The sequence below is a fragment of the Elaeis guineensis genome, chromosome 8 (assembly GCF_000442705.2).
Source record: "Elaeis guineensis isolate ETL-2024a chromosome 8, EG11, whole genome shotgun sequence".
NCBI lineage: Eukaryota > Viridiplantae > Streptophyta > Magnoliopsida > Arecales > Arecaceae > Elaeis > Elaeis guineensis.
The window spans coordinates 10371910-10516088 of NC_026000.2; the positions used below are offsets into that span (position 1 = coordinate 10371910).

Below are 144179 nucleotides of genomic sequence, written 5' to 3' on the forward strand. Positions count from 1 at the left end.
ATACGAGCAGCGGACCGTCACGGATGCGGAGGCGAAATCTGAGATCCTGAGAAAGAGGCATCGAGAGGCAGAGGCCGAAAGCCAGCGACTTCGTCGGGCGCTCCAGGACGCGCTGCTGAAAAAGGGAGAGCTAGAGGAAGAAGTTGAGAATCTGAGGCAGTCCTGGATAGAGGGTGGAGTAGGTAATTCTAGATCGGAAGGAGCAGAGCTTCCCTAGGACTCTTCTTGGCCTTCCGTCTTTTCATGTATACATTTTTCCTTTTGTTGTTTTGTCCCGCTTTTATCGCTTTGTTTTTCTTCCTTTGGCCTTCCGAGCTTCGTGGTGTATTTCGCAAAAAGAAAAGGGAGTTTTGTGTTACCTCGTCTGCATATCGTATTAAATTATCGCCCGTCGGACTTCTCTTGTCGTTCGACTTGTCTGACGTTGGCGTCGCTTGGAGGTGCCCAATTGTCGATGCGATGGTTTGCTTTCCCTGGTGGTCCGAATTCCGCAGTACTTCGGAGGTACCGCCATCTTCTTGATTTGTGTCGAGAGCCTTCTTGGAGGCTGGGGGTGTTAGGTAGGAACTCTCCGTCTTTGTTGAGACGAGGTTCCTTAGGTCTTTGGTATGGTTCGTTCTTCATCTGTTTTCGTCGTAGCTCGTCGCTCTTCCTCTTTAATTTCTCTCCTCTTTTCAGAGTGAGGGCCCTCCCCTCGCTTCTTGCGGGGGTGAATAGGAGTGTGGAGGTGCCGCTGGGGGGCCTTTTTCCTTCATCCGATCTTGTCGGGTGGTCAGGTTTCGTCACCATCAGGATGAGGTTCTTCTCCCGTTTCCAATGGGGCTGCGGGGGCACGTAAGGGCCATTGCCAGGGTCTCTCCCCCCAATCCGGTCTAAAAGAACCGGACCTTCGACTTTGCTCATGTCAGGACAAGGTTCTCCTCCTGTTCCTGACATGGCCGTGGGGGTGTGTTAGGGCGTTGTAAGGCCTCTCCCCCCATCCGGTCTAAAAGAATCGGGCCTTCAACTTTGCTCATGTCAGGATGAGGTTCTCCTCCTATTCCTGATATGGCTGTGGGGGCACATTAGGGCGCTGTAAGGCTTCTCCCCCCCTCCGATCTAAAAGAACCGGGCCTTTGACTTTGCTCATGCCAGGACGAGGTTCTCCTCCTGTTCCTGACATGGCTGTGGGGGCACATTAGGGTGCTGTAAGGCCTCTCCCCCCATCCGGTCTAAAAAAATCGGGCCTTTGACTTTGCTCATGCCAGGACGAGATTCTCCTCCTGTTCCTGACATGGCTGTAGGGGCACATTAGGGCGCTGTAAGGCCTCTCTCCCCATCCGATCTAAAAGAATCGGACCTTTGACTTTGCTCATGCCAGGACGAGGTTCTCCTCCTGTTCCTGACATGGCTTTGTTTTAGGCATTTGGAGGGGTTATACCCAGTCGTGACGAATCCATGCCAAATGGGAAGAGCGTGTTAAGTCGAAAGGAATTTAGATGCAAGGCAAAATCGTAGGCGATACATTTATAGGTTTCTCGAGTCCCATGGTTGTGGGAGGTCTGCTCCTCCTTGAGGCCCTCCGGCGATGGAGTCGATGGTCTCGATGGGAGGCTGATCTCCGGGCTGCTCCTCCCTTCTTGGCGGTTCAGGTTGCGGCAGGGCCCTTGGCCGATCTCCTCTACCCTCAGGCCGACGTCGTATGAACCTATCGAGTCGACCTCGCCGGATGAGCTCCTCGATCTCGTCTCGGAGCTGGATGCATTCCTCCGTGTCATGGCCGTGATCGCGGTGGTAGAGACAGAACTTGTTGGGGTTGCGCTTCTCGAGGTATGTGCGCATCCTCTCCGGCCTAGGGAGCTGCTCCCTGACCTCCATCAGTACCTGGGTCTTCGAGGCATTGAGGGGGGCGTAGTTGCGGAACCTTTTCGGTGGAGAACCCCACCGAACCCCGTGATCCGGATTCCTCTGCCTGCGCACTCGGGGTGGAGTATGGGCACGCTTGTGCCCAGGAGGGGATCGGGAACGCGGCCGAGCTTCTCTCGACCTTTTTTCGACCGCGGGCTTATTCGAGTCTCCCGCCTGCCGCTCTCTCGCGGTCTCCTCGTCCTTCACTTTGAAGGCTTCTTTCGCTCGGGCGTATCCTTCAGCCCGAGCCAACAAATCAGCAAAATCTCTAGGGTACTTCTTCTCCAGGGAGAACAAAAGGTCATTCTTCTGAAGGCCGCCCTTCAGAGCAGCCATTGCGACTGATTGGTCCAAGTTTCGGACCTCCAGCGCCGCGACGTTGAAACGGTTGATGTAGGCCCGGATGGACTCCCCTTCCCTCTGCTTGATATTGATGAGGGACTCCGAACCCTTCCGGGGGCACCGGCTGCTGACAAAATGGGCCACAAATTGATGGCTCATTTGATCGAAGGAAAAGATGGTACCCGGTTTCAGAGCCGAGTACCAGTTTCTCGCCGCTCCCTTCAATGTGGATGGGAAGGCCCGGCAGAGAATGGCATCGAGAGCGTCGTGAAGCAGCATCATCATCCGGAAGGCTTCCAGATGATCAATCGGGTCCGAGATCCCGTCGTAGCTTTCAAACTGGGGGAGCTTGAAGTTTGGCGGGATCGGTTCCTGCATGATCATTTGAGAGAAGGGAGGGTTAGTGCAAATATCCTCACCATAAGCGGGGGGAGCATAGCGGAGTTCTTCGACCCGTCAGTTCATCTCTTGGAGTCTCCGATCTAGGAAATCCTCTCAACTTCGAGTCTCGAGGGTCCTCTGGTAGAATGGGGGCAGGGATCTTCCAGGGGTGGAGTCGTGGTCCGATTGAGGGCTCTCCACCCTCGGGTTCATTTTCCCAGGAAGGATGGGGCGGCTGGCCCAAGTGGCCTGCCCCACCGCCGAATTCTGGTGTTTCGACGACACCCTTTCCAGGCGCACTGATGCCACGGCTGCTGCTGCTGTATAGCCTGCACAGCTTCTATGAGGCCTCTGACCTGCTGCGCTAGCAGATCAAACTGCTCCGCGCCGACCGCCATCGTCGGAGGAGGAGGAGGAGGTTGAGAAACAGGAGGGGTGGCCGGAGCCTGGGATCTGGCCGCGGAGGTCGTGGATCGTCGCGTGGATGTCTTGCGGGGAGGCATCGAGCAAAGACCAAGTGGAGGAAGGAGGAGAGGACACCGGAAAAGATGCCCGGGGCCGGTCCCGTTGAGCGCTCCTTTAAGAACAAGGGTACCGCGAAGGTTCAAGACCCTTCCTCTAGCGTCAATCTTGTTGGTGCAAAAATCCACTTGCGTCGGAGAAGCTGGAGTCGAGGGAGTCACGGTCGCCGCCGGGACCTGCAAAAGAAGTCTAAACCAGAGGTGGGGTTACTCCGACAAGACCCTCCGACGCTCAAGTCAGTTCTCTGCCTCAACAAGAATGGAGTGCTCGAACGAAAATTTTAGCAGAGTTTTTAGGTAAAAACAAGAGCTTATAGAATAACGTATCTGGGGTCCCCCTTTTTATAGGCGGAGGGCTCAACAGATTGATAGCGACGTTCATAACCGTCTGGTAGTGGGCCGCCCACAGTCAAGAGGAATTTGTTGCGAGGAGTAGTGGAGTGGACCCGTGGCCCTCACTGTAGCGCGCCACGTGGAGTCTGCCACAGGGAGTGGAGCGGCGTCCGTTGTCGCAACTTGCTAGAGGATGGAAGAATCGCGTAGTATCCATTACAGAAGGTGGAGCAGGATCGTGGGCATCATAGCGGTCTGCCAGGGAATAGTGGAGCCGTGCGGGATCCGTCGCAGGAGGTGGAGCAAAGTCGTGGCCGTCATAGCGGCCTGTCAGGGAATGATGGAGCTGCGCGGAATCCGTCGCAGGAAGTGGAGCAGGATCGTGGTGGTTGCTGTGTCGCGCCAGGGAGTGCAGATCCGTCGGCTGAAGTTCGGCAGCGGTCGGAGTTGGTGACGGAGTCTGGCTCCCGTAGGAGTCCGGGCGGAGTCCTCCTTGCGGTTGAAGTCGTGGGCGGAGCCCGGATCCCGTAGGAGTCCGCGGAGTCCCCCTTAGAGTTATGGACGGAGCCCGACTCCCGTAGGAGTCCGGGCGGAGTCTCCCTTGGAGTCGTGGACAGAGCCCGGCTCCCGTAGGAGTCCGGGCGGAGTCCTCCAGCAATTAAAGTCAAGTGCGAAGTCCGGCTCCCGTAGGAGTCCGTACGGAGCTTACCGGCAGTTGAAGTTGGCGACGGAGCCCGGCTCCCGTAGGAGTCCCCGTTGGAGTTATGGCCGGAGTCCGACTCCCGTAGGAGTCCGGGCGGAGTCCCCCTTGGAGTCGTGGATGGAGCCCGGTTCCCGTAGGAGTCCGGGCGGAGTCCTCCTGCAATTAAAGTCAGGTGCGAAGTCCGACTCCCGTAGGAATCCGGACGGAGCTTACCGGCAGTTGAAGTTGGCGACGGAGCCCGACTCCCGTAGGAGTCCGGGCGGAGTCCTCCTTGCAGTTGAAGTCATGGGCAGAGCCCGGCTCCCGTAGGAGTCCGGGCGGAGTCCCCCTTGGAGTTGTGGACGGAGCCCGGCTCCCGTAGGAGTCCGGGCGGAGTCCTCCTGCAATTAAAGTCAGGTGCGAAGTCTGGCTCCCGTAGGAGTCCGGACGGAGCTTACCGGCAGTTGAAGTTGGCGACGGAGCCCGGCTCCCGTAGGAGTCCGGACGGAGTCCTCCTGCAATTAAAGTCAGGTGCAAAGTCCGGCTCCCGTAGGAGTCCGGACGGAGCTTACCGGCAGTTGAAGTTGGCGACGGAGCCCGGCTCCCATAGGAGTCCGGACGGAGTCCTCCTTGCGGTTGAAGTTGTGGGCGGAGCCCGGCTCCCGTAGGAGTCCGGGCGGAGTCTCCCTTGGAGTTGTGGCCGGAGCCCGGCTCCCGTAGGAGTCCGGATGAAGTCCCCCTTGGAGTCGTGGACGGAGCCCGGCTCCCATAGGAGTCCGGGCGGAGTCCTCCTGCAATTAAAGTCAGGTGCGAAGTCTGGCTCCCGTAGGAGTTCGGACGGAGCTTACCGGCTGTTGAAGTTGGCGACGGAGCCCGGCTCCCGTAGGAGTCCGGGCGGAGTCCTCCTTGCGGTTGAAGTCGTGGGCGGAGCCCGGCTCCCGTAGGAGTCCGGGCGAAGTCTCCCTTGGAGTTGTGGCCGGAGCCCGGCTCCCGTAGGAGTCCGGGCGGAGTCCCCCTTGGAGTCGTGGACGGAGCCCAGCTGCCGTAGGAGTCCGGGCAGAGTCCTCCTGCAATTAAAGTCAGGTGCGAAGTCCGGCTCCTGTAGGAGTCCAAACGGAGCTTACCGGCAGTTGACGTTGACGACGGAGCCCGGCTCTCGTAGGAGTCCGGATGGAGTCCTTCTTGCGGTTGAAGTTGTGGGCGAAGCCCGGCTCTCGTAGGAGTCCGGGCGGAGTCCCCCTTGGAGTTGTGGACGGAGCTCGGCTCCCGTAGGAGTCCGGGCGGGGTCCTCCTGCAATTAAAGTTAGGTGCGAAGTCTGGCTCCCGTAGGAGTCCGGACGGAGCTTACCGGCAGTTGAAGTTGGCGAAGGAGCCCGGCTCCCGTAGGAGTCCGGGCGGAGTCCTCCTTGCGGTTGAAGTCGTGGGCGGAGCCCGGCTCCCGTAGGAGTCCGGGCGGAGTCCCCCTTGGAGGTGTGGCCGGAGCCCGGCTCCCGTAGGAGTCCGGGCGGAGTAAAGGTGGTAAGGCAAGTCTATAAGTCATCTCACCAATTTTTTCCAAAATCTCGAATGGACCCACATATCTAGGATTCAATTTGCCACGAATACCAAATTTTGAGATTCTTTTTGAAGAAGACACTTTGAGAAATACATGGTCACCAATTTGAAATTCTAATTTTCGTCTCTTGTTATCTGCATAACTTTTCTGTCTGCTTTGTGTTGTCCGAAATCGTTCTTTAATTAATTGAATCTTCTCGACTACTTGTTGAATAAGTTCGGGACCCAATATTCTCTGCTCACCAACATCATCCCAGTGAATCAGTGATCGACATCTTCTACCATATAATGCTTCATAAAGTGCCATACCAATGCTAGCCTGATAACTATTATTATAAGTGAACTCAATCAAAGGTAGATGCTCATCCTATGAATTTTTTATATCTAAAATATAAGTTCTCAACATATCTTCTAAGATCTGAATAGTTTTCTCTGACTGGCCATCAGTCTGTGGATGAAAGGCTGTACTAAAATTCAACTTTGTTCCTAATGCCTTGTGTAAGCTTTTCCAAAACTGTGATACAAATCTGATGTCTTGATCCGATACAATGGTCACTAAAATTTTATGTAGCCTTACAATTTCTTTCATATATAATTTTGCTAGTCTTTTCAAAGTGAATCTAACTCTAATTGATAGAAAGTGTGCAGACTTTGTCAATCGATCCATAATCATCCAGGCTACATCAGTTTTACTTGAAGTCTTAGGTAGTCCAGTTACAAAATCTATAGTGATATATTCCCACTTCTATACTAGAATATCAAGAGGTTGAAGTAATCCTGCAGGTCTCTGATGTTCAGCTTTAACTTGTTGACACACCAAACATTGAGCTACAAATTGAGCGATCTCTCTCTTCATATTATTCCACCAGTATATTTTTTTAAGTCTCTCTACATCTTAGTACCTCCTGAATGAACTGTATAACCAGTCTGATGGGTTTTCTGAAGTATTTCTTGTTTGAGTATCGAATCATTGGATATGCAAATTCTGTTTTCGAACCTCAACGAACCATCATCATGTATCTTGAATTCAAATTGAACACCAGCTTCCACTGAATCCCTTATTTTCATTAATTATGGATCACCATTCTGGGCGACTATAATTCTTTCAATGAGTATTAGCTGAACCCTCATATTGGCTAATTGTACTGTTGAGTCATATACTTGAATATCTAATTTCAGTTTTTTTATATCCTTCAATAATTGACTTTGATATGTGATTAAAATAGTCAAATTTTTCATAGATTTTTTACTAAAGACATCAGCGACAACATTAGCTTTTTCAGGATAATAATGAATTATTAAATCATAATCTTTCAACAGTTCTAACCACCTTCTCTGTCTCATGTTTAATTTCTTCTGCATAAAAATATACTTCAAACTCTTATAATCAGTAAATACTTCACACTGCACACCGTATAAATAATGTCTCCAAGTTTTCAGGCAAAAATTACTGCAGCTAACTTCAAATCATGTGTCGGATAATTTTGTTCATATGGTTTCAATTGTCTCGAGGCGTAAGCTACTACCTTACCATGTTGCATCAATACACAGTCGAGTCTCTTTTTAGATGTATCACTATATATTGTGAATCCTTCATTTTTTATTGGTATAGTAAGGATAGGGGCTGAACTAATCGTTATTTTAACTCTTGAAAGCTTTGTTCACAATCCTTGGTCCACTCGAATTTAACCCCTTTCTGAGTAAGATGAGTCAAAGGTGTAGTTATGCGGGAGAATCCTTCTACAAATCATCTGTAATAACCTGTCATTCCTAGAAAGCTCTGAATCTCGAAAATATTTGTAGGTCTGTTCCACTGCATCACAGCTTCCACTTTTGTTGGATCCACAGAAATTCTATCTTTAGATACAATGTGTTCTAAAAAGACTATTTTGTCCAATCAAAATTCACACTTCTTTAATTTGGCATAAAATTTTTTTTCCTCAATATTTGTAGTACACACCGTAAATGTTCTTCATGCTCTAATTTGCTTTTTGAATATATCAAGATATCATTAATAAATACGACAACAAACTTATCTAGATAGAATTTGAATATTCTGTTCATTAAATCCATGAAGGCTGCTGGAGCATTGGTTAACCCAAATGAAATCACTAAAAATTCATAATATTCATAACGAGTTCTAAATGCAGTCTTTGGTATGTCATCTGCTTTGATTTTTAACTAATGATATCCTGAACGAAGATCAATTTTAGAAAAAACTTGTGCACCTTGCAGCTGATCAAACAAATCATCGATTCGAGGTAGAGGATACTTATTTTTGATAGTATTCATATTCAACTCTCTATAATCGATACAAGCCTCATACTACTATCTTTCTTTTTCACAAATAAGATTGGAGCTCCCCAAAAATACATTCTAGGTCTTATAAAATCTTTATCCAATAAATTCTGTAATTGATCTTTTAACTCCTTCAACTCCATAGGGGCCATTCGATAAGGAGCTTTAGAAATCGGACCGGTATTGGGTGCCAACTCAATGGTAAATTTAATTTTTCTGTCCGGTGGTAGTCTGGGTAAATCATCAATGAATACATCCAAAAATTTATTTACGATAGAAATATTCTGTAACCTCAATTCATCATATTCTGTATTCTTTATTGATACTAGATAACCTCTACATCCTTTTCTTAGCATCTGTCTAACTTGTACAAATGAAATAATACGTGGAGGGGTGGTTCCTGTACTTCCATCAAAACTGAATGTTAATTCTCCCGGTATTTGAAAGTTCACTTTCTTTCCACGACAATCCATAAAGGCATGATAAATAGCAAGCCAATCAATTCCTAGAATGACATCAAAATCATGCATATCTAGGACCATCAAATCTGTCGGTAATTCTCTTTCTCCTATTCTGATACTACATGACTTGCACATACTTTCGGTACTCAAAATATCACCTACTGGTATCTCAACATATAATTTAGTTTTCATAGGTTCACATACTATATCATATTGTCTAATAAAAATAGTGGATATAAAGGAGTGTGTAGCACCAGAATCAAATAAAATTGAAGCATAAATATCAGATACAGTAATGATACCTGTCACCACAGTATTAGAGGCCTGAGCATCCTGTTGTGTGAGTGCATAGATCCTTCCTTGAGTTTTCAATTTTTGACTTCCATCCTTTGTTTGTGTGGATCTATTCTCATTCCTTTGGGGGCAATCTGCAATTTTGTGTCCCTTCTGTCCACAGCTAAAACAAGAACCAGTATTCCATGGGCAATTAGAAGACTCATCCTCTCTTCGGCCACATCTCTAACATCTAGTCGTCTCATTCTCACGATTCTTATCATTTGCTGATTTCTTTGCTGGACCTTTATTGTTCTGATTTCGTCCTTGAGTTTCACCAAACCTATTTCTCTTCTTCTGATTCTGTTCTCTCTCTGCATGTACTTCATTAACTTTTCTCTCAATTATTAGAGCTTTATTCACAACTGAGACATAAGTAGTTAACTCATAGGGTATAACTTATTTTTTAATTTTCATCTTCAATCCCATTTCAAATTTATATACTCTATCTTGCTCAATTTCAACTAATCTTGGAACGAACTTAGCTAACTCCGTGAATTTGGCTTCATACTCTGCAACAGATCTATTTTCCTGTTTCAGATGAATAAACTCTTGCTCTTTCTGTATTCTAACACTTCGAGAAAAGTAATTGTCAAAGAATTCATCTCGAAATCTCTCTCAAGTGAGTGGTATCCTATCGTGTTCATATTTTTATTCAAGTATACTTCACCAGTTGTATGTCTCACTTTGTAACAGATATGCTGTGTAGCGGATCCTCTCATCATCGTGGTATTTTTGCATGGCGAATGCCTTCTCCATCTTCATAATCCAGTTGTCAGCTTCCAGTGGCTCAATGGTCCTTTTGAAGGCTAGAGGAGCTAGCTTTTTAAACTCGACGATATTGTTTCTCTGCATCAGATATTCTCCATGTCCAGATGTCGATGGAGGATGCTGACGTGGCTGTGCATATTGTTGTTGAAGTAACTGTTGCTATGTTTGAACTACTCCGATCAGAGTTTGCATTAGTTGAATCATGCTCGGCTCTTCCTATACTGTCAGAGTATTTTCAGTAGGGTCAATGATTCTCTCCTGCTGAGATGTGCCGCTATTCAAATGGGGAGTGTTATCACCAAGTGGATTTGATGTCCCTCCTACCGCTCCTTGAGTATTCTTCATTCGTCGTGGAGGCATATTGACCTATGACAAATTTGAGATGATAAATTATCCTTAATAAAGTTATAAACTTACTTAAGATAGGTCAGATCATAATCATCATAACTAACCTCTCAAATTTCCTAATATCTACCCATCACTCGCTCATTCTATTCTACATGTCTTTATCTATCTACTTATGCTCTGATACCATATAAATTGTCACACCTCCGATCCGAAATTGTGAGTCGAAGGTCATGGCAATCGCCGCATACTCATAAGAAAATTTTTCCATAAGCATGCAAGACATCTCATCATGATATCATACACATAAAGTTAAATAAATTTTTAATTTTAATGATCAAACCTTAGATCAAATAACAAATCAAAACTCAGTGTCAAAAGAAAAAATAATTGTCTGACAAAGTTAATACTTAAAATAAAAATTTTGCATCAATTCTGAGAAAATTCTAAATCAAATGAGCTAACTTCATCTCTAATCACTCTCCCAACCGAAATCCTGCATCATGCTAATTTTCTGGATCTATAAAGAAAAAATATAAAACTCATCATGAGCTAAATAGTCCAGTAAGTAGTGTATACCTTTAACTGAATAAATCATGCAATAATACTATACATATCGATTTATTGATAATAACAAAATCAATATGTAAATTCATGAATTCATAATTTAATTCATCACACTACTAATCATATATAAAATTTTGATTCATCATAATTTTAAATTATGCTTATCATCTTAAATTCATGAAATTTTTTAAGTTCTTCTTATCAACCATGAACTATGATCATATTTTTCTTGTGGCAGGGTTATAATACCGCGTATCTTCTTGCGGTAGGCTGCAAATCATCTAGCAACAAAGTCTTTCGGAATCGCTGGTCTCTCTGATGATTTGTCGCTAGTCTCTTTGGTGACATGTCGCTGGTCTCGCTGGCGACATAAACCCTCAGGATAAATCAATTGCCAACGTATATGCCTCCATTGGCGAGTTCCTTTACATAGTCAGGTTGTCAATTCATATTATCTTCTAATTTATATATTATTTCAAAAATAATATAAATAAGTGATATTCGAGTCAAATCAATCATATCATTCTTTATGATCATACATCATCATAATAATTTTTAACAAATATCTTCTATTGGTGCAGAATTCCACCGAAGTCGGAGTTGCTGGAGTTGAGATGACCGCGGCCACCGCAGGGACCTACAAAGAAAGTCTAAACTGGAGTTGGGGGTGCTCTGGTAAGACTCTCCGACGCTCAAGTCAGTACTCTGCTTCAACAGAAATGGAGTGCTCGAGTGAGAATTTTAGCAGAGTTTTGAGACAGAGTTTAGAGCTTAGAGAAGAACGTATCTAGGGATCCCTTTTTATAGACGGAGAGCGTAACTGATTGACAGCGACGTCTGTAACTGCCTGGTAGTGGGCCGTTTGTGGCCGCGCAGAGTTTGTTGCGAAGAGTAGTGGCGTCAGGGACCGTTCAGGGCCACGTGGAGTTTGTTACAGAGAGTGGAGTGATGTCCGTTGTCGCGACTTGCCAGAGAGTGGTGGAGCCTGGAGAGTGGAGTGGTGTCCATTGTCATGACTTGTCAGAGAGTGGTGGAACCACATGAAATCCATTGCGGAGAGTGGAGTAGGGTAGTGGCCATTATCGTGACTTGCCAGAGAGTTCGGATCTGTCGGTTGGAGCTCGGCTGGGATGTCTGATGGAGTGGAATGGCTCTCTATCCCGTCGATCTAGGAGAAGCTCGGATGTTTTCGAGGTTGCTGACGAGTCTACTATTGTCGGATGCCTCGGATGCTGATGCTATAGACGGGAGTCATCTACTGTAGAAGTTCAGATGGAGACTTTCTGTTGGTAAAGTCCGGTAGGAGTTCGATTGCTAGAGAAGTCCGTCTGGGATTTGCCTGATGTGGTAGCTTGTCTGAAGATTATCCGCCGGAGAAGTCCGATTTCATGAAGAATCTGGTGGAGGGTCGGCCGGCGGTGGACTTCGGATGGCATTGGGGAGGTTTGTCCGCTGGAGGAGTCTGGGGATCCTGTGGAAGTCTGGATGGCGTTGTGGAAGTCCGGCTGACGCTATTGAAGGCTGATGGCTGGGGAGATTCGGCAGACATCGAAGGCGATCGGCCATTGTAGAAATCCAGCTGCTGGAGCCCGTCTGTTGTAGAAGCTCGTTTGAAATCCATCCGCTGTGGAGGTTCGGACGGAGTCCGGTTCTTGCAGAAGGCTGAAAGGAGGCCGCTTGTTGTAGAGGCTTGGTCGAAGATCGATTGTCGTGGAAGCTCAGAGTGGTGACCTGATCGGTGGGGCCTGTCCCGTTGTAGAAGCTTGTCTGGGATCCGTCCATTGTAGGAGCTCGACTGGGATCCGGCTATGAAGAAGCTCGGCTGAAGTCCGCAGTAGAGATTCAGAGTAGACCGTTTGTAGTAGAAGTTCGGAGTAGAGATCTGGCTGGCGAAGCCCTTTTGTTGTCGACATTCGTCTGGGATCTCTCCACTGTAGGAGCTCGGCTGAAGTCTGCCTGTAATAGAAGTTTGGAAAAAATTTATTTACAGTAGAAGCTCGGATGGAATTCGCTTACAGTAGAGATCCGGAGTAGACCGCTCGTAGTAGAAGTTTGCTGAAATCCGATTCTCGTAGGAGCTCGGATGAAATCCGGAAGGCGATCGACCGTCGTAGAAATTTGGATGGAGTCTGGTTACTATAGAAATCTTGCCGTCGGAGAAGCTCGGATATTGATGAAGTCCGGAAGAAGTTCGGAGTAGGGTCGTTTGCGGTTGGAAGAAGTCTGGAAGGGATTCGGAGAATAGTTGATCACTGTAGAAGGTCAGCTGATAGTGAGCCTAGAGAGCCTTTGGAGCGGCCCGATAGATGAATGGAGAAGCTCATTGTCGGAGAAGTCCGAAAACTCGGACGGTCGAAGGGGGTTCAGAGAGACGCCACACAAGGTCGGAAGCCGGAAAAATCCTGGAAGGGTCGATCTTTTACAAACTTCGATCGGAGGGTATTTTATACCCAACATCTTCAATCATAAATAATTTTCAACAATTATTTTCAATCACAATTAATTTCAACAAATATTTTCAATCACAAGTATGTCATGAATTTATATAATTCAAATTTATAATTTATCAGATAAATTCAATAAAAGTAAAACACTACTTACCTCAAAAGAAAATCCAAACTAGGGATCCTAGAAATCTTGAAAATTCTTCTCTGAACCTGATACGCCAAATATCATATTTTTTATCAAAATTTCATCAAATAAAAATAAAATAAAAATTCATAAAATCCAATATCCTCACATGGATCGACTAGATGATAGCGTCCAGGATTTTTTTGGATTGATCCATGAAAACTCTTCTTATATTATTATTATTATTTTAAAAAAAATTCATCAATCCTAAAAAAGATTCAAGAGAGAGAGAGCAGAGAGAGAAAGTCTCTCTCTCCTTCTCTTTCTCTCTCTCCCTTTTTTTTTCTTTTTCCTTCTTTTTTTTTCTTCTTTTTCTTTTCTTTTTCTCTTCTTTTTCTTTTTCCTTCTTTTTTTTCTTTTCTTTTCTTCTCGTGTTCTTCCCTGACCGAAACAGGGGACCGACTGTTCCCTCCCCTTGATCGGTTATCCGGACCGCAGCCAGCACGGTGAAGGCCAACGGCAGAGGGCAACTCTCTTGAGTTCGGAGAGGCCAAGGCTGGTGGTCGACAGTGATCGTCAGCGTCAGAAAATCAAAGAGAAAAAGAGACCAAACAGGGGGGTCCCTTCTCCGATGAAATTCGACGACATCCGTCACCGACAGTCGTGCACAGAGTTATGGAAAGAAGGAGAGAGAAGAGAGGAAGAGGAAGAAGGCTTACCTCAGCCTCCGATGATCCCGCCGGCGAGAAATCGCGGTGAGCACGAATCAAGGGGTCGTGGCTTCAATCGAAGAAATCAGGGAGGAAGAGAGAGAGGAAAATCGATGGGGGGTTCTTAGGAAGGGGGAAGATCTTTTTATAGAGAGCCCTAGGACCTCTAGTGGTTCTAAAACTCCCGATCCACGGTGGCTCATTGGAGAAGAAGACTCCTACAGGAGTCTTCTTTTCGATTTCTCTATTTTTTTTTTTTTTTTCAATTAGGTTTAGATTTGGATCTTCTTAATAGGTTTTGGGCTTGGATCACGATATTTTTTAAATTTTTATGTAAAATTAATAAAAAAAAAATCTGTTTGCGCCACTCAACTGCTCAAGCTAACTTAGGTTGCGCGCAAAAGAAAAGGAGGAGAGAGGAGAAGACTACTGGATTGCATTTTGTCGATATGTGGTATATAAAGGTAGCAAAGAAGATTCGCACTTGAAGCAAAGCACGGATTACAGTTACTTAGGAAAAATAAAAATAATATAGATGCAGTGAACCCTTAAAGAAATGCACAAGTACAAGCAATAGGCCTCACTGCCTCCCTGTGAGAGCTTGTCCTAGTACTGAATGAGTCAGCCTGCAATCACAAGGTCGAGTAGCTGCTGTGGCAGTAACCCGTGCCAAGGCCGGGCCGGGCCGGGCTGCCAAAAGTGATGCCATGCGCAATAGCATATCTACATGCTACAGTACACCTATCATTCTAGGGTTGATACATTGGTCAGATATGTTTCCGGTACAAAGTATTATATATCAAGATCCATCCATTGTCCCTTCTCCCAAAATTTCACTCTATTGGGCACCAACGTCTAACCTTATAATGTATGCCATGTTTTAATCAACCTAAAGACCATGTCTTGATCAACATAAATATCCTGCTTTAGTCGACCTAAATGTCGATCTTGTTGTCTATAATTAGATATCTAAACCTAGATAGCTTCAGCTAAAGAGGAGCTAAAGTGACTTTAATAAAGTAGGCTCCTACTCAATTCACTAGACGTAGCCATACAAACGCTAGGCTAGAATGCCTACAAGTTAAGTTATATACTCTAATGTTTTTTAGATTTTTAAAAAATAAAATCTAAACTAGAATAAATATAAAACTGCTTTCACAACAAACTACCAAATAAAAAAAATCATTTCAAATTAATTAAAAAAAATTAAAAGAAAATTTTATTTTATTTTCATTTTCAAGAATTTATTTTTTTTCAAAAAATATCTATTTTGAACTTCATTCAACCATTATATTATTGGCCCCATCGATATTATATGATCATTTTTAGGTGTATTTGTATTTATTATGTGTATATCAATTATCAACATCAGAGATGCATGCATATGTTGGACTCTCTAGGTTTTAGATGCACATGCACTCATGGGAGGTCTCGTGCTAGAGGGCACTTGTGGGACATACATGGAGTCTCACAAGCATGCAGGACACCACAGCTTTTCCATTATATACACACACAGTAGATATGTGCATTGCGTGTATATTTTTATTAGTTTGAGGATGAATTATAGCGTTTCTATAAAATTTAAAATAGATTACTTTTTACAAAAATCATACTCATTTCTGCAAAATAAAAAAAAATACAAAATACCCACAACCTATATGTATTAGGTTTCTCTACCGGCAATCACAGTTGTATATAAATTGATTGCCGCTTTAATGAAAAAACTAAATCATCTACGGCATTGCAGTTACTTCAAATAAGTTTTAAAATAAGAACTACTATAACAATTCAAATCAAGGTTTAACTAACAACTATTATAACAATTTCAAAGGGGTTGATCACAGTTGGCAATTAATGAAAATAACAACCGTTATTTAAAGTATGCAATGTGTACTTGAATAAATTATGCTTTTAAAATATGCATAGTTAGAGAAATTAACTTTTGTTCAATAACAGGTGATTTGCACAAATCCTACCATCTTTCCTTTTTTTTTTTTTTTGATAAATATCATTTTATTTCTGAAATCTAGATCACTAAACCATCGCAACGTTAATAAATGATTTGATTCATTGGAACAAGAGACCGTTATTACGGAACGATGATGCTACGGAAACCTAAACCTTGGTTCCTCGGCGCCGGCGCGCGGGGTGCTTACCGTGCGCCTCGCGTGCGTTTGGTGCGTACGCCGGCCCCGCGGCTGCGTCACCTCCTCGTTGGCCCCTGGCTGGTGCAGCCCACGGGGCCCAGGCGAGCGCACCAATCGCGCGCTGCCACGGGGGATCCGGACTCGTTTAAGCCTAGGAGGCGAAGCAGCAGCTGGCGGGAATATTTCACCTCAACTTGGACCACTCTCTGCAGGGCACGCTCACCCATGCTCCTTCCCTGGCCCTCCATCTCATCAGGTGGAGACAACTCCGCTGTGGGCCCCTGGTGAGCCGTAGACCAGTCATCCCTGGACCTCCTGCCACCGATCTATTTGTTTATGATGCCCAATCCTAACGCCCACAACTCCAACCAAATTTTTAGCTGTGATAGCTTAAATTTTATAATAATCATAATAATAATAATGTTTGCTTAACAATAGATCCATATAACAAAGATAGAAAAAACCGGAGCATGGTATGATGCCATAGTTTATTAAATACTATATATAAATCACTAACGGCCAACTCGAGCAGCTGGAGATTGACGCACTAAAGAAATAAAGTGTCAGTTAGGCTTGAGGTTGAGAGGATTAACACACTAAAGACACTTCGCTCCGAGCATCTACTCCTAGTGGAAGGAACATTGTAGGCAGAAGAAAAGCAGCTGGAGGCGTGGCATCCCTCCATTGCCGACACCAGACCAAAAATCACATGCAATTATAGGAAGCGGCGAAAGAGAAAAAGAAGGCCTCGAAGGAATATATCAACAGCAACCCACAGGAAAGAACAAAGAAAGAATGGTGGATATTAGAGATCACCACCTTGAGACAGAAGCCAAAAGGTGATCCAGTCCCCACCTTGAGACTTGTGATCAAAAGTCGCCAAGTGGTAGATAAATAGAAGAAAAAAATAAATAAATTAATGTAAAGAAGAAATTCCACCCATTCTCCTGCACTACCTCCTTTAGACTTTTTTTTTTTTTCCTTTTTTTTTTTATAAAAGGAGGAGCAATGCTTCATTAAAATATAATAGAAAAGATAATAAAGAGTCTTAAATACACTGCATTCAAGTCATTAAATAGAAAGCTTCAGTTTCATATAATTGTTATAGCAAAAAGTATTCGGTAACATATAGATTTTTCCTCTGATTAGGTGTGCGAATGAAGTATATTTCTGCGGAAAAAGCCTCTCATTGTGGGTCTTCCAAATTGTCCAAGCTGTATAAGCTCCAAGATATCTCAAATTCTTCTCTACCGGGGGCCCGGGTGTCTGAGAATCCAATTTTCCAGACCCAGCAAAGGATTAGCATGGCAAGAGACCGCGGTCATGACAGTTTAGACTGCTAATTTAGTAACCAAGTTTTAAACTACGTAACCCCAGCATCACGTGATTTCCTCACTCCCTGTCTACAAGCTCCCTTCCAAATCTTCCTACATTCCCATTTTCTCTCTCTATCCCAGAACTCTAAAAAAAAATTAGATCAAGAGAGAGGAGAGGGAGCAAGAACTGCATGAGCCACGCCAGGCACAACTCTCTCTCTTGTCTTTTTCGCTTTCCTTTTCCCGTTGAGGGGGTCCACTTCGGAGCGCCACGAGAATAAGAGAAAAAAGGAAATCAAGGACAAAGGTGAAAGCTTTGATGGTTTGTTCTTCTTCTTGCTTCCCATCATCTTGAGGGCCATATCAAATCACTTCACTCGGATGGGTTGGACCCTCTGAGCTCTCTTTATCTCTTTCTAATCCTCTTTGATTCCTTTTTTTGGAGTCCTCAGTCCTCTGGAGAAGAGGAGGAGGGAATGGAGGAGACGAAGAAAGGAGTTGCTGGGCTCCTTCTCCTGATGGTTTTTCTCCATGGGTTTTGCCCTGTTTCTGCTGCTTCTCCAGCAAGTGAATATCCCTTTCTTGCTCTGTTTCACCCTTCCACTCTTGTCTCGCTCTCAAATCTTTGTTTGCTTCTTTTGTAGAGATGGTGAGTGGGGTTATGTCCAATGCGGCGTCTGTTCTCTTGAAGCGGCTGTGGTCGCTTAAGTCCACCCCAAAAACAGGTACGTTTCTTTGATTTCTAGGAGTTCCTTTTTCCTTTTTCGCTTTCTTCGGTGCAATGTGAGGGTCGGGGTTGATTTTGATCGGATCTTGCAGCGATTGCTGGCCGTCCGACGATGAAGTTTGAGAGTGGCTACACCGTTGAGACGGTGTTCGACGGGAGCAAGCTTGGGATCGAGCCCTACTCTGTGGAGGTGACCCAGGGTGGGGAGCTTCTGGTTTTGGATTCTGTGAACAGTAACATCTACAAGATTTCGTTGCCACTGTCGAGATGTGAGTGGGTCTCAACTCTCAAATTGTCTGGAATGCTGTCCTGATCTGAGTAATTTCTGTTGGAGTGTTTGTTATGTGGTGAATTTTGGTCTGTCCTTTCGAATTTTATGGAAGAATCTTTTTAGCTTAATGTAGTGATGTTGATTTGTTGGTGACTTTTGGACTCAACATTACGTCATTCTGTCTTATAGCGGTATGTAATATGTTTCTGTGCAAACCCCATTGGATTTGGCTGAGATTTTCTGGTTCTTTTTTGTTATTTTTTCCCCCTTTGCCTTATGCTTCTTTTTTTTTTCTTTTCCCAGTTTATGGATCTTAATTCCAATTTTACGCCTGAAATGACCTAATAAATGCTTCAATCTCACTTTCACATTGTATTCTGGTTAAGTTTGTTATTAGAAATTCAAAAATTTCAGAGATAGTTGCAGTTTTTTCCCCCTCTATTATTCATTATTTAAACGCTTTATCTTCTCATCTGCTAAATGGTCAAGATTTTAAGTATATTGTCTGTTGTTTATGTTTCCTTTTTTATTTAAAAGAAAATTCTCATAGCACTTCTGGATATATCTACTGTAGCTGATAATGTGGATTTTCCTTTTCTGCTAGGCATTCTTTTCCTTTTTTTTTTTTTTTGTGACTATTTTAAAGCTCAAATTGGATGACATCTAATGATGCATAGTGTTGCAAAGAACATTGTCTATCTACTGAGCTATGGGTTGGAACCTTGGTCAAATTAAACACATTCAAATAAATGTTTTATCTTAAAACTTTTCTTAAAATATGGTGCTTCTGTTAATGCATAGTTTTATGCTGGAAAGAAAACTCTCTGAACTCCACATTCTTGTTTGACTCCAATTTTTTGGTCAAGTTTCCGAAATTCTTGTTTTTTTTTTTTGATTTCTCATTTACAAGTTTCTGTTGTGACCCTATTAATTTCCTGTTTAATAATTTGGGGAACTGCAGACAGCAGACCAAAACTCATTGCTGGTTCACCGGAAGGGTATGCTGGTCATGTTGATGGGAAGCCACGTGAAGCTAAGATGAACCATCCAATGGGATTTACAGTGGATGATAGAGGGAATATATATGTTGCAGACACCATGAACATGGTAATCAGGAAAATTAGTGATACAGGTAGGTTGAAGTACTTGAAAGTTAAATCATGTCCCATTAAAATTGTTTTTAGTTTTTACAAGTTCTGTTTTCTTTCTGTCCTGAAATCCAGCTTGTATTTTTAGTTATGAATATCTGTAAATATGCACTCATTTGCTCTACTCCTATCTTCTAAAAAAAAAAAAATCTTAAGCTGAAAGTGTTGATTAGCTAACAGCTTTATCCATAGCTTTACCATTGTAGGTTTTGGTTCGGGCATAGAGTAGGCATAAAGCTTGGAATAAGCCTTATGCTTGCCGAGCAGCATTTGGGAAGGAGGCATAACCAAGGAATAATTATGCTGGTCAAACTTGCTTGTGAGTTATGACGGTCATAACTATTCCAAGAGAGAGCTGTGATAAGCTATTCATTGTCACAAAGGCTCCTTTATGCCTACTGTTTACTTTTTTATGGATACAAAATCATCATTCAAAAGTTACTCTAGAATGGTGCCTTTTGCTATTCAAAAGTGGAGCCAAACAAAATTGGCATAATTCATCGCATAACTATTCCCATAGGCATGACTTCTACTATTCCTATTTTTCTTATCCTCCAACAAGATGCAGCCTATATTTCTGTATCTATGGGATACTCCCCATTTATTAGGATAAGATAGTTGCATAAGTACACCTTGCTGCATGCTAGAACTAACAACTGTGCTAATATAAGGGAGTTAGGATATGTGTGCACACGCATATCGCCGACGGGGAACCCCATTTGAGAAATTATATTGATTTATCTTGTTAGCAACTCTGTGACCTGTCCAGTGATTTGTTGTAATCACATTAGGTATTCTTAACATTCTTGAAGAATAAGTCTGTCAGGGTTAATAAAAATGCCTGCCAGCATATGCAATAGGGCAACCCATGGACACTGTAATGCCTTACCAGCACACATGTTAGCATGGGATCGACTGTGTGACAATGGCATGCAGCCATGCCAGTGCATGTCAAGTATGCTGAGGAATGGCAAGGTATGATGTGGTATATACCATGGCAATGCTAGGCTGGCATGCCATGGTCATATGATACCTCAATTCTTGATGCTGAGACTTAGCATTATAGAATCAAACTACATCGAACCAATTTTCTCTTTGTATTTTATGGACAGAATCGAAAAGGCTCCCCCTGGGAGGCATCCTTTGCTATAACAATAGAGGATTATGCAGATAATTCATTAAGGAGAGCTTGTTTTCACTCAACTGATCATGAAAGGACCAAAAAGATTCCCATTAAGATTACCTGATTTGAAGTGCCAAGGGAATCATAAACTTGTGCATAAGAATCATAATCCTTTCTACATCATGCTCTTTTCTGATCAACTACCTTATAAAATTCTGAAGAAGGGTTAGGAGACTAATTTGAAAAATAAGCATGTAGGATAGATAATCAATCATGTGACATGTATGCTTGGGCAACGCATAAGGCCAGTCTTATCTCATGATTCTTTGTTTCTTCATTGTGTTGCTTATTGTGGACTTCCTGAGTTGCAAATGCTACTAATTCATGTAGAGCATAAGATTGGCTCACTATATGAGGCGAACAAGTAGATGCTTTGCCTCGATTTAGTCTTCTAGGACAACTAAGTTTCTAGTTTGATACATTAGTTTAAGCTTAATGGATTCCACCAAGGCATTAATGGATGGAGACTCACCTTAACAAGTCACCAATAGAACAAAGTATGATGACCATAAAGGGAAATCACCCATGCAGCATTTAGCAGCGTCAAGCAAAATTAATATGTACAAGAAGTTTTAAGAGACAGGTAGAGAAGCGGCTTTAACTTTCCATCAAAATTCTGGAAAATAAAGGGGGCAAATTAGCTGACCAAATTGTGATAGTGGTGACAATGTTCACATGGATATGTTGTGAAAGGAGGAAGTACAAAGTTTTAAAAGCAATCTTCTAAGATGACCTAGTGAAAGGGTATGGTGGATTTAGTTTGAAATTACAGTGTATGTATATATATGTGCATATATGGATGGAGAAATTTACATTTTGGCAGAGTTGGCCTCAGATAGGAAGCAAGGCTGAAGCAGGTTCCATGGAGCTGAACTAAAAAAAAAAGGGATAAAGTTTGCATATATTTATGTTTATCATAAAGACATAAGGTTTATAATTACAATGTGTTTGTTGAAAATGTATTGAGTTGTTTCCTTAGATATGTGTTGTTGCAAGGCTCCGAAGGAAGAACAGCGAGATTGGTCCTGGACCGAGCTAGAGAGCTGTAAAGGATTGAGTTGGTGAAGACCACGAAGGATCCTGCAAAAGAAGTCCTAAAACTGTGGGATACCCTCCAGTTTAGGACCCTCCGATACTTAAGTCAGCCGGGGCCTCGAGAACAAATAGTGAAAATAGAGAATTGAAAGAGTAATTTTGAATGGAGAGGAGTCAGATTCCCTTCGGTGGGGAATTGGAAAGAGTTCAGTAAAGTCTGGGCTCTATGAGTTATTACTTACCTTGTGGAAAGTATTCTGTCCCTCTTTATATAGAAGGGATTTGTTTAGATCATTAGGCCATTAGGAGAGTTTGTTAGGTCGTTAGAAATCTATTAGGCCGTTAGTTTGTTATAATGGAATAGCTAGCTGTATAGAGATCGTAGGTTGTTCATCCATGTGGTGATTAACTGTAGTATAGCTAGAAGACAGTTATTGTAGAGTTGGACGACAGCTGTAATAGAGCTGTAGAGTAACTGTCTTTGTTCTGAATCAGATCGGTCCTGAACCGATGTCCATTATGGCAAAAGCTGAGTTGATCACAATACTCAATTAATGATTAAATCAGATCAATTTAGGTCGGTGCATAACCGATCTGTGGGTTGACCAGATCGGCATTCCATCGATCTAACCAAAAAGCTGACTCGATTAATATGATTTTCAAATGATTATTTCTGATTTTGCCACGTGGCCAGAGGTCGGTTAACTGTACCAACAATACGAAATTAGTTAAAGTACTAAATAGATCTTTTATAAGAATTCATGGATCATTGGGTAGTCTTGCAAGAACAGGCATTCATGAGGTAATGTTCTTTTGGAAATGTAAGAACCAAGCAGTCAGAGCATTTTGTGTTTTTCATTAACAGTGATATAACCATCTTTGATTGTATATCGCAAATTTTGTATCTTTAGGGTGCTTGCTGTTATTGTGTCAAACTTAACCTTCTTTTGTTGTGTTTTTGAAACATACAGGACTGAGACATGTTTGTTTTTACTGGTAAAGAAAATCACATTAATCTTTTTAGTTAAGGTTTTCAATCCCATGGGACAAAAATGTCCTGATTTCTCCATGGAACAGGTGCCCCAATGTCCCATTTTGTCCTAGCAACAGTCCCAGTCATACATCCCGATGGATATCTTCTATCTTTCTTCCTTTCTTCCTTTCTTTTTTTCTTTTTTCTTTTTTTCCTTTCTTCCTTCCTTTTCTTTCTTTTTCTCCATCTTCTTTTCTTTTCTTTCTTTTTTTCTTTCCTTTTTTTCTCCCTTTCTTTTTTTCATATTTCTTCATATTTCTTTTTATTTTTTTTCTTTTCTTCATCTTTCCTTCCTTTCTTTCTTGCTTCTTTCTTTATTCTTTTTCTCTCCTTGTATGGATGGATTTCGGAGTCCTAAGCTCGTCCAGGTCCCGTTTTCTCATAGGAATAGGATGGGACGGCTTGGACGCTCTCTGTTTTGTTAGGATGTAAAATCTTGTCTTGAGTCCTTTAAGAATGAGAATAGAGATATCTCGATTAAAGTCCAAGTGAGGGCAAGCCTCGAATTTAGGTCATGGTACCAACCTCCAAAGCAAGATTTGCGATACTAGTTGATATTGTGCCATACTGGGCATACGGCACCATATCGGTATGCAGTCTTGTGCCGTACCGATGCTTGATACGTCTCATCATCTTGTACCATATCATATACCGACATTATAATAAGATGGTACCAGTATGGAGTCTGGTATCGAGACAGCAGACCTTGCTTTACAAAGTTTTACCAACTGCATTAGTTGGCACCCTCGCTTGAAAGTTAATACTTCACTTCTGTATGGTCAGAAGAGCTGGTTTTTATTGTGCATATGATTAGGGTGCATTTCAAGAAAATTCATATACAAGATTTTTGCCGTTTTCCTTTGGTTGTATAAAAACCACAGAAAATTTCACAGCTAGGATGAAGTTTAGTGCTTGTACTTTGCCATGACTGACATCCATATGATCATGTCATTTTGAATGTATCGTTGCTTTGCTTTTATGTATACATACAAGCTCACTCATGTGTCCATATCTGTTCAATATGGGTGCCTGAATCACATTACATGCACATGATGCATTGTAATACAGCATACTTCTAAATCAAGGCGACCTGGTATTTCAAGTTTATCTTTAATTGGTGGGTCCATTTTCTTGATATTCAAGCAGTCATTAAGGTTCCTGTATTATTCATCTAGTCCTTGTTTTATTATTTCTATGTTATAATAATTTTTTTTGGTAAATGGTAATACATTCTTCCATGCACTTCATTGAAACTATTTCCTAAATTGAACATCACTTTGTTTCTATAAATCAAAAAAAAAAAAGGATCACATTCTAACTATGGGTTGCATTTTCGTTATTGTTAGGTGTTACAACCATTGCCGGGGGGAAGTGGAATAGAGGAGGGCATATTGATGGGCCAAGTGAAGATGCAAAATTTTCTACTGATTTTGAAGTGGTTTACGTTGGTAGTAGCTGCTCTCTTCTGGTCATAGACAGGGGAAACCAGGCAATTCGGGAGATACAGCTCAATTTTGATGACTGTGCCTACCAATATGAAACTGGCTTTCCTTTAGGTACATGATATGATCATATTATCAATTGTTTTATTTTTGTTCTACTTTCTTCAGAGTATGTTATTTATTTACTTATTATTTTGTTTTTTAAACTGGATCTTTGACTACCAGATCTGAATTTCCATTGCAGGAATTGCAGTCCTTCTTGCTGCTGGTTTCTTTGGTTACATGCTTGCGTTGCTTCAACGTCAAGTAGGAGCTATTGTCTCTTCCAAAGATGTGAGTACATGATAATGATTTGCCTTGTACTGTGAATGAGTTTTTTTTTGATAGAATACTTAAGAGTCAATCTGTGTAGTTAGTCTTTCTAAAAGGTAAAACTACATAGTTATTTAAAGCCAAAGCCAGTACCTTCCTTGCAGCCAGTTTGCTTCATCTTGAAAACAGCCCAGTCTTGATTAAAGCAAAACCTACCTATTGGACCATGTTGCGTAAATTATCCATACTAAGCTAAACAAATTTTTGCAATAAAAAAGAATTCTCAACATAAAACTGTTCAAATTCTGAATTTTGGGACTTTTCTTGTTGTATCCTTCTTGTTACTCTCATTGTTCATTTTTATTTGCATTCTTTCCTGTGCGCTGTTTTGCTGAAAATGTCTATTATACATATTTCCGTGTCTGAATAAATTTATCAATTTTTGAAACTTATTATTGAAAACAAAATGTAAAACATTGTTCATCGCTCTATTTGTATGTTGAAGAGTGGTGGATGACTGACCTTTGCGAAACTTATAGAATATAATCAAAGACAGCTTTGGAGCCACCTTGGATGCTCAAACCAAAGAAGGTGATTCATTTAATGTCCTCTTGGGCAAGCTGGTCCTGGAGCTTTCAACAATCTTGTGGTTTTCTAAATGTCCATTTCAATTTCTAGTGAGATGGCAGATCACTTATTCTGGATCAATAAAACTAGGCTAAAACATCTAGCTTACTGGTGCTTATTATCTATTATCAAGTCTTTTTGCTGTACCTGCAACAGTTTTTGTCTTATTGAAAGTATGATTATCTTCCAGGAACCTCAAATGCCGATGAAGAAAGCAATGATGCCTCCATACCAGAAGCCGTTTAGACCATCAGTCAGACCACCACTTATCCCACCTGAGGATGAGTCAGACAAGCAAGAAGATGTGGAAGAAGGCCTCTTCACCTCAGTTGGAAAGTTCCTTTCTGGAGCCAAGTCATCTATAACATTGATCTTTGGGGCAATGTTCTCAAGTTTCAGAAGAAAAAAACCAGCCAACCAATATCAAGAGCAGCAGCAGCAGCAGCAACGAAGGCCAAACAGTTGGCCGGTGCAGGAGAGCTTTGTGATCCGAGATGAAGATGGGCCGCCTCCTCCAGTGGAGACAAGGACACCCACCCCCCGTAAAACCTATGCTTTCATGTCAAAAGAACCAGAAAAGATCCACCATCTCCGGCAGGGAAGAGCTTATTTTAGTGGCTGGGATGGGGAGCTCCAAAAGCAGCAGCAGATGCAGCAGCAGCAGCACCTTCAACAGCACAGGCAATACTCTTTGGGCCCGCAAACTTACTATGAGCAGAGCTGTGAAACAACCAATGAAATTGTGTTTGGAGCTGTCCAGGAGTCAGATAGCAAGCGCAGGACGGTCGAGATTAAGGCTCTGAATTATGGGGATTCTATCTATGATCAGTTTGGCATGCGCAGCTGGAATAATTACATGCGTTACAGAAATAACTATTAGATGACCTGAGACTTTTCTTCTTGCAGGTTGAATTTTCTCTACCTGTGGTGTCAGTTGGCCTTGCCTGCTATATTTCATTTCTATAAAAGTGCATAGGTCAAGATTTGTGAAATGAATGATCAAATGGAAGTTTGGAAGAGCTTTATGCTGAGGTTGTCAAGGGAACTTAAGTCCTAAATATATCTTGTTTATATTTGTTGTTCAACACTCCGCCCTTTCTAATCATATTAGTTGTACTTTGGGTTCCGTCTGTATGATTTACTCAAACTGTTGACGATTGTCATTATCTATGCAATCTTCGTTATTAAATTTTGATATACATGACTGTTGTGGATGGGGTTGTTGCATTCTATATTTGATAGTTTTTGTTTAGGGGTTTGGGGGCCGGTGGACATGCCCTCTGGTTTTTAAATGTGCATCATGAGCATCGGTGGCAAAAGCATGGGGTTTTCTTTACAGTTCGTGTTTAGTATCTTGGCTTGACAAGTATCATGGTTCCATATTGATTAATAAAAAAGGTGCCACATGGGTTTATTAACTTGGGCCGCTCCTCTGTCTAACAACTTTAAGCTTTTAGGCTGCAAGTGCATGATAAGTGATATTAAAGCTAGATCCATTATAACCTTCACTACTCATTAGTCATGTGGATCTCTTATCGGGGGTTATTAGGGTCGTGGAGGGTCCGGTAGGATTGAGTAGGACCCAGGATATGGATGGGTTCCCTGGGTACCCCCATCTTGAGTAGGAGTCAATCATGTGATTGGGTGGGAGGGATTGTCATGGTTTTATAATTAATGAAAAAAATGTTGTATGGATTTATTGGTTTGAGTCAGTCTTTTGTCCAAAAGGTTAAGATTTTGGGCTAGGAGTTTATGACACCAGGCAGCCCCATCTCATGAACAGTTCTTCTTCTATAGATTTTTATGGGAAGCCAAACTTCTTGGTAATTCTGATGCAGATGTTATAGTTTTGGCCCTCCTTGGATTCTTCTGCAACTCAACCTGTTGGAAAGTAGGTTGTATTTTCTTAATTAGATACTCTAATTAGGAATGGTAAAGATGGCTATGGGCTATAACATTTTCTTGTAAAAGAAAAAATTATTATATATAATGTGGACTACTCTATCCCATATATCAATGAAATAAAAAAAAATCCTATTTTATTTTTTTCCTCCCATATATTCCTTCTCCTTTTTCAATTTAGTATCAGAGCTATGTTCTGATCCAATCCATCATCTCTTCATCATCCCGCCATCCACATGATCACCCCGTTTCTCCTCTTCCCTCCTTCACCCAGTCTCCTCTTCCCGATCTCCTCTTCTCCCGCATGATCACCCCGTTTCCCCTTTTCCCATTTTCTTTTCTTCTTCTCCGCTAACATTCTTTATCTCCGCAACACCACCGCCCTCCTCTTTTCTGGCTTCGTCGTCCGTGCCACAACTCTTCTGATCCGTGCCGCATCTGTTTTCTACTCGGCCATCGCCGTCCACCATTCCGTTCGATTCGCACTCGATGTCTGCACGACCACCATCGTTCGTCGTCCTGTTCGATTCGTGCCCGCTATTTGCAAGGCCACTGCCATCCACTGTCTTGTTCGATTCATGCGACACCCACTGTCTGCACGATCCCGCCTCCTATCCTCTCTGGCCCTCCCACCGTTGCAGCCCTCTTGGTCAGCCGATGGATTTCCGACGCCTAACCCCCTGCGCCTCCTACCCTCTCTGGCCCTCCCGTCGCTGTAGCCCTGTCGGTCAGCCGATGGACTTCATCCGTGAGCCACGGTCAGCCCCTTCTTTCCTTTTATAGTTGCTTTTCTTTTCCAAATAAAAAGAGGAGGAAAAAAAAAGAAAAAAGTGAGGTGGTGATTCTTTTTTGAGTTCATTTGAAGATGTCATTCAGTTTCACTATGGAGGAGTTGGAGAAGGCAATAAGTGAGGTAGTGACTCGTGTCTCTACCTCTTGATCTGGGATGGATAATCCTTCTCTTCAAATCTATTCTGTTCGATTGGACGGACCCCTCACTTATCTTTTGTGGGCCAGAAATGTGCGGTTGTTCATCAAAACCCACAGTTTGGAGGGTTTTCTCACCGGGGCTAAACCGTAGCCACCAATGGGAGACACTGTTTTTGTGCAATGGGAGTCAGAGAATTCACTTGTGATGGTCTGGCTAATCAACTCCATAGTGTCCTCAGTTGCTCAGGGCATGTCGTTCTTTGAAAGTGCTCAAAAAATTTGAGAGGCTGCTGTCCAAACTTATTCCCAGCAGGATAACACAACCCAAGCTTTTGAGCTCAAACGTAAGATGCGTGCACTCAGGCAGGGTGAACTTTCTATCATCGCTTATATGATAAAACTTCAACGTTTATGGTCAGAGCTGAATTTTTATTACCCCTTCAAGGCCAGTTGTGCTAATGATGCTACTGAGTTCAAAAAATTTACAGATGAGGAGCGAATCTTTGATTTTCTTGCCGGCCTCAATGAAGAATTCGACCCCATTGGAGTTCAAATTTTGGGTTGAAGTTTTGATCTACCTTCTCTCAATCAGATCTTCTCATTAATTCTAAGTGAGAAAACTCATCGACGTGTGATGATTGCCTCCTCTGCTGATACAGCCCGTTCTGCGATGGTCGTTCAGCTACAATCACAACCACACGATAGAGATGATCGAGATATGCGGATATGCTCTTATTGCAATAAATTGGAGCACATCCGTGATACATGCTAGTAGTTACATAGTCGTCCTTCATCTGGCCAGGATCGTGGTAGAAGAGGTCGGCGAGGTGGTGGGCACTCTGGAGGAGCAATCGACCGTGGTCAGGCCAATTTTTCTGAGGTCCACGATGCTACTTCATCTATTTCAGCTTCTCTGTCTATCATGATTTCATTTGTTTTTACTACTCCATCTACTAATACTAAAGGTTCTTTGTCTATGGAGGAATTGCAGACCCTACGTCACATTCTGACCAGGCTGAACACTTCTTCTAGTAATACCTCTTCATCTGCTATGGGTTTGCTTAGTGATTCTTCCAGTCTTTCTTTCATTTTTCATTTTCGTTTTGCATAAACTAATTCTTATACTTCTGATAGTGATAGTACACTTACTGCCTTAGATACTTCTCAATATTGGATCCTAGACTCAAAAGCTACTAGTCACATGACTAGGGCTGGCAAAATATGACCCGACCCGCCAATCCGACCCATATTCGACCCACCATAAATAGGTTTGAATTTAGGCTAAACGGATTCGGATCATAAACGGATCGATCCATTTAACCCGTTTAATAATTGGATCGGATATGGATTTTAGATATCTGACTTATTTAACTTGTTTAATCCATTTAATATTTAGGTTGGGTTGAATCAGATAACTTATTTAACTTGTTTAACCTGTTTAATCTATTTCTGACCCATTTAACCCAATCTGTTTCATCTGTTTAACCTATTTAAGATCCGTTTAATCTGTTTAAAATCTGTTTAACCTGTTTCTGATCTATTTAACTTGATTCATTTAACATGTTTAGCCCGTTTAATCTGTTTAACATGTTTAACCTAATTTGATCTATTTAATAAACGGGTTAAACGGATTGGATCGGGTTACCTGTTTAATAAACATGTTAGGTTTAGGTTTAAATTTTTGACCCGTTTAATAAACAGGTCGGGTTTGGATTGACCATTTTCTAATCCGACCAGTTTATGACCCAACCCGTTTATGACCGACCCGATCCGTTTGCCACCCCTACACATGACAGGACAATCCAAATCATTCGTGTCATATTCACCTTGCTTTGGTCCGGATAAAGTACATATAGCTGATGGATTATTCTCCACTGTGTCAGGAAAAGGTTTTGTCAACTGTACACCGACCATGATATTGTCCTCAATTTTATATGTTTCTAATTTTTTTTACTAATCTCCTCTCTATAACCTCCATTACGACTGCTTAAAATTGTAAAGTAATATTTTTTTCTACCTATTGTATTCTCCAGGAGCTGACAATGGGAAAGACGATTGGGTATGGTAGAATGCATGACGGACTTTATTATTTGACTGGAAGAGGATAGAAAGATAATCTGATGACTGGCTTGGTTGTATCTTCTTTCGAGAATGTTGTGCATGAACTCCAATTACAATATTGTAGGTTTGGTCATCTTTCTTTCTCTGTGTTAGCAAGACTCATTCCTAGTTTATATAATATCTGTGACAAGTATAAATTGATTTGTGATGCATGTGAGTTTGCTAAACACACACAAACTATTTATCATATTTCTGGCACTCGAAGTATTAAGATCTTTGATGTTATTCACTCTGATGTATGGGGGCCATGTAGTACTGTTTCTTTTTTTGGACATTGATACTTCGTTATATTTATTGACTGTCATAGTAGAGTGACCTGGGTTTATCTACTACAAATGAAAGATAAGGTTCTCAGGTGCTTCAAGGAGTTCCGCAAGTTTGTAAATACTCAGTTTAATACCACAATCAAAACTTTAAGATCTGATAATGACACTGAGTACATGAATAGAGAGTTCCATGAGTATTTAGCTGCTCATAGTATTGTCCATCAAAACTATATGTGTCGATATACCTGCTCAGAATGATATTGCAGAATGTAAAAATCGATACTTATTGGAAGTAGCTCGATTTTTATCTTTCACTATGAGGGTTTCTAAGTTCTTTTGGGGTGAGGCGGTTCTTACTGTAGCCTATCTTATTAACCGGATGCCTCTTCGAGCTTTAGACTATCGTACGCCACTTGAGTGCCTATAAAGAGTATCTTCTTTTGTTATACCTCCTCGGATATTTGGATGTGTGTGCTTTATCCGAGATCATCAATCTATGATTGGTAAACTTGATCCTCGAGCTCTCAAGTGTATTTTTGTTGGCTATTCTGCTGCTCAGAAGGGATACAAATGCTATTATCCTTCCAAGCGGCGCATGTTGGTTAGTATGGATGTTACATTCCAAGAGTCTGAGGCATTCTTTAGCAGTGATCCTGTGGATGTACCCACCAATCAACCTACTATTGTATCTGACTTTCTCTTTTCTCTCGATATTTTGTCTGATTTCACCGATCGTGAGGGAGAGTCTGAGGAGCAGGAGTCTAGAGAGCAAGAACAATCAGATAGTAATTCTGCAGATAGTAATTCTGATCGACAGAGGGAGCAGCAGTCTTCTCCACATGTTACAGAGCCTGTTATAGAGACTGGTATGCATTCTCCTACTACTCAACAGTCTTCTTTAGAGTTCGCTCCGATATCTTCCTCCCCCAATAATAATGACGATAACATTCATTTAACTGATTTACATCTTCCTATTGCTCATAGAAAAGCTTCTCGTCTACATATTATTTCTCCTCGTTACCGTCATGATATTGCTGATTTTGCTTCCTATGAGTCTCTTTCACCTTCATATAGATCTTTTATTGCATCTCTGGTTTCATCTCTATTCCCTCGTACTGGAAGGATACTATGGCAGATCTAAAATGGAAGGAGGCAATGCTTGAGGAGATGAAGGCCTTGGCCAAGAACAATATATGGAAGCTTGTTTCATTACTTGCTGGAAAACAAGTTGTTGGCTGCAGATGGATTTTTATAATGAAACAAACTCCAGAAGAGACTGTTGATCGCTATAAAGCGTGATTGGTAGCAAAAGGTTATACTCAGACATATAGAATAGATTGTGATGAAACTTTTGCTCCAGTTGTAAAAATCAACTCTATGAGGACTCTTATTTCTTGTGCTGCTAATCTTGGCTGGAGCCTTTCTCAATTAGATATTAAGAACGCTTTTTTACATGAGGATATTCAGGAGGAGGTGTACATGAAAATTTCTCTAGGTATCTTTAGTGCTGCAACTGCTGGAAAGGTGTGTCAGCTGCATCGCTCATTTTATAGCTTGAAACAGTTATCTTGAGCTTGGTTTGATCGGTTTCAATGCACAGTATTAGAAATGGTTTATCAGCAAAGTAATACCGATCATACTATATTTTTTCAGCATAACAATGGGAAGGTTACAGTTTTAATAGTGTACGTTGATGATATAATTCTGATAGGTGATGATCTTCCAGAGATTGATCGTCTAAAGACTAATTTAGCTCAGTCATTTGAAGTCAAGGATCTTGGTCCTTTGAAATATTTTTTTAGGATTAAAGTTGCTAGATCATCTCATGGCATTTTTCTTTCTCAGCGAAGGTATGTGCTTGACTTACTGACAGAAACAGGTATATTGTATTGTAGACCTGCAGCTACTTCCATCGAGCAGAACCATCATCTCATGAAAAATGATGGTACTCCAGTTGATCGGGAAAGATATCAATGCCTAGTGGGATGACTGATTTATTTTTCTCATGCTCGTCCTGACATCACTTTTGTTGTTAGTATCGTGAGTCAGTATATACACAGTCCTCGTGAGAGATATCAGGAAGCTGCCTATCGGATTGTGCGTTATCTTAAAAGGTGTTTTGGATGTAGTCCTCTGTTTTCTCGTCATGGACACTTTAAGATCGAGGGGTATATTGATGCTGACTGAGCTGGAGCTCTGGATGATAGAAAGTCTATCTCAAATTATTGTACTTTCTTGGATGGTAATCTTATGACATGGCGCAGTAAGAAGCAGAATGTGGTTGCTCGTTCCAGTGCACAGGCTGAATATTGAGCCTTAGCTCAAGATGTCTGTGAAGTTATATGGTTAAAACAACTTCTGACTTAGTTGCATCTTTTTCGGTCTTCTCCTATATCTCTCTTCTGTGACAATAAGGCAGCCATTAATATTGCTAATAATCCTGTTCAGCATGATCGGACGAAACATATTGAGGTTGATCGATATTTTATTAAAGAAAAGCTAGATCAGCATGTTATCTGCCTTTCTTTTATCAAATTCTCTGAACAGCTAGCTGATATTTATACGAAAGGGTTTAGCACTTCAGTTTTTATATTTACCTGTAACAAGATGGGATTTCATGATATCTTCGCCCCATCTTGAGGGGGAGTGTTGGAAAGTAGGTTGCATTTTCCTAATTAGCTACTCTAACTAGGAATGATAAACGTGGCTATGGGCTATGATGTTTTCTTGTAAAAGAAAAGGTTATTGTATATAATGGGGACTACTCCACCCCATACATCCTTGAAATAAAAAAAATCTTATTCTATTTTTTTTTCTCCCGTATATCCCTTCTCTTTTTTCAACTCAACTTTTGTTAAATATTTAAATTTGAGACTGCGCATCATGTAGCCTAATATTCAAAGGAGTTACATCTCGTGCAGCCCGGGCACGACAAAGCGGTGCCAGTTTTGTTGGGTGAACTGCACATGAGTTTCACAGTGTCCAACATTCAATGAACCTCGCTTAAAATTGAGTTTCATGATCCCATGAAATCATGCAATTGAAGAGCACATATCCCAGCTCGATGCAAATAATACAGGATGAAGCTCACCTGAAAAATGAGTTCATAACATCTTGTATCCATAGAAAGAAAAGTTTGTTCTAGAGAGAGAAGCGAGACATTCAACAAGATATATTGGGAGAAAGAAAGACCATAAAAAAATATGGTGCACTGCAGGGAAAAAAAAAAAAAAAATCATATCATCGACAAAGGTAAGCCACAAGGAGACAAGGATTATTCCTAAGGTTCTGCTAATAACATTGCCCACATGTTAAGGAGTAACTGCAATGTCTGTCAAATCCAAAGCAGCAAGGTGTATGGAAATAAAATTTCCAAACCACAATCGCATCACTCCTAGTTCGGCAATCCACATGGTGACCAAAGCATAACGGTTCATATTCTTTAGATAAGTACCGTTGTGCAACTTTAAATCTAGGCAATAGTTGAAACACCGATGAACATAATCTATACGGACCGCCCATCAATTCCCCTTGGCCTCCTTTTAACCAGAGCACAACTGCAGAGTGAGGAACCCTCCATCTGCCCTTGTTCTTTGGCTCCAGAAGCAAAATCTGTTGAGTTGGTTCTTATCATGTCTTCTGTTTTCCCATGGCTCCCTTTTCAAGCATCTTTCATCTCATCTTCCTTTCTAGAGCAACCATTGACCTCCAAAACATCCATAGCCCTATAAAAACTGATCATATCCTTCAACTGATTAGCAAGAACTAGTGATTTTGTAATACCACTGCAGTTCCTCCCGTCTGATTCAAGCAATGGAACAGTTTCCCCAAACCAAACTCGAATTCCCAGACTCACATCATGAAACCAAGTAGACGGATAGCAGAGACTCAAATTAACAAGTTTAATCAAGAGCACATAGAGTATAGAGTTAGCAACTGCATTTTTGATACAGTGGCTGCCGGAGATGCGTTGCGATTCACTAATGCTTGGTTAAGAACTGAGCCTGTTGATCTCTGACTGGTTCAGTAATGCATCCATGTCCTGTTGATACTGTGGCTGTTTAATATTAGATACAAAGAGTGACACATTGCAGGTGAAAAACGGCCAAGTTATAAGCCCAAGAACTGAGCCTAAGAGCGCACACATGCAATCACATATACAGAGGTCACTCCCACCCTTTTAAATTAAGGATTATGGGCATTAACTGCTTCAGTTAAGAATTAAGACAACAAATTTATATCAATCAATAATTCCAAGGATTCTGAAGGATAGGCAATAACTCATCATCAGAGAAGCATGCAATCATGTGCATCCTGTAATTAAGTAGCATTATCATGGCCTCTCACTCTTGTATCACATAAATATTAGCGTGGTACATTTTCCTTTGTTAAAAGCAATGATGGTAAAAGAAGCATTAGAAACAATAAATTTCAGACTTTAACACTTATCGGCATAGTTTCTGTTGGTAACAGCCATAGATTCACTAATGAACATTACACAGATTGGTATTCATGTACAGAATCCTTTGGTTTTATTTCTATTGATCGAACCACACGATTTCCTTTATCAGAATCAGCAAGGCACATAATTTGGGAACATACACCAACTCAAAATCATCGGAAAAATATGCATTCTTAGCAGGCCCATCAGTATGCCCTGTTTCATTGGAGTAGCCTCCAGTAACTATGGTGGTCAAGCCTAAATTGGAACCATCAAGAAAAGGAGCTACGTATCAAGAATTTAGCATAATAGAAAAAGAGGCAACTATGTGACCTAGATAAACCTTCCTTCATTTCAACTCATACTCCATCTACGTACTCATCCCATTTATTTTATATAAACTTATACCCATCCATCAATTTTTTATAAATATCTGTATATAAATAAAAAATAAAACATAATATGATATTCAAATATCATAAACGATAAAATCAAATGTGACTTCAAATATATTATCATAATTCATAAATAAATTTAAAAATTATAAAATAGTTATAAAGTAATTAGATATAAAATTAGTTGAAATTTAACTGATAAGATGCTATAAGAACTACGCCACAGCTCAACACAAGCCTCCAAGAGTCCAAGTAAAGGCTTGGGCCTGGTCCAGGTCCAAGGTCTGGTCCGAATGCAGGAAAGGTCCAAGATGAATAACAAACCTGAGGTCGCATAGAAAACTCTATGCGATCATCAGCAAGATAGCTTTGTCCAAAATCGCCCACATGGCTACATCCGGCCGTGCCAACATTTCCAATGGACTGACTACTCAGACACCCGCATTGGCACCTCTCACGATCCGCTGGGACCCACAAGGGGATTTTGCCCTCGTGTCGGCGAATACGTGCGTTTTAGCCGTTTCAAGAACTGGCGTATCAAAGTATTTCTCCTCCTTTAGTCGCACCCCCTTCGGAGGACTCACGAGTTCACGACACCGCACTCTCGCGCAGATCCAATACACCGTTGTATTCCCCTTCCCCGCTCTCTCCCCGGTCTCAGATCCCTCGGCTCCCTTGCTCGGATCTCGAACGCTCACCTTGCGCCTCCTATCGAGACCTAGGTCTTCTGCTGCCCTTTCGATCGAGAACCGAGGGGACTCGCAGGAGACCTCAAGACGGACCTCGCCATGAATCCCTTCTCTTCCGGGACCCGGCTCAGGTAACCTCCGATCTTCCACTCCATTTCGATCGAACGTTTAGAAGCTCTTCTATTCGTGCTCTTTTTCTTGATTTCTTGCTTCTGCTTCGTTTGAAAGTAATTGCTTCGACTCGGATCACCCGCCTTTCGTTTCATTCAGCTGAATTTTATCTGTTTAAACGGAGAATCAAGAAATCCGTTCTGGTATAAAATTCTGACCAGGTGATCTGGCTCTTGCAGCCACATTAAGACAATCTTTGCGCTTTGATATTGGTGACTTTGTGAAGTTGCTTTTTGACGTCAGGTTAGATTTGTTCTGTGAATCAAGAATGAGGTAGCAGTCCAAGAACTGCTCTTAACTACAATGAAGGATCTGTTTAGTTCAGTTTTTAGGACCAGACTGCAAAATATCAAGAAAAGTCATTAGTGTATGAAATCGTGACTATTTGACCTGGTTCTTGCTGCCACATCGGTAAGATTGATGATCTTGCGCAGTAACTTTTTAACGTTAGGCTAGTCCGGTCCTTTGAAGTAAGCACAAGGTAGTGATCCAAGAATTGCTTTTGACTGTAACTCAAGGACTGATTTGAGTTTATTAGGAGGGAACCATAAAATACCAAGACGAGCTACTATCTGCAATTGTGACCGTGTGATCTGGTTCTATTAGTACAATCTTTCTTCTTTGCAGCTCGTGACCTTTTAAACTAGCTTTCTGTCATTAGCTTAGATTTGGTCTTTGAATCAAGAACGAGGTATTAATCCAAGAAATGCTTGTGCCTCCAGTTTAAGGACTGATTCTAATGTATATATCAGGAGAGGACCACAAAATATCAAGGACAGTCATTGCTGCATTGAATAGTGATAGTTTGATCTACTTCTTGCTGCCACATTGGTGCAACCTTTCTTTGTTGTAATTGCTGATCTTGTGAAGTAGCTTTTCAAGTTTAGATTAGTTTTGTCCTGCAAATCAAGAATGAGATATAAGTCCAAGAATTGCAGTTACATACAATTTAAGGACTGCTTTTAGCGTATGTATTATAAAGGCTCCATAAAATATTGAGAAAAATCGTTAGTGTATGGAACTTGGACTGTTTGATCTGGTTCTTGCTGCCACATCAGTACCATATTTCTTTTGGTGACTGGTAATCTTGTAAAGTTGCCTTTGAATCTTTGGTTAAATTTGTTCTTTCAACAAAGAACCACGTATTAATCCATGGATTGCCCTTAACCAGAATATAAAGACTGATTTTAGGAAATATATTAGGAGGTGACTATGAAATCTTAAGGAAAAGGGATTACCATCATGTACTATTCTAAAGATTTTGTCTGGTTTTGTTGGTCGGTTTGCTACCTACTTGTTTTCTAAAGATCTCGAGAGTCAACCTTCTGAACATCATTTAAAGGACATCAGCTAATTTCTAAATAAAAGTATGATAGTTAGATGGAGAACATTTTGATGTTAAATGTTTGCATGTTAGGTTATCTCAACTTTTTTATTGATGAAATTGGGATTTTAGGAGGGGCTATGCGTGGTCTTTCTTTTTTCCTTCTTTTCTTTTTCAATTTATTTACAGGGCTGTTTGTACACGAAGTCTTAGAAGATTCAAGTAGGTTGCCTAAGGATGAAGTGAAAACATGCAAGCCTATCTATTTAGGAAAATTATGTTAGATTGTCCTTGCCTTTTGTTTATTAAAGGATGATCCCAGGATCAGTGGATTGCAGTTAGGTTTCTCTTTTGTAAAACTAACAGATAATGATCTTTAATCAAGAAAGGATATGAATCACCTTGGTTGGTTGTGGTGCCTTTCATAAAACTAACAGCTAAAGGCCATTTTTCACTGTATATTGAAGATTTAAAATATTGAACTAAAGCTTTTAAGATGAAGCCCATTTTTCACCATACTTTCTAGTTTTAAGATTTTAAGTGGTTCCATGGGAATATAGTCATTGTCTTCATCCTGGACTCTGTCAGAACCTTTTCTTTCTTTTTTGTCTCCTTTGTTACCTATTTTAAAAATCAGATTCGTTTTTCAAATAAATAATTCAATTTTCTGTTGGCGTTACTAATCATCACATACTCTTAGTTGAGTTTGTTCTGAACGTGGTAGAAAGACTCTTCCATTAGGGTGGCAAACCTACTTCTGAATCTCCTTGGAAACTTGTCCATGCATTCTCTTCCTAAATGTTTTCTTACTAAAATTTTTTAAGGGACCTGCTTCCGCTTCACAGCATCTAACACATTTTTGGTAACTAAGATTCTAAATGATATTCCTTGAATTTAATATATGAAATATATTTAGGAACCAAAATGCACAAGTTGGCAGGGTAATTGATGAAGATAAGATTCTATGTTCAAACCTGACTGTTCTAACTTGTGATACGTTATTGAAAGAACACTAGCTTACTTGTAGAACATGGTTTAGAAGATCACAAAAAGAATGCTTTTATTATTGGATCATTGAAGATGATCAAGTCATTATCATATGCATCATTTGCAAATGGTACTCGTCTTTATATCCCTTAAGGTTTGTTAAAAGAAACCATCACTTGAAACCTTTTGGCAAATTCAAGTATCATAAGTCTGCTATTTAGAGATGTACAAAAATAATTCACTAAGGGTGAATAGAACTCTCATACTTGATTATTAGTTGATAACATTCTGTATAACCATTTTTCTTACTACAAACGTATTATTGGCTTCTAGTACAGGTGGTCTGTACAGCCATCCTTATCCTCCCCCTTCTTTTTGGTTGCCAATCTTCACAACCATTTGTTTTCTTCTTCTCGGTATAAATTCACACTCATATGCAGAGGAATGTGTGAAAAGTGGGAGTATGTTTGTTAATTCACATCATGGGGAAAACGATCGTAATTTAGATAGGTTTATCGTTATTTCTCTCTGATTGATATGATCATGATCACTCATTTAGTTCTCCTTCTTGGGTCAATCATGTGCATCACATGTGCCAATTTTAGGACCATCATTATGTAGACTCCTTGGCATGGATGACCAACTTGCCAACTGCACATTTTTCCACCACATTTACACTCTCCACAATTTTTTTTTTTTGGGGGGGGGGGGGTGTTGTAATAGAAATGTTTACTCTCATGTGCATTTTCTGTGCTCCACATAGTACAACAAAGTAAGCCTTATTTTTTTCAGTAATTTTCCTGAGGTTTAGCAAATATCTAAAAAATATTTCACATTGAATCTCTCTGATTTTTCTTGATTTTTTTACACTTGGTGATAAATCTATGGATGAAACTTTAACATACTTGGTCATTTACCCCTGATTTATTTAGTATAACCACACAAGCATATTGATTCTCAGCTGAGTTTTATCAATGTCTTCAGTTCCATACATTCTGACCGTTACATTTCAGGGACATGATTCGAGCTATACGTGCTTGCAAAACTGCTGCAGAGGAGCGTGCTGTTGTGAGAAAAGAATGTGCTGCTATACGTGCTGCTATTAGTGAAAATGATCCAGATTATAGGCATCGTAATCTTGCAAAACTTATGTTTATTCACATGCTTGGTTATCCCACTCATTTTGGTCAAATGGAATGTCTCAAATTGATAGCTTCTGCTGGGTTTCCTGAAAAGAGAATTGGTTATCTTGGTCTAATGCTGCTGCTTGATGAAAGGCAAGAGGTTCTTATGCTTGTTACAAATTCCTTGAAACAGTATCCATTAAGCTTATGATATACTTTGGTACACTTCATACAGCTAGTATTTCATTAAATTTTAACATATGTGTTCTGAACTGGTATTATACTTTAGATATTGGAATGGTATGCCTTTTCACTCTTCATAGTTCATATCCTTGACACAAGCAGAGATCTCAATCATTCAAATCAGTATATTGTGGGTCTTGCACTTTGTGCTCTAGGGAATATATGTTCTGCAGAAATGGCACGGGATCTTGCACCGGAAGTAGAAAGGTTATTACAAACTAGAGATCCAAACATTAAAAAAAAGGTACAGCTTTTTTCTGTAAAGATGTATTTCTCAACTATTATAAGTAACTTCTTGAAATGAATTCTTTCAATAGGATTGCAAGGATGAAGAGTTATTTATGTTCTTGGATTTGCTACACTAAACTGCAATCTGTTATTTGTGTTATTATCTAAATTCAATATATGGAACCATCATTTTGGTGATGACTGTGCTGCATAGATTGTGAGTTCAAGTTGGCTGCTTGTTGTTAGTGTATAATGTGATTTACTTGTTAAGACACATTTTGAAGAAGTAATCATTTTTTACAGGTAAGTATCCTAAATCTTGTTACACTTGCAAAAAATTACATGCTACTTGCTTCTGGTTGGTCATGTTAGTTGCAGGTGTGTAGCCAACAAGAAAACTGGTCCTAATAGTTCTATAAAAGATCCAAGGAAGAATCATATCATTAAAGCAATTCCTCTTAAGGCCTCGTGGGACTTTGATCAATGAGCTCCTAAAAATACCTCCTATATACATATTTGCAAGTTGCAACACATTTCTATCTTTTTTTCTTGCATGGTCATTCAATTTATGTTCTGATAAGCATGATGTAAGAGATGTTTAATAATATGCTATCTGCTGAGGATAATCCGGTTATAGAGAAATGCTATACATCCTTTCAAACATGGAAATTTTGATGATTATCTTTACGAATCTTTATCCTTCATGTGCTCTGGTGCTTTACATTTTGACTTTCATATTCTCTGTCGGTTCCATGATCCATTTATCGAATATGACCACATCATGCTTGTGTTCCAATCTAGTTTGTCGTAAGGTTGGACACAAGCTGTAGAGTTCTTCATGCAATACTTGGTCAACCGTGAAGCTTATGTCCTTGTCCAAAAACCTATTGGGGGGTTGGTCACATGATATTGATAAAAGGATAGGAAGGTGGTTGCAATTGGTTACTCATAATGGGCTGAAGTTAAACTTGGAAGTCGAAAAGTAAATTGATGATATTGAAGATTGAAGTTTTGAGAAATTGTATTGTTAGCTAATTCTTTGATATGTGCAATGTTCTTTTGAAGTTTTATGGTTTGCTTTTTAAAAATAATATTAGTGTTTGATTGTGCTTGTTTAGATGAAGAATTAATACAACTGACTGTACTGCAGTATGTATTGCGTGCTGTACTACTCGTGTTGGCCAATTTTTGAGTAGATGCAGGGCTACATCACAGTATGTACTGTGCCTGTATGTATGTGACTGGTACTCCCATACCACAGTACTTCAAACCTTTCTTGAGACCTAACACATTTTTACCTTTTATTTTTTACTGTTTGTGCACATGCATGTGTGCTTGCACATGTAAACACTAATGCATGGGATGGAGAAAGGTGGGGCATGTCAAACTCAATGGACAATCCAGGTTTGATAGAAGTTAATGATGGAAGTTAAGCAGTAAATGGAATAATTGATGATGTCACAAATCAAATCTTTTGAATAAGCTTGCATTTCCTATTTTACTGACAGAGATTTTGTCTCAAAATTAGTGATGTATGAATGTAATTGTGCTGTTATGTTTAGCAAATTGAAAGTAAATAAGTATCTTGTATAGATATAGGATGTCCCTATTATATAACCATTTTAATTTGTGATTCAATTTTTTCTTTATTCCTCTGCTTTATTCTATGTCAGATAAAAAATGTTATTATCTCAAAATTTGTCGATTGCTACATTGTTTCCTTTAGCCATGAAATATACTTTAAGTTGATAAAATCTGGTGCAGTCTTGTTCACTTTTGAATGAGTTTATCCTGCACCATTGCACTTTATATTGATGCAGTATAACTTATCGGATTCTTTGTTAGATTAAACAGAGTTCATTTTTCAGTAACTGAAGGTGGTTTCTCGTTTTTCAGGCTGCTTTGTGCTCTATAAGGATAATAAGAAAAGTTCCAGACTTAGCAGAAAACTTTATGGGCCCTGCTTCTTCTTTGCTGAAGGAAAAGCATCATGGAGTTTTAATAGCTGGAGTTCAGCTCTGCACAGATCTATGTAAAGCTAGTACCATCGCCTTAGAATATTTGAGAAAGGTATGGTGCATAGCATGACCATATCTGTTTCTTATTTTTTTTTTCCCATATTGATTATACAAATGTTATTTTTATCTAACTTTGACTTTGACCAAACTCTTCTGCTACATTCTTGTTTCCTCTATTAGGTGAATCTTTCAATCCTACAACTCTTTCAGATTTTGTAAAAGAAACTATGCAACTGGCACATAACTGATTTTGCGATTAAGGAATTTTAGAAAATCTAAGACTTTGAACAAACTCTTCTATTACATTCTTGTTTCTTCTATTAGGCTAGACTCTTTCAGATTTTGTAAAAGAAACTATGCAACCATCAATCAATTAAGGAATTTTGGAAAATCCAATGTTTCCTGATGCTTGAATTTGTTTAATAGTTTTATTGTGTGGATGTTCTATATAGGTCCTTGTTCGATATATGTAGTAATCTATCCAACTTGATTTTGATTTGAAGTTCTATATCTTGCTTAAATATAGGTTTCTTTTAATTCTTTTTTTTTCTTTTGCTGTACTGCTTTCTTCCATTTTTTAGATGATCACATAATTAATGCCCAATGTGATGTTTAATTGAATTAAGCATAACATGGTACTATTAGAAATTATGGGAATCAAGAGTTTCCTTAATTGGTGTTCATAACGAGAATTGGGTGGAAATAGTGAGAGGGGAAGAATCCTGTGATCTCCATGGTGGGGCTGGCTTGCATTGTATTTACTATTTAGACCAAAGGAATGGCAGAAACCTTAATAGAAGATCAAGGAAAGAGTCAATGCAAGGGATTGGGGTGGCTTAAGTTGGACCACTCCTGAGTTATTAGTTGCGGTTGCTATGAGTAACCATAAGAGTACTTTGGATTAGCAACATTTTGCTAGGAAATTTCCCATTTCCATGTGGTTTGTTTTAATAACATGAAATTGCTGACAAAGAGTCTCGAGAAGGTGAGAGACTCAGGGTGGTGCTCTGTTGAATCATTCAAGATTCTTAAGTTTTTTAATTTGTTTTAGGTTTGGTTTGGAGGATGATTAAGGTACAAAAAAATTTGGTAGCAGCGCTGGTCTCTGGGCAAATCTTTGCCATGCAAAAACAGTGAAAAGATTTTTTGCTGCAAAAGAAATGCAATAAAACATGTTCTTATTTGGTTTCACCTTGAAGCACCAAATGGAATTTTGGGACTGAAACTGGATTTAGGCTGATGAATACAAGACTCACCAAGGCTTGGAAAAGAAATATGCTTGATTTGGATGCTTATACCGAGATTGGTCCGAGGCAACTTTTGCTTAATATATACTGAACATAGATTTAAAGAAATGCCGAGGTGTACCAGACTTTAATTTACCCAATTTTTCATTTTACAAAATAAGTTTTTTTTCCTTTTCATTTACAGAATAATTGAGCATCATATCAGTGATTTCAAGGTAGTGCCATTTTGGTTGCTTATGGGCAAGGAAGGAACTGATGAGTGGAAGTGCCGCAGAGGCTAAAGGTATGGATTTGGCCTATTGCGATGGCCTTGAGGTGCTACTGGGGTTTGTGCCTTAGTTAGAGCTACATAAGCTATTAAGATTGCGACTTCTATCACCAACTTATTAAATAACCAATGATGAGACTTTTTACATTTTGTTTGGCAATATAGTTTCCTGGAGCCATGAATTTTTATATTTCTAAGATTTTAAGATTTTATGAATCTTGTTATTAACTTATCCCACTGCTTTTGAAGTAATATGTACTCAAATTGTTTTCCATCCATATTGTTCTTTTTGTCTGCTTCAGATCAGTCAGTAATTTATATGTGATAGTAATAGAAAGCTACAAACCGGGTACTTCTGTTGCAGTGATCATTTTCTTTGTTGAAGACTATGGACAATTTTTGTTTCCTCATAGTTTCATAACCTGCATCAAGGGGATTATGTGTGTCTCACTCTCACACTTAAGCTTTTAAAGTTTGAGGCTTTGAGATTTATCTTACCCTAGTTCTTTTTGACTCTGGAACTATTGTTGTCTATCATGGAGGCGGATACGCTATTATCATAAACAATGTGGAAGATAAGTACCTCCAAGTAGTGTTTAAGTTTGAAAATCTCATATATTCTCTCTCTTTCTCTCTCTCTCACTCGCGCGCATGCGCACGCGCACACACATGCACACACACACATACACACAAACAAACAAACAAAATTCCAGAAGTCTTGCTGACTGCAATTGCTGCAAAATGTGCTTTGTCAAGTAGTTGGACCATTTTTCACCATCTAATTTGTTTAGCAATCTTTTTGTCCTCGAGGCCATGTGTTTAACTTGGTTGGACAGTATGGCGTGTGTTAGGTTTTCTTATTTCTTATTTCTTCTGCTTGAAGATTATGCGAGTTCTTCTCTTGTATGTAGGTGGCCATGTTACATTTCATATATACTTTCTGCCTTAGTGGTTGTGCTTGTTACACTTCATGACATAGATTAGTTTTCATCCTGATTATAGAACTGCACAGAGGGACTGGTTCGAATACTGAGAGATGTCTCGAATAGTCCATATGCACCCGAGTATGACATTGCTGGGATTACAGACCCTTTTTTGCATATCCGAGTGCTTAGGCTCATGCGTATGCTTGGCCAAGGAGATGCAGATTCCAGTGAATATATGAATGACATTCTTGCTCAGGTAAATTTCCTTTCCTTATATATTTCTCTCTGTTTTCATGAATCTAAAGCAAAATTACTTGAACAATAATTCTGATTCAAGAGAGATGCAATTTGTTTATTGGATATATGTGCACATGTATGTGTAACCAAAACCTTCAGATACATAATATGGTATCTGACTCGGAAAGTACAAAGCTAAGCTGATAACCCTGTCATGCCCTGTTAGGTCAGGTAGATGAGTCTGGAAAGATCCACAGCACTATAAGCTGTATGCACTATATATGTACTAGGAAGTTAGTACCATCATTTCAATGGCTTTCTGGTGTACATTGTACATATTTTAACTGTTTAAATTATGGTTTTCGAATTTGGTTTTTTCTCCGGCCTTGTGGTCTACAGTAATCATGTTTTGAATTTCTCAGTGAAGAAATTGAGTGTCTGGCCTAGCCTAAATGCACATTTGATAGTTTCAGTGGTTTCCATTGGAAAATGCTGTAGTTTGGTGTGAAACTACTTAGAAAAGAAGTTAAAAAATGTTAATAATAAAAAAAGCTTAAAAAAGTATTAACAGTAAAAACTGAGAACAAATAAGAAACTTCAGATAAGTTTCTGTAGGTATATCAGACCTTGTTACAGTATGATATACTGTTTGGTGATAATTATATATCGAGGGTGGTAATTTAACATATATTAATGTATATATATGTCTGTCTCTGTGTTAAAATTCCCTACAAAATGAGAAAAGCGTAAAAATAACAATGACCATTACTTGAAAAAGCAGCAAAAAATGCAATAGCATCACACTGTGACTAAATTTATGAAAATAGAGTCTAATTCATGTGATATCTGGCTATCATCAATATCTGTCCTGTGAATTTTGTAGTTAACTTTGTTGCCAGTCATTTTATGTGCCAGTATGTGCTCAGCATTCTCCTGCTTGACAAAATCCATGAATTGGAGAACTTGAAGTCCCCACTCGTGTTGTGACAGATGGCTTTTTCCATACTCAAGAAACATTGCACCATGGGGCATGAAACCAGGAAATTGATGATATACCACTTGATTCATATGCAACTCATGTCATCCCAATCCCTTTTAAACATTTCATTGCACTTATTTGTCTCCCTCTCCAGAAGACCAAGATTTTGCAGATCCTTATAGCTACTTGATGATTGTACAATTAAGCTCTTTTTTTTTAGGGCATCACCTGTGCTGTTTTGACTTCAAATACATCAAAAGGACTATGATTACATATAAAAAACTTCAGCAATCACCGAGTTAATGAACCATATATCCTCGATGCCTTCAGTTAATCTTTAGTATAGTTTGCCTTTTGTACTTCTGCAAATAGGAGTCTATTAGACTATTGTGGGTAGCATGGAACCTGTTGCACTACTAGACTGGAACAAAAGCTTTCACATAGGGTTTGATCACCATGCCACTGGCCATGCTAATATCTTGAAGGGCATGGTAAGCCACAGCCATCCAGACCCTGTGCTTCCACCTACATCTGCACTTTGTTGAATTAAATGTTTACTTGCTTCTTCTTGATGCTATTATAATTGTTCTATGCTCCTTGGAGCTCATATCTGTTCTACTTAGGCCTCAAATTCTACAAAGCCTAAATGTTTCTTTAAACATCTGATATATATATATATATATATATATATCTTTTTTTTTTTTGGTTAAACAGCTAACAAAAATTTTTAGTCTAAGCAATCTTTTGATACATGCTATGTATATTTTTGTAGGTTGCGACAAAAACTGAGTCAAACAAAAATGCTGGAAATGCTATTCTGTATGAATGTGTTGAAACTATAATGGGCATTGAAGCTACTAGTGGTCTTCGTGTGCTTGCTATCAATATTTTAGGAAGATTCCTGTCAAATCGTGACAACAATATCAGGTTATTGTTTTGTTTTTATAGTAATTTCATAGACTTAATTGTGAGAAATGTCCGTTTTTTTATTATTGGTGACACTTTGCTTACACTTTTTGCTGAAATGTAGTCATAGATGCTGCAATATGTAACAGACCGTTGTATTAAGCTTAGTTGATTCTGAAATTCATGCGCAACATCTTTCTTTGTTCATGCATTTTCTTTATAAATTGAAAAAAAAAAAAAAGAATCAATACTGTATGCAGTTTAGTCTAGGTTTGGTGCTTTTGTATTAGATAGCAGTGGCTTAAAGCTAATATCAAAAAGTTGGAAATTTGGAACAAGGCTTTGTACTATGTTAATATTTATTGGAATATGCACAAAAGTTGGTTTTCAGATGGTTAATGCCGATTTCCATGGCATTGCATCTCAGATTTCAGAATACATGTTTACTATTTATTCTTTTCATTGTGCTGCTTTTGGTTTTACCATTGGAATAATCTTGAGCTTTCTACTATTTCTTTAATGTTATTTCCAAGGTCTGCAGTGCCAGAACCAGCACCTGTGCTGGTAGGCTGGTGGTACAGTATGGTAACATGCAGTGTCATTTTGGCACGTATTGACAAAGGAAAATCAGAGAGGGAGGGGGAGATGGAGAAGGAGAGAGAGGAAGATGGATGGGGACAGAGAGATGCTGGGAGAGGGAGAGAGAGAGAGGGGGCTCAGAAGCCTTCCTCTCCTCTTCTCGTCATAGGCACTGCTTGTTGGAGCCCTTGTTTAGAATGAAATAGGGGCTCGATCAAAAGAGGGAGAGAGTGGGGGAGGCAGAGAGAGTTCGAAACAAGGGCTTGACCAAAAGAGGGAGAGAGTGGGGGAGGCAGAGAGAGGGAGAGAGAGAGGGGGCTTGGAAGCTCTCTCCTCTACTCGTCTGTAGGCTCTGCTGGATGGAGCCCCTGTTTTGATCGAAACTAGTGCTTGGCCCTAATTTTTTTTTCTTGTTCTTTAAGTGAAGTTGGCACACTGTGCTCCTATTTTGTTAGAAATAGGGGCTCCTCCCAGCAAGGCCTACGGACAAGTGGAGGGGAGGAGGGCTTTAGAGCCCCTGTCTCTCCTCCCTCTCTTGGTATCTTGCTCTCTCCCTTCCTCTCCCTCTCCCTCTCCCGCTCCATCACCAGTTTCTTGAACTGAGGGGCAGAACTAGTTCGAGAGGCAGAACCATGACGGTTTGCCCCTGGTATGACTTGGTGCACCCCGAATCGGGTGGTTCAGAGTAGTATGGTGACCATCATTCTCTCTCTCTCTCTCTCTCTCTCTCTCTCTCTCTCTCTCTGGTGGTGCACATGGGCATCTGCACCAGATGAAGGAGGATTGCATGTGTCCAATATCAAATAGTTAGAATAAGTCTTTTCTTTATGTTTATGTATGTTAAATAAGGAATGATGGCTATGTGATCCTTTGTTGTTTTTGGATTGTCAGTGCTGATTTCTATGGCATCATTTCCTATCAGATTTTGCATGTCTTACAATAGTCATGATTTCTGTTATGCATTGTTCTTGCTATTTTGATAATCTTAAAGTTCCTATCAACATCTTTAATGCAATCTCTCTCTATGCCTCTTTTTTTCCCTGTGTATTCCTGATTCTCTTATGGATATGATTGTCATTCACTTTATATCTCTACGTGGTCCTTGTACTAATGAAACGACAAAAAAATTCAGAACAGGATCTCTATTCTGAATAATTTGGTTCTCATTTTTTTATTTGGTATTTTTTTTCCCTTCAGATACGTTGCCCTTAATATGCTCATGAAGGCTGTTACAGTTGATTCTCAAGCAGTGCAAAGGCACAGAACAACGATTCTAGAGTGTGTCAAGGTACCGTATTTTCATATTTTCTTACTAAGATTGTATGCTTTGCAAGGTAGAGAATAATAAGTATATAGTTGGTATTCTTCACCCTGCAGAAATATCTGCCTGACAGGTATATTGAACAATTTGAATCTGATTTCTCACTTTCTCTGTTTTTACTACACCTTTTCCAGTTTAAATGGTAATGGTGTTGAGAGATGCCATTTGTCCCTTTTCTTCTTTTTTAAATTCATAGTGCTAGCTGAACCATTTTAGCTCTTATTTTAAACCAGACCTTCAGGAGTTTTTATTTATACCATGAAGACTGCAGGATTTGTTTATGTTTTACTGTTTTTGTATATTTCATATTAAAAGAGAATAAAGTAAATATATCAATTGTCAGAGTTGGATCCTAGATCTAGTAGTTCTTAACTTTACGTACTCAATTCAATGGATGGTAAACTCAATGCAGGGTCATGCCATAATTTTTAATTGGAGACCATGTCTCTTGAAGCTGTAGTTTTACTCTTTCTATCATAAGTAGTATGTGGATAGAAGCACCAATATTGGACAAACAGGTGTCAGACATGAAAGTTGGCTAATATGATGTTCAGGCATTTGTCAAAATTTAATACTTAAATGATATATCTGGGGCATGTTAAATTATTTATTTTTAGGTTGCAATTTTTAGGAGTTGATTGCTGTGCTTTTTGGGCAGCACCTGCACTTGAGATGACCTTTTCCTTTTGGTGCTTCCTTTTAAAAAAATTCCTAACATTAATAACAATCCAAGTACCTGAGATGTCAATGTAAGAGTGACTAAAGGGGTGAGACTCGTGAGCACAGAATTTCATATGAATAATCCTAGAGGGAAACTTCAAAAAAATTGCTGCATAACATGTTACTGCATAGTTGATAACCTGAATAGGTGGATACATGAGATGGTTATGCCGCTGTGATAGGTGGATACATGAACAACACTATAAAAGGAACATGACTAGTGATTGATGTAAAAATGTTGGTTTCTTTTTCTTCAAAAGTAGGCATGTAGTGCAACCTTGAGAAGGGTTTAAGGAGACTTGTGCAGAAGAAGCTGACTTTCTAATGTCTCAAAAATATGTTATGAGTGATGTCAATATCAACAAAGTGCTATTTTGTGCAAGGATAGATGTACAGGCTTAATGGCTTAAAACCCCAACCAAAAACAACGACGTTATTGGTTTCATGGTTAAAGTGCTAGACGGCTTCCAATTTTTTTTCCTCAGTGTAATTGTTTTATCATTCTATACATATTCCAATCATTTTCAAATACAACCTTTTTCTATTAGTTTAATTTTCAATTTCTAAGAGGGAGGGAAACAAATGAAGTACACCATGTAAAGTGGGAGTATACTTATCAAGTTAAATAAAAGGTGGATACTTTAATCAGGTGGGAGATGAAAGCCATCATTGTAGCATATAGTTGTCATAAAGGTTATTTGTTGTCTTTGTTTTCCAAAAAATAATTATGCTTACGTAGGCTGCTGCTAAAGCTCTGTCCATGCTTATCATTGATATTTGCTGGGAAGGATAGACTATGTTGTTCTGCCTGTTGATATCTATCGTCTCTGCTGTACTTGCAATGAAGGCTTATGAATCCACATATCTAATTTTCAGGATTCTGATGCCTCAATTCGGAAAAGAGCCCTCGAACTTGTTTTTCTGCTAGTTAACGACACCAATGTGAAGTCTTTGACAAAAGAACTTATTGATCACCTAGAAGTAAGTGATCAAGAATTCAAGGGCGATCTGACTGCCAAAATTTGCTCAATTGTTGAAAAGTAAGTGAAAATTTTCACTGATTTCAACTTATGTGAAGTTAAAATATTGATCAAAATGTTTTTCTAATACTACTTAAGCATGTTGTGTAAATGAAGTTACTGACTATTTCTCTTGCTATGACTGAGTTAAAAAATGTAATTTGCTGATTCATTTTGTAGGCTAAATTAGTGAAAAATTTTATTTGCATGGCTTGGAAGAATCCCTTTTTTGGCAGATTTACCTTTCAAAAAGTCAAAGGGCATATATGCTTTTCCTAAATTTTAAAATTTGCATGTATACTTCCCCACACTGTTGCATTGGTGCTTTTCCTAAATTTTAAAATTTCCATGTATACTTTCCCTACACTGTTGCACTAGCTTTCATCATTCTAAGCTTAAACTGAGTGAGTTAAAAACTTAAAAGGTAAATTTGCACTTACTATTGTGCCCTTTTCATGTGAAATGTTTAAAAATTTGAGGAGGCATTTTGAAATTTTTTGCTAATGGTATACATTCACTTTTCATTTTTTATTGGATAAATAAACAACCGAACACCCTTTTTTGAGTTTATATGCAAAAATCCTCCAAGGGACAAAAGAGTAAGATAATATAGTTATGGCGCGGGATGTCATTGAATCCTAGGGGCATATATTTAAGTTCCAGATTTTTGTAGGGGCATGTATGCAAAATTCAGATTCTTGGATGGGTGTATATGCAAGTTATAGTTTTTTGCAGGGGATACATATGTGCATTCCACTTTTTGAGAAGCAAAAAGGCACTTTTTGACAGTTATACATGTATAAATCCCATTTATTATTTACATTTTGGTACACATTTTCACAAAACTACTTATGTCCTCATTCCTCATTGTAATGCAGCCATTGATTGGAAAAATCATATGCCATATGGGTTGAGATCCGTGTTGGAACAGCTTTGAACTTCAGTTTAGGGCTTGTTTATGAGTGTGGGTTGGGGTTTATGAATTTAGAGAAATTCTTTGTGCACCGCTGGTGGTGTAGAAAATCCGACATGGAGTGCACCGCTTTACGTGATTGGTCTATATAGCCATCATTTTCCAACGTGCATTTAATATCTGCAGTTCTACTTTTTTGTTTAAAAATTTTGTATGACGAAAATACCCCTGTTCTTTGAAAAAATTATGACATTCTGTGGCATATTATGACTTTCTATATGCAGGATGTCATAATATGGCCCAGAAAATTATGATATCCTATGGTATATTATGTCATCCTGCGTCAAATTATGACTTTCTGCATGCAGAATATCATAATATAGTCCAGGATGTCATAATATGGTCCAGGATGTCATAATATAGAAGGGGCATTTTTGTCCAACCACCTTCTAACGCGCATTTAATGTTTGCAGCTTTGTTTTTTATTTGAAAATTTTAAATGAAAATGTTCATGTTCTTTGAAAAAAATTATGACATCTTGTGTATATTATGACATCCTGCATTATATTATGACATCTTGTGGATAAAAATTATGATTTTCTGGACACAGGATATCATAATATGGACATAGGATGTCATAATTTTTTCAAAGAATAGAGATATTTTCGTTATTCAAAATTTTAAACGAAAAAGTAAAGCTGTAGGCATTAAATGCATGTTGGAAAGTGGTGGCTACGTGGACCAATGGGATAAGGCGGTGCGCTCTACGTCGGATTTTCTACACCGCCTGCGGTGCACAAAGAATTTCTCATGAATTTAACTTACAAATTGGGTTTGGGTTTGTAACTCCAATGTCTTGGGCCTTTATCACATTTCTTGTTGAATTTACATGTTTCTTTAGTTCCATAATTAGCAAGCAAAAGGCAAGAACGTTCTGTTACTATTATTGAGGATAAGTGACTAGCTTCTTACATCAACTGGCTAAATCCACAACTTTGACTAGACGTAAGAGAAAACTGAGTAGAAAAAAAAATTGAAAGTCGATTTTGCTAATACTTGTTTTGGGGTGTGCAAGAGTCACATAAATGTCCCATGTAGCAACTTGTTGTTTTTGATCATCTCTTTTTTTGTATTTTTTTTTTCAAGGATAAGATATATTATCCATTGGAAGGTTTAGTTCTTTTAGCCTGTCCAACTTAGTGCCCATATGTCATTTAAATGTTAAGGTGACTTCCTCAACTAAAGGAGAATGGAAAGCATGTGGATATCCCCAACCTCACTGACCACTTAAGAAGCCTCCAACAAAGTGAAGTAGTGCAGGAAAAAAAGGCGGGATTGGAAAAAATTGGAAGTGGGGAAAAATGGGAAGAAAAGAAAATGAAAGAAAAGGAAGAAATAAGTAGCCAGCTAGCTCACGGGCCATCCAGCCATCCCTCCCCTTCTCAGTTGGAACCTTCCAAACTTTTCTATTCTTTTAATCATGTTTATTCATTGAACTATGGGTGGATGCTGCCTTTCGGGTTCAGTTTTGAGCCTTGCAGGGTTTAAATGGAGGATAGCACTGTATAACAGCATACTAAGTGATTATGAAAATTCAATTGGTTTGTTCTTCTACCCTTCTATTCTTTTTTAAATTTTCTATTATTTGCATATTAGCTGACCCTTCACCAAAGTAACCAGCAATTTGTTCCATTTCATTGAATTTCAACTATGAGTGCGGAATATACAAGTCTAGACCTTTTCTTTTCTTTTTGTTTTGATCTGAAACATGGACTTAGATCAAAGTTTTGATGGGGATCAATGTGAAGGTTTCTGCACATCTTATCTTCTTACAGTGTGTATTTTTTAACATATGGAGTAACTGGTTAGCAAGAATTAATAATACTTGTGCTCTCTCTTTTTTTTCTTCCCTGTAGGTTTTCTCAGGAGAAGCTATGGTATATTGATCAGATGTGCAAGGTTTTATCTCTGGTAGGTTACAAGAGTAGTTGGAGGGTGTTTCATATTTTACAGATGCAAGATATTGGGATATCAATTATTGATTCATTTTTCTTATTTGTGGCATAAAAATTGCATTGCCAATGACGGATAGTTTCATGGTTCTTCCTACTGCATTATTCCAAAAGAAGTACACTTATCTTGATAGCAGGTGTGCAGACCTTTATTGACCCATTCCTGTGATCGATACCAAGCCAAACAAAAGTCATTATTTTAGGTTGGGCATGGCAGGTAACATGCCGTGCCATTCATTAGTTGGCATACCCTGTGCTAATGGCTAGGGCTGAAATTGGATCAGATATGGATTGAATACTAGTAGATACGTATCCATATTTATTTTGTTTGATGAATACATATACAGATATGAATGATAGTAGGATGCAAAAATTTATATCTATATTTGTTTTAAATGGATATGGATACAAATCGGATATCAAAAGTATGGATATAAACACGGATATAAGTCGGATAATTAAACTTTATGATCACAAAATTAAAAATATTACTTAGTGGATAGTAAATCAAGTTAATAACATGTTAATGTGGTTATTTATTTCTCCTAAAAATTCATAAATGCTATATAAAATTAAATAGGATTACAAATAGAATCAAATATTAGGATACGGATCGGATAGTTGTCTATCTATATCCATATCCTTTTTTTTTTTGGATGGATATGGATGTGGATGTTAGCTGGATGCAGAAATTCTTATCCATATCTGAATAGATTCGGATACGAAAATGGATCTGGATAGATATTATCCAGTCTACTTTCACCCTTGCTAATAGCTTTTAAATTCTTGTTTTCATCCTTGGCATGTTGAGATGATTATTAAAGGATGACAGGTATAATTAAGTATGTTGTGTTCTACAAGCTTGGGTTTGGCCTCAAACAAAGCTTTATAGGTAAATTCCTGTTGGCAATGACACGCTAGACTAATCTTCATTCAATTATCTTTAAATATTCTGCTTAGAAAATCAAACCAATACACAAGCTGTAGTTCGGTTTGGCATATATGACTTTGACCCTGAGAAGACTGAGTCAGAAAATTTACTTAGCCTAACATCTATTCCTTAAAAGAGCTTAAGAACTCATCATGTAGGGCATCTGCTATATCAGAACAGATCATTTCTTTCACAAATCCTTAGATGAGCTGGTCATACTAATAAAGTCTCAGAAAGAGAACAAATGTTAGCCCATTCTCATTTTCTGCATGCTGGAGCAATTCAGTTCTTGGCCACTGAAATTATATTCTTAACAATGAGGGTCTTTCTTATGAAAACTTTGTCAGTGCTTACATGCAATAGCTTGCTTTAGATTTTGGAGTTTCATGATCTCATACTTTCATCCTTGCAAGATATTGCTATATGCAGTTGTATAGATTTTCAAATATGTAGAAACCTGATTGACAAAAAGAGTAATCACAATAAAAAATTAACACCCTGTTAACTCTTTTTTGCTTTGAATTATCAAGCAATGTCTTTGTTGCTAATTTGAATTGTTATGCTATTGAACATCAGTAATATATAATGTAGGGGGTGCTATATATATATATATATATATAATTTACAATATTTTTTCTCTCAACTTATGTTTGTACTGGGATTGCACTCGTTTATCCTTAGTGGATCTCACCACTTACGTAGGTTCACTATTTAAAGCATACATTGTCAATTGTCTAAAAATCAAACCATTAGATGACACACAATTATCCATTTTCAGATGACAAAAACTGGCTTGTTAAAATAATGGTTAATAGATGGATATAATTATGTATTGTGGACATGTTTCTGAAATTAAACACATTTATTGCATGTCATCGTTTGTGGAGTTTACCTACTTTCTTTCCCTCTTGTTTTTGTTACATTTTAATTTACTTTTTTTATTAAAAAAAATGTATTTTCTGACTTGTATGTGGTTATTGATTTTGAACACGGTTCCAACCTTGGCTGCATAACATAGATCTCTGGAAGTAGATCCTGTTCTCAATGGTTAATATTCCTTGTAGATGTACGATCCTTGAGATGCCCTTATGAGTCATGTTTCTTAGCTCATCTCTCATGCAACTAAGTGTACCCTTGCTGCAGGGATTTGTATTTCATTGTTGGCCATCTGGGCATTATTTAATCTTGAATGTAATTATTCAAGTATTTGCTGCTGCAACTGGTGATTTAGTTGATAAATCTCCGACAATCTTAAGATCTCATTTTGTGACTAGTTCAATCTAATTCTAGAGAAGATGCTAACTTTCTTCTCTTTTCCTTTTTTATCAAAGATAATATGTCTCATTACAGTATTTTTAATGATACTTATAGGCAGGGAACCATGTAAAAGATGACGTGTGGCATGCCTTAATAGTCATGATAAGCAATGCACCTGATCTGCAAGGTTACGCAGTAAGGTCATTATACAAGGCATTCCGAACTTCAAATGAACAGGTAAAAATTGCTTTCAGTACTGAGGTGGAGGGTACTTGCTATGTTGGGTTTACCTTGCTTACTGGTTGTCTAACTTCATTGTGCAGGAGAGTTTAGTGCGAGTAACAGTATGGTGTATTGGTGAATATGGTGAGATGCTGGTCAATAATGTTGGAGTGCTCGAAATGGAGGAACCAATGACAGTGAGAGCATTCTTCGTGATATTAGATTTATTTCGTATAATTGCTTTTCTTATATAGTTATATTAATTGAACATAATATTCTTTCTACCAAAGAAACTCAATGCTGTTAAAAATAGGGTTCATAATAATGCTTTGTGATTCAAAACCACCATTTAGGCTACATTAGCATGACACGTTAAATCTGTCAAGCTTCGAAGGGAAAGTTTATTAATTTTAATTTTTGTATAAATATTTTTTGATTTTTAAGGTATACACTGTTAATCCAGGTCGCCTTTTGAAAGTCTAGACTGTCTAGTTATTATTTGTTTTGAAAGTTATAAACTAAACTTTTGTTAGTTCTGACATATTTTTTCTAACATTGCCATTTGCAGCCTAACTTAATATATGTGCCATGTGTATAATTTGATGTCATTAGAATGGTGATGATATGTACCTATGCCAGTTGATTATTGGAAAACATAGTTCATGTCCTGTTTTATGTTCTGATACTATAAAATTACAAAAGCGGGAAGAAGTACTTCAGTTATTGATCTTCTCATGGAAGAGCACAGATGCAGAATTGATTTTTGAGTTCTAATATTTTACCAAATCAACTCACTCTGCCAAATGATGATAAGAACCAAGGGCGTTCCTACCAAAAACAAAGAACTACCCTTTAATTAGCATTTTGCACATAGTTTTTCCCCTCTATCCCTAGATAACTAATATCAGGTAGCACTTCCGTTCACATTGATAAAGCAAGCCTTGTGAACAATTTTATTGAGCTTCACTTATGTATAGACCTGTTTTCATTTCTTGAGTGTACTTGATTTTCAGTTTTGATATCAACTAATTGATGTGAAATTTTTCCTTCTTTTCCTCACTCACTCAGCCAATTGAATTTTTTTACATCATATTGCATCAATGTTGTTGTTGTTGCTGTTGTTGTAGTAGTCTTAAAGTATGTAAAATATAGATTTCTCCATGCATTCGTTTCACACCCAACTGTTTAACTATCTCCACCTAAGAAGTCATCGAACCATTCCGAATTGGGCAGTTCGAGGCATTCCGAGCCATATTGGCTGTAGATCAGAATGGTTTGACCTTTCGAATTGGAACACCGGACGAGAAAGAGAAAAATAGAGGAAGAGAGAGAGGGAGGGAAGAGGGCCGCCGTCGTCGGAGGGTTGTGGGGCCTCCTTGGCTCCATATTGCCTGATAGGGTATTTAATCGAGAGAGATAGAGATAGAGAGAGCGAGAGTAAGGGTATTGGAAAGAGGTGCAGCCGGCGGAGAGGGCACCGAGTGGCTGCTATGGCCACCGGATGGCGAAAAAGATATAGGCGGAGCCGTGGCCATGGAAGAGGGGTGATCGTCCCTGTTGATCATATTTTTTTTTTTAAATGATGGTGAGTGAAGTTGGCAAACCCATTGTCGGCTTCACTGTGGTCGAGTTTTTTTAAAAAGCCTCCGTAAAAAAAGGAGCGATCGTTCTTGTTTCACACATGCAAAGCTGCAGGCTTGGATTTCGCTGTCCGGTGGCCAGTTGGAGGCCCTTTGGCGGCCTCTTTGCCGGCTTCTTCTATCTCCTCTTTTTTCCCTCCCCCCTCTCTCTCGACCGCGATTTGGCAAAGCAAGCGGAGGCCTTGACGGCCTTTCGAGTGTGCCTGCGGTCCACCTATGGTCACTGCTGGTGTCTCCTCCAGCCGTCCTCCCCCCTTCTGCCTCCCCCTCCCTCCCCATCCCCTTTCTTTTTCTCCTCTCCAGTTCTTTTCTTCGCTTCTGTGTTGGTTTGCACCATTTTGGTCCCAACTTGTATGCCGGCCAGCTGGCGTGGGTCCTGGTATCAGTTCTGCGGACCTTGCCTACGATAGTTAGCTCCTTAAAATTTTCAAGAATCATAGCATCTCATTTAGTCAGTATGCCCCTTTAAGTTACTGTTATCTACTTGCATGGCATCATGTACCACATGCATCATATCATGGACTCATCAGTATCATATTTTACAAGGTTTATCGGTTTTGAGATCATTGTATCAACTGGTATTAGTCTAATACCCTAGATTAGAGTACATAATGTCATGAGTGACAACAATCTGATATTGCTCATATGTATTTCCTTAAACCTTAAGGATTTGCTTAATTCATACACTAGGGATCGTAATGACCCATTTTTCCATAAATTCCATACTTTAATATCACCAGATGAGTCAAATTATCTCAATTTGGAGAATGATGAACTTCGTCAAGGAGAAATTGTACTCTGATGCTGCAGAAAGTGGTTTATGACTCGTCAATATAGAAAAAAATACTGGTCTGATTAATTTTGTCCTGATCTTCTAGATATATGTCGGGCTGATTCCTCTGGTATTCCTATTGAAATATAATGTGGGTTTAGATCCTATTCTTACCTGGTCCAATTTTCTTTTCTTTTTTTTGTTTTGGGGGGGGGGGGGGGCGGGGGCGACGGTTGCGGGAGAATAGATCGTTTTTTGTTGGCTTTTTTCAGTTATGCTTGATGATGGACATGTTAAATTGGGAAGCCACACCATTGATTAGGATCCACATCATAAAATCTATCAAGAAATCAAGAAGCTTGTGCTTTGGAAGCCTCCAACCTATGCATCAAATAACACAATCAGTGATTCTAATAGTGTTATTGAATATATCATATGGCATCTAATTAAAAATCCACACCGTTGACCATGATCTACACCTCATAAAACATGTATACATCAAGTTACAATTGACTTGGATACTTTCCAATCATAAATTATGCTACATATCATGTCAAGCAATTAAAAGTTAAAACGGTACTTTTGGACCACTTGATGCATAGGCCAATGACCTCAAAAGACATGATTTTTAATTTCGAAGTAGTTTTTGTAAGGTAGATTATAATCAGTGGTGATCATTGATTTTGGATTGGTCAAATTGAGGCCTCGATGAAGGAGAGTAGACCAATATACATGTATATGTATGTATATATGAGTGTTTATGTATATAGATACTTTGAATCATTTAAGTTTACACACACATACACGCACACACATGTATGGATCATCATCATGCATTTGATTTTATTTATATCTCTCTCCTGTATTTTAGCTAATATTTTGATTGTTATTGCTTAACTATCTCCTATGCTAATCCATGTACAGATCATCAAAAGCTGAACATACGATTTGACATACTTTTTTGCATCCTTGCTATGATTTTATTTTCTTTTAATCTTCTTTCAAAATCATTGATGCTATACCCTCTTTTTTGATTGTCCCTTGGACAATATCTTTCCACCACTTTTTTTTCTAGAAAAATTAGTGTCACTTACCTGTAGTTTCTCCAACAAGTCATTTAGCAAGACTCTGGAATCTGCCATTTCACATGATTTTATATTAGTTAAATTCTCGAGTTCTAATGACCTCCCTTTGATACTTTATCTCTCTAGATTTTATGCTATTGTACTTTAAAATGAAATACACTATTCTTGGACACGATCTCATTTTCTTCTCTTTCCCCATCTCTGCGTCCATATTTTCAAGCCTATTAATCAAAAATTTTCCTGACATCATCTTTCAATTTTTTGATGCTTGAGATCTCTTGCTTTTCTAAACATTCTACTTAGGACATCTTGCAATCGTGAAAGCAGTTGAACGTTTACCCCAAAAAAAAAAAAAAAAACAGTTGAATGTTATTATCTCTTTTTGAGATATAAATTTGCTCTGTTAAGTGCTGATACTTGCATGACAAGCAGAAATCTCTGGTGCAGGTGACAGAGTCTGATGCTGTGGATGTTGTAGAGGTTGCTTTACAACATCATTCTTCAGATATCACAACTCGAGCAATGTCCTTGGTTGCTCTTTTGAAGCTCTCCTCACGTTTTCCTCCTACTTCAGAGTATGCTCTTAACTCATTTAATTACATAAAACTGCTTTGGTGCTTCTTATTAGCTACACTTTCACAAGTTTGACTTCCATCTTTGAGTAGTTGATTGTCTTTAATTAGCACCACTTCACCGTATCTGACAAGTTTAAGAGGATGCATTAATTCTGCAAACTACATGTTTGTTACTGTTCATAAGTTTAACAGGACCCATTCAGAGTTAGGAAAGCTACATGTACTGTTCCCATCCAAATATGCATTGTCTTTGATCGACGTTTTTAGTCGTGAAAGCTTCAATCTAGTTGTTCTTGTCTTTTTCTCTCTCTTTATTTTAACCTACTAATTTGTATGTATGTATTTGAATATGCATATGTATATGCTCAATATGTGATGAGTTCTAGATGTAAGATCTATTTTATGCTAGGCTTGCAAATCTCTTTTTGATTGAACTTAACTCATCTGAGACTTAATCCCAAGCTAAGTGGGATCTATATGAATCTTTTTCCTCCATTCTGTTCTGTTTAGGGCCACATTTTCTGAAAAATATGGTGATATCAAGTCCTTATTATTTCATCCCCTGTGATTTTCAGTCTATCTCTATCCCTCTTTCCTTCTACCTGTATCTAGTCAGTCCTGTGTATTGGTGCAATTTTTGGCTGACATTATACATGTCCAAACCATCTAAGTTGGCCTTCTCTCAATGTCTTCAATTGGTGCTACCTCTATCTTTCTACGAATTACTTTATTTCTTATTCTATCTTTTCTTGCATCACCATACATCCATCTCAACATTCTCATTTTGGCTATCCTCATCTTATGCACGTCTTATGTTTTATCTTTTCTTGTTTTTATGCTGGTTGTCAATCTAACACAACCATTCTCCTTCATCCAGCCTCGAGACCAACTATGTACAAGATGTATGCAGCGTTCGAATCTCCTTTTTATTGACTTATCCAAATAGTTTTCAATCTTAACACGTCCTAATGTTTTACTGAAAAGTAATTTGCTTACACTGTTTTCTTGGAAATAATCCATAAGTCTCTATGCCAACTCTAAATAGTTGGTGAAAGACCGGATTGTTATAGTTATGATTTGTCTTCTCTATTCAACATTTGTTTTTCACTTGAATTATGATATTTTCTACTTTTGTATGCTGTGATACATAATATCATCATTATCTCATTGTTGTCATTATTTTTATTATCTGATCAGGAGAATAAGAGAGATTGTTATGCAGCATAAAGGAAATGTTGAACTGGAGTTACAGCAAAGATCACTTGAATTCAATTCTATCATCCAAAGACATCCGAACATTAAGTGGGTAACTGATTCATTAGTTGCTATCAATTTAGAAAAACAATGATTTTTTTTGAAAGTTGTTGTTCTTGGGTTTATTATATTTGATTTGATTGTCATGGTGCATATGTAGGTCTTCTTTGGTTGAAAGGATGCCTGTTCTGGATGAGTCAGCTTATATTGGAAAGAGAGCAGGCTCCTCACAAGCAACCCTTTCAGCAGATAAATCTAGCCAAACAACCTCCTCCGGACCATCCTCACTGAAGCTTCCGAATGGTGTAACCAAACCACCAGCAGCTCCCCTGATGGATCTACTTGATTTAAGTTCAGATGATGCACCAGTTTCTACTTCATCCACTACTGATTTTCTGCATGACTTGTTGGGTGGTGATTCGATAAGTCCAGGTTTCATGTTTTTCCTTTTTGATAACCTTTTTCCTGCCAGCTGATTTGATTGATGCATTTGGTCATTTGATTTTCCTCTGATTGTGCATTTGTTCAATTGTTCTTTTACCATACCTGTCGTGCATTGTGATGCATAATAACCAATATCTCAGCCAAAATTTTCCCTCAATTCTGGATTGATAGTTTTGGATACTAAATAGCTCAATCAATGACTTGAGAAGCTGAACTTGGGTTGGACCAGGGTTCAATGCTCTCAGTCAAGCATAACTGCCAATGGCCCAAGCCATCCTACTCAAAGTGCACCATGCAATGAACTTCTAGGACAGGGTACACCCTTTAAAGTTTAACGGCCAACCTTCTTTTTGCCCTCAATGTTTGTTATTGGAAGTGATAAAGAAGCTTTCATTGTGAATTATTATCAAAATCGTTTTGAAACAAGAATATCTTATGGACTGGGTGATGATTGTTAAGGATGAAGGAGATGAATGATCCTTGCTTTCTATGTTGTTATATAGGCATGGAAGTAACTTTTCTTCCATAAAGATTTATTCTATGGGGAGATACAATAGAAAGGTCTTCAGAGTGAAGGTCCATCATCATCAAATGGATCCTTATAGTCATGGCTCCAAAAATTCTCCATAAAAAATTTTTCTTCTCTGTTGGTCTTGCATGGTAACCTATGATGAATCTGGACAGTGGCTTGTTTTCTACCTTGGTTTAGATATACTATAGGTCACATAATGACCTGCAGGTCATCATTTCACCTATAACACAACTTACATATTCATCATTCTCTGCTAACTTTCGAATTTTGATTCTTGATAATTGGAATGTTATCAAAATGGAATCATATTAATTGGTTTGTTGTGTCGTATGTCCAGGTGTAGCTCCATCGGGGGGTGCAGGTACAGATATTCTGATGGATCTTCTATCAATTGGATCACCTTCCGCACCAACCGATGTACTAGTGCCTAATGCTATTTCCTCCAAGCAAGGTAACCAATTTTCTATTGAGGAGATTGTGTCACCTTGATCTACATCTTATTCCCTGGATTCTCAAGTATCAGCGCTGGTCATTATTGTAGGGAATGCACCAGAGCCTAAAATTGCTCCTGCTCCAGTAATGGATTTGTTGGATGGCTTACCATCAAGTACGTCTTTTCCACATGAGATCTTTTGTTGTTTACGTTCTTAAGATGGCAGACTAATGAACAGTGTAATTACATTTTTTTTTTTTTTGCTATTAACAGGAGAGGAGAATCCAGTTTATCCATCTATCACGGCTTTTGAGAGCAGCACCTTGAAGATTACATTCAGCTTCACAAAGCAGCCTGGAAATCTGCAAGCTACAGTGATCCAGGCTACATTCACAAATTTGTCATCTAGTGCTTACACAGACTTCATTTTTCAAGCCGCTGTTCCAAAGGTATTGTAATGTGTACTAGCTGGACTTGTTTCTAAAGCATCATTAGTTTCTTATTTTGCAGTGTTTAATGTTTCTTTCCTCTTGAAAATATCTTGTCATGAGATAATATGTTTCTTATATTTTAAGCATATTATGGTTTTTTCTTTAAAAACAAGTTGTCCACTGTACTGTGGAGTTTCCATGTCATTACGAGACATGATACTCCTTGGAAGGTAGCCAGAAGGGTGCAAATTGTGTTACAGTAGTACTAGTCTGGGGAGAAAGTCAAATTAATTTAAGTTCCATAAGTGCAGCTATCTGTTGTTTGCACATTCTGACATCTGTGAAACCTAGTGCACATGCAGGTTACTGTTTTCTACCTGCTAATTTCCTTGTATAAGCCAAGCAGATAAGGGTTCTTCATGAACAGCTTAATGTTGTGCTTGCCATGTAAAGTATGTTGGTGACGCTTCTCCATTTCTTTTCTTTTCTTCTCTTTTCTTTTCTTTTTTCTTTTTTTTTTTTTTTTGAAAAGGTGGGAAAACTCACCCAAAGAATTACTGAGAATTACTGTGTCAGATACATTGGGGAATGACCTTCCAAGATTCAAACACAGAACATCCTCCATTTGGAGGAGAGGAGCTGCTGGGCTATAGCCCAACTTGTGTCTGCCAGATATTTCACACATTGAAAGAATGTTGATGTGTCAAGCATAATAAGTACTTCATTCCAAACATGTCATTCAAGCACTTTGCAATTTGTGTGGTGAAAAGTGTTATCTTAGATTACCTTTCTCCTTCCATGGCCAATCATATTAGTCATCAATATGCAAAGAACATGGACATTTTTTTTACTGCATATGTACTTGTTAGATGGATGCTACTTTGATGGATTAATAGTCTTGTTTTTTTTTTTTTTTTGGCAAGTAATTGGCTTCATAGGAAGAGCACTGATTGAAGACAGTGATTGACAAGTAAAGACTAACATTACACAACCAGAGGGTGTATGTTTCTTTCTCCATTCTGCAGATTATCAATCGAATGTCTAAGACAAGGTTAATCATTTGGATTATGAGATGCTGAGGCAGTCTTATCACTTTGACCATATAAAGTGGCTTCCTTAATGTTGAAAATCATACCCTTAAGCTTTGGCTATGATCATCCATTGCCTTGATTTAGGAGATAAATTATGAGTGAGTATTATTTGAGCCAGTTCTTCCTTATCTTTTGTTGAATTAAGATGACTATTATAAATACAATCAAAGCCTCTATTTTTCTTCCACATCAACCTAGAGTGGAAACTATCACTTTGTACTCCTGTTCCTGCCCAATAGCTGAACTTGGATAGAGGGATGATCAATGGTATGGTCGTCACAATAATGACTTCTAGACTTTGATCTGTGATAAGTATATGCATCTTCATTTACAATCATGAACTACACATGTTCCCAATTATAGTGAGCTCCACATGTATCTGTCGGTGGGATTCATGGACCAAGGGGAGGGCTGTGGTTCACACCACTCATAGGTGATACATCCCCAAATGGACTTGTTGGTTTAGCAAGCCTTCGAGTTATCTTATTTTCCATGCATTAGATAATTATTATGTTTATATATTATAATCTCATTAATCCTTCCATGTTTTTATTGGCACCCTTATTTGATCTCAGTTTAACTATTAAATAACCACTGAAGGGTTATTGGATGTGTAACCAAGGTGTCTATGAGACATCCCATCTATGGAGGGTAGATGCAATTGGAATGGTTTGTTGGAGGGTTAGTTGGAGTCTTGAGTTGCGCTTATATGAGAGATATGTTAATCTGCTTATAGGGTAGTTTCTGGTACTTAGAGAATATCTGGATAGAGAGTCCAATAACCTCTTCACTCCCTCCTACTTTGCCTTTTCTTTGGTTTCTTTTCATTTCAATTGGAAGCATCAGTTCATGTTTCTCACCCATGTTGGGTAGTTAGGCACGCAAGCATCTACATGAAATGGATTTACATGCCTCAAGAAGCTGTTTAAGGAGATTTTATTCATTACCTTTGGCACTTGCATATCTTCTTATTCATTTTGAGTTCGAGGTCAAACTTAAATAATACTAGGTTAACTTCAACTTTTTAAATCCTTGAAATTATCAATTTGTTCATTATGGTGGACTTGTTTTACAGTATCTCATGTAACCCTAGTTGGAGCCTTCTGTTTGAGGCTCAGAATGCTTTGTCATGCTTGCTTCCTAAGTCATTAGTTCTTGCCTCTCTCATGTGCAGATACTGTTATTGTGCAACTGTTTCAATGCCCTCGACCTTATTGTTGCTCTCATCTTCAAGTGTAAGTAGAGGATCTTTATGAACAATGGGACCAGTATGGTTGCTTCTTGTTGCATGAGGTTAAACTATGAAATGTAGATCTCCTTACCGGACAAAAGGCCACATAGTTTTCCTGGCAATTCCCCTTTTTTTATATATGCCTTCCCATGATTTCAGCACCAGTTTTAGAAGGCTAAAGTCAGATTTATGTAATAGCTGCTCAATCATTCCATAGAGCCCTTTAAATTTTGAGTTGTCTTCTTTAGTCAACTACATATTTGATGAGCAAAGGGTTGGGTGATTATGATGATGATTGTATTAGATTACTTTATAGCAAGTAATGCCCTTTGGGGAATATAAAAATTATTGATGCGAAAACATCTGAAACTGTGGCAATAAAATGCGTTCAGAATTACCAATTGCACAATGTTCCTGAAATTTTAGATTTATGTATGTTTTTGTACAAAAATGGATGGTCATTTGAATCTCTGATTGTCAGAACACAAATAACAACATGTTTTGTGTATGCCTTTGATGGGATGTGATATTGATGTATATAAATTGCACATCTTTCATGGATATTAATTTAAATTCCAGTGTGACTTTCTTGTTTAAGCTTTCCAGGAGATATGTAATAGATTATTGGATGTGGATTGGCTGATAGGATAAGATATTTAAGTTATTAATTTTTTTTCCATTGTAGTTTACAATTTTTAGTTGGAGACTTAAAAACATTTCACTTATGGTACTTAAAATGCATGTACTCCCCAGTTCATCCAGTTGCAATTAGACCCTGCTAGCAGCAGCACTCTTCCAGCCAATGGCAGTGGAACGATTACACAAATGCTAACTGTCACTAATAGCCAGCATGGGCAGGTACTTAAGTTTCGAATTCCGTACAACTTTCATATGTTTGGTTTCATACTATTACCACCAGGATGTTCCTACATTTTGTTTGCTTATATAAACTATAGTTTATTTATATTCTCCATCATCCTTAAGCGGTCATGTTGAGCTTCAACATTAGGGCCATAGAAACTTAGTAAGTGCAAGTTCAGGGGCATCAGAAGGTGTTGGCAATTCGACTTGGAGAAAAATAGGAAAGAAGAAATGTAAATGACATGTAGAAAGATTCAAGGAATAAGAAACTTGAAAACTTGAATGATCTACACTATTTCTCCATATTACTAACAGATGCCTTCTCCACATTCTATTGTAAAAGGAACAAAATCCAAAGTTTGTGAATTGTTAAGTTTATTCAAATTGAACATTTAATGTGAAGTATAGTCAAATGCACCTCGGTTGATATTAATGATTCCTTTATGTATGAAATTCATGATGTTATAGTCAAGTTGACTTTACCAACAGTACTAGATTATTGGTAATTTTGGAGAACTGGATGACCTTGCAGTGCTGCACTTATCTGCAATTGATTTTGCCATATCAAGTGCATGCTTAATATGTGGGATTGTTCGAAACCCTATGCTTATGTATTCATTTTTGATTCACTGTTGATGAAAGTCTGTATATTCACTTTGTTATGACTTGATGAATTAAAGCATTGTCTGGCTGTTGGAAATTGCCCAAAGGCCAGTTTATCTGGTCTAAAAGGTGGATTCATTAAAGAATGATACTGTTTTTGATTACAGATATGAACAATGTATAATCTAGTCCAACACCCTGGCACTTGATTCTATGGTGATTATGACAGCCAAGGAATTATGAGAATTTGAGAGCTGTGACTGCATTAGCGTACTAAATACTGATCAAAGCTGAATTGGTTTCCAAGGCATTAATCATACCTAGTGTGCATGGATGTGTGCATTCGTCCAAGTAGGTGTGGGTCGGGTGCATCTCTTAATGTGTGCATGGGCGCATCTATATGTGCATGTGTATAATCTCAAGTGCATGGATAGTTATTTAAATATGTCAAGCAGTATCAGGGCTGAGTTCTTGGTTTGGTGGGAACTCCCCAAACATGCAAAACTAATTCTGATAGTGGATTTACTGGAATTTGAGGGGAGTGATGATTCGGGACCTTTTAGCCATGCTGTATTTTTAGTATCCTGTAATGTAGGTGTGTCATTGACAGCATGGCTGCTGAAGTCATTGCAGATGAGGAGGCTATTAAGTAAGCCGGGGAAATTAACCTTGTCAACATCTGGGTAAACGTGATGCAGCTTTTTCCATTGCATGATAACTGGTACATGATAGCTAGCTGGATTCTTATGTGTATTAGCTGACTTCCATGCCGTGCTCAAGAAGCAGCCTACTGGCTTTTTCTGTTTTTGGTAGAGGGGAAGCCAAGACTAGAACACTAAAGATTAAAATCTGGAGAAAGAACAACCCACTCCAGCAGCAGTTACAAGTAGAGATAATAGGTAAGTCAGACTCTTCAAACTCCTCAGTCATGGACAGAGTCCTTTTTGACCAGTCAATCTGCTGGCTGATTGCTTTCCCTGAAGTTGTGGGTTATCCTGGATGCCTGCATCCAATGTAGAGGCATCCTACTGCTTTAGTTTGGCATTTTGTTTAAGCATGGAGTAGCCCATTGGCTGGGAATTGAGGAATGGAGATCCCGCTCCTTGACCTTGTGCTGATTTGATAAAAAAAACACTTTCAGTGTTTTACTGCTACATAATTAAAGAATGGTTGATATTTCTGTTACCTTGGGACTCCTGGGTTACATTTCACTGTGGACTCTTTGTATTTACATTCCAAGCCCTTGGACCTTCTCTAAATTCATTACAACTTATTACCTTTGTTTCATATGCTATGACAATTATTATCCGGAACAGTGAAGTAGCATTAGGCTCACAAAGAATTCCTGTTATCATGCATCTGTTAACCTGGATATATCGTTGTTCAGTTTTTGCCTTCATGATGTAACTTGAGAGTTATTGGTGCATTTTGTGCTGTTTCAGAAAGCCCTTGCCATGCGTATAAGGATGGCTTACAAAGTGAATGACCAAGATAAGCTGGAACAAGGACAGATCAACAATTTTCCACGTGGTTTATGAGCCTGCTGTTTGGTGCCCAATTGTGTGGTGGAATTTTTTCTTTAAATTTTTATTTCATGGAGGGTTTGCCCCTTTTTTCCGTTCTTGCTTCAGAGGATCCTTGGACGGTCTAGGCATTTTTTTGATTGTTCACATATAATGTATAGAAATTGGCATTTATACAACATTCTCAAGTTCTGGTAGGTGTGAAGCACACTTACGGTTAATGTACACCATGCATTTCCGTTATAGGGGATGCAGAACTGATTCATTTTCTTGGGCAGGGAAGAAGTTGTTGTACGGATGTACTGTTCGATTTATACTTTGTTAAAGTTATTCATCATTCATCAATGCTGGTGTTTTTTCCCTTGAAATTATGTGGTACTCTACATCAAGAAGAAAAGAGAAAAAAAAGAAATTATGTGTCTACTCGTCTATATATACCTGAAATTGACGTTTGCCGGAGCATTTGACAGTTGCTGTTTTGGGCGGCATGAATCAAATAATCTGTAGTGCAGCGTATGGTGTCCTCTTTCCACCGCGTTCAGTCTCAATCATGTGACACGTACGCTAGTTCTCCATGTGCTTGCTAATTGCATGACCAGAGCGGTCCTTCCTTTTCAGTATGCCCACATCGACCTGCCTGTGTATCACCGGGTTATCCAAGTGCATTCTCGGAAAACATGTTCCATGTTCCACGAAGTCCTAGCAGAGAAGGGTGCCCTGTTGTTGGCTTCCAAACAGAAGAAACTCATCTTATGTTTCTGTCGTCATTTTATCCGGGAGGATAATTAAGGACGTGAATACCGGCACAAGATCCTATTCTTGCTCTGATGATAAATATTTGGAAAAGAGTGTGTTGCATTGTATCCGTTAATCATCTCAATCGATTGGTCAAATCTTAAGGACTTGTTTACTAGATTCATCAGTTAGAATATATAGATAATTAAACAAATCATGCTTTCAATGAGAGGAGCAATGACAAACCTATTTAGGGCATAAACTAATTCTTTAGTGTGAAAAAGAGAGAAGAAGGAAAGAACGCTGGTTTTATATATCTATAGCGGCAGATTAAAATCAGATCGATCAAATTTGGATTTAGATCTGATCAGTTTAAAACTCTATAATAGAGATCCTACATTAATAATTTAAATCATTGAATATGATCTACTATTTCAAAACTACTTACACATAAAAAGTCATATGATTTGGAGACTTCTGTATCAAATAGTTAAAATTAAAAAATCTAAATAAAATTGAATTAAATATATTTTTTTGATTATTTGATGCGTAGTTTAGGATTTTCAAATCATATGATTTTTCATGTACAAATAGTTTTGAGATAGTAAATCATATTCAATGACTTGGATTCTCGATATTATTGTCCAATTTTGATCTAATCAAATTAGAACCCACGTTCCCAAATTTGCCCCATATATATATATATAACATACCTTAGAATGAATTTTTTACATATCGGGTACTGGAAGAATCACCGGACAATTCTAGCAGTAATGCTCATGGGTACTTGTCCAATGACGACTCCAATCATTGGATGTGAGGATTGATGTTATCCATAAAAATTTGTAACAATCTGCACGCCAATGTATTTTCGTTTCTACTATTCAGCCGCTATCCATCTAGATTATTTTTTCCTAGTCGGAATATCCCGCTTCAGGGTGAAGGTACCTGGAGACTTCTGGAATTAAGAAAGAAGCAACAAAATCAGATTAGCTTTTGCTCATTCCAGTTGCTTGGAAGGATCCACAGAAAGCAACCTAAAAGAAATTCTCTGACCCAGTGATTAACCTATGACGCAGAAAGTATACAAATTGCGCACCAAAGTTGACCAAGGCCAATCTCACAGAAGGATCCCACTGGATCCTGACATTTCCAACCTGCTTAGATTATGAGAATCTCTACACTCTTCCCAACCTTTTTTTTTTTTTTGATAGAAAAACACTTTTCTCAACATGGTCGACAAAACGAGGTTGCATGTAAGACTATAAAATTGAACGGGTCTTGCTTTTTATATTAAAACCACATCTGAACGGCCGACCCACTCGCTGGAGTAGATAAATTTGTTCAGACCTGATTCAATGCAAGGCTCTAAAGCCGTGTTTCAAACTGGCCCCAACCTGTTTCCAATTGGATCATTTTGGAGCTGGTTCCCCATATAAGTTGGTTTTAGAATGTCTCGTTTCTTTGACAGCGAGGCAATTCCAAGGGTCGTTGGATCAGATGCCAAAGCCGTGATACTTGACTCTTTTAAGTACGTAAATGTTGTTTCCTAACAAAAAAAAAAAAAAAAAAAAAGGTTGCGTAAATGTTGTTCTTTAGCTGAATCTTGTTGCTACACAATAGAAACGAGCCCTATAACACTACCTTAACAACGGTATGAAACGATGTTGGATGTCCGGTGTAACCACGAGATTTTTATACGTTTGAAGCAGGGGGTGCGGCACTTAATGGAACACCTTTTCCCCTGGAATCTTCTATCCTCCGCCTCTGACCTAAAATATTAGTGATGATCGATTTGATTCGATGAGGGACGCCCAGATGGGGCCCATCTCCAACGCTCCTTATTCCCTGTTCCCACCCACCCGTGCCAATCGCCACGTCAGCAATCTTCCCTCGTTTTGACGCCCGCACTTAAGATACGAAACCCATCCCATTCACCTTCCCCATTTCTTCAGGCTCTTAGGCCCCCGTTATCTCTCTCAGGAGAGAGAGGACAGCGACGACCACCAGGGCGAGAGCAATTAGCGCCGGAATTAGGATTAGGGTTAGGGTTTCGGTTTTGTCTTCTGGAGTTCTCTTGCTTCGTGTTCTTCTCCCAATTCCAATTGGAGCGATGGAGGCGGAGACCCACTCAACGCCGCTTGATGGGTCGTCGACGGCCGATGCGGTATTCGCGCGAAGATGCTGCTGCTTCTGGATCCCCTGGTCCAGCGGGCGCTCTTCGTCGGCGCCGTCTTCCGTCGAGTGGTGGCAGCGGATGGGGGTGTCGGAGAGGGTCGATGAGCGGGGCGGGTGGTGGAGCAGGGGGAGGAGGGCGGTGATGAAGGTTCGTGAGTGGTCGGAGCTCGTGGCTGGGCCCCGGTGGAAGACCTTCATCCGGCGCTTCAACCGGAACCCTCGGCACGGTGGCGGGGTCGTCCGGATGGGGTCTGCAAGGTTTCAGTACGATCCCTTGAGCTACACCCTCAACTTCGACGAGGGCCACGGCGGTAGCCCCGAAGGGGACTACACCGGCTACCGCGACTTCTCCACCCGCTTCGCCGCCCCGCCGGCTCTCGCCACGTCCTCCGTGGATCTTGCCGGCCGGGACGTTCCGCCGGTCTTCTCCGCCGCCGCCGGCGTTCGTTGAGGTCGCAGATGGCGTGCCTTGGAGGGGTTTCTGGAAGCGACGGGAGGGGAGAGTTTTACGGGCGCACGTTGCTGTATTTTTTTTTTTTTTTTAATTGCTTGTTTTGTTCTATTCTGCGTCTTTAATAATATCTATCTATATAAATATAAAACAAAATGCCGTCGTTTTCTTTCTTAGCTTAGCTTGCGTTTCCTGGTTGGAGAAATTAAGCGCGTGTGGTGTACAAATGTAATAAGTGGGAATTATTTGTGGCTTTTGTTTTTCTCCTCTCTTTGTTTTGAAAATGGCATCAATTTACAGCTAATGTAACGCACTGTCATCCTGATTTTTGCAAGCCATACAAAATTGTTTGTTAGAGGATCCCACCGGACATGCAAGGAGACGGGCGACTGTTATTTGTTTGAGACACCTTTTAGATGCCTTGTTTCGCTGTATCAAAAAAATAAAAATAAAAAAAATGTCTTGTTTGGGTTTGTAAATAAATGTCAGCATAGGCTGAATAAGAAATTCTGTTAATCCAAATGTTAAAATGTTATTTGGATTTTTCATTTGTTTGGATATTTCTATATGATTAGATTGAAAATTTTATAAAAATCGGGCTTGGATACTTTCTGATTTGGATTGGATGGTGTTAGTCAATGCATGGATCATGCTTAAATAGACAGCTCATTCCATGGATTCTATAGGATTTTAAATCCAATTCCATATTTATTTCAATAAATGAATGTAATTACCACTTTAAGAGCCTATTTGGATAAACCTTCTAAATTAGTTTAAAAATTCTATAGAAATCGGCCTATTGGCTTATTTAGCTTGCATTTTCTTCTAAAAGGATGTTCAAATCCTAGCTTTTGGGCTGCAAGAATTGAAAAAAAAGAGAAAAAAAAAGGAGAAAGTTTTATTTCCCACAGGACTTGGGCTAGATGCAGTTTCGTGGATAGAAAATTACACTTAAATGAATAACTAATATAGGAATCCCCTAGGATTTTTAGTCTAATTCTATAGGAATAGCTAAATAAGCCTAACTTGACGGGCACTCCTTTAGTATTAATACTCCCTCCCTATTCCGTATTGCCATGCCATATCAAAGGATTGGTTACGCCAATGACACTTAATGGCACATTTGGATATTCTTGCAAAAATCAAGTCTATTGACCCATCCCACCCATTTAAAAGAACTTTTACCGAAGTTCCTACCTAAATTCTAGTCTGAAAATTTATTGATTTGTAGGGGGGAAAAATGATCTACGGAGATCCTTTTGTCTTCGCACAAGATTCAAAACAAGGAGGTGTTGGATTGATATAGACCATGCTCAAATGGACTTGACAGTGTACAAAGTCAGCAGGAAATTTCTTCTAGATCCTACTGGATTACCCAAATAAACTCTATAATGGTCTAAATCAAGGCATGATATTTGCTCTTTTTTTGCATAAGCAGCTCCAGTTAATTACCATAACGGTTGGAGGCCGTGCTGACATGCAGTTTACGAAGAAAATGTTTCGTCCCCAACCCCAAACTCCTCCAGAAGCCCCACTCCAAACTGGATCTGGGAAAAAAAAGCCCGATGTATCGGGCTGAATTAAAGCAGCCCATGTTGGCGTTTACTGAGAAAAATGTTGACATGGTGTTATTAAATAGACTGTAGAAAGCTACAGAAGATGAGTTCCATCTCTAAAGACAGCAAACTGCACCGAGTATCCAACTGGCAAAAGATTAGAGAACGTCTTAACATAGACCTGCCAGTGCCAGCTGCCTGGGCAATAGTGAAGATTACTCCAAAAGCCACAAGTCATTTAGATATTCCTAATTTTACTTATTATATGCTGATTATAATTAATAAAAATATTGTAGTACATGGGCAGATCCTTACCCTTCAAAATTTCAGAACTCGCATTAATTTTTGAAGGTTACCATACTTGTCATGGTAAGTTTTATCATTAGCAAATGAATGGGTGAACATAAGACATCCGAGGTGGAATGAATGGTTGTCATGCTGGAGAATTGGATATGTTGATAAGGGCCAGGGATGCTGAACCTTCTTAATGCTTAGTTGATCTTATCCACCAAGGAACGAGATTTTATATTAAAGTTTAAATCAGAGTTCAAAAGGCAAAATTCTCTGAAAGTTCATCACAATACGTAGAAAAAGATGTACAAGCCTTGTTTTTGTCAATGTAGTTATATGTCCATATACGCAGAGTAATTAAGATATCTCAAATGGAGCCTTATTGGTAGTCATATCCCATCTTTTAGGTGGATTCTTATCTTAGTAACTTCCTCGTTGATTTCTAGTGTTTACCTACATAAATATCATTTTGTCATCCTAGTAACTCCTCTTAGACAATTAATTCCATCAATTGCCTATCCAAACATAGCCTTTTGGACAAGTGATCAATGGCCATCTATGATCTTTCCAAGCATCAAAACTTAAGTTATCAATTAAAACTTGCCGATGTAATGTTTTCGACCGCTTTGTTAGAATTGATTGATGAACAATTGATTTTGGATGTACGCTAGTTTGTCGGTCATGGAAAATTACCATTCTGTTTTTGATTGTCCACTATTCTTTTCCTTTAAATTGTGCTTAAGAAAACTGAAGACTGTTTATTAAGAAACATGATAAAAGAGTAAAAAAAAAAAATTGGATCAGATTGAAAAAGGTTTGATATATGTCACGCCCCAAATTCGGGACATAACACGGCCATGCTACCGAGGGATAGAGCCCACGATAACACGAAGCCAATCCATCATAATCATCTAAAATCCGTCAAATAAAAAGATTCAATTCTATTATTCATCAAATAATCGAACCAATATTGGTTCAGAGCATCTAAATCCAAAAGCAAGTACTAACCCGAATCTCAACATTCATAAATAACTACAGATCCATGATTATAAAATAAATTAAACTTCTGCTGTCAAATTTTCAAGCTTACTATGCCGATCTTCAAGCTTGGATTCTTTTTGCCGATCCTACCTTATTCCTCCGTTCAAACAAAAAGAAAACAAAAAGAATATGAGCTACACTAGTCCAATAAGTAAAACTTGCACTTCCTTACCGGATCAAACATAAGTTTTTTATGATAATACAATATTTAAAAAATAACAGGTAATACAAAATAAAATATTTCATAGAGCATATAACAAAACAAGTTATAAATTCATCATGCATGTATAAATCATATATATTTCACAATCATGAATCGTAAATCATTTTCATTATGCATTCATGTCATGTTTCAAAACATTGTTCACAGATATTCATGCTAAGGTCACTATTATATCCATGACAGGATCATGTTTCTTAATCGACAGAGTTCTTAATTTATGTGCCAACTTTATACCCGCTAACTAGGTCATGTTTCGTGTGGATGCTAGCTCCGGATGTCAACCTTTCCGAAGGGATTCATTCATAGCCATCTGAGAGCCTTTGAAATCATTATATCTTTTTTTTAAAGCATACATATACATAGATAGAAAAGCAATAAAATTCATGCTTCATAATCATGCTATTTTCATAAGACATATTCATGAAATCAATGCTCATAATAAAACATGCTTTTTCATATCACATATGCCGATCCTTATTTTATGAAAAATTATGATTTGATCAATAGCAATTCTTTGCATAAAAACATGATCATTTAAAAATATAAATAAGGAGCATAAGATCTACTTACCTCATTCATCTTAGATCTTCAGACTTCGTTAAAAGAATCAGCTAATCCTATTTAAAATATAAAATCATCATCAATTTCTATTCCATGAATATAATAAGATTAAATTATAAGGAAAGAAGACTGTTGACCGGATGTGTCGGGCCATCCAGATACCAGGATAATTCAGGATATCTGATCTGAGGGTCAGATTCAAATGACTTGATCAAGAAATTGTGAAGCACAGATTAGATCAAGATCAATCAATAGAGTTCATTAATAATAAATTTGAAAGATACTTGATATGATCAAATGAGATTGACATACAGTACGGATATCAAAACAACTTTGGATCATCTTGTTAGAGTCAATATGAACCCCTAAAAGATGAAGACATGGCTTGGTACATGATTCATAGACCTTCTTAGAGAGAGAAAGTCAATCATGAGAGAGAAAGTAGAGAGAGAATCTTCGTATCCTTCAAAAGTGGCAATCATGATTGAGATCATCAGAGGTTATATCAGGGTGACTTAATATGGATTAACCATGATCGATGTTATCAATTTCGAATAAGAATCAGATCGGGATCTAATTCTGCACGAATTTCAGAGCAGTCTCAGATTATCATATTTTCATCTCAAGTTTATCCTAGGGTCTGTCATACAATCAGAGAGAGAGAATAACCCTAGAGAGACAAAATCTATAAAAAGAGATAAAAGGGTCTAGACAGAGAAAATAGGAAGAAAATCTAGAGAGAGAAAATATAGAGAGAAGGTAGAGAGAGGAGGGAGAAAGACTTAAGAGAGAGATGAGAGAAACTTCCTCTCATGTATATTTTTTTTATTATATACATATATTTTTCTTTTCTTTTCTTTTCTTTTCTTTTTTTTTTCTTTTTCCTTTTTCTTTTCTTCTTCTTCCTTTTTCTTTTCTTCTTCCCAGGCTTCCATTGGGCCGAAACAGGGGATCTCAAATCCCCATGTTGGAGTTTCGACCAGCGGCGCAGCCGGCATGGGACGGCCGTCGACAGGAGGGGGGCGACCCAGCGGCAAGAGGAAGGCCAAGCCAGTGGCCGGTGGCGGCCACCGACGCCCAAACATTCAGAAGGGACCGAATCTCTTTCTCGAAGAAATCCGGCGACTCCGGTCGCCGACGATCGTGCACACAGGCACGGGGAGAAAGGAGGAGAAGAGAGGAAGGGGAGGAGGCTCACCTTCAATGTCGGCGAGGCTTTTCTGGCAAGCAAAAAGGATGCCACAGGGACAGTCTCCGCAGTGATTTTCCGACGATTGCCGCCGACTGGATCTCGGATCTTTGGTGAGAGGGAGAGAGGAGGGTTCTCCTCCTTAAATAGAGCTGGAGGGGGCTCTTTCCGACTCCGATTGGGAGCCGGTGAACGGAGGAAGAAGACTCCCTTTGGGAGTCTTCTCCTCTGTTTTCCTTTTTTTTTTGGACTGTGGACTGATTCTGGACTCAATTAGGCCGGGTGATCACATTCTAGCCCCCTTAAAAAAAATTTCATCCTTGAAATTTAACATACCTTCATTTTCAAATAAGTGTGGATATCTCATTTTTATATCATCTTCAAGCTCCTATGTAGCCTCTCTCTCTTCATGATTACTCCAATGAATCTTCACATATGGAATGATGCGCCATCTTAGAACTTGCTCTTTTCGATCAATAATTCAGAGGAAAAAATTTTTTATAGGTTAAGTCTTCATGAACTTGCAATGGCTCATACTTTATCATGTTATTTGGATCAGGTATAAATTTTCTTAGTAGTGAAACATGAAAGACATTGTGCACTTAGAATAAATCTGGTGGTAAAGCTAGTTCGTAAGCAACATCTCCTACTCGGCTCAAAATTTCAAAAGGTCTAATATATCGCGGACTCAGCTTGTCATATCTCCCAAACTTCATGACACTTTTTGTAGGTGATACTTTTAGAAAAAAATATGATCACTGAAGTAAAATTTCAATTCTCTTCTTTTTCTATCTGTCCAACTCTTCTGTCTATCCTGTGCTGCTTTGAGTCTTTCCTTGATCAGATAGATTTTCTCTCTAGTATCCATTTATTATCAGTAAAATCCTTTCTTATTTACAACTAACGTATTTCATAATATCTTTTGATTTAAAAGATTAATATTTCTAATCAATTCAGACCATCACACTTTTGCTGCGTACTCTGATCTCAACTTACCAAATTATCTAAGTCTATTAAAAATAAAAGATATCTTTGTATATTAAATCAATCAGAGATAGATCCAACTTTCAAATTTCATATAAAATTTAGGATAAAATTTAAGGTTTCCTTGTCATTACTATCTCTTAGGCATAGCACATCAAAATTAAATCTTTATCCACCTTCTATGTTTGAACTTATTACATAAGCTTCACCACTCCTCAAGAATCCAATATATCTAGAATTAATTTGAGTTAACCTTCGATTTACCTTACAATCATTTAGACAACTTCCAAACCAACTTTTCTTTGCAAAGAAATTAACATCAGGATCAGCAAAGTTATCATGTCCTTTATCCATATAGGTTTAGCATTCCAATGTCATCAAATATACCTAACATAATATATCAATACCTCCCACTTCATTCTAGGGTCAATACTTCTTGTACTCAGGTTAACCTTGCTAACTGAAATCTAAGATATAACTCGTCAATTCTATTATAGACATCATATGCCACTTATGCATAAATTTCATCATAATACCTATTGATTCGAAATCAAATTATTGAATCTTTTCTTTTATATCTATTATGTTTCTCATGATCTTAGCCTCAAGTTCAAATATCACAAAAGTCACAGTCCCGAATAATGGTAACCTTAAGTTCAAATACCACTTAAGTCATATTCTCGAGTGATCATAACCTAAACTTTATATCATTCTATCACATCCTTAATGATCATAATCTTAAGCTCTGATATTATCCATTATGCTTCACTCGGTCACATCCTATTGATCATACATAAAGTTTTGATATCACTTTATAATCTCAATGATCTTAAACCTAAGCTCTGATATTATTCTATCATATCCTAATCATTTATATCATTTATATCATAATTCTCAATGATTATAACCTAAGCTCTGATACCATAAAATGTCACGCCCAAAATTCGGGACATAACACGGCCATGCTACCGAGGGATGGAGCCCACGATAACACGAAGCCAATCCATCATAATCATATAAAATCCATCAAATAAAAAGATTCAATTCTATTATTCATCAAATAATCGAACCAATATTGGTTCAGAGCATCTAAATCCAAAAGCAAGTACTAACCCGAATCTCAACATTCATAAATAACTACAAATCCATGATTATAAAATAAATTAAACTTCTGCTGTCAAATTTTCAAGCTTGCTATGCCGATCTTCAAGCTTGGATTTCTTTTGCCGATCCTACCTTATTCCTCTGTTCAAACAAAAAGAAAACAAAAAGAATATGAGCTACACTAGCCCAGTAAGTACAACTTGCACTTCCTTACCGGATCAAACATAAGTTTTTCATGATAATGCAATATTTAAAAAATAACAGGTAATACAAAATAAAATATTTCATAGAGCATATAACAAAATAAGTTATAAATTCATCATGCATGTATAAATCATGTATATTTCACAATCATGAATCGTAAATCATTTTCATCATACATTCATGTCATGTTTCAAAACATTGCTCATAGATTTTGTGCTAAGATCACTATTATATCCGTGACAGGATCATATTTTTTAATCGACAGAGTTCTTAATTCATGTGCCAACTTTATACCCACTGACAGGGCCATGTTTCGTGTGGATGCTAGCTCTAGATGTCGATCTTCCCGAAGGAATTCATTCATAGCCATCTGAGAGCCTTTGAAATCATTATATCTTTTTCTTAAAGCATACAAATACATAGATGGAAAAATAATAAAATTCATGCTTCATAATCATGCTATTTTTATAAGACATATTCATGAAATCAATGCTTATAATAAAACATGCTTTTTCATATCACATATGCCGATCCTTATTTTATGAAAAATTATGATTTGATCAATAGCAATTCTTTGCATAAAAACATGATCATTTAAAAATATAAATAAGGAGCATAAGATCTACTTACCTCGTTCATCTTAGATCTTCAGACTTCGTTAAAAGAATCAGCTAATCCTATTTAAAATATCAAATCATCATCAATTTCTATTCCATGAATATAATAAGATTAAATTATAAGGAAAGAGGACTGTTGATCGGATGTGTCGGACCATCCAGATACCAGGATAATTCAGGATCTCTGATCTGAGGGTCAGATTCAAGTGACCTGATCAAGAAATTGTGAAGCACAGATTAGATCAAGATCAATCAATAGAGTTCATTAATAATGAATTTGAAAGATACTTGATATGATCAAATGAGGTTGACATACAGTATGGATATCAAAGCAACTTTGGATCATCTTGTTAGAGTCAATATGACCCCTAAAAGATGAAGGCATGACTTGGTACAGGATTCATAGACCTTTTTAGAGAGAGAAAGTCAATTATGAGAGAGAAAGTAGAGAGAAAAAGTGGAGAGAGAATCTTCGTATCCTTCAAAAGTAGCAATCATGATTGAGATCATCAAAAATTATATCAGGATGACTTAATATGGATTAACCATGATCGATGTTATCAATTTCGAATAAGGATCGGATCGAGATCCAATTCTGTACGAATTTTGGAGCAGTCTCAGAATATCATATTTTTATCTCAAGTTTATCCTAGGATCTGTGATACAATCAGAGAGAGAGAATGATCCTAGAGAGACAAAATCTATAAAAAGAGATAAAAGGGTCTAGAGAGAGAAAATAGGAAAAAAATTTAGAGAGAGAAAATGTAGAGAGAAGGTAGAGAGAGGAGAGCGAAAGACTTAAGAGAGAGATGAGAGAAACTTCCTCTCATGTGTATTTTTTTTATTATATATATATATATATTTTTTTTTCTTTTTCTTTTTCTTTTTTTTTCTTTTTCCTTTTTCTTTTCTTCTTCTTCTTCCTTTTTCTTTTCTTCTTCCCGGGCTTCCATTGGGCCGAAATAGGGGATCTCAAATCCCCACATTAGAGTTTCGACCAGCGGTGTAGCCGGCATGGGGCGGTCGTCGGCAGGAGGGGGGCAACCCAGCGGCAAGAGGAAGGCCAAGCCGATGGCCAGCGACGGCCACTGATGCCCAAATATTCAAAAGGGACCGAATCCCTTTCTCAAAGAAATTCGGCGACTCCGGTCGCCGGCGATCGTGCACACAGGCACGGGGAGAAAGGAGGAGAAGAGAGGAGAATCAGAATCAGTCCACAGCCCAATTGGGCCCAGAATCAGTCCACGGTCCAAAAAAAAAAAAAAAGAAAAACAGAGGAGAAGACTCCCTTTGGGAGTCTTCTTCCTCTGTTCACCGGCTCCCAATCGGAGTCGGAAAGAGCCCCCTCCGGCTCTATTTAAGGAGGAGAACCCTCCTCTCTCTGTCTCACCAAAGACCCGAGACTCAGTTGGCGGCAATCGCCGAAAAATCACTGCGGAGACCGTCCCTGTGGCATCCTTTTTGCTCATCGAAAAAGCCTCGCCGGCATCGAAGGTGAGCCTCCTCCCCTTCCTCTCTTCTCCTCCTTTCTCCCCGTGCCTGTGTGCACGATCGTCGGTGACCGGAGTCGCCGGATTTCTTTGAGAAAGGGATTCAGTCCCTTTTGAATGTTTGGGCGTCGGTGGCCGTCATCGGCCACCGGCTTGGCCTTCCTCTTGCCGCTGGGTCGCCCCCCTCTGCCGCCGGCCTTCGTCGTGTCGGCCGTGGCCTGAACGGCTGATCAAGGGAGGGGACCTGCCGGTCGCCTGTTTCGGCCAGAAAGGAGCCCGAGAGAAAAGAAAAGAAAAGAAAAGAAAAAAAAAAGAAAAGAAAAAGAAGGAAGAAAATAAAAAAGAAAAAGAAAAGAAAAAGGAAAAAAAGAAGAAAAATAAAATAATAATAATATAATAATAAATAAAATTTTCTCTCCACTCTCTTCCATGAAGAAAAAGAAAAAAAAAAGAAAGAAAAGAAGAAAGAAAAAATTATTAAATTAATTAATAAATAATGATATAAATAATAAAATATGAGAAAGAGAGTTTCTCTCTCTTCTCTCTCTCCCTTCAGCTTGAACTAGTATTTTCTCTCTCTAAAATTGGACTTTCTCTCTCTACTTCCTCTCTCTAGGTTATTTCTCTCTCCTAAGATTTTCTAAAATATTTAGAAGAATGATGATGAATTTAAATGATCCTAGTGATGGATTTTTTGATCTATGATCACCGGACGGTACACCGACATCCACTTTGATCAAATTAGGTATTTTTAGATTTTAATTTCTATAATTTTATTAAATTATCCACATGATAATTTTAGCATGATTTGATCTGATCGATCGGATTTATTGAATCATATCGTCTGAGGAGTCCAAGATGAATTTTCTCTCTCTAAAATTTTCTCTCTCTAGAATTTTCTCTCTCTAAAGTCATTTCTCTCTTGATCAATTTCTCTCTCTTGATCGATTTATCAATAAATTTTTTTTTTAAATATTTCTGATCTGATGAAGAATCTTGATCCATGATTGTTGGGTAGTGTATTGGCACCCACCTTGATTAGACCATGAATCTTTAGATTTGATCATCCATGATCCCGATCTAGTCATGACTTGATTTGATCATGTTGATTTCACCAATCGAGATATTGGACCAATCGAAATATTGGATTGTGTCACCTGATCAATTCGAATTGTACCTCATGAATTCTCTCTCCTCTAATTGTCTCTTTCTACTTGATTTTATGAAATCAATGAAGAAACCTCGGTCCTATCACTTCGAATCTGATTTGATCTGATAGTCAAACTTTGGATCGTTTAGGTCCTAATTAAATTTTGATTAGATAAAATTAGATGATCGGACCCAATCTAAACCGTTGAAATATGGTATTCGTATTCTTTCTAATTATTGAAATTGATTCTGTATAGGAAATGGATGTTTGATCATGGGATATCGCGATATGATCTACGAACAGAATTTTTGGAAGAAAATTTATAGAATTATGTGAATTTATTGGAATGCGTTCGAAGTAAGTAATGTTTTACTTTTTCTAGATTTGTCGGCAAATTATAATATATTTTTTTGACATGATTTGTGAAACGATGCATGAATTGGATGAATGGTATTTTGTTATGAAAATATCTTATTTGAAATATTATGATGAAGCATGATTGAACATATTGATTTCATGATGCATTATATTGATTGATTTCGATACTACATGATTATATATTTTATTATCGAAATTAGAATATGAAATATGATTTATGAAGAATTATGATATAAGAACAATATGAATTGACAACCTGACTATGTAAAGGACCCTGCCAATGGGGGCATATACATTGGTAATTGATTTGTCCTGAGGATTTACGTCGTCGGAGAGACCAGCGACAAACCGTCGGAGAGACCAACGGTTCCGAAGGACTTTGCTGCCAGATGATTCGCAGCTCACCGCAAGAAGATACGTGGTGTTATGACCCTGCCACAGGGAAAATGTGGTCATAGCTCATGGTTGACGAAAAAAATTTAAGAACGAAAGAAATTAAAATATCGAAAGAAACTTGAATTTTTAAAAAAGAAATGAATTTGACATGAATTATATTGCATAATTGAAAATTGATTTCGAATTGATGAACTCTATATGCTTATTTTCTATAAATAATTATTTACTTAAATACCTGATGAAATCTGTTGAAAATTAATTATTGCTTACTGGGCTGTTTAGCTCATTACCTCCTATTTTACTGTTTTTACAGATGTTGAGGAATTAAGATGATACAAGATATGAATGGAAGAGTGATCAGAAGCAGAATCCTTATACTTTTATTTTAGGTTGAAAGTTTTATTGAATTTGATGTAAGGTCTATGAATCATTATTGAATTTATTGAGATATTAAAGAAGAAAATTTAGATCGTTATGTTTTGGATTTGAATTATTGACTAATTATTCCGCTGTTGTTTTAAGATAACATGATAAGATGCCTTGCATGCTTATGGAAAGAGTTTTTCATGAGTATACGGTGGTTGCCATGACCCTCGATTCACAATCTCGGATCGGGGGCGTGACAATTAATATAGTATCAGAGCATAAGTGGATGAATTATGAAACATAGAATCAGATATAGAATGGGTGTAAGTAGATAGACACCAAGAATATTATAGTGTAGCTCATATTCTTTTTGTTTTCTTTTTGTTTGAATAAAGAAATAAGGTTAGGATCGACAAAAGGAATCCAAACTTGAAGATCGGCATAGCAAGCTTGAAAATTTGGCAGTCGAAGTTTAATTTATTTTATAATTATGAATTTGTAGTTATTTATAAATGTTGAGATTCGGATTAGTACTTATTTTTGGATTTAGATGCTCTGAACCAATATTGGTTCGATTATTTGATGAATAATAGAATTAAATTTTTTTATTTGATGGATTTTATATAATTATGATGGATTGACTTCGTGTTATCGTGGGCTCTATCTTTTGATAGCATGGTCGTGTTATGTTCCGGATTTGGGATGTGATAATATAAAATTAAAAAAAAAATAGTAGAATTAAAATTCAAACAACGGTAGTACTTGGGTGTTGGAAAGAACGGTTACTATTTCTTTTGTTTGCGGCAGAACTTGGGTTTCTAAGAATTGGTCCAACAATTAGATTAGCATTGGACTCCAGAATTTTTTTTCCCCCGTCTTAGACTGAAGCCATGGCTTTCAGAACGGAATACCGAATATGAAGCATGCTCCATTGAACCAAAGTGCACTCAAAAAAGATGACGGACAGAAAAGGACTTGGCACCCAAGCCAGATTCTTTCTTGAGTGCAAGAACAGGTCCCACAAAGTACCGTTCCACCAAATCCACCTTGGGTGGCCCTCCAAATTGCCTTGAACTTTAGGCGGAAGTGCACATGAACTCGATGGCCTGGAGCTGAATGAGGTTGTTGACTTGAAGGGGTAAGGTTATCTTGCAACTGGAGGTCCCCAAACCATGAAAGTGAAACCTAAAGATGGACATAAAAACTAATGAGGTGCCTCATTGTGATAATTGTGATGGGCAGATACACTTAAGTGGTATGTCGGATAGGCTGTTCATGTAGTTATTTATCTGGATATGGAGAGATCATGTATACAATTTTTTTCCGACCGCATCCATCTATGCATACATTATTTGTTTTATTACACAAAAAATTGTTCACGAGGTAGCAAAGAAACCAACCATCCACAAATCTAACCCAAACTATTTCATGGCTTCCTGGTCCCATTACCGGCCTAAGTGTATACATACCGAGCAATCAAGATCAAATTATATCTTGAGTTTTAAAATAGGTTGACCGATATAAAATTTCTTTTTGAAAAAAATTTTGCACGAGGCATATCTTTTAATCTGAAAAAAATAGATAAAATAATTGGAAATAAAATTAAGATAAAAATCGAGATATACTTTTTATAATATTTTAATAATTTTATGATTCTTTTCATTAGTCATATCTATTTGAAAAATATAACTTTCTCTTTTAACTAAAAGAAGAATTTGTCTCAATCTCCCTTTTAGAAGTTTTGTAACTTGTTTTCGTTATTTATGATCCTACTTTTGTTCATTTTTTATTTTCTGAACTTTTTCTTGAAAAATTTGACTTAAAAGAATTACATTCTTCTTCCTAGTCAGATCAACAAAACACAAATAGTATCGTGATATTCGAAGTTGCTTTAAACCTAATAGTTGTTACAACTTCTGCCAAATTATCTTAGTTCTCTTTGACGTATATCTATGTACGTACCCATAGTATTTAGATATTGTTGTTCCATCAACCGCAAATATTATACTTCTAAATCGAAATTTAAAATGAGATAAATGGCACTTCTGGTCACCTAACACCATGGAATCTCTCGTCCCGCCCTCCCACCCAAAGGTAAAGTAGTAACTGGGAGCATCTAGAACAACATATCCATGATAAAGTGACCTAGTCAGTGGCTAATGCACCATCTTCGATTGGCCAGATCATCAGTGGAATCTGAATGGCTCCGAGTCAACCCAACCACTCATTACTAACGAAAAGGACGTTGTTAATACTTGCTCCATTATAAACTCTGTGCACCGCTTCCAGCTTAAAGTCACAATAAAGTCTTCTATTTTTTACAATTATTTATCTGATATTTGCACCGCTTCCATGCTCACATAGCCTGCTAACCTGGAATGCCGTGTCATCAACATGAAATAGTGACAGTCAGATCCTATTAATCCCCTACCATTTCATCTTCTCTTTCAATTTATCTCTATCTATTCATGCTCGATTCTGTATATTCTCCATTATCAAACGCATTACAGGAACAAAATAGTGGGTTCCCACTCAATAAAATGGACAGATTGAGAGAAAAGAGATGGATGATTAGAAGATAGAGATGATCTAACCTTAAACAACTTTATCATTATAACCAACACAGATTTTGAATCTCGATATATAGGATTAAATTCCCGCAGATTATATTTATTCTCATTTTCAAAACCATCTAGATAATCTAAAGCATAAATAATCTGTAACACTTGTACCTCCATGATCCATCCAAAAGAACATATCTTAGAATAATTTATATAAATAAGGCGTAGAATCTATCTAAGAACCGGTTTCTCCTCAAGATATCTAGGATCTTGATTTTTTTTGGGTAAGAATCTAGGATCTTGATTTACTTGTAGGGAATCTTAAGGCGGGGCTAAGAACTGGGTAATAGAAAGGAATAAGCAAGAAAATTAGTGGTCTTGGTCGATGGACCAGGGTAATCAGAGTGGATTTGGTTGGACAGAATGAATCACAAAGGTGATAATATTGGCAGTTTGGTCAGAGCGCTGAGAGATTGATTTAGTTGGAGAGAGGTGAAATAGGAGGGAGAAACGAGCGCCTTAGGAGAGAATCCAATGTTAAAGCGAGGAGCATATGTCTTTTCCGTTGTTGGTAGAATAAGGAGCCATCCGCTGTATTAAAATATTAAGAGTAGTAAGCACTGAGCACATAATACATACTTGCACCTGTGAGCATACAACATAGCTAGCATATGGCAGCTAAGGAAACTATAACTCACAACCTGGGAATTGTAAGAGAGGGACAGAATAAGGAAGCTATAGAGTAGAGATACAAGAAAAAGAGAGATTGTTGAACCTAACAATCAGGCAATCACCAGTCTTATGCAACAAACAGAGTAATCCAGGCAGCAGTAGAGCACCAGAACACCCAGGCTAATAGAGTTAAGCCCGGTGAAGTAGCGAGCTTTGATCAACAGGACAAGTGTAGTGCCCCTGCTCAACCTAAGAAAGCATGAACTGGTAATATTACTTTCACAGAGATTACTGAAGGCTGGTACTAGTGCTTTCATTCTTTTTTGGGTCAAGGAGGAGGGAATTGATACCACGCGGATATTCAAGAATTGGTAGAAATGAGAAGGAAAAGAACTCTTATATCACACATTCATATCAAGGGCTTTCATCACAAGATTGCACTGTCCAACTTTTTCATATAGTCCCATTATCTGGCAGAAGAAAGAGAAATAATAAACACGAAAAAAAAAAAGGCTGAAATAACAAGACACATTGATCGATCTTTTGCTTTATAATAATACCACAAAGGCACCATAAGCAGACAATTCTGAAAATCTGCTTCTCCGAAACCTTCAATCATTGAGATGCAGTTTTGAGATCAGAATAAGAAGAGACCTACAAACATCAGGGCATTCTGATGAGCATTGCATCACTGGTCTCTGAGTAACCAGAAGCAAGAAGGAACTAACAAACACAAAGATGGTCTTGATTCTAGAAGGGAGATAAGTATGTGGATGACTGGTAATAAACTTAAGGAACACCACAAAATAATTAAACCATGAGTAATCCAAATTATCCAACTGCAGAACCATCTTTTGCTCATGAACCAGCTATCCTTTGAAAATTCCATCTAATAATACTGCAACTATAATATGCAAAATAAATAAATAAATAAATGAAAACAAAGAGAAGGGATAAATATGAATTTTGATGCTGAGTTGAATAACCACTGAGAGTTTTAAAAAAAAGGGGGAAAAAAGATAAGAGAAGAGAAGAGAGGACAACAACAATTATCATATCACATATATGTCTCATGTATTCCAACACTTCTCCTAGCCCATGGAAATCCCCCATCCATAGAGGAGGAAGAGTCTGAAGATATAGGGAGTTTCCCCTCCTTATTAGACCACTGCCAGATCTTTGACACCGAAAAGCTTTCACCTTTGCCGGCAATCCCCAACCTCTTCCCTTCCAAAATCACATTGCTTGTCGAATTTCCACCAGCTCCTCTTCCCCTGACCCTCTTACCATTTTCAATCCTAGTAGAGCCGGTGCATAAAGACACTTGGAGATTAGCCTCCCCAAGAACATATTGATAAGAGCACATAGAGTAGCATCTCCTTGCATCCAAACTACTGCTGCTACTCTCCCCTTCCTCTCTTCTCACATCACCTCTAACATTGCCATTATCATCAACATTATCACCACCAGCACCACCATCTCTATTGCCCAAGTTCTTGAATTTCCCAAGCCTCACTGAGAACAGTCTCGTCTCAGCAGCAATCTCCTCCACCTCCGCCGGCTTCTGACCTCCGGGCATCGAGAAGCCATCCTCCCAGTCCCCTGCGAAGCCGCACTCCTCTCTGGATTCCTCAAAATCGAAAATTGGGTTCTCCATCGACATGCCCTGCACGAAGAGCGCCCCCCGGCAGAGAGGGCAGGTGGAATTGGAGAGCAGCCAGGTGTCAATGCAGCTGATGTGGAAGGCGTGGCCGCAGATGGGGAGGAGGCGGAGCTTGTCATTGGCTTCAAACTCGGAGAGGCAGACGGCGCAGTCAAAAGGCTCTTTGGCGCCGACGATCTCCTTGTAAAGGAAGACGGGCAGCGCGTCGATGTATGCCTGGTCGAGGCCTGAGTCGTGAAGGTGGAAGAGCTGCTGGAGCTGCCGCTGGAGGGCCTCCGAGCCCGAGAGCTCCGCCGCCGCCTGGTGCCCATTAGAGTGGCTGGAAGAGGAAGCAGAGGGGCGTTTCTTGATGAGGAATCTCACCAGAAGGTGGAGGAGGCCAGAGATGAAGAAGATCACTGCCAGGATTACTATGATTAAGAGGACTGCAGGGCTTATTCTACTGCTGCTGGGGGGTGGGGGGGATGGTGGAGGCTGGGAGGTGGAGAATGGGAGTGAGTCCCTCTGAAAGCTATGGAGTTGGGGAGATGGGAAAGGAGGCAAAAATCTAATCTTTATCTTGGTTTGGGGCAGTACCGAAGCGGTTCTGGTGGATGCCGACGATAGAACAACCATCTCCTTCCGTAGCTTGGGACAAGGCCCAAGTCATCTGAGAGGAGGATATGGGGAAGGCTAAAAATTCAAACTGTGCAAGGTTAGAGGACTAATCCAACTCATTTGAGGTGAATGGCAGGCCAAAAGAATGATTTTTGCTTTCAAAAATTTCAGATCAAATCTAGATCACTGATGGAGAAGAAGGAAGAAGAAAAAGCTTAGTTTTTTTTTCAAAAAAACAAATAGGTTTCTTTCTAGCATTTAGTTGAAACCCGAATCATACAAGAAGAGACCTGTCAATACGGAAGAGGAAAGGCTAAAAGTTCCATTTTTTTTGAGGTAAAAATACAATCCCAAGCACATATGTGATAAACTGCTACGGCCTTAGCGGGGAAAAATGTTTTCCTTTTGTTTTTTTCCCACCCCAACATCAGTTGGACAACAAGAGAGTAGAATGAAGGGAAAGAGAGAGAGCTAATTTGTTTAAAGGGGTATTGGTGGCCTACCTCTGGTTTGGATAGTCCTCCATAAGAGAGTAGTTGGGACCTTCTTTTAAGTTTTTGCTGGGGTCTTTCACTTTCTGGTTCCTCTTGTTAGCTTCCTTTGTTTCTGGTTTCAGAAAGAAACCAAACCCACTAGAGGGGAATGGAAATTTTATTCTTTTCCCTCCAAAATACAAGAGTTTATTGCCATATATTATTTTTTCAGAAGGAAAAAAAAGGGAAAAAACTGGTAGGAGGCAAGGAGTAAGGGGAGGGTTTTGGGAGCGGGGTGGTGGGAGCTCTTCCCAACCCAAGGTGGTTTTCTACTTAAGGTTCGATGGGAAGCAGAGCGGTTTTGGCCTCACCGTTAAAATATAATTTTTCGACATAACCCCCTGACAAAGTTTCAATTATTACCAAACTACAAGTTTCCACCGTTTGTCTTTAACTGGTATATTCAAATTTCATTCTGACATAAATTAACGGTCATGTTCTCAGTTCATTGTTTGATCTCATCCTGAGGAAAATATAAAAATGGCTAATAAATATTAAGTCCGAGGAGCTTGTTTAAGAATATATGTTTGTTGAGGGTCTTTTTTGTAGAAAAGCGCTCAATAAATAAAGGTATCGAGGGGGTGTCCCTTTGGACATCATGAGAGGACTACAGAATGTGAGTCTTCTACAGGCGATTTTGTTTGTATAGACCGTGAAGGTGCGCAGAGGATGACGCAACCTTCATCTGTGGTGACATTAGCATAACGATGACCGTTAAGAAAATTGACGGCTCAGATCCATCAAATCAGTCTCGAGCACCACATTGTCAGGATGATCTAGTAAATGAAAAGGAGTTATCTTGGAGGCCAAAAAATGAAAAGGATTTGGTGGCTAAACATAGGAGATGAAGTGAAGGTCTTGCGTGCCGAAGGGTTGCTTGAACACCCTCAACTTAAACTTAAGCTGCTTTCCTCATTCAAACTTCGACGCTTTGCTTGAAAGATGTGCCTCGTCGCTTTTGGTTTAGTCGACGTTGATTACGAAATTTTACAAGTTATGATTATTAAATTATCCAACCATAAGTCATAATTATTGGCTTTTTTTTTTTTTTTGGTTTTGTTTTGTTGGTAGAAAGTCATTGGCTTGGAAGAAAGTCCATTGCACGGATGAAAAGAGAACAGACTTTGATGGTTTTCACCAAACCTTCAATAATTCATTGTGTTTTTGTTATTCCTAGCGATGTACTAGGAAAAATAAACAAAAGTTATGGCACTGTTTAATGTTATATACACCTTAGTTAAGTTTATTGGCATCCAGCGACCGTACAAGATGGCAGGATCCTGCATGTGTTGCATCTAGTTGTTTTTGTATGGACTACAATTTTTGGACAAATGTCTTTTAGAACTTAGAAAACAAGCTCAAACAGGGACACAGACTAATAGTGGGACATTCGGCTGCAATTTATGAAGAGGTCGGCAGTCTTATGACTTCACTAATACCATTAGCAAAGGCTCCTTTTAGAACTTTTCTATTATATAGTCTGTTGGTGTCATCTTTTGTCCAAGTAGTAAATTTCAAAATTGTAATATCTGTTTGTAAATTCTTCAATTCTCTGTGAATAAAATTGGTGAGCAGTGGGTTCTTCCCACCACCCTCCATACTTTTTCAGAAAAAAAGCAGTCTTATGGTTGGTTCTATCTAATTAGATCCCAATGAAAGGAACTTTAGATAATGGGATGCCTGGTCTTTCGGCCGGCCCTAGCATTGCTGTGGCCTGGTCCATTTACCATCCCAAACGAGTCGAAATGGCCCGCCAGGTGAGGTCATAAAGGAAACTATCATCACAGCATCAATTATACTGAGTTTATTACAGCCAAGGTAACAAGAGAAAAATGCCATCATAATCAAAACAAAATAAGACCTAAGACACAAACTACTGTCTCCAATGCCAATGCCAACCATAGTCTTCGGCCTAAACTGGCATGGTTTGCTTTCAGTTAATTTTTGCTACAAACAGTGTCAAGTCTTGACTCTATAATTTTTGAAACTGCTGCTTACTGAAAAAATTGTTGACCCATGCCCACCTTTTGGAACTCATTTGCAAGGAAGCTACATCTATTGGTTCCCCTTTTCCTTGAACCAGCGGCCCTAGTGTGATGGTGGGCACCGTCTGAAGAACGGGATAATTCTGGGCAGGATTTTTATTAGAAAAGATATTGCATCACACATCCAACCATGACCAACCTGAAAATTGTCACATTCAAACTGGTGGCTTTGGCTATACATTGAGTTTCTAACAATCCACACAGTCCTCTTCTTACATTCTTGAAGTGAATCGATTTGATATATCAAAATTAAACAAAGGCATGTTGTGGTTGGAAGACTATGGATCGATACCAAACGTGACAGAGAACATTATTTTATAGGTCGCTTGCAGGAGAGAACAGCAGCAGAAAAAGCAGAAGTCATAGTTTTCATTACCAAGTACATAGCAAAGAGAGGCTTAATCTTCTGGCTCCACGTTGTTCCAACAACCAAAGTTCAGCAAAAATACTAAAGCAGGCATGCACATGCCCACACAGTTTTTAACACATTCAATGCCAATATAGACACACACACACATGCATGCATGCATCAGTAAAGCAAGCTAAACAAGAGACCTGGTTTGCAAAGTTGACATTCTTTTGAGGGGTTTGGATTATAACTTTCATGTCAAAGAATGATTGATCTTCTTTCGTGATATCAACCGTTGGATTATGCTTTGCACAGATTTCAAAGCATGGTGAACATCTTCCTTTCATCTGCAGTACAAATTATGAAGCTGATGTCGTGGTTGAAGCTGTGCGAAGCATGATCCAATGCTTGAGGCCACCAAAGAAGATTAATCATTCTTTTGCGGAAAAGATACAACCTCAACCCTCTTTTAAAAGCATACATCATCAGAGAGTTACATGCACATGCACATGCACATAAATGTTCTACTAAAAGTTAACATGATCCAAGCATTTATGAGGCTTTTCAGCATTTTCCATTAGGCTAATCTGTACTGATAGTCTTCAAAACATTGATCATGCGTCTTATTATTCAATTTCTTGCAACAAATTTTACATGTAGTAATTCCAATAAAAGGACATCATCTTCTTACCTCTCTAAATTCTCATATACTGACAGTCAGCGGTCAGCAATTCACATCACTCTTCTGATTACCGTTTGTGTATTTCACTTTCATTATTGCAATATGAAGCTGATCATACTACATTAAACTATAATGAGAGCAATACTGAAATGATAAAATTTTGTTTGAATTGCCACAACTTCCTGGATGACTCTGAATCCTGGCTTCTTTAACAAATTGCTCAAAAATGCCCTTCATTACAGTTATTTTGTGAGAGGTCTAATGGAGACTGCTCTCAGCTTTTGCGCCCTTGAAGGTTTAGCTTGTGCACTGTATTTGTATCATGCCCCCAGTAATTGGAAAGATGCATGTTTTTATGGATGGTTTGGTTAATTAAGCTTAATATATATATGTGTGTGTGTGTGTTTATTTCTTACCAAGGTCCATACCAACTACTGACTAAAGAGAGATGAAGCTATAGGACAAGACTTGCTTATATGGAGCCTAAGGCTCTTTTATCTAACCCAGTCCAGCACCATATAAATCAAATCATTAACAAAAGCAAAAAAAAAAAAAAAGAAAAAGAAAAGAATGAAAGAAAAGAACTACTAGGTGTTGCATGGAATTTGCAATGTCTTCGACAGGTTAACGCCTGATTCATCCAACCCCAATGGGCTTCTCTAGCCAAAGAAAGATGAGAAAACGACCTTTGTTTGGCCCCTACTTCATCCAGCATATATTTCTTATGCATCAAAAAGATAACACCTTTCTTCTTAGCCACCGGTGTAACAATTTTTCTTTTTCTTTTGGAGATCAGTGATATCTATCACCATCCTTGGTTGTCGATTCTTCACCCAATTTGTTCTTGCATCAATGTCCTCTTACATGATGGCAAGCTCCAACAGTGCACGTAGAGCTGCCCTCGTTCATGGTTTCATGCACCGGAGCAAGCAGGGGGCAATGCAACTTGATCCAACCAATACTAAAACATACTGATATGAGAAGGGCACTATCGTAGTCTTCTAGATGCACCATTTTGTGTCCAAACCCAGTCAAAATTAGGGCCTGTAGGGATCTTGAACCAGGTCCAACATTAGCACCCGATCCAGCTCATGTTAGGGACTTCCCTCCCCCAATCACACACACTAGCATCATTTTATAGGCACATATTGAAAATCTAGTGGATACTTTTCTTCCACTCGGCAATGTGTTTAGATCATAACTTGTACCCAGAGATGGAGATCACTACAGCAGCACGCATCCCTCAACTAATTTAGGTCAGATTGCTAGCTTGTGTTATGGGCACAAGCTATTATTGATTTCTGCAAATCATGGAGACAATTTAGGTGCAATTAGATTACCAGCACAAATGATGGACAACATATGAACTACAATTATAATGATATGATTGCAAGCTGCTTGGCCTCCATATTCTACACATGATCTGCTTAATCCAATGGAAAAATGCACTAATTGCCTAACAATCAACACCGGAAACATGTGTCATGCATCTGAGCCATATAACTAACAGCACACCCCAATGAGAGTGGGCAGAAAAAATATTGTTTCTCTAAAATTTATCTTATACTCCTACGAGCTGCTGACAGGTTTAACAATTAACTTCGAGAAGTCGACGGTATTAGGAGTAGGGATTACGGACAAACACGGATCAGGTTGCAGCTATTTTGGGAAGTAAATCAGGTGATTTCCCGCTCTCATATCTTGGACTGTCACTGCGAGTTAGAAAACTGAAAAAAAATGATTGGAAGCCGCTTATCGAAAAGATTATGAAGAAATTAGCAGGGTGGAAAGGGAAACTACTATCCATAGCCAGACGAATTCTGCTGCTCAACACCATAATCAGACAAATCGACAGACTGTGGAGGGGCTTTCTCTGGTGTAGTGAGCTGAAACAAAAGAATGGAAAACATCTCTTAGTCTGGTCCAAAGTCTGCCAGCCCAAGAAGTTGGGAGATATGGGGGTCACTGATCTACAGTTCTACAACCAGATATTGTTTTGCAAATGGTGGTGGAATCTATTTAGGGATGAGAAAATGCAAAAACCATGGAGCAAACTGATATCAATAGCATATTATAATCAGCACTCAGCAATACTACAACCTCTTCCTGAACAACAGCTATCAGAATTCTGGAAACAAGCGCAAAAGATGAGAGTGCTGTTCCACAATCTGATAAAATTCAGAATCCAAAACGGATTGCGCACCTCCTTCTGGTACGATTCTTGGCTACTCAACCAACCATTGAAAGAAAAATATCCAAGTTTGTTCTTCATCACACCCAAAAAGGACATCACAGTGGCTGAGGCATATATTCAGATCATGAACAACACCTACTGGCCCTTCTCATTTCATCTGAACACCTATCCAGAGTTCCAGCAACTGAAACAGGAGCTAACTACACTTGATTTATCACAGGGATGTGACAGCCCTGAATGGAAATGGTTTCCAGGTAAGAAATTTTCATCAAAACAATGCTATTTCTTCCTAATGGATGGTGGCGTGAGACCAATGTTCAGTAAGATAGTGTGGGGAATCAGAGTTCCAGAGAAAATTAAATACTTTATCTATCTCAATTTTTATGACCGAATCCTAACAAAATCAAACCTTGCCAAGCATGGGTGGCAAGGAAAAAATATCTTCTCACTTTGTGATTTAGCCCCGGAAACAGTGGACCATCTCCTTCTCCAATGTCCCTTTTCACGACAGGTATGGTCAACTCTAATCGAAAATCTTCACCTAAAAGACTTCCCCCAGAACCAAAATAGTTTGTGGTGTTCATGGAGATTTGAAGAACCCATGAACTCTTTGCAACAGCATCTTGACATTCTATTGGCAATCGGATTATGGACCCTGTGGAAAGGGAGGAACAAAAGATGCTTTGAATGTCATGCATTCCTACCAAAACCCGTAGTCATTCAAATTGCAAAGCTCTACACTCTTTGGACCAAACATCCCTTTACAGAACCTGCTTCTTCTGATCAGCAAATCAGCGACTGTATGAGGGCGCTTCTGGGCAGAACTCAGGTTGGGTCGCCCACGGGTAGATCGAACAAGGTATGAGACTAGCTGAACATTGTCAAATTGTTGAGCAATACAGGGTGACATCAACTGGAAGAACAACCCAGCAAGTTACAATGCAAAACAAACCTGCAAACAGAGACCTGAATTGCCTCGCCAAATCTGAAGCTGAAATTCTGTTTTTAAACCTGTATAAACTCTGTGTTTAAAAACTGCATGAATTCTGTATCTAACCTGTAAGAAGTAATCTGAACTATGAAATTGATTGCTTCTTACTCCTCTAGATTATGATAGACCTAAAATTTTGTACTTATCTACATTACATCAATGAGAAAAAACCTCCTGAGTTAGGTCTTCCCTAACTCATTTACATCAAAAAAAAAAAAAAAAAACTAACAGCACACCCCCTAGGATAGCAGTTTTGCAGCTAATCTGCTTCGGCGCACACATGATCTTCTCTCGATACATGATTAATTAAATTTGGATCGATGTACACCATAAAATTAATCCTCATGCCATGTTCTATCTTCACCCATGTGCCATTACAATTTCTACTCCAACTTTTCAGGGAAGCAAGCCTTCAGCCATTGTAGGTTGCAACACAAGCTTGATCATGCGTGATATATTGGTGCGAGTGTACCTCTCAATGCAAGCATGTGAAATGGTACATATGAGGCTACGAGCACATGCAAGCGAGGAGGTGCACATGAGGGCAAATGGCATCACATGTGGCTCGGCTGGTCGTGACAGCAAGGAAGGGCTTGTATCCCGACGCACGAGCGACGCATGTGCTTGGGCACCCAAGTTAATTTTGAGGGCAGGAGGAACATTTGCATGGGCATGCATAGAGAAGATAATGAGTGGTATATGCTGTCTTTTCTTTTGTTTTTTTTCTTTTTCCATTCTTTTTTCTTTGGTATAAGGACTAGGAAAGTTGAGAGATATGCGATAATACTGGGGAGAGATATGATGGCAGGCGTGCATGGCAAAGAGTCCTTTGATGCAGGGCCACACAAGGGCAATCGCAAGATATTCCCTACCAACCTTGTCACCCAGCTGTGTTTCCATCTGTAGGCGAGGCATGATTGAAGAACATGGCATTAGTTGGTGTTGGGCATGCAGAGCTTTCACACACATACTCTCTCTCATTCATGCTAAAGGCACTTTTGACACCAGCATTCCTCCAGTGGGAGCCATAGATCGTTAATGAAGATGTTTTGAGTCTTGAGGATGTCTCTTTTGCACCCTTCCCCACCATTGGCTAAGATGAAGTGAAGATATTTCTTCCAAGCTAGTATTAATTACTAAATAATGTCTGCTATGACATCATCCCATGAAAAAAAAAAAAAGAAAAACTGCACTGACATCAGATTTTTTGTAATGCTCAAGGGTAGTTATGTAGAAAAATTCATGATATTTCTTATATGCATGTGATCAATCCTAACTGCGTTGAACGGGCAGGCATTCAGTTCAATAAATATTGGACCTGATGACCTCTTCTGGCTAAATATTTCATTTGATCTTATGAACCTCGACAATTCTAAATATTTTTTTGCACAACGCAAAATAAAGAGCAATATTCCTGCCCTTAGTAGAGAAGATTGAGCTGCACCACTTTGAAATTGGGTGGGGCGGTTAACATGACCATCACTAACAAATTACATTATCTGAAAGTGGTCATCGGCCACCACCATCCATACACGGGAGTTCTCTCGTGTAAAGTTGGATGCCGACTAGCCGACCCTACAGCTATTAATTGGCTATCTTGCCATTTATCTCTGATAGAAGCTTTTTCATAGAAAAGCGATTTGCATTTACTCTTCTAACAAGAATGAGTACCATTTAAGGTGCTCTTTATTGAGTTACCATTAATATATTCCCCGAAGACCGGCATCAATTGTATTATATTTCTTAAATTCCTAGATTATATAGGTATACTAGCTACAAATTAAATATCAATTTATCTACATATATCTATTGATTTACTAGCTGATTAATTTGTTTGATGTACATTGTACCTTCAGTAAAAAATATGTTATAATAAAAAAAATATGATATATAATTTTTTATAATTTTTTAATTATAGGATCAATGAAAGAAGTTTATGATTTTCAGATTTTTATTTTAAAATAGCTATTAGAAAAAAATAATAATAAAATAAAAAACTCATTATATATATATATATATATTTTTTGGGTGTGCGGGTGTTGTGGTTCACGAGCAGCTACGTTACCGTCAAAAGCAAATACGAGGAGGATGAGGGACGGAAGAAAGAGGGGTGACTCCTGCTAGCTGTGATATCACATGACAGGGGCTGGGGAGGGGGGGTCATGTCATGTGCTCGCATGTGCGCCGTCCCGTTCGAATTACAACAGCCAAGCGAAAGGGCCAACAGCCATAACTCCTCCCACACCATCGTCATCGTGGGAGTGCGTGCCTTCCACAGCAAAAACAACTTTTGTTTACTCTAACCTCCCGGAGCTGGCCATGTTCCTCGATCCTCCTCATGCATGGTCCCCTCCACCCCATCTACCATCTCTACATAATAATTCCACACCAAATTGGAGAAATGAACGGTCACGATCTTGCTGCGATATGATGGTTACATATATACCATCATTGCAGCCACGTGAAGAGGAGTGATATATATATGGGTCATCCATTCTGATAGAAGGTGCATGGATGAGTTACCCCATGTGGTGTTAATTACTGGGATAATGAAGTGCAGCTTGTTTGGATTTTCGTGGAATTAATGGTGGACCCTGAAGGACCACACGGTTGCGGTTGGTATCGTAGGACTAGTCACCATCAAGGCCATAGAGGCAAATACTATTCATTGGCTCGCTCGCCATGAGAGCCATAAGTCTTGGATGTCTGTTTTTGAAACACCGCATATGTTTGTTTGGCCATCGATTAAATACTGCCATGCTCGAGTGGGCGTTTGGATGCCTTCTTATACTATACAAGGATATGAAGGATGGTGTATGTCGAGAGATTGAACAGATTGGCGATTCATAAGCTCTCTAAAGTTGGACCAATTTGATTCAGTTATTTGGCATATAGATGAGTCCAGATGAATGAAAAATATCATCACATCTTCGCCATCGGATATGTCAGGTTTGATATCCTAATTGCACGAAAAGTTGGATTGACTGAAGACCAAACTGACCATACTTGGAATCTTGGGAGGCATTTATTGAATGAAGGTGGATTCTGTTCTGATGGGAAAACAACAATATACTTGGTCAGGTTGGGATTAGGCAAACCGACCTAGCTCAGGCACAACTTAGAAAAGTCGGTTCCTTATGTCATGCATTTATATATATCATAGTGCATATATTCTCTGTGGTCTCTAAGGCGATACAAACAATACAAACCATTTAATATTTTTAAATCCCTAATATGTACTCTTGTAGGTTACAGAGCTCCTTCCTCCTATTTTAAGCGAGTGGAAAATTATCGCATCCACCTCCTATCGATCAAAATTTAAAAGAAAAATATACTTCTCATCTTTCAACCTTACATATGGAGCTTTAATATATTGATCCGTTCCAGTTTGAACTAACTTGATATTCTCACTTACCATACATCATTAACCATATTATATTCGATAAAATGATATATATACATATATGTTATGGTCATGGGTCAAGAGGTCGAATGGCTCAGATAGTTGGCTTATGCCTTCGCCTCCACATATGTGAGGTATTGTCCGTTTTGGTTCATGACCATCTTTAGGCTTCAATGGGCCTTGATCATTTAGAACCTCACGGTTTTATTCTTTAAAAGACACCTCACATTGAAAGAGAATGTTCCAATCTATATAAGCCATATTTCCTCTTGACTGGGGGGCTGTGTTGTGGTGTAGAGAGAGCTTCTTTAGTCCCACATCGGTTATGAGTCAAAAAGAAATATGGCTTATATGGATTGGAACCTTCTCTCCCAACGTGAGGCGCCTTTTAAAGGATAAAATCGTGAGGCTCTAAATGATCAAGGCCCATTGAAACCTAAAGGCTCATTGAAGCCTAAAGGCCCACTAAGCCTAAAGATGGTCATGAGTTAAAGAGGACAATACCTCACGTATGTGGAGGTGGAGGCATAAGCCAACCATCTAAGCCATTCGATCCCTTGACCCATGATCACAATAATATATATATATATATATATATATATATATATATATATAGTCTTATTGAATGGGTCATAATTGAAAACTATATTTAATATGTTTACGAGTATAAAACCAGCTCTACGTTAAGCAATCAAATATAGAATTAATTTTTTTATAATATTAAAAAAAATAATATTAATATTGTTATTTGATTGGATGAGTATGTGCAGATTTAAAGCTTCCTTGTATGTGACCATTGTATCACTCAAAAAGATTATAAAAAAATAAAAAGCTGAATTGCTAAAAATTGTAGTCACCACCTCCTCTTTAAATAAAATAAGGGACTAGTTATTATTTGGATTTTCCTTTTTTTTTCTTTTAGTTCAATAAGAAAAGAAATTTAAGGAAGTAATACCATGTTATTAATGAATTGGACAACATCAAATTTGAAATGCTTACTCATGGTAAAGTATGTTACTCAATTACAAGTTATTATTCAAGGGATGCCCATTAATAGTTGTTAAAATTATTAGATGTTGATGCCAAAAATCTAAGTTTGAGTCTCACCTTGGTTTGATTTCAACCAAATTTTCTTCCATCCTTATTTTCAGAACTACAAGCAACATAACAACATATTCTCATGTTATATTTTAGTGCGATCAGATAACATATTTAGTTAGGTCAACTAAATAGCTTCCTTCTATAAATTCACATCCAAATTCAACATGCTACATAGGAAAATAAGAAATTTAAATGTTAGGTTGGCATCTAATTATTAATCATGATGATGATGCATCTAAGAGAATAATGTATATGACTGTTAGGGGTCACTTTTCTATCAGGAAATCTCACTATACCAAAGCCTTATTAACAAATATATGTCTCATAGTCCTTCATTAATCATGCATGATTTTTCTTTTAAGTGTTGACTATTTAGCATGTTTGGCCACTAATGAATTCAATTTAAAAATTATCAAATTTTATATATTTGATTAACAGATAAATAGATAGATAGATAAAAATAACAAGAGAGGACAACTAAAGCTGTTTGGCATTTTTTTTATTTTTTTTTAAAAAATAGAAACATAGAAATCAAGATAAAAACAAGTTGATGCTATGTTTTTGTTTTCCATTGTTCAAAATTTTTATAATTTCTAATAAAAATTTTCAAAACAAAAATATTATATTTTTTACCACAACCATATCATCTCTGCATTATAGTCCTCACAAATATCATAGTCATTATCCTCGTCGTCACCTCCAACATCATCTTCATCTTCACCGTCACCTCCATGGCGACCAGCATCTCACCATCGTGATCATCATTACAGATGTCCGCTTGCATGATCTCTCACGGTAGCACAGGTTGACGACCAGGCCGTATACGTACCACCTTCTGCCACGTGGAACAACCTGAAGGGCTCCCCGGACTAGGACGACAAGGAGAGACCGAGTGAAATCTCTCCCTCGTAGTAATTAAAATAGCACTCAACGATCTCCGCGTCTGAGAGCTGTCAGACACGTGCACCGGATACGACTTGGCACCTACGACGTGGGCCCCTTGGTCCAGCGAAACGACAAAAGGCCGTCGGGGCCAGGCCAAAGCCGGGGTGGCGCACATGGCTTTGTGGTTGCAAGGCCAAGCCCTTCCCTCTTTATATCTCTACTTCTCCTCGCTTCTTATTTATCAACTCCTCCTATATTCTTCTCCTTCCTTCATATCCAACCCTTCTTTCTCCCCTCCACATTGCTCTCCAACACCTTCTTCTAATGAAGAGGCCACGGCGAGAGGAGGCCAGGGTCAGAAAAGTGGCGCAGAATGGGATCACTGCTGTGAGCCGTCGACGAAAGGGAAGGCATCAGGGGGCGGTGCGGAGGAAGGTGACGGAGCTCCGGAGGATCGTGCCGGGAGGGAGGGAATTGCAGGCAGAGCAGCTTCTCGTGCGCACCGCCGAGTATATCTTCCTACTGAGGTTGCAAGTGCTTGTGTTAAGAGCTATTTTCAAGTTGTACATGCCATGATCCATGTATGGATAGCTGCCGCTAGATGATCACTGTTCTTATATAATTTGTTATTTTCATTATATTACTATATAAATCGTGTATAGATATATTTATTTGAGTTTGCTTTCGCAGATTTTATTTGACGTTCGTTTGTTACATCTGAATTCAATTAGTTGGCTTGAGTTTGCCACGTTTATTCGTAGTGGTGATTTTTTGGGTTGATTGAGGTCTTGCACTTTGAAGGATAATTATTCTTCCTTTTTACCCCTTCAGATGTATGATTCTTTTCATATATTGAGAACCTTAATATTGATTTCAGGTGTTTGGTGGAGAGATCTTACACTGTTGAGGAGATCTGCTTTTTCTTTTTAGCTTTGTTCTTTGGTTTCATTAAGACCCTCATGGTTAAATCTTCTCTCAATTGCAAAGACTAATAAAAATGTAGTACAAGAGCTAATGCCTTTTTGTTTCATTGGTCGAGAGTTTTGATCCAGGATGTACGGACGTACGTGTTGTTTTTCTTCCTTTTTTCCTTGATCATCCAACTAGTTGAAAGGCTTTAATTTGTTAGTGATTAATTCTTCACTTATCTTTCTGTGCATGGAAGGAGAGAGATCAGGATTTACAAACATGTATAAAATATCCACCAATCAACATACCATGTGCACGCTTCATTTTAAATAAACTGTAGCTTGGTGAATTCTATAATTCATGCTTATCAAGGTCTGATCTCAAGCTAAATTCTAGATTTATATCCAGTCCTCACAGATAATTATCTTAACCTATGTATTATTGTTTAAAACAATATTTAGTTAAACCTATTATAAAATCTTTTAAAATGTGGTTATCGCGGGGTTATCAACAGCATATATATATATATATATATATATATATATATATATATATATATATATATATATATCACTTCTTTCTAAAAAACAATAAGTATTTATCATTATCCAGAGTGTTTGCTTCCTGCCACAAGCTAAAATTTCGCCTGATCGATGGACTACACGGTTAGCTCCTGTTTTTGGCATCCATTTTGTCTCGTAAATGGCGTGAAAAATAATCTATGTTCTCATCTGCCCTCTATCGTTTTACTTGGGAATCTATTTATGGCTTTTGGAGATATAGATGGAGACATTCTATCCGTTGCTTATTACGTAGTCCAGAAGAAAGGCGGAGGTTTTTTCAGCCACTCCGTCCAAAGAGTACAGTGAACCATGTTTGGTAGGGTAGTTCTCATGTCGCATAGGCAGTCTTCCACTTCATATAGGACACAAAACCAAGTTCCCTTGCACATCTTCCAGAGAATAACATCAGGCAAGGTTCCCAAATAGAGGCCAGTTCTCTTTTGTAGCTTTGTTGCACAAAGATTAAAGCGAGCTTTACAAAAGGAAAAAAATCGTTTTACTACCTTCCGTATGTTCATATGCAACCATATGCCTCTCTGGCAAATAGCTCTTGATACATGTTTTTTTAAGAATAAAAGTGGGAGCTATATATTGGTATGAACAATTGGCTAGTTATACATGTTTCTGTTTCCAGCGTTTCAAGGGGCAAACTTTTTTTTTTAAAAGGATTGATATAAGAAACTTGAATGTTTGCAGATAAAATATTAACCTTGGCCTTTTCAAATGGAAATAACAATGATGGAGAAGGTAATGCCCTCCGCTTCTCTTGGTTCCATGAGCTGAATTCTTTTCCAAAAGGTGGATCAGTTAAATCTAAACGGTGCCCAATATTTAATAATACATTTCTTTTTCTGAAGATATTGCACGCTGAAGGCTTGAGGTGCATGTGTACTACTTCCACATTTCATGTGAACTATAGTAAAAAGCAGCATATTTAAGAAAAGAGATTTAATTCAGAAACGTGGCTTGCAATTTACTGGCCAACTAATATATTTATTCAGAATCTAAAACAGTAGGCTAGATTGCCTAGGTGTATTATTATTGCACCGGCGACAACTTAGTGCGACACGGTCAGAGTACGCGGTGCCGACAACTTTAAGAGCCCGTTTGGATGTTTGGCTGATGGCGTGTGTGTGGGATGTCTTCCAAACGAGTCAGAGGTGAGGAGATAGGAAGAACATGAAGAGCAATAGTTGCATGGTCACTTTTTTAACTCTCCGTCCCTCTACAATCTTACAGAACTCTACAAGAAGATTCAGACACAAAATTAAGGCTCCAAAGTGTGAACAAATTTGTTGCTATTGTTGACTAAGTTCATATCAGAGTCCTCCAAGAGGTAGCAGCTAAGCGGTTTACTATGTGACCAAACTTTTTCTTTTTCTTTTCTAGACAACACGTATGCATCATCTTTAAATAGATGTGCACCCCAGCCAAACTCCTCACCTGACAATGTCTTCTACTTGAACTTGCCTGATAGAGGCAGGCCTTGGAGCTAACTTTGTAGCTGCTTTGTGACAATATATAGCGTGAATTGCCTCCTGAAGCTGCCACAATAGAAGAGTCATAGTAAATTGAAGCTGACCGTGTGATGCTTCCCAATTTGCTTATAAAACACTGAATTTAGAGAAACAATGAAAGAGAATAACTGCTAGATGATGTTAATTGAATGGAGAAAGAATTCTCTGGGAAAAAACAAAAAAAAAACTTTTCAAAAGATACCAAAAGAGTTAAAATATGATTTAAAATCTTTGAAAAAATATTTCATAAAAAAATAAAAAAATAAAAAATCTTCGAAAAAGCCTCCCTCCCTCTCTCTCTTGCATAAAAACTGATGGGCAGCCCTTCCGAGCTCAGTTTGAGCACGGCCTGTCTTGCTCAAACTTGTTTACAACCGCCATGATGATTAATAACAGCTTGTTAATTAGAATTATGATAGAATCGCTGTCAAGCAATAAGCATCATAGCAGCGGACAACATAATTAGCATGCTCAAATTAAGGAATCACAGCCATACATGCATCCTCTCATGCACATCATACATGCCAAATTCTAGTATACCTTATTAAAATTTGAGAACAAATAATAATCTGCTTTAACAGGACGGTACTTCACAAAATTGATAACAAATTTCGAATCAAAAATTTATATAAAGAAAAGGAACAATAAATTTTTGTAAATAAGTCACATTCGGATGAGGGAATCCGCTTTTGCCGTTGCATGACCTCCAAAGTTGCTCACGGCTATCAGAAATTTGGATATGATTATTTACTGAAAAAGGTGCTTGCTAGGAAACTTCAGAGTTCCTGGTTGTCAGATAGAAAAAAAGGCAGTAGTCTTCCAGCAAACTTAAACTAGGCGACTTGGTAAAACTCCTCAGATTAACAATGACTTGGCAAGGTAGTTTAATATATCTATTAAGTATTCTTTTGTTCAAAGCACTAAAGTCGAGAGGACCGATTCAACCACAATATGATCTTATATATGACTTCTAGGAGGTTTCCTTTTTAGAAAAGTATACACTAAAAATAGCATCGACAAAATCGACAGAATTGAAGGATTGATTCGGTCAGAAAGGTAGGGCAGATAATGGACTTAGCACCATCGAGTACTTTATATATAAAATTAAACTGCTTGGCTTTCTTTCGAAAGCAAGGGAATCATGTTCGGATACAAAGATGTCCAAAGAAAGATGACCATCAAGGAGAAAAGAGCTTGCAAACCATCCTTTCAACATGTCAACCACTAAACAACCCATTCAATAAGAAAATCAGTAGATTTTATAAAATTATATAGCATTAAACAGTGAAACCTGCCTTACAACCTGCTAGAAGCTTGGCCTTTCTAAAACACAGACTATTTAGAGCATAATTGGTCAAGGATGGTTCCATATTTACAGCGATATTTACAGAAGAACTATATACACCTATATGTACATACCCACAATGCAACAAATCCCTAATGGGAGGCAGAGAGCAAGGGGGTTAAACAATGTAAGCAATTAGTGACTTCAGTCGTCCCCATTTGAAAAAATGTGTAGAACTTTCAATTGGATCAGTTAACTTCAGCTGCTTCTCTCTCTTTAGTTGCTTATCACAAGAAGTAGTTTGCTTCAGAATCTTCTGAGACTAAAAATCCAGCTGGAATTTCAACACCCCATCGCTCTCTATGTTCTTTTCTCTTTTCTCTTATCCATTTTTTTCATTTTCATCTTTTTTTTTTTTCCTTCTTATAATGTTGTAAGAGCTTAGGATCTTTGAAAGATTAAGAACACATCTTTATAAGGCCAAGCTGACAAATAGGTCATTTGTGAGATCAGGCATTCTGAAGAGAAGAGAGCCACTGTTCTATATAATTCTTGCCATCTGCAAAACAAAATTTGACAGAAGATTAGAGAACAACTTTTTTCCATGCAATAAAACTGTGCCAATCCTATACAGTCCGAGCATTTGTTATCTTTCCTTACTATAACATACGTTGGGGCCACACCAAAGGAACAAATAAAAAACTCCTATATCAAATTAGCAAAAACATGATTTGTGGCTAGCAGCAAAACCTATCAAAATCTTCAGTAGTAATAACTAAAATACAAAAACAATTAAAAATTGATTACTCTATGGCCAATAATCTTCAGCCCAATTTCATGCACAAACAACTTTTAACCAATGACAAGAAAAACTAGATCATTGTAAAGAGAACATTACATGCAGCAGTTCAGACCAAGAAAGGCAGTAACTGGAAAACAAAACTATTGATGGAAACAATTCTACTCCAAGACGAGTCTCATGTTGTAAGAAAATTACAATACGTCTATATGAAATACATAAAAGTGCTACAGAGTTACAGTCACGAAAAAACAAATAGGGCAAGCAGAGGAAACTCCCTGTGACAGGGTAATAATAGGCTACAAGTTACCTCTTCAATTACCTTGATTTTGCAATTCCACGCTCAGAATGTACTGGAAAAATGTAATGCAGAACTCTCATAAGATACATGAGCTTTGTAACTCCAGAAACCATTTATCATACTGAAATTTTTCAAAAAAATATGCTTAAATATCAGAAGGCTCACAAATGCCCAATGCTCCTCTACTAGCATCTACCCAATTCTATGATGCTATTAGTTTTATCAAGCTGATATACGATGACCACATAACCATGCATATCAATACAAGATACTCAGAGATGTAACATGGATATATGCATGCGCATGCATGTAAGGTTGGCTACAGATCACAGCTCAAAACTTGAAAAGGCCCAGTAGAAGGATCGATGTTTACAGCTGGCTATCAACCTACATTAAATCCTCTATATTTCACTACCAATTCCTAGCCAAGGCAGATTTAAGCAAGAAAGGAGTTTGTCATGAAAACTATAAAACTGTGGCAGAGTGCTACCATATATGTAACAAGCTAATGCAACCTATAAGTTACTCTACCAATATACTACATTCCGATGATTCAAGACCAGATAATTGAGCAAAATACCATTAAGCATTCTTTCATAATCAACAAGCCTTAACTCATTTTTCTACAGTCTGCTTCATGCATCAAGCTGAGGATTCTTTACATAAGCAACTTGAAAAGGCAAATATTTTGCATTAGACTAGCTCAACAGCAATTATCTTGATCAATGATGTGCATGAAGGTTTTTCCTTTCTTGTTTTTGTTTGGAGACAACACAAAGCAAGTCATTAGCAGGAAGGGGAGGAATCTCAAATTTTACAAACAGATAAGGAAATTTTGCCACGAGAAACCCATAAACATTAGGTAGACATAGAGAAGGTTCGTTCCTGTTGCTGGCCCCTGGATGCACTTTGCATTCACAACACAATGGAAACGAGAGTTTCAACCAGGGCATGACACCGTTCACAACAGACCTTGAGACTAGCACATGGCAGATGATGCAAGCAGTGCTGTGGCAATCCTAAGTGAAAGTATTGCAAATTGAAGCGGAAGCCATCATCCGCAATGAATTTCAAGGTCTTCCACAAACGGCATCCAGCTCCAGTGCAATTTTTTTGTTTCTGCTGCACAGCAGACCTAAACCATGCACTTGGCCTTTAATTTAAGTAATCCATGGAAAAAATTAGAAGCTCAGCCAAGCAGAACAGCAGAAACTGGAACAAACATCCAAAGATCTGCTACAGTTCCAAAAAGGAAGAGGCGAATGCATACATGCCTGTGGAGAAATGGCACATAAAACATCTATAGTGGCGCTCATACCATGCAAATTAGGTTGTAACAGAAGTTACTCAAATAACACCAGCACCATAATGAAACAATATTAGTATGCTTTCCTTAAAGAAACCAGATAAAGTGAATTCACGTATTGTCAATAGCCATGAGTTTGGATATTCTTTTAGGTAAACCAGATAAAGTCATCAGGAGCTAAATGCGACCTATGCAAAAAGAAGCTCAAACTTTACTTCTACGCAACAAGTACAACAAAAATAAAACTAAAAAAAAAAAAACTGAACTTTAACAAGAAGTCATGGTTTGTCTCTCACCAGAAATATTATCATCCACGAGGTCACCCGCACCCAGAACATGAGTCTTCAACCTCTCAGGCTGCTCGCAGCGACCACGTCCATAGCACGGGACCAGGACGGCGAAGCTGCTCTCTGCCTCGCCTTGGAAGTCAGGGGCATGAGGTTCCAACCACCCAATCGACCAGTCCGAATCATCGGATTCAGAACCCGACATGCATCCTCCATCCGAGGGGACAAGGACGATATCGTACTCCCGGTCGATCCTCCGCTCTTCCCGGCTATGCCACTTCTTCTTAAATCTTCTCGACGGCGACCGCATCTTAGGCCCATCAAAAGATGGGAATTTCAAGGAATCCAGCTCCCCAAACCCAGAAGGGAAATCCGGAGAAGAACTCAGAGAAGAATTGCTCTGGTCGTCGTGATCTTTCCCGCCCCAAATCCAGTAAGAAAAACGAGAAAAAGCCAAGGCCATTTTCCCTAAGAAAAACCCTCGCCTTGGCCCAACCACGCCCCAAATCTGAAAACCTCCTTTATAATCAATTTCGACCCAAAAAAAATAATGGAGGAAAAGCAGAGTGAGTAAAGATGAAATGAATCAAAATTAAGACCCAAACAAATGAAATCCCACAATAAAAAAACAACCTTACCTCCCCAAATCAATTAAACCAACCCTTTTTCTATCAAAACAACCCCCCAAATCCCCTCAAACAACATAAACCATGAAACACTCGGTATCATTGTCAAAAATCCCTCCCTAAACGAAACCAAAGCGCTCAGTAATTCCTCGAAAGAAACCAAAAAATCGTACCAGCCAAGACAAGACCCCACTTTTCCTCTGTTCTCGTACCGAACAAAATAAAATAAAACAAAATTCAGGAGAAATATAAAACAGTAACAGTTTGAGAATTTTATTTTGGGAAAAACACCGTAAAATCACGAAAACTTATCCAGGCGAAACTCAAATCTCTTGCCTGGCTCTTCGAAATGGAACCAAATACGGCAACCAAAGCCTCTCCTCCAACCAAGACCCGGCGGCCCTCAGCCCATCCACGCCCTCCCCCAAGGTCCCCGTTGGCGATCGCCGGCTCCCCCTTTCCCCCAGATTGCCAAAGTGACGAAGAAAGAGAGAGAGAAAGAAGAGAGGAGGAGACGTGAGCCAGTGAGGAAGCTTCTTTGCCCCCATTTGTAGCCATCAGAAAAATTGCGTCTCTTTCGATTCCGCGAAATCATCGACCGCCCAGATCCCGCGGCCAGATCTTGAGGAAGATCGGGTCCGTCGATGGCTGGCCCCTCGCGCCCACAATCATGGACTCGGATGGAACCCTCCTCCTTCGCGTGGACCGGATTATTTTAGCCGTCGCACCACCGACGCGGATGTCTCCAACACAACCATCTCATAGAAATTTATATGCGATAACAGAAATCTGCCGTCCATACGCAGCAATGGTTGCGTGCGTTTGCGGTGAATCGCGATGGGTTATTTTCTTGGTGCGTTTAGTAATTAACTAGGGAAGCTTGGTGGTTACCGGGTGCAATGATTGCGTGCGTTTGCGGTGCACGGAAGTGCCACGTCAGTGGCGAGGTCCGCCGAAAGCCTGTGGCCGCTGAAATTGTTAATGACTAGATTGCCCTTTTTAAAGGCTTGATTTTACAGGAAAGCCCCGTTTGTGTTTCGCCGATCCGAGTCGGAACTGGTCCAAGCCGTCGCCCGTTTTTTGGTTGCACCGATTCAATCTGGAACCGGTTCGCGGAGGCTTGTGAGAATTGGTTGTGTACTGGATTTAGTTGTGGCGTTAAACGTAGCAATTCTGGTGTAACGGCAAGTTACAGGTTCGATGCATGATAATAGAAGGTTTTCTACTCAGCTACGTGTTTGTATTATGTTTGGACGTGCCTCATAATAAGGAGCCAAATCCTAGACATTGGCTAAAATTTGGTACCTTGTTTGGTCCTTGTATACACCACGAAAGATTTAAATAACTTAAACCCTCCCCTTGACTCCAATGATATTCACATTAATATTTTATTTCTCATTCTGCTACAGTATCCTTTCAATTCATCCACCTTCCATATCATCTATCTTTGTGAGAAGAGCAAAATCCAATAAATTTTCTCCATCTAGCTCCCCTCCATTTGTTACCCTTAGATCAAGTTCTCTCCCTTAATCCTAGCGCTCTCTTCTTTAATTCTAGCCTACTAAAAAATATAATTTTGCAAATACATCCACCTTAAACCTTTCGCGGCCATGGATTTGCCCATATGAATTGAGTTGTCTGTCTGTGTATTAAACTAGGTCTCGTTCTAACCCAAGTGCCGAACCTATACGTTCGAGCTCCTTTCCTCATGATAAAAATTAGTCTTATATATTATATATTGGTATAGGTTATTTCCGTCCAATAAAAACTTTCCTCATAATATAATATGTAGGGGATCCTAGCTTTTTCCCTAGCAAAAGGGAAAAACTGATGCAATGAACTTGTATAACTGCGTAGGCTTGCCCAGATGCGTTAACTTTTTTGTCCTTGTGTGTTAGACTTACCCTCGTTCTAACCCAAGTGCATAAACCTATCAAGTTCCTTCCCTCATAATTGAAGTTACTCCTACATAATTGCACTAGTTTAGGTCATTTTTGTTGAATAAGAACTTCCCTCATAATATAACATATAGTGGAAGGGCTATTCTCCTAGCAACATTAAACAACTGATACAATGTAGTGTCGAACATTGATACTCCTCTGCTTAACAATAAAAGTATGATTTTGTGGTGATCTACTGGATATAAGTCCCGCAACGGCATTAGAGCTGATGTGGCAGAATGTCAAAGTGCTGACCTAAAGTGGTTAAGGATGGAAATTTATTTCGTCCTATCATATATCGGATCTTATCCAACTCTAATGAGGAGGGTGATAGTAAAATCTGCCATGAATTCAATCGAGATCCATATAACTCTCTACAAATCTCTTCTCCAAGATAATATATACGTCAAAAAATAATAAAATTTATAGCTTAATCCAATTCGATTCATTCAACCCATCATATTTAACTCTATTCGCTCTGTAATATACTAAGGCAAGTATAAAGCAACCATGGATGATGATCTAATTCATATCCAACTCATTACCATCGCTGGTTACAAATGAAGTAACTCAAGCCACAGCATTATTGCCGCTCTATAGAAATGTACTACCCTAAATGACCATGATGTGATAATCAATTTCTTAAGTCTGCTAAAATAGGATGCAAATCATTATGGAGAGTAGCTGTCTCTCATATCCATGTGTCCAACTAACTTCCTTGAGTAATCTCACGAACTTCAGTCTTGTGTTGTCAGATATAATTACTAATTTTGCTGTGTAAGATGAAAATAAGAATGTAGCAGATGCTTAGTAATAATTTGTACCTAACTTGGAGAAGTATTTTAACGGGACCACCCAGATCCAGTGGCCCGAAAACTGTGTATGATTGACGATAACAATATGCCGCTTCCACTGTAGATACCATTTCTGCATCTCAGAAAACGACCCAACGACAATAACATTTATTAAAAAATAGGTCAGAGCTGAATATCTGAGTCGCTGTCATATTAAACAATCACCATCTCTACTGATGCATCCTTGCAGCACTGGAAGAGCATCTTAATTTCTTCCTGTCTACTCCCAATTTTTCATATAATCAAATACCCCAGTTTTTTTAAGAGTAGCCATAATTTATAAAATGTACTCCTGGCATATAACAACATAAAATCTTCCAAATAAATATTAATTAGTGTTACTACCAAATATATATATATATATATATATAAAGTGGAGCAATTTCTTTCCATTACCGTGGAATTCAGACTTGATCTGAAGCATGCAAACATTAACCGTGTTTATAGTGGTCAGGAATGCATGTGGATGACCAAATGGGTCCATGAGATGACAACCTTGCAAATCCTCTGAAGATCCTTTCAAACGGCTATAATCTTGAAGTATAGAAAAGGATGCAATCAGCCTTGGTAGTATGTTGACATTTCTTGTTCAAATAATCGCCAAGAGAAAATAACAGAGAGATCTTCTTAGAAGCTCCTTCCTTTTTTTCTCGTCAAGAACTGAGACTTTGAGGGGACAAAAGCGTTGGATCTGGGCTGGGAGGCTATATTTACACTATTTGCACTTCATTGATATGTATTGTACATCTAAGCTCAGCAGGGTTTCTCTAAGGTTTTATACCAAGCGTCTGACAGAGAAAAGGGGGCAAGAGGCTTTTTTTTTTTTTTTTTTTTTTTTAAGGGAAAAAAACATAAAGAACTCAAAGATTTTTTTTTTAAAAATTTTTAATATCCCAATGGAGGTATTTTTAAGTGAGGAAAGGCCGATCTAATAGCTGAGATCATGTCTTCTAGAATATTCTCAAAATTGGAGGATTTAAGCAAAGTTTAAATGTGAGAATCGCCCAGTCTTCGCATGGATTATGACTTGTGGATGGAAAAGGTCGGATTTCTAGGAGCAGAAAATAATTCATTATTTCGTAATGATGTAACAATGAGTCAACGTTGTGAGTCCCAACATTGAATATAATATTGAGAATCAAAAAGCTTATCAAGCATGACTGTAGGTGCAGAAACGCACTAGCATAATACTCTAATGCCACTCATCAGGGGATGGAGAGTTTTAACACCGGAAGAACTTGATATACATGTAGTTCCCAACTGAACCTAAAATCTTTAAGTCATTGTATTTTGAACTTAATTGTTTATATTAGATGTTCCATTTCACATTATTTATTTAATATATGATTAAACATTACATGTAATCCCAACAAATAAATGAGATTCTTGCTTTACCTCTCGTGTTAAATAGGGCTATGCCAATGCTTCGAATTGAATTATGCTTTTTCCCACTTTGTATCTAGGACTATTCTAATATTGAGAACTCTAAAATAAAATTGATTTCAAATTCTTCAATTCAAGGAGAAGGGCGGTGGAGGTTTATTTATTAATAAATTTAGAGTATATGATAAATTAGTAAGGTGTTGTAATAAAAATAAATCAAGAATGATTATTTTTGAATTCAAAAGAATAAGATTTTCTTAAAGAATTTCATGATAAATATGTAGGAACTTTTTAGAGACATTTAAGTTGATAAGGTGGAGCAAAATTTGGCAAGAATAGAGATTCTTCTTCCTCTTTTTGATTGGGAATGAAGTGGTAGATCAATTTTTCATGACAAATATAAAAAAAATACAAAAATTTGCACGTGTATTTTATTTTTATCAAATCTTAACCATGGCAATTTACAATTTCTAGATTTTAAAAATTTATATATTGCTTGTTTTACTTATTTTCATCCAAATATCTTGGTTAGTTCAATCTATCTTAACCTAATTCATCCAATTTACCCAACCCATCTTGATTTAAATTTATTTAAATTTATCTAAGAAACAAACAAAAAGTTCTCCCCAAGCTGCCAACATATTGGGCTTTGGCCCAGAAGATGCTTTTAGGATGTGGTTGGTATATTTGTGGCTCTCGAATCTCGTATTTTTGTCTCTTAGATTTTGGCCTAAAAGATACCTCTTGAGAGCGGAGAGAAGAGAAATTTCTATCCTATATAAAATAGAATACCTCTTAGCTCACAATCGACGTGGGACTAAATCTTCGTAATAAAATTTATTAATCTAATACAGACAAACAATTAAAAATAAACGGTGAACTGATTGTAAAATGTTGGCTTGACTCCACATAGCCCGAATCCAACACATGTAAAACAAATAATCTAAATCAAGCCTCAAGAATGAAAAGAGAGGAAAAAAAAGTCAGTTTTAAAGAAGAGGAAAATTACATTTATCCCGTTCTCTCAACATTTCAGGCTTGAATAACGAAGTATTTACTGCAGGCTATGATGTAGCGTTTTAAGGAAACTGCGGTCTGGTACCTGTGCCTGCTGGCTGCTCCCACCCGCATACCTCCCAACTCCTCACCCAGCGCTTCTTGGGTCGCATGACGACCTCAATGCAGCCCCCTCGCTCTGTACGCCTTCGCTCCCGAGCACCTCGCGGTGGTTTATCTTGACAGGTGCCGTGTTTTTGGTCGCGTGTCATTGGGGGTTGGGAAACGTTTTGGATTGCAATGACCCTTTTTTTTTTTTTTGGGAGGAATATGGGAGGCTTGGGGCCACCCGGCCTAATTTACATAGTACAGCAGATTAAGAGAATTTAGAACGTGACAGGCAGTAACTGACCCGTATACCAACAGCCCAAAGGAAGCAAGAGTTGAAATCAAAGAAGGCACAAAAGACAGAAAACCACCAAGTAACCTGGCTCACCACTTCACCGAGCTTTCCTAAACCAGCATACAAAAGAAACTGCAGTGGGGAGAGAGAGCATAACATAAGCTGAAAATGTCTGTGGCATCTGAAACCCACATTAATCGTTCAGAGGCTTTGAAGAAAAACGGGGACAACTTTAATTTTGTGCTAGATTTTTCCATGCTCCACTAAAGAGCTACCATCACATAGATTGAACCAAATGTCAAAATAATGAAGGCATTCATAAGCCTCCGAGCACAGGGTAGCATGCTTATTTAGGAATATTCCATTATTTCTCTCCTTCCAGCAACACCAAGTTATTGCCCCAATGAGCATGAGGATCACAGGCCTAGCAGATTTAGTGAAGAATCTCTTTGTCCAAGTTCAACAGAGCCCTTCGAAGGTTTTATGACAAGGAAGAACCCCAAGCTCTGCACGATGAATTGAATAAGGGGCACTCAGAAAATAGGTGGTCCACCGTTTCAGTTGGGCTTTCACAGAGTACACACACCCCCCCAAGTTCTGACCAAGTTTAGTTCCTATAGCATGATGGGTATTAATCCTACCTCTCCAATAGAGCCATAAGAAGCACTTCACCTTGAGCGGGACACTGGCGCTCCATAGAGAAGGCACAAACTTGCACTTTATGCCTCTCAAATTAATGAACCTGCATAGGAAAGCAGTAGAGAAGTTTCCTCTAGAGTCAAGGCTCCACTCAATCTTGTCTTCAACATTGTTTAGTCTAATGGGTGCGAGCAAGGATTTCAAAAGGTTCCGCTGATCTTGAACTTCCCTTGAAGTGCTGGTAGAGGCTCTAAATATCCAAGAATGATTGCGGCAATTACAGAATTCGACCACTGACCCGTTCTTCCTTGAGCCGCGAGCGAAGAGGAGAGGGAACAAGTGTTTCAAAGGTGCTTCACACAACCTGCAGTCCTTCCAAAACGTTGTTCTTTCTTCAATCCTTACTTGCAGTTACAATCTTATCTCAACCAGGGTGCGAGCACTTAATCTATTCGGCAATCCCTAATCATCATGGAATTGGTATAGCGATTGCAGTGTTGCGACTGAGATAGATAGTGTAGAGAGAGGTATTGGCTCGCTTTGGTTGACTGCTCTGACTTGGTGGTTAAAGGGTGAGGATTATGCTTAACAAGTGAACAAATATTGGGTTTGTTTTGAAAATTGCCCTTCAACTAATTCTTGGTCCAAATGATAAATACATTGCGAGTATCATTAATTTTTTTTTTTTGGTGTGATACTTCTGCTGGAAAAAATGTTTTATTTTCACGTTTACAAAAACATCTTTTGAACTGAAACAGAGTCTGGATACACTATTCATAAAATGCAACTCTTTTTAAGCCTTATCAATTTTTTATTTTTTTTTTTTGCCCTCATGACTATATTATAAAGATAATTTCAGTGCCTATCAAGTTGTGCTTGTGTCTAATACAAGTATATTAATTATTATGTTTACTTAGCATGGACAATGTACCTGCATTTCAAGAGAATTGAGAGAGACGATAAGGGAAGTTGGATATAAGGCTTTTACATATAGAGATATGGATATTAGAGTTTATCACGGACTGGGCCTCAAGCCTAAATTCTATTTATTTGTAATTAAGCTTTAGGCCCGGTCTATATAAAATATGACATTCTCTAAGCCCAACTCCGGTCCATGATTAGGTCTAGTAGATATAGATATAGATATATACTTTCATTGGTGTAATACAATAAAGTTGAAGTGTAATATTGTGTCACATTCAGAACGGAATAAGTTCAATATCATGATATATTAAAGTCGAATTCCAGAATAGAGTCCAAATCCGGAAGTATGTTTTATGATAATAGAGATTTTTGCAAAGATTTTTGTGCACCAACTTGAAGGCTGAGAGTACGATGCTCCGATAAAAAAGAAATCAAAAGCAAAAATATCTAAAATAAGCAAAAAATGTAATCTTTAGTAAAATGAAATTGAAGTAGATACTGTTGAAAGGATTGAACTTAATTGAAAAAATATCCAATTAAAAGTCTAGGAATTTATTCCTTAGCATATTCTTGATTATTCTCTGGCATATTCTTGTTATTCTCTATCTATATTTGGATCTACATATCTGTATTTATAGGTCCTTGTACGCACTCTTGATGGTAAGAAAAAAATAAAAATAAATATCTCCTTCTCTTTTTCATCATGGTATCAGAACACTCAGGTTCTGATCCATTTTTTTCTTCCCCTTCTTAAAACCCTTCTCTTCCATTTTTTTCTCCCCCTTCTTAAAACCCTTCTCTTCCCTCCACTGTTGATACCGCCTCTACCCTCATTTTCACCATCGCCGCCACCGCTCCTTCCTCCTGATTCACAGCAAACCGCTGCCGCCGCAGCCATCGCAGCCATTGCAGCTCCCGTCCTCCCCGGCCGCCTCCGTCGAGCCCATCATCCCCACCATCGACCCGTCGATCTCGTCCGCACTGCCTCCCACGATGGGGTTTCTTCCAGATCACCAACCATGGCATCCCGCTCCCGGTCCTCGATCGGACCATCGCCGCTGTCCGATCCTTCCACGAGCTGCCCTCTGCCAAGTCCATCCGCAACCCCCTTCTTCCCAGCCACTGCAGCCCTCTTTCTTCCCGGCCGAAATCCCTCCGAAGCCTCCGCTTCCGCCGAGTCCATCCGTAGCTCGCCACCGCAGCCTCGAAATCCCTCCAACGCCTCCACCAAAAGCTTTTCACGGTCGAGTCCCCGACACCAGCCACCGCCTTCCTTGCCGACGGCATCACCAGCGACGGCATCACCCTCGACAATCCCATGCTTCACGGGATACATAATCGGTAACAAATAAAACCACAGTTCCTTCTTTCAACCTTTTATTTAATTTATTAAAAAAATAAAAATAAAAATAATAAAAATAATAAAAATAAAATAAAAATAAAACAAAAATAAAAAAAAATAAAAAATAAAAAAAAGAGAAAATTTTTATGGCTAGATACTTAAGAAGCCTGCAGTTACGGTGTGTCCGGTGATTCGTGTGTTACGGTGTGTCCGGTGATTCGTGTGTTTGGTGATTCATTGATAGTGTGTCAGTGAGATTATCATTCGTATTATGTTTGTATGGCCAATCCAATTACTATGCAAGATCTTGAGGGTCTACTGGATCAGCTTATTACAGTTGCCACTCGATCAGGGGATTCATCAAGAGATAGTGGATCGCTGAATGCTCTTCAAGTGGCTGTAAAACTTGATGGCCCAGCGACATATTTACAATGGGAGAGGAGCACTCGTTTACTTGTACAAGGACGAAGTTTGGAGGGATATCTCACCGGCACAAAGAGAAAACCTGCTAATAATAAGCAGGATATGGCTCAATGAAGAATGGAGAACTCTGCTGTTCTGGCATTTCTTCTAAATACCATGACACCGAATGTGGTCAGAAGTGTGCACCTGCTGGAGACTGCACAGGAAGTCTGGGAGACGGTGGCCCAAATGTTCTCACAAAAGCAGAATTCTGCTCAAGCATTTGAGATCCATTCTCAATTACGTCAGCTTCGTCAAGAAAATTTATCTATCACTGAATATGCCACCGAGTTGAAACGTCTCTGGTCTGAAGCTGATCATTATAGAACTTTTGTTCCACAATGCTCCATCGATGTTGATGGATTTCAGAAATATTTAGAAGAAGAACGGGTTCAGGACTTTCTATATGATCTGAATCCGGAATATGAATCTGTTAGAGTTCAGCTTCTCGTCAGAGATATTTTATCTGGTTTAGGTCAAGTCTTCTCTACTATTTTAAACGAAGAGACACGACGACGAGTGATTTCTGACTCCATTACCGTGGAATTCAGACTTGATCTGAAGCGTGCAAGCATTAACCGTGTTTATAGTGGTCAGGAATGCATGTGGATGACCAAATGGGTCCATGAGATGACAACCTTGCAAATCCTCCGAAGATCCTTTCAAACGGCTATAATCTTGAAGTATTGAAAAGGATGCAATCAGCCTTGGTAGTATGTTGACATTTCTTGTTCAAATAATCACCAAGAGAAAATAACAGAGAGATCTTCTTAGAAGCTCCTTCCTTTTTTTTCTCGTCAAGAACTGAGACTTTGAGGGGACAAAAGCGTTGGATCTGGGCTGGGAGGCTATATTTACACTATTTGCACTTCATTGATATGTATTGTACATCTAAGCTCAGCAGGGTTTCTCTAAGGTTTTATTTATACCAAGCGTCTGACAGAGAAAAGGGGCCAAGAGGCTTTTTTTTTTTTTAGGGAAAAAAATATAAAGAACTCAAAGATTTTTTTTAAAAAAATTTTAATATCCCAATGGAGGTATTTTTAAGTGAGGAAAGGCCGATCTAATAGCTGAGATCATGTCTTCTAGAATATTCTCAAAATTGGAGGATTTAAGCAAAGTTTAAATGTGAGAATCGCCTAGTCTTCGCATGGATTATGACTTGTGGATGGAAAAGGTCGGATTTCAAGGAGCAGAAAATAATTTATTATTTCTTAATGATGTAACAATGAGTCAACGTTGTGAGTCCCAACATTGAATATAATATTAAGAATCAAAAAGCTTCCCAAGCATGACTGTTGGTGCTGAAACGCACTAGCATAATACTTTAATGCCACTTATCAGGGGATGGAGAGTTTTAACACCGGAAGAACTTGATATACATGTAGTTCCCAACTGAACCTAAATCTTTAAGTCATTGTATTTTAAACTTAATTGTTTATATTAGATGTTCCATTTCAGATTATTTATTTAATACATGATTAAACCTTCCATGTAATCCCAATAAATAAATGAGATTTTTGCTTTATCTCTCATGTTATTTAGGGCTACGTCGATACTTTGAATTGAATTATGCTTTTTTTCTCTTCATATCTGGGACTATTCTAACATCAAAAATTTTAAAATAAAATTATTTTCAAATTTTTTAATTTAAGGAGAAGGACGGTGGAGGTTCATTTATTAATAAATTTAGAGTATACGATAAATTAGTAAGGTATTGTAATAAAAATAAATCAAGAATGATTATTTTTGAATTCAAAAGAATAAGATTTTCTTAAAGAATTTCTTGATAAATATGTAGGAACTTTTTAGAGACATTTAAGTTGATAAGGTGGAGCAAAATTTGGCAAGAATAGAGATTCTTCTTCTTCTTTTTGATTAAAAATGAAGTGATGGATCAATTTTTCATGACAAATATAGAAAAAATGCAAAAATCTGCACGTGTATTTTATTTTAATCAAATCTTAACCATGGCAATTTACAATTTCTAGATTTTAAGAATTTATATATTGCTTGTTTTACTTATTTTCATCCAAATATCTTAGTTAGTTCAATCTATCTTAACCTAATTCATCCAATTTACCTAACCCATCTTGATTTAAATTTATTTAAATTTATCTAAGAAACAAACAAAAAGTTCCCCCCAAGCTGCCAACATATTGGGCTTTGGCCCAGAAGATGCCTTTAGGATGTAGGTGGTATATTTGCGGCTCTTGGATCCCGTATTTTTGTCTCCTAGAATTTGACCTAAAAGATACCTCTTAAGAGAGGAGAGAAGAGAAATTTCTATCTTATATAAGATAGAGTACCTCTTACTCACAATCGATGTGAGACTAAATCTTCATAATAAAATTTATTAATCTAATGCAGACAAACAATTAAAAATAAGTGGTGAACTGATTGTAAAATGTTGGCTTGACTCCACGAATCCAACACATGTGTTGCGGCCAATTCCCTCGTCGCTTGGTCACCGAAAACGAGCACCTATAAAGAAAGTCCGCACTAACCGGAGATGTCTCCGACGGGGATCCTTCGATGGTCAAGTCAGAGAGGAGACTAGGCAACAGTAGAAAAGAATTAGGAGGACTCAGCAAGAGAGAGAGGGGTTTCGAAAGGAACCTTCCTGCAGCACTGTTGCCTTCTCCGTTTTATAGTAGAGCGCGACGTGGTGCTGCCATTAATGGTGCAGACAGCTGGGGGAGTTGTCAAATCGTCGGAGGCTGTCAGAGTCACCGCGGACTGTCAAGTCACCGTGAGCTGTTAAATCGCTGGGATTAATCTATGTCTTTGGTAGGACAATGCCCCAGGGTGGCTATGCCACACGTCCTTGTCAGGACGGTGGCCCACAGCAGTCGTACGGCGTTTGGGGGAGCCGACTGACCATACATCGGCATTTGATTGCGGGACGTCGGGTGAAGATCCAGGGACATCGTCGGCTGATCTGGCGCATTGCGGGAATCCGACATCGGCCACCACCCCCGCCTGACAGTGAGTCGGTAGAGTCGGGCTCCGCCGTTCGGCTAGTCGGGAATAGGATGGGTCCGTCCGACCGACATACTTTCGATCGGACAATGTCGACAGTCATCAGTTGGTGCGGTCGGTAGAGTCAGACGTCGGTCAAGCAGGCCTGAGGGTGAGTCGGCGTGAAAGGGTCGGTCGGTATATCCCAACAGTTTCCTCCCCCCACTCCTGAGTCGGATGTCGTGCTGGCCAGCGTCTTCGCATGGGCGACGGCTTCGGGCGAAACGAGTGGATACCAATCGCATCATGCTCCGACTCTGACGACCGTACCAATGAACGGTCCAACGTCAGACGTCCCATCGGTGTCAGACGTCCTATTGGTGTCAGACATCCCATCGGGAACAGAAACCGCCGTTTCCGCCATCTCTTCGAGAACACAAACCGCCATGATTTTTCCGCCTCGTGGCAGGGGGCCATTGGGCCGAACCCATTCAGACGGATGAAGGCGACGTGGACTGATCTGGGGCAGGTGCGTCGAACCGTCGGATCGAGGAAGGCCCAGATATCGCCACGTGTCACGATCTAGGAGACCCTCATTGGGCATGCTCTCATCCCAGTCGTCGAGGGGCACTATATATATAGGGCCACCTGCATCCAAAACTTCACTTTTCGTAGCCTTGTTGTCGAGACTCTGGTCGAGTGGTCCCCTTTTGTCTCAGGTAGTTGTCCCCGCCTCCCTCCTTAGAAAGTTTTTCAGGAGCCTTCGTCTTTGTCTTCTCATTTTCTCTCTGCTTCCTTGGAATTTTATTTTTTCTTCTTCTTCATCCTTCGACCTTGGTTCTAGCGTCATGGCCAGGACCTCCCCATGAGGAAGTCGGTCGGGGAACCCGACCGACGATTCTCGATCGACCCCGAAAGTGGAGGTTTCTTCACTTTCGGGGCCGAACGTCGATCGGCTCAGGGAGCAGTATTGCATCTTGGAGCAGTTTCGGCTGTTCGCCCCTGGAGTCGATGGTCGGGTTAATAACCCGCCTCCGGGCCAGGTGGCTTTCTACGTCGAGGACCTCCGGGCCGGTCTTCGCTTCCCGATTTTGGAGTTCGTCCGGAACATACTGGACTATTACGGACTTTGTCCGGTGCAACTGGCACCGAACTCAGTCCGGCTGATAGTCAGTTTTGTTTTGTTGTGTCGGTTTTTGCCGACCAATCCTCGTATTTTTTTCTTCCGAGTATTTTTTATTTTTCGACCCCACCCTAAAGCCCGAGGGTGGTGATTTTTCAACCCTCGGAAGGGTCTTTCCTTCATCACTGGTCTTCCATCATCAATCCATGGATGGAAGAACCAGTTCTTCTTTGCTTCTTCTCCACTTTCTTGGGGGTTTTCTTCCCGCTGGGGGAACCCCCAGACTCAGCCGAATGAGAACAGTCGGGTGGAGGATGGGGATCGAGAGGATTTTCACTGTTTGAAGGACATCTCGATGCCGAAGCAGAGGGAGCTTGTCATCGAGCAAGCTCTGTATGATGCCGGTCTGAGCTCGGTTCCTCATCTAGGTCTGTTTTTCTTCTTCTTCTTCTTTTTTCTTTGGGCTGGTGCTGATCCTCTGTTGAAATTGCAGGCATGCCACCGAGGGTGAGGCTGACGGAAGCCGACGTTCGGCAACATGCGACATGGAAGAGGCCGGCGCACGGAGCCGAACCATCGCAGCCTCCCAAGAGGCCTCAGGTAGCACCGCCGAGCGAGCCTGCGGTGACGGGAGCGCAGTCCGACTCCGAACGAGCGTCGAACTGTGAGCCGATCATTGCGCTGTCGGTGCCGACGGTGCCTCTCGAAGCCCCATCCGAGGAACGGGCGGTCGAGGGAGCAGCCGAAGATGTGCCGGCCGCACAACCGACTGAAGAGGTTCGGGCAGAGACTCGCGAGCCCGAACGACCTGCATCGACGGCCGTCGCAGCCTCGGGAGGGACCCAGTCGGGCTCGAGCCTCCCCTCTCTTTCTGACGTCAGGGCCTGGGTGTCCGAACGAGAGAAGGCCCCGATGGTGCCAGACGATGATAGAAGGTCGGCCGACCGCGGCGAGTCGTCCGATGCCCAGCTTCCCGAAGGAGCATCAGCCCTGGCCAACCATGATTTGGCCAGGAGGTTATGCCAGGAGACAATCCTTCCGGCCGACCATGAGATCAAGAAGAATCAGTGGGTATCTGACATGCTCTCCTCCTTCTACCCGACCATGATCCGGGTAAGCTTCTCTCCTTAACTTTTCATTTTCGTCGTTGCTTTTTATCAGTTCGGTCTTCTGACGGTCGGCCCATTATTTGCAGCTAATCTACAATATGTCCGAGCTGGAGGTCGGATATCGGAGGTTCGGCGATCTCCAGGCGGCTTGGAAGGATAGGGCCACGGCCGTCGAGGCCAAGAAGATGATGATGGTCGATCAGCTGAAGCAGTCAGTCGACCGTGAGGCCCGGCTTGAAGAGGAGATCTCCCGCCTTACCGAGGAGACCTCCCGCCTGACCGATACCCTAGCTGCCTCGGGGGCCGAGCTGCAGTCGGCTCGCGAGGAAGCCAAACGAAAGTCTCGCACTGTTCGCCGGCTGCATCGCGAGCGGGATGACTACGTCGGTGAACTTAAAGCCAAACACGAGCAGCTCCGGATAAGTTTGGGAAATCTCGCCAAGGCCGAGGAAATTTGTCCACCGCTCAAGCCGATGCAGACATAGCGAGGGCGGAGGCAGAGTCGGCGAGAGAGGCAATGAGTTGGGCCGTGGAGAACTTTCGCGGCTCCGACGAATATCGGGAGGAGCTCTTGGAGAGCGGCTTCATCTCGTACTGAGTGGGGTACGAGGATGCTCGGGGCGCAGTCCAAGGTCTGTATCTGGAGGTCGATCTCAGCAGCGTCGTTCCCCCAGGATCGGAAGACTAAGTCACGGAAGAAGTGGCCGATCCGTTGTCGGGAGATCACACTGCCGTGGAGGAAGTCGTCGTAGACCAGGTTGCCGAAGGTGAGGCGGCTCCGACCCCCGATGCTAGTTCGGCCCAAGTGGACACGTCGATCGCCCCCGGACTTCACCCGATAGAGGAAGCCGACTCCGACGAGTAGTCGGAACATTCTTTGTTTTTGTTTTTGTTCTTACTTGGTGTACTTGTAGTCGGGCTTCGGCCCAATTTTGTAAATTTAGTTCATACTTGAATGAAATTGAAAACTTTTTAACTTTCTCTCTTTCTTTACGTATCCTAAAATGCATCTTGGAATGTATGTTTCACCGAAACGCCCTCGAGCGTATAAGTCGTAGGCCCGACGTACCTAGCTAGGACGTTCGGTAAGATCCCAGGTAACTAGCCGGAACAGTCGGTAGCGCGCGCCATGGTAAAGGCAGAGCGAGCTTCGATTTTAGATCGGCCTCCCGACTGTCGTATGACCCGACAATCGAGAGTTTAAGTCAAGTGCCCGTTGCCCAGACCTGAGTCGGGCGTGTATGCCGAGTCGGGTGTTGACCGTCCTTCGAGCGTAGCTCTTCGATCCGATCATCTTGTAGAGTCTGATAGTTGAATAGTGTCCGACTCATTTGGTTGATGACAAGTCGGTCATCCATTGCCCAGTTCTTTATCGGGCGTATGCGTCGTGACGTGCGATAAACGATGGTAAGCTGAATACCCTTCGACCGGTCGTGACCTGATCGGTATGTCGCGAATGTGACGTTGGTCACGTTGGTGTTTTGCCTTTCTTGGCCAGAGTCAAGTCGGCAAGTTAGCCAGTCGCCTTGCTCGGGAGCTGGCTGCGAAAGGGGCATGGTTTCAACTTAGGGGGGTTTTTCATCGCCATCATCAGCCTTCCACCGACGTAGATATATCGGTCGCTATAAGAGTCCGATGCATCGTCGGCGATTGGGCTGCAGATTCTCAATGGAATGTTGGGCCCAAGTCATGGCGTCGGGGCTCGTACTACTAGCGAGCGCCGACGCACAGTTGGAGAGCTGAGATTCTAGACTCTGAAGTTTTGAAGCTGAGTTTGTATTCCGAACAAGGGTACACAGGGTTCACTGATAGTACAATCTCAGGTTGTCGGTATTTCAAGTCCGAGGAATGGGCGTTCCTTCTAGAGTCTCCAGTCGGTAGGCTCCCGACCTGCAGATGTCCGCTATCTTGTAGGGCCCTTCCCAGTTTGGAGCTAATTTTTCTCGATCTAGTGGCTTCGAAACTTCTGCCTTTCTTAAGACCAGGTCTCCAGGCCTGAAAAGCTTCGGCTTAACCTTAGCGTTGTAGTATCGGGCCACTCTCTGTCGGTAGGAAGCCATGCGGAGTTGAGCCTCGCACCGGAGTTCGAGTAGAAGGTCTAAGTCGGCTCTCCGACACTCAGAGTTGCCCGGCTCGCGGTACTGCTCGACTCTAGTCGATGGTAACTCGATCTCGAGCGGGATCATCGCCTCCGTCCCATAGGCCAAGCTGAAAGGAGATTCTTCGATCGGGACACGGGGTATCGTTCGGTATGCCCATAGGACGGAATTCAATTCCTCGACCCAGAGGTCTTTGGCTTCATTCAGTCGGGTCTTTAGTCCATGCAGGATAGTTCGGTTGGTTGCCTCGACCTCACCGTTGGACTGTGGGTGCCCGATCGAGGTCAACCTGTGCGTGATATGAAATCTTGCACAGAACTCCCAAAAGTTTCAGTTGTCGAATTATCGTCTATTGTTGGTGATAATAGTGTGCGGTAGCCCGAACCTGAAGATGATGGACTTCTGGACGAAGTCTTTCATCTTTCGCTTGGTGATTTATGCCAGAGGTTCGGCTTCTACCCACTTAGTGAAGTAGTCAATTGTGATGACTATGAACTTCCTTTGACCAGACACCGGAGGGAAAGGACCGAGTATGTCGATTCCCCACTGGGCGAAGGGCCACAGGGCGACAATGGGAGTGATTTGGCTGGCTGGTCGGTGTTGTATGTTAGCGTACCTCTGACATGGTTCACACCTCCGAACCAACTCAGCCGCATCCTTTCTCATGGTGGGCCAGTAGTAACCCTGCCGTAGGACTTTGTAGGCCAAAGATTTGCCCCCAAGTGATTTTCACAGATCCCTTCATGTACTTCTCTGAGTGCGTAGTCTACGTCAGTTGGTCCCAGGTACCTCAGCAAGGAAAGGGAGAATGACCTTTTGTAGAGTCGGTCATCCATCATTACGTATTGGGAGGCCGCCCATCGGAGTCGTTTGGCTTCCGTGGGGTCTTCAGAGCTGGTTCTGTCGGTCAGATACTGAACGATCAGATCCATCCAGTTCGACTCGATCGTCAGTTGTAGCACCTTCTCGACCCTGTCGATGCTTGGCTGCTCGAGACCCTCCACAAATATCCGACCCAAGCCATCGTAGGCTGATGTCGCAATCCTGGAGAGTGCATCGGCCCGAGCGTTCTCCGATCTAAAAATGTCAGAGATCTCGAAATACTTGAGGTGTGCCACGAGATCTCTCACCTTCTGGAGATATTTTGTCATGGTTGGGTCTCGCACCTCAAATTCGCCTTTGACTTGTCTCACGATCAGCTGGGAGTCAGAGAAGACTCTGAGGCTGTTGATCTCGAGCTCCTTCACTACTCTCAAGCCAGCGAGGAGTGCTTCATACTCGGCTTGGTTATTGGAGGCTTTGAAGTCAAACTGGAGGGCGTACTCGGTAACCACTCTCTCTGAGTTGGTGAGCAGGAATCCGGCCCCGCTCCCTCGAGCGTTGGAAGCTCCGTCGATGTGCAACACCCAGGTAGACCCGAGGTTGGGTTCGAAGATTGCAGCTTCTTCGAAGCTCCCGCCTTCCGATCCTTGGTCGGTTGTCGGGCACTCCACAATAAAGTCGGCCAAGACCTGGGCTTTCAAGGCAGATCGTGGTTGGTACTGAATGTCAAACTCACTCAGCCTCACCGCCCACTTTGCCAGTCGTCCCGATGTATCGGGGCGACGTAAAATCGCCCTCAAGGGCTGGTCGGTGAGGACCACGATAGTGTGCGCTTGAAAATACGGACGGAGTCATTGTGCAGACACGATCAAGGTGAATATCATTTTCTCTATCTTTGAGTATCGAGCTTCAACTTCGTGGAGTACTTTGCTGGTGTAGTATACGGGTTGGTGAATTCGGCTCTCATTCTCCCAGACGAGCACCGAGCTAACCGCCTCTGGGGAGGTTGCCAAGTAGAGGTACAACGTTTCTCCGACTTCCAGCTTTACAAGCAGCGGTGGGGAGGTTAGATATCTTTTCAGATCCTCGAAGGCCTGCCGGCACTCGTCCGGCCAAGAGAAGTCCTTCGCCTGCCTCAGAGTTTTGAAGAATGGGAGGCATCTCTCTACCGACCGAGAGATGAATCGGCTGAGCGCGATAATCCTTCCGTTAAGCTGTTGTACCTCCTTTTTGGTGTCCGGATGCCACATGTCGATGATTGCCTTTATCTTCTCAGGATTAGCCTCAATTCTTCATTGAGAAATGAGAAACCCGAGAAACTTCTCCGAAGTCACCCCGAAGGCGCACTTAGTCGGATTTAACCTCATCCGATATTGTCGAAGAGTGCAAAAAGTCTCTTCGAGATCTTGGACATGATCTGAGGTCTGCGCGCTCTTCACCAGCATGTCATCCACGTACACCTCCATGTTGCGTCTGATTTGATCTTTGAAGACCTTATTGATGAGTCGCTGGTAGGTGGCCCCGATATTTTTCAGTCCGAAGGGTATTATCCTGTAGCAGTAAAAGTCCTTGGCAGTCACGAAGGCTGTGTGCTCCTCATCTTCGGACGCCATCCGAATCTGATTGTATCCGACAAAGGCATCCATGAAGCTGAGCAGTCGATGGTCGGACGTCGCATCTACCAGTTGGTCGATTTTCAGAAGTGGAAAGCTATCCTTCGGGCAGGCATGATTTAGGTCGGTATAGTCGATGCGGATCCTCCACCTCCCTTGGCTTTTTTCACCATGGCAACATTGGCGAGCTAATCGGGGTACATGGTTTCTCTGATGAAGCCCGCCTCGAGTAGCTTGTCTACTTCCTCGTCGATGGCCTTCTGTCTTTCAGGAGCAAAAGACCGCTTCTTCTGCCTCACAGGCCTCATTCCAGGGTCGATGTTGAGTCGGTGAGTCACCATCTCCGGGGGGATGCCGGACATATCTGCTGCCGACCAAGCGAATACGTCGGCATTGGCCTTCAGCAGCTCTACTAGCTGTCATTGCTCAGGGTCGGATAATTGGGATCCGACCCAGACCACTCACACGGGATTCTCCGCTATCGGGATGGAAACCAGCTGTTCGGTCGGTTCACCCCGTTCTTCCTCTCCCCGCTGGTCCAACCTGTCGATCGTCAGGGGGTCCTTCGCTTCGTTACTTCGAGCAGAGATTTGGAAGCATCGTCGAGCGAGCTGTTGATCCCCGCGCATCTCCCTGACTCCGTTCTCGGTCGGAAACCGAACCAGCAGGTGGTAGGTCGAGACTATTGTCCTGAGGGTGTTTAGTCCGGGTTTTTCAAGTATGGCGTTGTAGGCCGAAGGTACTTGGACGACTGCGAAGGTTAGGTGGATGGTGCTTTGTCGAGGTCCGGTTTCAGCTGTTACGGGAAGAGTAATTTCTCCTTCCACTGTGACAGCTTCCCCGACGAAACCCACCAGGGGCGTGGAGACTCTCTCGAGCCGATCAGCCGATAGTCGCATTCGAGAGAAGGTCGAGTAAAACAAAATATTAGTCGAACTTTCATTATCAACAAAGATCCTTCTTACATCATAATTTGCTATTGTTGCCGAGACAACAACAGTGTCGTCATGGGGAGTTTGGATTCTCCAAGCATCTTCATCTGTAAAAGTGATTACATCATCTTGGCACAGCTTCTTCGTTGACTCCCCTCCAGCAGTCGTCCCCCTGTCCAGTCATTTGGAGATCATGTTGATGACCCCGATCGTGGGCTGATTGTTCACTGCCTCCTCAGTCGGTTGGGGTCGTCGGTCGGGGACGGGTCGAGTCGGCGGTTTCCTTCAAAATTTTCTGAGATACCCTCGACGTATGAGGGCCTCGATTTCATCCTTAAGTTGGATGCACTGCTCGGTGTTGTGGCCGTGGCCCCGATGAAATCGACAATACTTTCGCCGGTCGAGGCCCTTTGCCTTCAAAGGTGGAGGCCGTCGCAGATATTCTTCCCCTTCGATCTCCATCAAAATCTACGCACGAGGAGCAGAGAGAGGAGTATAGGAGTCATACCTAGGACGCATCGGCCTCAGACTCCACCGTCGAGGCGATCTCGGGCTCCGTCGCTGGGGTGAGGCCTGTTTATCGGTCGGGGGCCTACTAGGCTCGGCAGGAGCCCGACCTTTCCTTCGCTTCTCCTTCGGGCCCTTGCTCTCAGTCAGGCACCGGTCGGAAGCTCCTTCGTCTGTGCGCATGTATTTGTACGCGCGCTCCAGCAGTTCGGCGTATGTTCGAGGGAGGGTCTTGTCCAAAGAGTATGTAAATCGGGACCCCCTTAGCCCCCTCTTCATGGCTGAAATAGCCATGTCTTCGTTGAGGTCCCGAACCTCAAGCGTAGCTGCATTGAATCGCGTCACGAAGTATCGGAGCGTCTCGTTTTCTCCCTGCTTGAGGGAAAAAAGGCTGTCCGAGGTTCGTGGCGGCTTCCGACTAGTACTGAAATAGGCCATGAAAGCATGTTCGAGCTGTCCGAAGGAGTGGATGCTTCCTGAACGGAGGTCGGAGTACCAGGCCCTGGCGGCCTTGCGAAGTGTGGCGGGGAAGCCGATGCAGAGAAAGACATCGGTTGCCCCTTGAATCGTCATGAGAACCTTGTAGCTCTCCAAATGGTCAACCGGATCGGTGGAGCCATCGTTGGGCTCCACATGAGGCATCTTGAACTGACTAGGAATCGGCTCGTCGAGAATGAGTCGGAAGAGAGGTTGGACGGTCTGGAAGTTGACATCGTTCGAGGATTTCTGTCCGTCCACCTGAAGCTGGGCAAGCCGACGGTCGATTTCTTTGAACCTACGTTCGTAGTCGTTGGCCCGTCGGTGCTGGGAGACCCCGGGGGTTGAGTCTCCCGACGAATCTGAGAGGGAGGCAGACGGTGTCCGCGGCCGCTTCTCCTTCCTCACTCGTTCCAGCTGGGAAGAAGAGGGTCGTCGGGACCGGTGGGTATCATGCTGTGGCTGCCTCTCCCCCTCTCGGTGGGAGTGCTGTGACGGCTGCTCCTGAGGAGGAGACGGAGACCGACGCGGGCGTCGACGGCTGCTCCTGGAGGGCATCGGGTGTGCCGCCGGTTGTCCCACCGGCGAGTGCGGCAACCGGGTTGGTTGTTGTTGTAGGCTCTTGACTGCATCCGTCAGCACAGTCATCTGCCGCACAATCACCGCGATTTGCGCCTCCGTGGTCACCACAGGATGCGGAGAGCTGGGCTCCGCCATGGAGGGTGGAGGAGAGGCCTCTTCCCGGCGGGAAGAATGCCTCGCCGATCCGGTGGCCCTCGATCGCTGAGCCCTGATTCTTGTCATTTCAAAAGGATTTTTCAAGCTCTGTGGAGGTCGTGACACCCCTTCCTGGCGCGCCAAACCTGTTGCGGCCAATCCCCTCGTCGCCTGATCGCCGAGAACGAGTACCTGCAAGGAAAGTCCGCACTGACCGGAGATGTCTCCGGCAGGGACCCTCCGACGATCAAGTCAGAGAGGAGACTAGGCAACAGTAGAAAAGAATCAGGGGGACTCAGCGAGAGAGAGAGAGGAGTTTCGAAAGGAACCTCCCTGCAGCACTGTTGCCTTCCCCATTTTATAGTAGAGCGCGGCATGGTGCCGCCATTAATGGCGCAGACAGCTAGGGGAGTTGTCAAATTGCCGGAGGCTGTCAGAGTCGCCACGGACTGTCAAATCGCCGTGGGCTGTCAAATCATTGGGATTAATCTATGTCCTTGGCAGGACAATGCCCCAGGGCGGCTATGCCGCACGCCCTTGTCAGGACGACGGCCCACAGCAGTCGTACGGCATTTGGGGGAGCCAACCGACCATACATCGGCATTTGGTTGCAGGACGTCGGGTGAAGACCCAGGGACACCGTCGGCTGATCTGGTACATTGCGGGAATCGGACATCGGGCACCACCCCCGTCTGATAGTGAGTCGGTAGAGTCGGACTCCGCCGTTCGGCTAGTCGGGAATAGGATGGATCCGTCCGACCGACATACTTTCGGTCGGACAGTGTCGACAGTCGTCGGTTGGTACGGTCGGTAGAGTCGGACATCGATCAGGCATGTCCGAAGATGAGTCGACGTGAAAGAAGTCGGTCGGTATATCCCAACAACATGTAAAATAAATAATCTAAATCAAGCCTCAAGAATGAAAAGAGAGGAAAAAAAGTCAGTTTTAAAGAAGAGGAAAATTACATTTATCTCGTTCTCTCAACATTTCAGGCTTGAATAACGAAGTATTTACTGCAGGCTATGACGTAGCATTTTAAGGAAACTGCGGTCTGGTACCTGTGCCTGCTGGCTGCTCCCACCCGCGCACCTCCCAACTCCTCACCCAGAGCTTCTTGGGTCGCACGACGACCTCAATGCAGCCCCCTCGCTCTGTACGCCTTCGCTCCCGAGCACCTCGCGGTGGTTTATCTTGACAGATGCCGTGTTTTTGGTCGCGTGTTATTGGGGGTTGGGAAACGTTTTGGATTGCAATGACCCTTTTTTTTTTTTGGGAGGAATATGGGAGGCTTGGGGCCACCCAGCCTAATTTACATAGTACAGCAGATTAAGAGAAGGATTGCGGTAGAGGCTCTAAATATCCGAGAAGGATTGTGGTAGAGGTTCCTCCGAGCTACTTTCTGTTTGTAGGCCGCTATCCGAACTTGACTTTGAGATCCTGTGGGTTGCACCGTTCGTCGAACGTCACGACTCGTGCTGACAGAAGCTTGAGTTCTATTGGGATCACGGCCTCTGTCCCGAAAGCTAAGGCAAAGGGGGTCTCCCCCGTGGGCAATCTCTGAGTAGTCCGGTATGCCCACAACACATGATAGAGCTCGTCAGCCCAAGTTCCTTTTGCCTTTTCAAGTCTCGCTTTGATGCCCTGCAACAGAATCCTGTTGGTCACCTCGGCCTCGCCATTTGCCTGAGGATGGGCCACTGAAGTAAAGTTGTGGGAGATGTTTAGGTCCTCACAAAATTTGACAAACTTTGCTCCAGCAAATTGTCACCCATTATCAGTAATGAGGGTTCTAGGTAAGCCGAACTTACAGACAATCGACTTCCAGACGAAGTCCTGCACTTTAGCTTCTGTGATTTTTGCCAAAGGTTCAGCTTCGACCCACTTGGTGAAATAGTTTATTGCCATCAAGAGAAACTTTCGCTGACCTGATGCCATGGGAAAAGGTTCGAGGATATCTACCCCCATTGCGCGAACGGCCACGGGGCACTCAATGGTGTCAGTTCGGAGGCAGGTTGCCTTTGTATATTGGCATATCTCTGACACCGATCACATCTTCGGACATATTCGACAGAGTCATGGTACATGGTAGGCCAGTAATAATCTTGTCGGAGCATCTTATGGGATAAAGACCTGGCCCCCATGTGATTTCCATAGACTCCCTCATGTACCTCCCTCAAGGCAAAGTCGGCTTCGGAAGGCCGGAGACATTTCAAGAGGGACAAGGAGTACGACCTTTTGTATAGCTTACCTTCGTAGAGGATATATCGGGAGGTCTGATTCTTAAGCTTTCGAGCCTCTTTTGTATCAGGAGGAAGAACTCCGTCCTTGAGGTATGTAACTAGTGGGTCGATCCAACTGGGTTCATAGCTGATCTCCATCACAGACTGTGATTCTTCCGTGCTTGGGCGCTTCAGAACCTCGAAGAAGACTTCCTTAGGTAGTTCGGCCGGAGCTAGTGTAGCCAACTTGGAGAGAAGGTCGGTCCTGGCATTTTTCGATCTCGGGATCTGCCTGATGTCGAAGCTACCGAAGGTAGGGATGATCTCCCTTATCCTTTCGAGATATCTAGCCATACTGTCCTCCCGAGCTTCATAATTTTCACTGACCTGTCCCACTACTAATTGAGAATCACTGTAGGCTTGAAGCCGATCTACTTCTAATTCTTTGGCGACCTTCAGTCCTGCAATCAGAGCTTCATATTCTGCTCCGTTATTTATTGCGGGGAACTCGAAGCGCAGTGCATACTCCGTGATAATTCCATCTGGATTGATCAAGATCAGGCCCGCACCTGCACCTGATATGTTGGAGGAACCATCCACGTAGAGGGCCCAAGAACCATCAGGGAGATCGGCTCTTTCTTTGGGGGAGTTTGGCCGGAGCCCTGGATTATCGGCTTCATCTTGTCCAAGTTTGGCCTCCTCTAGGATAGTGCATTCCACCATGAAGTCCGCTAATATCTGGGCTTTGATCACTGGCCGTGGTCGATAGTTGACGTCGAACTCCATGAGCTCGACTGTCCATTTCATGATTCTCCCAGAGGCATCCGTTCGATGCAGAACCGCCTTGATCGGCTAGTCGGTGAGCAGCGTTATGGTGTATCCTTGGAAGTAAGGTCGGAGCCTTCGACCTGCAATCAATAAGACGTAAGTTAGTTTCTCTAACTTAGTATACCTGGTTTCGGCATCTCTCAAAACTCGGCTTATGTAGTAGATCGGCCGTTGAATTTTTGCTTCTTCCTTAATCAGAACTGCAGCGAGGGTCACAGGGGAAACCGCCAGGTATAGGAACAATTCCTCTCCAGGCTCGGGCTTTGCCAATAATGGTGATGAGCTGAGGTAGTTCTTCAGCTCTTCGAATGCCTGCTGACATCCAACGGTCCAACAGAAGTTCTTGGACTGCTTGAGGGTCCGAAAGAAAGGTAGGCATCGCTCGGTCGATCTCGAGATGAAGCGATTTAGAGCCGCTACTTTTCTGGTGAGGCGCTGAACCTCCTTTATTGACCTCGGGGCGGTCATCTCCTGGATGGCGCGGATCTTTTTCAGATTTGCCTCGATCCAGTGCTCCGATACCATGAAGCTCAGGAATTTTCTTGAGGTTACTCCAAAAGCGCATTTGGCTGGGTTCAGCTTCATCTTATATTTTCGAAGGACGCTGAAGGTCTCCTCAAGGTCGGCGACGTGGTTCACTGAGGATCTGCTCTTTATGAGCATGTCGTCCACGTAGACCTCCATGTTGCGGCCGATCTGCTCTTTGAAAATCTTATTCACTAGCCGCTGATATGTCGCCCCTGCATTTTTGAGGTCAAAAGGCATGACCCTGTAACAATAAAGGCCACGGTTAGTTATAAAAGCGGTTTTTTCTTCATCCTCTGGCACCATCCTGATCTGATTATAGCCAGAGAACGCATCCATGAAGGTGAGAAGCTCGTGGCCCGAGGTTGCATCTACTAGTTGGTCGATTCTGGGCAGAGGGTAACTGTCCTTCGGACAGGCTTTATTCAAGTTTTTGAAGTCTATACACATCCTCCATTTACCGTTCGCCTTCTTAACCAAGACCACATTGAAAACCCAGCTCGGATAGTTGACCTCTCTGATGAACCCGGCTTTCAGGAGTTTATCAACCTCCTCGGCTATTGCCACCTGTCTCTCCGACGCATGACTTCAAACTTTTTCCTTCATCGGCCGGTGCTTGGGATCGACGGCCAGACGGTGTTGCATAACTTCAGCATCGATCCCTGGCATGTCCGTCGGAGTCCAAGCAAAAACATCCGCATTCTTTTGTAGAAAATTGATAAGCTGCGTCTGCACCTCTTTCCCCAAGTTGGAGCCAATCTTCACCACGTGTTCCTCATTCCCATCATTCAAAGGAATTGAGACAAGATCTTCCATTGGCCCGCCCCGTTCTTCTGTCAGATCATCGTGGGTGTCCAATCCATCAACCGGACAGGAGTTAGGCTGACCACTTCTTTGCAGGGCTATATTATAGCAATGCCTTGCCAGGGCTTGATCTCCCTTGACTTCTCCGACCCCCTGGTTAGTAGGGAATTTTAATTTCAGATGGTAGGTTGATACTACAGCCCGGAGGGCGTTGAGGCCAGGTCGGTCGAGAATTGCGTTGTAGGCTGACGGTGCCTTCACCACCAGGAAATCCACCAGAGCCCTGGATTGTTTTGGATATCGACCTGCAACTACAGTCAAGGTTATTACTCCCTCCACCGGGATAGTATCGCCGGTAAACCCTACTAAAGGGGAGCTAATCGGCCCCAAACGACCGTCAGGGATGGACATTTTTGAGAAGACGTCGTAAAATAAAATATCAGCCGAGCTTCAACTATCAACAAGAATGCGGCGTACATCATAATCAGCAATATTTAAAGAAACTACAACTGCATCATTATGGGGGAACCAGATCTCTCGGGCATCTTCTTCAGTAAAGGTTATGGGTCCTTCAGTTCTCTGCTGCTTGGGCGGTCCGGTCGATCCGCTGGCCGCTTCCTTCCGGGGCTCTCCAGAGATGGTGCAGACGATCTCGATTGGAGGCCGATTTTCAGGTTGTTCTTCCCTCCTCGGCGGCTCCGGTCGTGGCAGGGCTCTCGGACGTTTCTCCCTACCTTCAGGCCGGCGTCGGATAAATTTGTCGACCACTATTGTTGGAGGAGGAGGAGGGGACTGTGAAACCGGAGGTGAGGCCGGAGCCTGAGATCTGGCCGCGGAGGCCATGGATCGCCCAATGGATGCTTTGCGGGGAGGCATCGGGTGAAGATCTAATAGAAGAAGGAGAAGAGGATGTCGGAGAAGATGACCGAAATCAGTCCCGTGGTGCACTCCTTTAAGAATAAGGGTACTACAAAGACACACGTCCTTCCTCTAGCGTCAATTCTGTTGGTGCAGAATTCTGTCGAAATCGGAGATGCTGGAGCTGGGATGACCGCGGCCGCTGCCGGGACCTGCAAAGAAAGTCTAAACTGGAGTTGGGGGTGCTCCGACAAGATCCTCCGACGCTCAAGTCAGTACTCTGCTTCAACAGAAATGGAGTGCTCGAGCAAAAAGTTTGGCAGAGTTTCGAGATAGAGTTACCAGCTTAGAGAAGAACGTATCTGGGGGTCCTTATTTATAGACGGAGGGCGTAACTGACTGACAGCGACGTCTGTAACCGTTTGGTAGTGGACCGCTCAGAGCCGCGTGGAGTTTGTTATGGAGAGTAGTGGTGTCAGGGGTCGTTCAGGGCCACATGGAGCTTGTTGTGGAGAGTGGAGTGGTGTCCGTTGTCGGGACTTGCCAGAGAGTGGTGGAGCTGCATAGAATCTGTTGCAGAGAGTGGAGCAGGATGGCGGCTCTTATCGTGGCTTGTCAGAGAGTGGTGGAACCGCATGGAATCCGTTGCAGCGAGTGGAGTAAGGTAGTGGCCCTTGTTATGGCTTGCCAGAGAGTTTGGATCCATCGGTTGAAGCTCGGCTGGGATGCCTGATGGAGCAGAATGGCTCTCTACATCGTCGTTCTAGGAGAGGCTCGGATGTTCCGAGGTCGCTGACGAATCTACTGTTGTCGGACGCTTCGGGTGCTGACCTTTCAGGCGGGAGTCACCTGTTGTAGGAGCTCGGATGGAGATTTTTTGTTGACGAAGTCCGGAGAAGTCCGATCTCTAGAGAAGTCCGTCTGGGATTTATCTGATGTGGAAGCTCATCCGAAGATCGTCCGCTGGAGAAGTCCGATTTTATGGGGAGCCTGGTAGGAGGTCGGCCTGCGATGGACTTCGGATAGCGCTGGGGAGGCTCGGCAGACATCGGAAGTGATCGGCTATCACAGGGACCCAGTTGCTGGAGCTTGTCCGTCATAGAAGCTCGTCTGGAATCCATCCGCTGGAGAAGTTCGGACGGGCTTCGGTTCTCGCGAGAGGTCGAAAGGGGGCCATTTATTGTAGGAGCTCGGGCGAGGACTAGTTGCCGTGGAAGCTCGGAGTAGTGTCCCGCTGTGGAAGTTCGTCCAGAGCCCACTCGCTACGGGGTAGCTCAGCTGGAGTCTACCCGTAACAAAAGTTCGGAAGAAATTTGCTTACAGTAGATATCTGGGGTAGACAGCCCGCTGTAGGAGTTCGGAGTAGACCGTTCGTAGCAGAAGTTCGGCTCTCGCGGGAGCTCGATTAGGATCCGAGAGACGGTCGATCGCCATAGAAATATGAGTGGAGTCTGGTTACTGTAGAAATCTCGTTGTCGGGGAAGCTCGGATGCTGATGAAGTCCGAAAGAAGTTCGGGGGTAGTCGGTTGCTGTAGAAGGTCGGCTAACAGTGGGGCCCTGAGGGCCTTTGGGGTGGCCCAGTGGATGAATGCAGAAGTTCATTGTCGGAGAAGTTCAGACGGCCGAGGGAGTTCGGAGAGGTGCCACGTACAAAGTCGGGAGCCGGAAGAGCCCCGAAGGATCGGTCTTTTACAAACTTCGTCGGGAGGGATATTTTATACCCAACAGAGTCCAAATCCGGAAGTTTGTTTTATGATAATTGAGATTTTTGCCAAGATTTTTGTGCACCAACTTGAATGCTGAGAGTAGATGCTCCGACAAAAAAAAAAATCAAAAGCAAAAACGTCTAAAATAAGCAAAAAATGTGATCTTTAGTAAAATGAAATTGAAGTAGATACCTATGTGAAAATTCATCTCTTTTAATCAATAAAATGGTGAAAGAGATACCGGTCAATTAAATTCAATTGCGGATATCACAAATAAAAACAATTCAAACTATTTAATATTGTCTAAGATTCTAAGTTATTTACTTGGGGAATAACAATGAACACCGACAGCAGCATTGCTCTACATTCTTTGGACCGTACTCATGCGAATTCTGCATTTATCTGCTGGAACAACTGAGCCAATGAATGGACATAACCAGCGAAACATGGACCGACCTGGTTCCTTGCAACTTCACTGAAGTTTTTGGTGTGTGACGTGTTCAGATTATGATGGATGAGTTAATTGGGCCTTATTGGATAACTGATCTGCAGAGCAGCAAATTGCTCCGAGGAAATCAGATACCGCTAAATGGATGTACACAGAATGTTCACTTATATGATTGCAAATATAGATAGTGTATGAGCTCTGAATGTGTTGCCACCAGTGACCAGTGGAGGGTCTGCAATATCCGTATTCATGCAAATGATGATCATCACATGGTAATTTCCTGTTTTTTATGCTCTCATCATTCATTTGTGCTTAGTGATTTGATGTTCTTTCGATTCATATTGTACTTTTATCAGCTTAACTACTGGAAGTTGGTTATTGTATTGTGATTAGGAAGAAATGTTGCAGGTACTCCCTGGGAGTGGTTTAGTGGGTTGCACTGAGACGGCGTTGATGTGTGTCTATTTTTCAAGGTGTCTCCATGACCTGTATTCTTAGAAACTATGGCAGGTGGTCCCTGTGGGGCTTGGAAGCTTCAAATGTGTTAGGGATTTTGTAGGTTATCATGCATCATGATTGCTGGGGAGCAACAGCCTACGGATCAATTCTAAAATTGCAAAGGTTGGTCCAATCAAGCTGTCTGAGTTTTTGAAACATGCTGTAGCACTTGTTCCAAGTAGTTATGTTGAAAGAACAAAATTTATTGAAGCTCAAACAGGCCGCAAAATTTGAACAAGAAATTTATACATTCAACAATCGACTTTGATGCATAACGTTTGTTGCTAAAATATCCAAGTACTAAATGTGGATTTTTGGTGGATATCTGGTAGCCCAGGGAAATAGAATAAAAATCATATCTTTGTGAGCTCCTGTCTTATGAGAGGACTACGAAATATTCCTCCCCTTCAATATCACTTCAGTAGTCCTGTTTCTTTGATTGTTTCTTCGTGCTCTGGTGAGAACCGAATAGGGAAGCAAGTATATAAAGTCGCAAAAAGTCATCTCTCACAAAGAAAAGAGGAGCAGGTGCACCTTCAAATGTTATTTTTGCTAGAAGCATATGTTGGTGCATGGTGAATCATTTTTTCTTCGAAGTATATATGAACCATTAATATTAAGACAATAATTAGATCCAGTCAAAACTCTTATTTCACAATGTTGAAAGGATGCTTAAGATTGTTGCATGAAGCTCCTCTGATCCTTCTATGCTTTGCATGTTTTTGGTGGTCAATAATTGAAATAAGTGTTCACCCATTTAGCAACGGATTTAATTTTCATCGTAATAAGTAGTCGGTCAATATTACTATTAACGATGACTTGTTTGCCATCGTTATTATACTATTTTTTTGTAGTGATTTATTTTAGGGTCAGACGAGACACTCATTTTATTAAAAAAAAGTACATCTAAAGCTATGTGTTTGATGTTGTTCATTACATATAATCATTAAGCTAGTTTCAGCAGCACATCTATTAAAAGAAAATGTAAATGTCCTAAGATGAGCTCAATGAGAAAAAAAGTCTCATGTGGAAGAAAAGGGTAATAACACGCTTCGTTCTAATTTCTAGCATGAATACAAACTATGAAAACATAGCCTATTGATCCTGTAGACTTTCGGAGTTGAAGCTAGAGGAGTCAAAAAAGTTACTACAAGTATAATTGGCTTGTGGCAGCCAAGCATACACAATGACATTGCCTTTTTATCCTTCGATGTTGGCTCTTCCTATTATTATAAAGCAAAATTCACCGAGTGTTGGATTGTTTACCCACCAATAGAAAATGTGAGCTGGGTTTAGATAATCATGAGACAAGTTAGTTTTGTTATGCTAATGGCCATACCGTGATATTAATTCAACCTAGTATGAGAGGAACCACCAACTCAAACAATCGGTCATTATGCTTGGTTGAAAAGCCAGTGGCACGTGTTGCACAAAAGTGGTATTGTTTCATGAGTAACAAGCTAAAGTAGATTGATACAAGCAAATATTTGCATTCATGACTCTTTCTAATTTTACAGATTGATAGCCAAATTATATCCAGTAAAATGTTATATTCTAAACCATCAAAATATAAGAGGGAAAAAATATCTAGTCATACTATGTCTTTTTTGATTGAAATCTCGTCATACTATGTCATAGATGTGGAAGTAAGATATGGCAATTGATTTGCTAAAGCTATATATATATCTATATACGTATATGTGTGTGTGTATATATATATCTATATCTATATGTACGGTGTGTCTATGTGCGCACATGCACGTTTGAATGTATGTGTGTATATGATGTATGTATATAATTATGTGAGTAATAGCTTGAAATATAGAATGCTGGGTTGATGATATAGGGCAAACTACTTTGAGACATGAAAATCACATGACCCAATTATAATAAGCGCATACAGGATGAGCAACTCATGACCGATAGACTACTTTCATGTAATGATCTATTTAGCTTCCTCATGTAGAAGTGAAACTTTCACAAAAAGAAATAGCATCAGATGCAAACTTATTATAGCTTTTGCAGCATAAGAATAAAAGAAGATGATTCGCTTGGCAAAGCCAAAATCTGCAATTTTCAACACAGAATTCTCATCTGATGTTGAAATAAGTAGATTTTGTCACAAAATGATCAACTTCAGAGATTTCTCACAAATGATAAACTTCAGGGATATATGTTACAGTTCTTAGTTTTAAGCAAAAATAATGTTAAGAACACCAAACCTTTTTTATTAGAAAAAATCCAAGCTATACAAATCGAAATATTTATTAGATATTAAAACAAGCTTTGTTCTACGAATCATGGTACTCCAAAATAAGGCGCATAGCATGGCTGATGATATTTACGTGGCCATTGGAGTGCAGGAGAAGCTGATGAGTATGTCCCCATGGCAAAGTTCTAGATATCCTTAGTCAAGCAAGTAACAGATGGGACATAGGTAACCGAGATGCTTATTCATCTGTCTACTGATGAAACAGTGACAACTAACAGAACAAGGCCTGCAACTTATAGATGATTATAAGAACAATAATGAGCTGGAGAAGCAGCCTATCCTGGAGACATGCCTATGATGCAAGATTAAGTGGTAAGTCAATCATATTGAAATTTGTTCAGATGAAATGTAATGTATGTAATCCAAATTTTATTGCATAAACATACTGTCACTGAGCAACAATCCACCTAGCCCAATAAACAAATTGCATTCCCCCATAAATGCTGTTTGCAAAACAGACACATACTGTGAAAGTCATTGCAACGAGAGGGATATATATGTCTGGACAAAGGTGATGCCTTAACCACGTATTCTAGCCCATTAATGATCTGGTAGCAAGTATTAGAAGACAGATAAAAGCACCCCCAACCATCAGAAGCAGAGCATTAAGATTGAGTATGATTGTTTCAAGGAACATCCCTTTATGCTGTCTTAGCTCAACTTACTGCACTTAATAAACTGTACAACCAGACCGAACCAGATAAAACTGCACGATTCATCAAAAACTTATGAGAGATGGACAGCAATGGCTATGACTTGGGCTATATAAACCAAGATCTGTGTAGAGAAGATTTGCAATCTTAACTTTTGGCTTTATCAATATATCTAATTGTTACTATTTATGCCAAAGAGTGCAGTGTGAACATGCCATTGACACTTTAAATGGAGAAGTTTTATTGTGCAACCCCTTTAAATTCTTTCCCAATACATGTTCCACAAAAAGAAAGAATCCACAAAAAGACACACGGAAAAATACATTAGACACAACCAGAAGACTTATAATTGCAAACATGATCGACGATAGGAGATGCGACCACTGATTTACTGCTAGTTCCTCGTGCGAGCTGGGCTCATGATCATGCTATGACAGGAGCATATGTACTACAGAATCCATCGTCGGTCTTTTGTTTCTGTCTTCTTCCAAGCAAGAGACTACTATCTCCACCATGTTCTCTGCTTGCTTGCAATTGAACTGCCCATTTAACCTAGAATCCACAATCTCTTCGACCCATGATTCATCTCCGCTCTCCAGTTTTTCCTTCAACATCCTAACGAAACTTTTCGGCGTTCCTTCAAACTCCTCTTCCTTATCAACCTTCAAGTTTGAAACCCTGCTTCCCTTCACCATCTCCAGAAGTACAACTCCATAGCTATAGACATCAACCTTTGCGGTGATTGGAAGATTTGTAGTCCATTCAGGAGCCATGTATCCCCTGGTTCCTCGAATCCGAGAGATGTCCGAACCAACTCCACCTCTCTTTGACAGTTTTGCCAATCCAAAGTCTGCAATCTTAGGCTCAAATTCACCATCCAGGAGAATGTTTTCAGGCTTCACATCACAGTGGATGACCCACTCAAGGCATTCATGATGAAGGTATGCTAATCCTTGCGCCACCCCTACTGCAATCTTGAACCTCTCGCTCCATCCCAAAACACTTGCTGTGCCATGTTCGTCGAAGATGTGCTTGTCCAAAGAACCATTCGCCACGTACTCGGTAACTAGTAGATCGTGCGGACCTTCTGAGCAGAACCCCCATATTCTCACGAGGTTCTTGTGATAAATTCTCCCAATTAGACTCAGTTCAGCGCCGAGCTCTCCTTGGATCGCATCTCCCAACTTCTTCACCGCCACCACCCTCTTATCATCCAATACTCCCTTGTACACAACACCTGAGCCTCCCCGTCCAATCTCATCCATGAATTTCCTAGTTGCCTTCTTTAGCTCTTTATATGTGAACTGACTGAATTGACGGGAGATTTCCCTGCACCCTTCTTCCAGGGATGTCGGCTTCCGTTCCCTTCTGGAAATTATAAACCACCATCCTGATACGACAAACAGGATTTCGATGGCACCGAACGCTGATATGAACCGATAGAAATACACCCATCTCACTTTCCCTCTGCTGCTGGCGTACGTAGCAGCGTTGCAAATGAGCTCGTGCGTTTGAGGAGCAGAGGACCCCGATGTTGACATGCTTGCGGGCATCCTCAAGTACGTGATGCCTGGGGTGTCCGGAGGAGCTCTCCCGTTAAAGAGAGTGCCTTTAGAATAGCACTTACCAGACGTATAAACTATTCCTTCACAAGAACAATCCTCTTCACATGTCTCCTTGCAGGCCTCCAAGGAAGTTGACTCGGAGGTATTGAGATCGTTACCCCAGAAATCTGTTCCGGGTAGCTCTAGAAATGAGTTGGTGTTGCAGTTCATCTGGAACTTTGGCTTGCAACCTTTGCGCCAGTCGCTTTGATCGCTCATCTCGTAATGAGAAGGGCACGAACAAACCACTTTGGATTGCATATACGAGCAGATTCCGTTCCTGCCACACAGCCCATGTATCTGGCAGATCTGCGGAAGAGCTTCCCAGGTAACCGACCACGTTCCTTTCGATTCATCTAGGCTGTAAAGCCTGAGATTGCCATCGTAGTCCAGAGTCAGCCTTCGTAAGATTCCAGAACCCCTGTCGGAAGCACTGAAAGCCAACTGGTCGCTAGAAACGAACTTTCCCATCCCATCCAATACTGCATATCTGCTGCTGTTGTATTTCGTCCTGCCGTTTTGAAACACATCGTCATCAGGATTGGGCCAGTAGACGCTAGAAATCTCAGGCCCATCGTATATGAGCCTGAGGACGTTGTCGTTGTCGAAAAACAAGCTATAGTAGCCTGAAGAGAGTGATCCTGGAGCGGCCGAGGATACTACTTGTGTGGATTTAGTAATCGGTTGCGTAGGGAGAAGAGTGTCCGTTGGAGAATCAAAGCTTTGCCATAGAATTTTACCGCTGGGGTCCTTCATGACAAGATTACCGGTGTCCAATAGCTGCACTCGATCCGCTTGCGTCGAGCTTGTGTTGGTGCTCCACACCACCCGGCCATCGGTGTCTGTTAGAACCATGCCTCCATCCTTGCGGAAGCTAATTTGTGATCCATGACCGTTTACCGGATGTTCCCGGTTTGCAGTCCATGCGACGGTCTTGTTGGCTGAGCTGGAGAACCAGATGGAGAAGGCATAGGCATTAGAGCCGACGTTATAGAAGCCACTTGCGAAAGACTTGCTCGGGGAGACGAGGATATCTGAGACATCCTCTACGGAGAGAGAAGATCCTCTTGAAAGAGAGCTCCGTTCTGCTCGTGATGCAGAGGGAGAGAGCAAGAAGAAGAGGAGGAGGAGGAGGAAAAGAGGGATGGGGATGTTTGTAAGAGGAGATGGATTCTTCATGATCTTCTGCTGAATGGTACGACAAGGGAATCTCTTCCCTTGAGCTGTTAGTTAAATAGGAGGGAAAGAGCAGCAGAATGAGTTTCGTTTTAAAAATTCTAAGAACATTCAACTCTACCGCCTCTAAAACTCGGTCGTTTGTTCCTTTGAAAACTAATTTTTGTCCATTGGAACCCGTCCCTCTCTCTCTCTATTGGTTCAAACTGTCCCCAATTTCTTTGTTTTTTTTGGTTAACACAAGTGGAGGAAGGAAGGCCTTCCCCAAATTTATTAATTAATAAAAAATGTAGATTTGATGCTAATCCAGTCGGTCCTCGCCATAGCTAGCTAAAGACAGCGCCAACGCCGGTCACGCCTCCGTTTAGGTAAGGTCTACATGAAGTTATTGGAGTCTTCTTTTTAAGACGGTCTGGGACGGTGAGCCATCCAACTTCCACACAGGGTCCGTGCCGTGGACCGTGGTCTTCCGTCAAGTCCCCGCGTAAACTGAACTGCTGACCCTTAACACCAGGGAACCGAAAAATGACCTGGAAGAACCAGTCAAAGATGAATCGGGGCTGCAACAACCCACCAATATCGCGGAACTTTCCCTGCATGTCATTTTTGTTGGGATATATCGATCGATTCCTCTCACATCGATTCACCATCGGATCCATCTGATCGATGTCCGACTTTACCGACCGCATCGAATGACAACTACCGACACCGTCCGATCGAATGTATATCGGTCGGACAGAATTTCATCGCTCCCGACTGGTCGAACTGCGGAGCCCGATATTCGACTCCCGCAACGCGTCCGACTGACCGTCATAGGGTCTCTGGGTTTTTACCCGACATCCCACAACCAAATGCCGACGTATGGTTGGTCGGCTTCCTCAAATACCGTACGACTACTAAGGACCGTCGTCCTGACAAAGGCATGCGGCATAGCCGCCCTAGGACATTGTCCTGTCAAGAACATAGATTAATCCCAGCGATGTGACAAGCCCACGGCGACTTGACAGTCCGCGGTGACTCTGACAGCCTCTGGCGATTTGATAACTCCTCCCATTGTCTGCGCCATTAATGACGGCGCCACACCGCGCCCTATTATAAAATGGGGAAGGCAACAGTGCTAGAAGAGGTTCCTTCGAAAACCCTTGGACTTACTCTCTCTCTCTCGTTGAGCTCCTTGATTCTTTTCTACTGTTGCCTAGTCTCCTCTCTGACTTGACCGTCGGAGGGTCCCCATCGGAGGCATCTCCAGTCA

The 144179-nt window shown here is 40.6% G+C and overlaps 7 protein-coding genes and 1 pseudogene across 19 annotated transcripts; 4 read left to right on the forward strand and 4 right to left on the reverse strand.

Annotated features, from left to right (window-relative positions):
* Positions 1-17379: 17379 nt before the first annotated feature.
* Positions 17380-26194, forward strand: LOC105050321 (uncharacterized). 4 transcript variants are annotated; one of them, XM_029266160.2, is made up of 8 exons: positions 17380-17526; positions 17672-17786; positions 17864-17944; positions 18039-18215; positions 19179-19349; positions 23963-24172; positions 24303-24391; positions 25188-26194. In XM_029266160.2, exons 2-8 carry the CDS (start codon positions 17696-17698, stop codon positions 25875-25877), a joined length of 1509 nt encoding a protein of 502 aa, XP_029121993.1. In that variant the 5' UTR covers positions 17380-17526; positions 17672-17695; the 3' UTR covers positions 25878-26194. The 4 variants fall into 4 exon arrangements, with proteins under 4 accessions (XP_029121993.1, XP_029121992.1, XP_073098787.1 ...); XM_029266159.2 differs by having other exon boundaries at positions 17413-17541; XM_073242686.1 differs by having other exon boundaries at positions 17423-17526; positions 17672-17782.
* Positions 26195-30712: 4518 nt separating this feature from the next.
* On the forward strand, positions 30713-32205 carry LOC140851157 (uncharacterized). The gene is made up of 6 exons (XM_073242738.1): positions 30713-31082; positions 31201-31269; positions 31352-31443; positions 31684-31740; positions 31870-32066; positions 32112-32205. Exons 1-6 carry the CDS (start codon positions 30713-30715, stop codon positions 32203-32205), a joined length of 879 nt encoding a protein of 292 aa, XP_073098839.1.
* A 1516-nt stretch (positions 32206-33721) lies between these two features.
* Positions 33722-35010, reverse strand: LOC105050576 (uncharacterized; annotated as a pseudogene).
* Positions 35011-35614: 604 nt separating this feature from the next.
* LOC105050320 (AP-1 complex subunit gamma-2) lies at positions 35615-68193 on the forward strand. 4 transcript variants are annotated; one of them, XR_833018.4, is made up of 20 exons: positions 35615-35872; positions 39237-39539; positions 39693-39834; positions 41715-41888; positions 44354-44533; positions 46266-46420; positions 48176-48266; positions 49896-50059; positions 52868-52922; positions 55266-55388; positions 55475-55570; positions 59318-59445; positions 60643-60747; positions 60860-61131; positions 62013-62126; positions 62217-62282; positions 62382-62557; positions 65615-65719; positions 67139-67224; positions 67768-68193. XR_833018.4 is itself a non-coding variant. In XM_010930286.2 (19 exons), exons 1-19 carry the CDS (start codon positions 35841-35843, stop codon positions 67861-67863), a joined length of 2577 nt encoding a protein of 858 aa, XP_010928588.1. In that variant the 5' UTR covers positions 35616-35840; the 3' UTR covers positions 67864-68193. The 4 variants fall into 4 exon arrangements, 3 of the variants coding, with proteins under 3 accessions (XP_029121991.1, XP_073117816.1, XP_010928588.1); XM_010930286.2 differs by lacking the exon at positions 67139-67224 and having other exon boundaries at positions 35616-35872; XM_029266158.2 differs by lacking the exons at positions 65615-65719; positions 67139-67224.
* A 2108-nt stretch (positions 68194-70301) lies between these two features.
* LOC105050319 (uncharacterized) lies at positions 70302-71486 on the forward strand. The gene has a single exon (XM_010930285.4). It carries the CDS (start codon positions 70697-70699, stop codon positions 71210-71212), a length of 516 nt encoding a protein of 171 aa, XP_010928587.1. The 5' UTR covers positions 70302-70696; the 3' UTR covers positions 71213-71486.
* Positions 71487-86937: 15451 nt separating this feature from the next.
* Positions 86938-89052, reverse strand: LOC105050317 (RING-H2 finger protein ATL47-like). 3 transcript variants are annotated; one of them, XM_010930283.4, is made up of 2 exons: positions 88759-89050; positions 86938-88545 (listed from the first exon to the last, which is right to left on the reverse strand). In XM_010930283.4, the coding sequence occupies exon 2, from the start codon at positions 88271-88273 to the stop codon at positions 87053-87055; it is 1221 nt and encodes a 406-aa protein (XP_010928585.1). In that variant the 5' UTR covers positions 88274-88545; positions 88759-89050; the 3' UTR covers positions 86938-87052. The 3 variants fall into 3 exon arrangements, 2 of the variants coding, with proteins under 2 accessions (XP_010928585.1, XP_073098652.1); XM_073242551.1 differs by having other exon boundaries at positions 86938-87977; positions 88759-89048; XR_012133897.1 differs by having other exon boundaries at positions 87920-88056; positions 88759-89052.
* A 15611-nt stretch (positions 89053-104663) lies between these two features.
* Positions 104664-108604, reverse strand: LOC105050316 (uncharacterized). Of its 5 annotated transcripts, none has more exons than XM_029266156.2 (4): positions 108368-108604; positions 107415-107913; positions 105834-105864; positions 104664-105271 (listed from the first exon to the last, which is right to left on the reverse strand). In XM_029266156.2, exons 1-4 carry the CDS (start codon positions 108587-108589, stop codon positions 105154-105156), a joined length of 870 nt encoding a protein of 289 aa, XP_029121989.1. In that variant the 5' UTR covers positions 108590-108604; the 3' UTR covers positions 104664-105153. The 5 variants fall into 5 exon arrangements, 3 of the variants coding, with proteins under 3 accessions (XP_029121989.1, XP_029121990.1, XP_010928584.2); XM_029266157.2 differs by having other exon boundaries at positions 105822-105864; XR_003801629.2 differs by having other exon boundaries at positions 105159-105271; positions 105834-105933.
* Positions 108605-135332: 26728 nt separating this feature from the next.
* LOC105050315 (putative receptor protein kinase ZmPK1) lies at positions 135333-142930 on the reverse strand. The gene is made up of 2 exons (XM_073242550.1): positions 140583-142930; positions 135333-135342 (listed from the first exon to the last, which is right to left on the reverse strand). The coding sequence occupies exons 1-2, from the start codon at positions 142928-142930 to the stop codon at positions 135333-135335; spliced, it is 2358 nt and encodes a 785-aa protein (XP_073098651.1).
* Between the last annotated feature and the right edge of the window lie 1249 nt (positions 142931-144179).

Coding starts and splice junctions, on each gene's coding strand:
- LOC105050321 (XM_029266159.2), top strand. Junction 18,216..19,178: donor TTCGTTGCCACTGTCGAGAT/GTGAGTGGGTCT, acceptor GGGGAACTGCAG/ACAGCAGACCAAAACTCATT. Junction 24,392..25,187: donor CTATTGTCTCTTCCAAAGAT/GTGAGTACATGA, acceptor ATTATCTTCCAG/GAACCTCAAATGCCGATGAA.
- LOC140851157 (XM_073242738.1), top strand. CDS start 30,713: ATGATTGGTAAACTTGATCCTCGAGCTCTCAAGTGTATTTTTGTTGGC. Junction 31,270..31,351: donor GCTGATTTTGCTTCCTATGA/GTCTCTTTCACC, acceptor ATACTATGGCAG/ATCTAAAATGGAAGGAGGCA. Junction 32,067..32,111: donor ATTTTTCTTTCTCAGCGAAG/GTATGTGCTTGA, acceptor ATTGTATTGTAG/ACCTGCAGCTACTTCCATCG.
- LOC105050320 (XM_010930286.2), top strand. CDS start 35,841: ATGAATCCCTTCTCTTCCGGGACCCGGCTCAG. Junction 41,889..44,353: donor CCTTAGAATATTTGAGAAAG/GTATGGTGCATA, acceptor TCCTGATTATAG/AACTGCACAGAGGGACTGGT. Junction 62,127..62,216: donor TGCTATTTCCTCCAAGCAAG/GTAACCAATTTT, acceptor TCATTATTGTAG/GGAATGCACCAGAGCCTAAA.
- LOC105050319 (XM_010930285.4), top strand. CDS start 70,697: ATGGAGGCGGAGACCCACTCAACGCCGCTTGATGGGTCGTCGACGGCC.
- LOC105050317 (XM_010930283.4), bottom strand. CDS start 88,273: ATGGTTGTTCTATCGTCGGCATCCACCAGAACCGCTTCGGTACTGCCC.
- LOC105050316 (XM_029266156.2), bottom strand. CDS start 108,589: ATGGCTACAAATGGGGGCAAAGAAGCTTCCTCACTGGCTCACGTCTCC. Junction 107,914..108,367: donor GTTCCATTTCGAAGAGCCAG/GCAAGAGATTTG, acceptor GGAGGTTTTCAG/ATTTGGGGCGTGGTTGGGCC. Junction 105,865..107,414: donor CGTGGATGATAATATTTCTG/GTGAGAGACAAA, acceptor ACATTTTTCCAG/TACATTCTGAGCGTGGAATT.
- LOC105050315 (XM_073242550.1), bottom strand. CDS start 142,930: ATGAAGAATCCATCTCCTCTTACAAACATCCCCATCCCTCTTTTCCTC.